The sequence below is a fragment of the Sturnira hondurensis genome, unplaced genomic scaffold (genome assembly GCF_014824575.4).
Source record: "Sturnira hondurensis isolate 20B ecotype Veracruz unplaced genomic scaffold, ASM1482457v3 Scaffold0020884, whole genome shotgun sequence".
Taxonomy (NCBI): domain Eukaryota; kingdom Metazoa; phylum Chordata; class Mammalia; order Chiroptera; family Phyllostomidae; genus Sturnira; species Sturnira hondurensis.
The window spans coordinates 1361824-1483087 of record NW_028093515.1 but is presented as its reverse complement, the minus strand read 5'-3'; the positions used below and the strand labels follow the sequence as shown (position 1 = coordinate 1483087).

At 42.4% G+C, this 121264-nt stretch overlaps 2 protein-coding genes and 1 long non-coding RNA gene across 6 annotated transcripts; 1 reads left to right on the top strand and 2 right to left on the bottom strand.

Moving 5' to 3' along the window:
* Positions 1-48848: 48848 nt before the first annotated feature.
* LOC118976333 (zinc finger protein 30 homolog) lies at positions 48849-70098 on the bottom strand. Of its 4 annotated transcripts, none has more exons than XM_037030779.1 (5): positions 69717-70098; positions 64265-64351; positions 62298-62424; positions 59139-59234; positions 48849-50257 (listed from the first exon to the last, which is right to left on the bottom strand). In XM_037030779.1, exons 2-5 carry the CDS (start codon positions 64271-64273, stop codon positions 48906-48908), a joined length of 1584 nt encoding a protein of 527 aa, XP_036886674.1. In that variant the 5' UTR covers positions 64274-64351; positions 69717-70098; the 3' UTR covers positions 48849-48905. The 4 variants fall into 4 exon arrangements, with proteins under 4 accessions (XP_036886674.1, XP_036886676.1, XP_036886675.1 ...); XM_037030781.1 differs by having other exon boundaries at positions 70036-70077; XM_037030780.1 differs by lacking the exon at positions 69717-70098 and adding an exon at positions 69611-69674.
* An 11902-nt stretch (positions 70099-82000) lies between these two features.
* LOC118976317 (uncharacterized) lies at positions 82001-83169 on the bottom strand. The gene is made up of 2 exons (XR_005064250.1): positions 82883-83169; positions 82001-82306 (listed from the first exon to the last, which is right to left on the bottom strand). It is a non-coding gene; the product is annotated as an uncharacterized LOC118976317 (long non-coding RNA).
* Positions 83170-83232: 63 nt separating this feature from the next.
* LOC118976316 (zinc finger protein 383) lies at positions 83233-114656 on the top strand. The gene is made up of 6 exons (XM_037030750.1): positions 83233-83557; positions 84354-84415; positions 96453-96579; positions 96892-96987; positions 100677-101846; positions 113264-114656. Exons 2-6 carry the CDS (start codon positions 84389-84391, stop codon positions 114049-114051), a joined length of 2208 nt encoding a protein of 735 aa, XP_036886645.1. The 5' UTR covers positions 83233-83557; positions 84354-84388; the 3' UTR covers positions 114052-114656.
* The last annotated feature ends 6608 nt before the right edge of the window (positions 114657-121264 follow it).

The window sequence follows — 121264 nt, the reverse complement described above, 5'->3', positions numbered from 1 at the left end:
ACCGACCCGCACCTGCACAAACCTGCAGGCATCCAGCAACCACGTGACGTGCCAACGGCAAGCACAACGGCCGGCGCCCAGCGCCCCGTGCGGCGGGGCGGGGCGGGGCGGGGGGAGGAGCTGGGGCGCGCGCTGAGCACGTTGGGCTCAGACGTCTGTGGTTTAAGGAGTCTTGGGGATCAAGTAGGTCACAGTCCTCCGAGAGCTCAGGGGCTCCCACGTCCCCCTTCTTCCCGGTGTGGAGGGGCAGAGTGGCCGCCTGTGAACCGGATTAGTTCATAGTGGTCTTCCAGGAGGCCTTGTCCTCCGGCTCCTGACCTCCAGTGAGGAGGAAAGCAGAGCTAAGTAAATGAAGTTCACCTGTTGCTGAATTCCGCTAATCAGGCCTCACTCCTAACAGCTCCCTGGCAGTGCCAAGTCACCTGAAAGCCCCAGGTTAGCTGTCTGACCCCGGGCGAGACCTTGGGAATCTCTAGCAGCTGCCAAATGAATTCAGTTGGGGACTATACCTCACTCTCTCTTGGCGCTAGTCATTGGCTATGCTCAGCTGGGGGAAGGAAACAGGTCTCTGGTGGATTGGTAAGACCGTTATTAGGTAAGTCCCTGGTTCAAAGGACCAAAAGCCCTCTGCCCCGCCATCTTGGTTCTTTTGAACCACCCATTTGGCACCGCTTGGTGTGTGGCAACGCTTTGTGACAAAATCCTTCAGCACCACTACCTCGAGCACCTTTGGTGTGTGGCAAAATCCCAGACGCCGGCAGAAGGACCTGTTAAGATGACTTGCTCTGTTCTCATATATGGACTTTTGGTTCCAGTGGTACATATATCTTACGGTTTTTCTGTGTTAATTGTCTGTGTTTTTAGTGCCAATATAATTCTGCTTTGTAAGAAAAAAGTGGCATCTTGTGTGGTTCCATCCTTGGCTAGTAACCATAGGAGCAGCAGCATCTATCCTGAAAAGCAGTGGCTTCGCCCACATTTTAGCCAAGAAGAAAATGTTTTTGATTGCAGTATTTCCTGGCCTATGTATATACTTGATTTGGGTGAGAAAAATAGCCCCTGAGTGATTTTTCGAATACTCTATTAGAGCTTGAACTCTTTTGTCAGGTTCTGGAAAATGTACAAGTCTGTATATCTCTACACAATCAGGATGCAGCAAAAAAGGAGACAAGTTAATGGTACAGAGGGTAGGGGGACCTAGAAAGCCTCCCCTACCAGTCAGTAAAACTTGGGAAGAAGAAAAGTAGAAAACTCTAAATAGATTTAAAGTATCTTAAATACCCTAAATCCTCCACCTGGATGCCTAGGAGCTGTTGCAGTCCTGGGAATGGTGGGGGTGGGGCAGGGAGACTAATACTACCCTGTGCAGAAGCAGCTGGGCCAACTGCCCCACCTCAGTGTGAAAGGAAAAACTGTTGCTTTTAAACTTGAGCCACTTTCCACCCCCCCAACCCTTGCCTCTTCCCCAGCCTCCTTAAAAGTTGTCAAGGGTGCTAGGTAATTAAACAGCTCACTTTTGAGCCCACTAGAGGAATGCAGTAATCACCAACAATCCAAACAGGTAATCGATGTCTTTTAAAATCATTAGCATGGAATATATATTTATTTTTGCCTGGTCTAGAAAAAAAAAGTTCATGTTATCGCTGTTCTGCCCCTTAAAAATGTATGTATTTGCCAATAAGGGAAAAAACTGTCTCTGAAAGTTATGAAACATTCACACAGTTGTCCAGTCAAGGTTAGGGATGCACAAGAGGTTGGAGAGGGAGAGGGGACATGGACTCGCATGGGCCCTTGTGCTGTCACAGCCTCCTGGAGGGCTGGAACAGGCTGAGGCCCGCTGGACCTGATTCTTCGAGGCGGGGTGGGGGGTGTCTGCAGTACAGTCAGGAGAGGCAGGGGATTTGTAATCTGAGGTCTGGGCCCTGGCCTGGCCCTGGGAGAGGGAGGAGGGGATGCATAAAGAGGGGGAATAGTCCCCGGACAGATCAAAAGATGTTTCTGCCTGGGCACTGGAAATAGGCGGATGTTGTTTGGGAAGGGGAGAGCTGAGGAGAAGGATTTTGTAGGTGGAACAGGTCTGGCTTAGGGAGGGGCACCTGCGCAGCTCAGAGAAGGCCTGGACATATGGAACTTCACTTGTGGAGACAAAAAATTGTCACTCCAATTGCCTGACAAATTGTCAAGATCTGTGAGAAGTTGAGGGTCGAGTGTCCTGTTTTCTAGCCAGATGGACACATTATCCAACTTATATTTCAGCCAGGCAATGTTACAGTAGGAAATAGGTGTCTTGGGTTTTAAGTTCATTTCTAGGCCTAGGTCTTTCAGTTTCTGAGTGGGCACCTCAAGGGAGTGTTGCAGGGAGGCAGTGATTGGCTCCTGCCCATTACAAGGAATAAGGTTGAGGGGAGAAAGGAGCACGCCCAGTCTCCCTACCCTAGGACAAACAGGGAGGCGTCCCAACCTCGAGTGTCTTAGGGTGGTGACAGGGAAAAGGAGGAGAGGAGGGAGGCGTCCCACTGTCCTCATTCCTGAGGGTCCAGGACCTCTCAGGCAGTGACTCGCCCAGTGTGGGGGTTTTCTGGATGTTTTCCAGGACAACAGCGGGACAGAGAAGGAGTGCCGAGATGAGGGAAGGGGATATACTCCTTACCCTAATTGATTTTGTCTGTGTGGATGCAAAGGCCAGGCAAGTGGGCTTCCCCAATCGTGGTCCTCCTGAGTTTCAGCACCACAATGTTTGAAATACATGAAAGATTGAGACAGGTGGAGCCAGATAATTTGAAGGACCATGCCCAGATAATTTGAAGGTTCCCTGCCCAGATCATTTGAACCAAGCGCCTTTATTTGAAGCTGCACTTACAGGCGGCTGAGTCTGGACAGACTGCAGCAGCAGAGGGAGGCAAGAATGGGGGTTTTAAAAGAAAAAGCACAGGGCTGGGGGCAGGGGTCAGTAGGATAAGGAAGGGTTTGTCTTTTGTTCTGGACTGTTGCCTCAGGATGTGTGAGTCAGGACTATGGGTTAGGTAAAGGTCCAGGCTGTTCCCAGGTGCAGGAAGGTCGGTCTGACCACCAACCATTGTGGCTGGCATCAGATGTCTATTGTGCGAGGTAGGAGAGAGTGTCAATTAAGCTGCAAGCTGTGGGCGTTCAAGTGGGTTGGGATAGCTGAGTCATCAGCAGTCTGGCAGTTCAGAAAACTGGCCTGACCCTTTTGCTGAAGAATGCTATTACTTACATTTAGTCGTTACTAAAAGTTAAGTCTTCTAAGAATTTAAAAAATTCTAATTAAGTTGGAAAAAATATAAATGGTTTTGGTAACATAAAATTGAAAGTAAGTTGTTCTTATTTCTGAATGTGTTAAAAGGAAACTGAAATGGCTGTGGAAGTTGCACAGGGTTTCCGCAAGTTAAAGGACTGTGACAACGGAGGAAGTGAAAACAGAAAGAATTGACAGGAATTGATGAAAATGGTGAGAAAAAATAAAAGAAGCACACATATTAAAGGAAGAGAGGGTATTGAAGGAAGAAACTCAATAACAGAAATGAAAATGGGAAAATAGAAATAAAGAAATGGAAAGGCACTTAGATAGATGGCAAAACAGAGTGGAGATTTTATTAAAAGCCTGGGGAGCTCCCTTTAGTTTTTCAAAACCAGCTGTGATTTCCCCACAAAAACCCCAGCTACGATCGGCAGGGGAAACAAATTAATCAATTTCTTAGTATGAAATAGCTTTCATTTGTAATTCTGAGTGTTATCTTAAAATGTCGTTATAAAAAAGCAAATTCCTTTGTCAACTTCATTGTCATCAGATCTATAGCCATGTCATTTTAAATATTTTTTGTCCCTTAGAGACAGTCATTGTTTTATTTGGATGCATTTGCTAAAATGTTAGACCTTCAGAGAGATCCATGGAAAGGGCTCTGACTTCTAAAATATGAATTTCTGAGAATAAATTACGGTTCACACATTTAAACTAGATAGCCTTATAGGACTCTAAGAGATAACTGAATTCATAGAAATACTGGCAAATAACCGGGATAAACAGGAATTAATTATGGGCTAGTGTGGCTCAGTTGGTCAGGTGTTGTTCCACAAAATGAAAGGTCACAGGTTCAGTCCCCAGCTGGGGCATGTATGAGAGCAGTTGATTGATGTTTCTCTCTTTTTCTTTATTTCTCCATTCCCTTCTCTCTAACATAAATAAGTAAATAAAATCCTTTAATGTTTGGAACTGCCCTGCCTGGTTTCAGAAGCTGTAACTCCCCATGGCTAAGGCTGAGTAAGAGAATTTGGGACTATAAGCCACTAAGGAGACAAAGCTTATCACCCTGGCAGGGGCATCACCTCTGCCCCCTTTTACTTCACCCTGGCTGATGACTAGTTAGCCGATGATGGGTAAGATTCCTCAAGGGAGGAATGACCTAAGACAGGCATGGTCGCAAAGGGGCCCTCAGGGAAGGACTTGGGGAGCTATAGCAGAAGCGGGTGACAGACCCTCAGCCCTTAGCTTTGACATAGCCTGAGTCCTTATTCTGTCTGCAAGAAGTCTCCTAATCTCTTGGCTTCTTGCATCCCCCACACGATTCAGGCCTGAAACAATGCTAGAGGTGGGTGCAGCTCTGCTGGAAAGGGAAGGTTCCCTGGAGCAATCAGGCCTAAGAAAGAATGCATAAAATCCTGTGAAACCTGCTTTGCTAATACCCTCAATTTAAATGATAAGGATCCAAGCATAGAATGAGTGTGTTTCTCCAGAGTTTTATGGCCCTTTAGCTATCTGAACCTGACTGACTCAGAATAAGCCCTTATAGTTCTTCAAATGTTATCTGTTGTTCGATTATTACTGCCTGACATTGATTGATGAGCTTTACCTGTATTCTTGTACAAAATGAACCCAATAAAAACCCACTGAGGAACAGGCCTCTTGCCCTTCTACTTTGAGATATTGGCCACCTTTCCTCCCCAAGCAGGTCATGTCTTGGTAGACTTATTCTCATCTGTGGCAGATGGGGGTGGGGGGGTGCTCTGTGGAGGGAGCTCCCCCATGTAGTGTTAGCCCTAGCCCAAGCCATAACCCTAACACTAATGCTAACCTTAAATCTATCCTTAACCCTAATCCTAATCTTAATTCTAACCCATCAACCTGACTCTAATCCTAACACTAAACCTAACCCAAAACCTAACCCTGGTTCTATCCCTAAACCTAAATCTAACCCTAGCCCTACACTACACTTAACATTAGCACAAGACCAGGCCCTAACCCAAACCCCAGTCCTAGCTCCAACCCTAACCATAGCCCTAACTGTACCCCTAGTACTAGTCTTAGACCTAACACTAACCCTAACCCTAACACTAAACATTTCCCTAACCCTAACCCTGGGCCTTGCCTGTTGCAGACCACTCTGCCTGGTTCTAGGAATTGTATCTCGACCCCTTGTGGCTAAGGGCAAGGGACGACCTCTGGAATGCGAACCAAAGGAGACAAAGCCTGTCTCTGGTAGCAAATGCTGCCTCAGTTTCCTCTCCCTGCCCCCAAAGCTTGGTCGGAAGTCAATGATGGGTAAGAGCCCTCACAGCGGGGGGGGGGGGAGGGCAACCTAAACCAGAGTCGATCACTTGGGAGGCCTTCGTGGAAGGACTGGTGGGGGGGCTGCAACAAAGAGCAATGGACTCTTGCCCCCCCGGCTTTGACATAGCCCGAATCCCAATGTTCTCTGGGAGAAGTGCTTCCTGGCTCTAATCCCCTTAAGCCTGAATACCTGTTGGAGAGAGGTGCAGCTTCTTGCCTTGCTAGAGCATGTCCTGGGGAAAATCTGGCATCACAAAGACTTCCTGATAAACCTGTGAAATCTGTTCTGCTAAGAATGCTTTCATTCATATGTTAAGGGTTCGAGCAAGAAACCCTAAAACTCTGTTCCTGACAGACTGATTCATAGTAAGCCCTCAGATTTCTTTGAAATGTCATCTACTGTTTGATCCTTGCTGCCCTGTATTCCTGTGTATTACAACCCAATAAAAGGCCCTGGAGGAGGGGGCTCAAGGCCTTTTTCTCCTTGGAGAAACTGGTCGCTGCTGGCCTTTTTCCCTGAGAAACTGGCCACTTCTGATGGCCTTTTTTCTCTGGGAAAATGGCCACTTCTCCTCCCTAAGCAGATCACATCATTTCTTGGTCATATTTACTCTCATCTGTGGCACTCGGGGGGACTTATGAGGAAAGTTGCCCCCACACTTGCCGTAATCCTAACCCTAATTCTAACTCTAGCCTTAGCCCTAACACTAACCCTAAGAATAACCTTAATACTAGCCCTACCTTTATCCCTAAGTTAGCCCTAGACCTAGCCCAGACCCAGGCCAGGGCCTAGCAGTAACGATAATCCTACCCTCACCCCAATCCTAGCTTTAGCCATAACCATAACCCTAACCCTATTCTACCACTAGCCATAGCCTTAAGCCTAACCCTATCCCTAGCCCTAGTCCAAAACATAATCAAAATCCTAACCCTAACCCTAGCTCTAGTCCTAGCCCTAAGGCTAACCCTAGTCCAAGCACTATCCCCAATACTATTACTAACCCTAAACCTAACCCTAACTCTACCTCTATCCTAACCCTAATGCTAAATCCAACCTCACACAAAACCTAACCCTGGATCTAACCCTAATCCAAACCCAAACCCCAAATCTAGCCCTAGCCATAACACTATCATAACCCAAGTTCTAGTCCTAATGATAATCCTAACTCTAGCCCAATAGCTATCACTATCTGAACCCTCACTCTAACCCTACCCTAGGCTCAGCCATAACACTAACCCTGACTTTAACCCTAACACTAAAACTAACCCTAGTTCCAGCATTACCCTTAGCCATGGCCCTGTCCCTGTCCCTGTCCCTAGACCTAGACCTAATACCCTAAACCTAAGCCTAGCCCTGACCCTAGCCCTAACTGTAACCTTAACCTAACCATAACCCTACCCCTAAGCCTAATGCTAACCCTAATACTAACCTAAACACAAAGCCTAACCATGGATCTAAACCTAAACATAGTCCTAACATAAATCTATGGGTTAGCCATGGCCCTAGCCCTAGCCCTAACCCTAACCCTAGGCCTTGCCCTAGACCTAGCCCTAGCATTAAAACTAATTCTAACCCTAACCCTACCCCTAGCCCTGACCCTACCTTAAACAAAGCCCTGGCACTAGACCTACTCCTAACACTAATCCTAGCGCTATTCCTAATGCTAACCCCAACCTTAACCCTAACACTAACCACCGCCCTGTACCTAAACCTAACCCTAACCCTGGACCTTGCCCTAAACATAACACTAATCCTAACCCTAGGTATAGCCATAGCCCAACACCTAAGCCTAACCCTAGCCCTAACCCAATACCTAACCCTTGCCCTTGCCCTAACCCCAACTGTGGCCATGCTCTAACCCTAACACTAACTGTAACCCTACCCTAAACCTAAACCAAACACTGACCCTAGCCATAACCCTACACCAAGCATTAGCTCTAGTCCTAGCCCTAGCCATATCACTAGACCTAGCCATAACACAAGTCCTATCCCTAACTCTAACCCTAACTCTAGACATAACCCTGACCCTAACCATAACCCTAATCCCAACCCTAACCCTATTCCTAGCCTTAAACCCAGTTATAGACCTAGCCTTAGCCCTAGCCCTGGGCCCAGCAGTAATAGTAACCATAACACTCACCAAAACCCTAGCCCTACACCTAACACTAATCCTAATTTCAACCTAAACCTAGCCCTACCCATATTCCTAATTCTAACCCTACTCATAATCCTAAACTGATACTTAGTCCTAGAGCCAACACTAACCCTAACCCTAAACCTAGCCCTAGACATAGCGCTAGTCCTAACTCTAATCCTAACACTTGCCCTAGCCCTAGTCCTAGCCACAACCCTAAACCTAAACCTAGACTTTGCCCTAGACCTAGATTGAGCCTTAAACATGATTCTTACCCTAACGCTAAACCAAATCCTGGATTTAAACCTAGCCATAATCCAAGACCTAACCCTAAAACTAACCCTAACCTAAAGCTAATACTAAACCTAAACTTAATCCTAATCCTAACTCTAACCTTAATCCTAACACTAAACCTAACCCTAAAGCTAAGCCTGGCAAAACCACAAACTTAATCTAAATGCTAGCCGTAGCCCTAAACAAACCTAATGCCAACCCTAACCCCAGCTCTAACTCTACCCTAACCCTTGCCTTAGTCCTAACTATAGTCCTAACCCTAACCCAAACCCTAACCCTAAAATTAACCCCAAATTGAAACATAACTCTGGGCCTAACACTAAACTTAAACCTAACCCTAGCAGTAGCAATAAGCCAAACCCTAACCGTAGATCTAGCTTTAGCCCTAGCCCAATCCTTACCCAAACCCTAACACTAACCCTAAACCTAACCTGAAACCTACCCTGGTTAGGTTTAGAGTTAAGATTAACCCTAAACCTAGCCCTAACCCTAGCCCTGGACCCAGCTCTAGCCCTAACTCTAAAACTAACCCTAACCCTACCCCTACCCTAAACCTGGCCCTAGCATGAGACCTAGCCCTAACCCAAGCCCTAGATCTAGTGCTAACCCTAACCCTAGTCATAGACCTAACACTAAACCTAACTCTAACCCTATCCTTAGCCCTAAACCTAAGCCCAACCCTACCATAACCCTAGACCTAGCACTAATGCTAACCCTAGTCATAACTAACCCCAATCCTAACCCTAACACTATCCCTAGTCCAAGCACTATCCCTAGCCCTATCACTGTCCCTAAAACTAACAGTAACTAAAGCTAATCCTGGCCATAGCCCTAACACTAATCCTAACCTTAAACCTAACCCCAATTCTACCCCTAATCCTAATAATAACTCTAACACTAAACCTAAACCTAAACCTAACCATGGATTTAACCTAGCCCTAACTCTAGCCCTAGCCCTTGCCTGACTCTTAGCCTTAGTCTTAAACCTAATCCTAAACCTAACCCTAATGCTAGCCCTAACCCTTAGCTAAATATAGCCCTAGCATTAGACCTATCCCTAACCCTAACCCTAATCTTGGCCCTATCCCTAACACTAACCATACCTCTAACCCTAACATTAACCACTGCCCTATACGTAACCCTAACCTTGGGCTGTGCAGTAAATCTAATCCTAGACCTAGCCCTATCCCTAACCCTAGCCATAACAATAAACCTAACCCTCAACCTAAACATAGCCCTAGCCCTAACACCATTATTCTAACTGTAGCCCTAGTCCTTAACCTCATCTTAATCTTAAACCTAATCCTAAACATCAACCTAACCCTAGCCCTACCCCTACCCCTAACTAGGGCCCTTGCCCTAGTCCTAGACCTAGCTTTAAACCTAATCTTAACATTAAACCTAAGCCTAACTCTAACCCTAATGCTAGCTCTGGCACTAACCCTAGCCTCAGCCTAACAATAGACATAGCACTAATCCTAACCCTAAACCTAACATTAGCCCAAGATCTAGCCATATACTAGACCTAGTCCTAGACCTAACCTTGACCCTAACCCTGACCTAAAACATAGTCCTAGCACCCATCCATGGGCCTTGGACTCATCCTAAACCTAACTCTACACTAGCCATAACCATAACCATAACCATAACCATAACCATAACCTTAACCTTAATGCTAACCCTAAATTTAACACTAGCCCGTGCTCACTTTGGCAGCACATATACTGAATTTAACACTAGCCCTAGCCCTAGCCCTAAACCTAATCTAATCCTAACCTTAGCCCTAACAGTTACTCTAACCCTTACCCTAAACCTGACCCTAGCCCTAGCCCCCAAACTAACTCTAACATTAACCCTAACTCAAGCCCTAAACCCAGCCCTAGACCTATCCCTAACCCTAGCCCTAAAACTAGCTCTAGCCTAACCCTAGCTGTAATACTGACAATAACCCAAATCCTAACCTAACCTTAACCATAGCCCAAGCCCTAACCCTAACCCTTGCCATGGCCCTAAACCTATCACTAACCCTAACCCTAGCCCTAATCCTAACCCTAACCCTGCCTCTACCCTAAACCTTAACAGTAACCCTAGCTGTAGCCCTAAACATAAACTTAATAAAAACACTAACCCTAGCCATAATCTCAACCCTAACCCAAACCCAAGCCCTAGTTCTAGTCCAAGCCCCAGCCCTAGCCCTAGACGTGGCACTAGGCTTTGACGTAACACGAACCCTAACCCTAACCCTAGACCTACCCCTAATGCTAACCCTAACAGGAGCCCCATCCCTAACTCTAACACTTGGTCTTGCCTTAACACTAAGTCTAACTCTCAACCTAGCAATAGCCCTAATCATAACCCTAACACTGATCCCAACACGGATCCTAACACTGGACCTAGTTAGATCCCAAAACACAGCTCTAGACCCTGCCTTAGCTGTAGCCCTATGCCTAGCACTAACACTAACCCTAACTCTAACACTAACCCTAACTCTACTGCTAGCCCTAATCCTAGCCCTAAAACTACCCCTAGCCCTAGTACAAATTCTAATGCTATTCCTAACCATAACCCTAACTCCAGCCCTAAAGCTAACCTTAATCCTAACCCTAAACATAACTGTAAACCCTTACCCTAACCCTTACCCTAACTGTAAACCTCACAGTAACCCTAGCCCGAGGCCTAACCCCATCCCTAAACCTAACCCAAGCCATATCCCTGACACTAATCTTAACCCTAACCCCACCCACAGCCCCAACCTTAGCCCTAGCCAAAGTCCTATCCCTAGGACTAGCCATAACACTAACCCTAACCCCAATCCTAGTCATAATCCTAACCCTAAACCCAAAACTAAACCTAACCCTAAAACTATCACTAATACTAAACCTTAACCAAAACCTAACCCCGGCCCTCACCCTAACTCTAACGCTAACCCTAACCTAAGCCATAATTTTATCCTTAAACCCAGGCTCAGACATAGCCCTAGCCCAGGCCATAGGCCTAGCCATAATGCTAACCCTATACCTCAACCTAAACCTAGCCCTATCTCTAACCCTAATCCTAACCCCAAACCTAACACTAAATGTAAACCAAACCCTAACCCTAATTTTAAACCTAAACTTAACACTAACCCTGACCATAACCCTACATCTGGCCATAATGCTAAACCGAATCCTAACCCTAGCCCTAGCCCTGCACTAACCATAAAAATAACACTAACTCTAGCCCTATCCCTAGCCTTAATGCTAAACCTAATGCTAAGCCTAACTCTACCCTAACCCTACTCCTAACCTGAACCCTAACTGTAATCCTATTATTAACCCTAAATTAAAACCTAACCTTAACCCTTACCCTATCCTAACCCTAACCTGAAACCTAACCCTGGATCTATTCCTAACATTAACCCTAACCCTAGTACTAGCCCTAGCGCTAAAACTAACTCTAAACCTAACCCTAACCCAAGCCCAAAACCTAACCTAAATGTACCTAGCACTAGCCCTAGCCCTACCCAAACCCTAGTCCTAGCTCTAACCATAACCCTAACCCTAATCCTAGCCCTAGAACTAACACTGACTCTAACCCTAACAGTAAACAGCCTTATCCCTAACCCTCACCCTGGGCCTTGCTGTAATCCTAACCCTAGCCCTAACCGTAACCCTAACCTTAGCCCTAAGCCTAACACTAACCCTAACCTTAACACTAGACCTAGATGGACCTAAACCCAGTCCAAGACCTAGCCCTAGCCCTAGGCCTAGCCATAACAGAAGCCCTACCCTCACCCTAACCCTAGCTGCAAGCTACTCCTAATCCTAACCGTAGCACTAGCCATAGCATTAAAGCTAACCCCAGCCTTAGCCCTAGTCCTAAATATAATCCTAATCCTAACCCTAACTCTACAACAGCCATACACCTAACCCTAACCCTGAGCCATGCACTAAACCAAATCCTAAATCTAACCCTAGCCATAGAGCTAACCCTAACTCTAATGTTCAAACTAATGCTACCCCTAGCACTAGTCCTAAACCTAACCCTAACCCTACCCCTTGCTCTAGTCCTAGACCTAGCCTTAAACCTATTCCTAAAGCTAAACCTAAGCTGAACCCGAACACTAACGCTAGCCCTACCCTTAACCTCATCCTAACCCTAGCCATAGCACTAATCCTAACTCTAAATCTTACATTAGCCCTAGTCCTAACCCTAAACCTAGTCCTAAACCTAACCCTAACCCTACCCCTTGCTCTAGTCCTAGACCTAGCCTTAAACCTATTCCTAAAGCTAAACCTAAGCTGAACCCTAACACTAACGCTAGCCCTACCCTTAACCTCATCCTAACCCTAGCCATAGCACTAATCCTAACTCTAAATCTTACATTAGCCCTAGCCCTAACCCTACAACACACTGAGCACTAGAGGTAATCCTAACCCTAACCCTAGCCCTAACACTAAACCTAAACCTAAACCTAACACTAACTGTAACCCTAGCCCTAGCACTAACATAACCCTAACACTAGCCCCAGCCCTAACCCTAAATCCAGCCCCTACCCTAGCCTTAGGCCTAGCTATAACACTAACCATAACCATAACCATAACCATAACCATAACCATATCCCAAGCTGTAAACATAAACTTTACCTAAGTCTAACCCTAGACCTAGTGCTGATACTAACCCTAATCCTAACCCTAACTTAGACCTAAGCCTAGCCATAGCCCTAACTCTATCCCTAACTTGAAACCTAGCCCTAACTCTAACCCTCACCCTAACCCTAGACATATCACTAGGCCTAGCCATAACAAGAACTCTAACCTTAACCCTAACCCTAGCCCTAGCTGTAACCTAACTCTAACCCTTGCCCTTGCCCTAACCATAACCTTAGCCCTAGTTCTAGCCCTAATCTCAGAACTAGCCCTAGCCCTAGCCCTAGGCTGAGCAGTAACACTAACCCTAATCATCACCCTAATGCTAGCCCTACTCCTAGCCCTAACCCCAGCCCTAGTACAAATTCTAATGCTATTCATCAATTGGTTGCCTCTCACCTGCCCACTCCTAGGTTACAACTCAGGAATGTGTCCTGATGGAGAATCGAACTAAAAATGTTTTGGTCTGCAGGAAAACACCCAACCCACTGAGCCACACCAGTCAGGGTCTAACACTATTCATAACCTTAAACCTAACCCCAACCTTAAAGCTAACCCTAAGCATAACCCTAAACATAACCCTAGCCCTAGTCTTTACTGTAACCTTAACCCTAACCCTTGTCGTTGCCCTAACCCTAACCATAATTCTAGCCCTAGTGCTAACCATAACCCTAACCCTAATCCTAGCCCTAGATATAGCCCTAAACCTAGCCCTAGGACTAACAGTAACACTAACCCTAACCCTCACTAAATACCTAGCCCAGGACCTAACCCTAAACCTAGTCCTACTCCTAAACCTAACCCCATCCCTAGCTCTAGTCCCGACCCTAACTCTAATCCTACCCCTAAACCTATCCTTAATCCTAAAGCTAACCCTAACCCTAACCCTAAACCTTGGCCTACCCCCAGCCCTATCCTAACCCTAATCCAAACCCTAACCCTAACCATATTCCTATTCCTAACCCTAATCCTAATGCTTGCCCTAGCCCTAGCCCTAGACCTGGCCTAGCCTTGAACAAAATTCTTACCCTATCCTTAAACCAAATCCTAGACTTGAATGTACCGTAGCCCTAGACCTAGTCTTAAGCCTCACCTTAACCCTAAACCTAAAGATAGCCCTAGCCCTAACCCTAATCCTAAAACTAAACCTAGCCCTAGCTCAAGACCTAAACTTGACCCTAAACCTATAGCCAAAGCCCTAACTCTAACCCTAGTCATACCCTAGCCCTAGCCCTAGGTCTAACCCTAATCCTAAACCTAATCTGAAAGCTAACCTAACCCTTAGCCCAAGACGTAAACTTAACCATAAACCTAACCCTAACCCAAGCCCTAACTCTAACTCAAGCCATACCCTAGCCCTATCCTTAAACCTAGACCTAACCCTAACACTAATCCTAAAACTAACCCTAATGCTGGCCCTAACCTCACTTAACCCTAGCCATAACCCCAATTGTAATCCTGGGCCTTTCCCTTAACCTAACCCTAAACCTTTCTCTAAACCTAGTACTAGCCCTAACCCTAAACCACACCCTAAACCTAATCCTAACACTAACCCTAACCATGATTCTAACCCATCCTTATCCACAAACTAACGCAAGCATAAAAGCTAAACTTAATGAAAACCCTAATGCTAACCATAACTCTAAACCTAGCCCTAAACCAAGCTCTAGTCCTAGGCCTAACAGTAACCCTAACCCTAATAATAACATTAACCCCAGCCTAACCCTAAACCTTACACTACCCCTTGCACTAACCGTAACCATAACTCTAAAACTAGCCCTAGCCCTAGATGTAATGCTAATCCTACACCTAACTCTAACCCTAGAGCTAGCCCTAGCCTCACCTAACCCAACCATACCCCTAAACCTAGCCCTCACCATAACACTAGCTCTAGCCATAGTCCTAGCCCTGGACCTAGCCCTAAATTTAACCCTAACCCTAACTCAACCCTAATTCTAAGCCTAACCCTGACTCTAACCCAGCCCTATCCATAATCCTAACTGAGCCCTAAATTGAACCATAAACAAAGCCCAAATCCTAACCATAATCCTAACTGTATCACTAGCCCATCCCATGCTAGAATTAATCATAGTCTTAACCCTAATCCTAACGTAACCCTAACCCTAGCCCTAGCCCTAACCCTAGCCTTAAAGGTAACCCTAACCCTAAGCCTAAACATAGCCCTAGCCCTAAGCCAAGTGCTTACCCTACCCCTAAACCTACCCCTAACCCTAGCCCTAGCACTAACCCTAAACATAAACCTAAATGTAATACTAACCCTAGCCCAAGCCTAACATTAACCTTAAATATAGCCCTGGCCCTAAACCTAACACTAATCCTAACCCTAACCCTAACCCTAGCCCTGACCCCAAACCTAGCCCTAACCCTGAATGTAAACAGGAGCCTTGCCCTAACCCTAACTCTAAATCTACCCATATCCCTAACCCTAAACCTAAACCTAACCATAAATCTAATCTTTACCCTAACCCTAAAACTAAACCTAACCCTATTCCTAATGCCAACCATAACCTTAGACCTAGCCTAACCCTAAACATAGCCCTAGCCCTACTTCTAATCCAAACCCCAATCCTAATATAAATTCTAGCCCTAGCCATAACTCTAACCTTAACCCTAACTGTAACCTTAGTCCTTGCCCTTTAGCCTTAGCCTTAGGACAAAGCCTTAGCCTTAGGCTTAAATTTAATTCCATCCCTAAAACTAACCCTAACCATAAACCTAGCCATAGCTCTAGACCTAGACCTAAGCCTAACCCTAAACCTAACCCTAAACCTAACCCAGACATTGCCCTAGACCTAAACTTAACCCTAAACCTAGCCCTAGCCCTTGCACTAACCTTAACCCTAAACGTAGCCTTACCCTAGCCCTAAGCATAAGGTTAATCCTACACCTGACTCTAACTAGGCCTAGCCTTGTCTAATACAGCCATAGCGCTACTCCTGACCCTCACCCTAACGCTAGCCCTAGCCATAGTCCAAGCCCTACACCTAGCCCTAACTTAACCCTAATACTAATCTTGACCCTAAACCTAGCCCTGACCCTAACTCTAAACCTAGTCCTAGTCCTACCCTTAAACCTAATCCCAAACCTAACCTTAACTGCAACCCAGCCCTATCCATAATCCTAAACACAGCCCTAAAACTAACCATTAAAAAGCTGTAACCCTAATCATAACCTTAATTCTAGCCCTAGCCCAAGCCCTAGGATTAACTGTAATCCTAAACCTAACCTTACCCCTAGCTGTACCACTTGTCCTAATGCTAACCCTAACCCTAGGCTTAGCCCTAATCCTAACCCTAACCCTAACCCTAACCCTAAACTTAGCCATAGCCCTAACCCAAAATTAACCCTAACCCTAACACTAGACCTAGCCCTAAACCTAACCCTAACCTAAGCCATACTCTAGCCCTAGCTCTAGTGGTAGCCCTTATCTTAATCCTAACCCTAGTCCTAACCCTAATAACACTAACCATAACTCTCACCCTAGCCCTAAACCAAACCCTAGAACTTGCCCTACCCTAACCCTATCACTGACCTTAAACCTAACACTAAACTTAGCCCTACCGTAACTCTAAACTTAACCCAAATCTTTGCCCTTGCCCTAGCCCTAATTCTAACACTAAACCTAACTCTAGACCTAGCCCTGACACTAACCTTAGCCCTAATCCTAAACCTACCCCTAGTCTTAGCACTAACCCTAAAACTAATTGTAAACCTAACCCTAACCATAGCCCTATACCTAGCTGAAACTCAAACCCTAGCCCAAACCCTAAACCTAATCCTAAACCTAAATCTAACCTTAACCCTAACTCTGAACCTAAACCTAACCCTAACCCTAATCCTAACACTAACACTAAATGTAACATTAAACCTAACTCAAAACATAAATTGGCCTTAACCTTAAGACTAACCCTAACCCTATACCATAACACTAATCCTCACCCTCACCTTAAACCTAATTCTAAACCTAACCCTACCTTAAACCTAACCCTGAACCTAACCCTAATACTAACTGCAACTCTAAACCTAACCCCAAACCTAAATCTGGCCCCAACTCTAACCATAACCCTAATCCTAAACCTGAACTTAACACAGCACTAGCCCTGTAACAATAATACTAACAGTAGCCCAAAACATAACCCTAGACCTAGCCCTGACACTAATCTTAACACTAACCCTAAACCTAACTACAGCCCTTGCCCCAACCCTAACTCTAACCTAACCCTAGTCCTAGCCCTAATCCTAATGCTAATCCTAACCCTAACTCCAACCCTGCCCCTAAAACTAGCCCTAATCCTAACCATAAGCTGGAGCCTTGCCTGAACCCTAACCCTAGCTCTCAAACTAGCCCTAGCCTAATAACACTAAACCTAACCATAAACCTAATCCTAACCCTAATCCTAAACCTAACCAACTCTAGCCCTGATGCTAACCCTAACAGAACCCTAACCCTAATATAACCCTAAACATAGCCCTAGCACCAGCCCTAACCCTAACACTAGTCCTAATCCTAACCCCAATTTAAACAGAATGAAGACTCAGGGCTAGGGTTAATCCTAGCTGTAACACTAACCATAACCCAAAACATAGCCATTTCCCTAGCCCTAGCTTTGAACCTAATCCTAGCCCTAACCCTAACCCTAAATCTAACCCTTACCCTAAATCAAGCCTTACCCTACCACTAGCCCTAGGCCTAATGCTAACCCTAAACCTAACTATAACCCTAATGCTAGCCCTAGCCCTAGCCTGTTGGGAACAGTACTGCCTGGTTTCTGAAGCTGTAGCCTCCCATGGCTAAGGCTGAGTAAAAGACCCTGGGACCATAAGCTACTAGGGAGACAAATCTTATCCTCCTGGCAGGGGCACCACCTCTATCCCCTTTACTTCACACTGCTTGGCCCCAGGCTGATGACTGGTTAGCCAATGACAGGTAAGATTCCTCAAGTGAGGGATGACCGAAGACAGGCATGGTTACAAGGAGCTATCAAGGAAGGACTTGGGGGACTATAGAAGAAGGGGTGACAGATCCTCAACCCTCAGCTTTGACATAGCCTGAGTCCTCATTCTGTCTGCAAGAAGTCTCCTAATCTAGTGGCTTCCTGCATCCCCCACGCAATTCAGGCCTGAAACAATGTTAGAGGTGGGTGTGGCTCTGTGCTGGAAAGGGCAGGTTCCCTGGGGCAATCAGGCCTAAGAAAGAATGCATAAAATCCTGTGAAACCTGCTTTGCTAATACCCTCAATTTAAAAGATAAGGGTCCAAGCATATAATGAGTTTGTTTCCCAAAGTTTTATGGCCCTCTAGCTATCTGACCCTGACTCAGAATAAGCCCTCATAGTTCTTTGAATGCTATCTATTGTTTGATCATTACTGCCTGACAATGATTGAGCTTTGCAAATTAAGCCCAATAAAAGCCCACTGAGGAACAGGCTCAAGGCCCTTCTCCTTGAGATAATGGCCACCTTTCCTTCCCAAGCAGATCATGTCTTAGTAGACTTATTCTCATCTGTGGCAGATGGGGGGTCTCTGCAGATGGAGCCCCGCCCCCCACTAGCCCTAGCCTCACCTAAACCCAGCCATAGCCCTAATCCTAACTTTAACCCTAATGCTAGCCCTAGCCCAGGATCCAGCCCTAGGACTAACCATAATCCTAAACTTATTCCTGACACTAATGCAAAGCCTAACCCTCAACCTAGCACTAACACTAACCCTCTCCCTCGCCATAGCCCTAACTCTAACCTTAACCCTAAACCTAAAGCTAGCCCTAGCCCTAACCATAAGCCTAAACCTAACCCTAGCTCAACCCTAGTCCTAGCCATAGCCCTAGGCCTAGGCCTAGCCATAACACTAACTCTAACCCCAAACGCAACACTAACCCTAACCCTAGACCTAAGCCTAACCCTAAGCCTAGCCACAGCTCTAGCCCTAAACCCAGCACTAGCTCTAGGCCTAGGCATAATACTAACTCTAACCCTCACCCTCACCCTAGCCCTAGACTTAAGCCTAATCCTAACCCTAACCATAAATATAACCTGAATTAAATTGATTCTGAATATGAAAGTAAATAACCTTTCTGGTATATACTACTTTAGACCAAAACTTTTAAATATACCCAAATTCTTCTGATGAATAAGGTTGTTTTCTGTAATAGTAATATTAAAATTAATGCCAACCACCTACCTAAGTATAAATGTGTTATCAATCATATATTAAAATGTTAGTGATTCAAAAAAAATATATATAACCTGAACCCTAAACCCAGACATAGCCCAAGACCTAGCCCTAATCCTAACCCTAACCAAACGCTAGCCATAGCCCTAGCCCTACCCTAACATTAATCCTAACCCTAGCCATACCATAAATCTAACCCTAACCCTAACCATATTCCTAAACCTAACCCTAAACCTAGCCCTTGACCTAGACCTAGACCTAACCGTAACCCTAAACCTAACTCTAACACTAACAGCAGCCCTAACACTACCATAAACCTAGCCTTAGCACTGCATCTAGCCCTAACCTAAACCATAGCCCTAGCTCTAAATCTAACACTAGCCCTAATACCAACCCTACATCTATCATTAGCCCTAAACCTAACCTTAAACCTAACACTAACTGTAGTGTTCTTCCTAATCCTAACCCTAGGCCTTGCCTTAAACTTAACCCTAACTCTAACCCTAGCCCTAACACTAACCCTAACCCTACCACTACCACTAGGCCTAAATCAAAACCTAACTGTAGGGGACTGGTTTGTTTTGGTGTGGCAAATGTGACTCAACTCTGTATGGAAAACCTACAGAAGCAAAGTGGTGGGCAGGAGCCAGTCCTTCAAACTGAGTTTTCCCGTGGGAATCAGGCCTAGAAAATGCATACAGACTGTTATGGCTTGCTCTTGCTAAAACTCTATCACACTGGTCTAAAACAGCAAATGTATATTGTCTATCTTCAAGGTAATATCCAAAGCTTGTGTAAATTTGCCCAAGGACAGAGCTAATTGGCTCATTGCCATTCCCCTCTGCATGTTATTTTCATTTTCTTGATTGTACCTAAAATGTAGACAATAATTTTCTATGTAATAGATAATAAATCTTTCTCTGATGTAAGACCTCAGGAAAACAATAAAAGACTGTCTAGGCAAGGGTTGAGGCGCTCCCCTCTTGAGGGAGTGGCTGAGGCACCATAGGCACTCTCCCCTTGAGAGAGTAGTTGTGCCTGTTCCCTTTTTCTCCACAGGATTGTTGTTGCCTGTGCATTCATTTGTCATCAGCCACAACAGGTAGACTCTGCTGGCCAGGGTCTGCCACATCTGGCTCCCAGGAACAGGGATGCAAAGGCTGTCGGCTGTTGTGGTCAACACACCAACGTGGGTGGAATGTGCACAACGGCCCAGGTGAGGGTCGATGACCCTAAATGCTTTTCGGAGGGCATAGGGTGTGTTGTATTTTAGGGGAGAAGGGTATCTTTCCAAGGTTGCCCTCTGTGGCGACTGCACTCTCTTTAGTAAGCAGAAGCCCTGCTCGCTCTCTGTGGCAATTGCCATGCCTTGTGGGCACTGGTCAAGCATTTAACAGCCACTAGGGTGCTCACCACAACAAAGCCACCTGTGACAGACCACGCAACGAGAGGTAAGCTTGGGAGAGAGAGCAATGAACTTTACTTTCAATTAGCTTTTTTTTTTTGCAAGCACCTCTGCACATTCTTTCTTTAAAAGCTGCTTTTTGCAGCCCTTTTGATTCTGCCTTTTCTCTCTGCCTACCTGTAAACAGAAAAGTAGATAATAAATGAGTGTTTTGGTTTCAACTGGACTCCAAAGATTGCTTTGAGAACTCAGAGTTAGTTAACAGGGTTGTTTATGAGTGTCTCAGACTCTCGCTGGGGCGCCAAAGATAAGAGGTATTCCTCCCTCCGGCTTGAGATCTCAGGCGTTCCTATGTGAGTAGGGGCCTTGAGGAGGTGTCTGGGGTCCACCCCTGAGATGTGCAGGGGCCTTACAGAGAATTCCAATCACAGTAATTTAGCTCTGGGCTCAGTCAGGGAGCGCAATATAAAGGTTGGTCACCTGGCGCTTCAAGCCTCCCGGCAGAAATCAAAAGTAAAAATGGAACTTTTTAACAACCAGAACGAGCCCTTTGAAGAACAAGAGCAATGTTTTGTGCTAATTTAGCAGTTTTTAAAGCAGCTAAATATCTCCCTGATAAGGGATCTTTAGACTTAGTTATTTAGGAAAAAGTTGAGCAGAATTTAAAACAGCACCAAGTGGTGTGAGATAAGACTAGTGTCTCACTCCCTCCTTTAGAGGATTTAATTTGAAAATACTGTTTTCCTGAATTTTATTTTTGTTTCTGTTTTAAAAGTAATATCTCAGTCTCAAAAGGTTTTAATAAATAGAATGAGATCTCTAATACTGTTACATCATAAAGATTCTACTTAGAAAGAATTTAAATTGATTATTAAAAAAATAAAAAGATCTCACTTCCCTCAGATAGTAAAAAATGCAGGAATGAAAACAATGAGAAAATGTGTCTTTTAACCATTCTGAATCCTCTTTCTGAAGACCCAGGGACTGCTTCAGTCCTGGGAACAAGCTATGCTGAGCTTAGCATCCTCCCTCCCTCTTTTTCATCCTCTCTAAACATTTTCAAGGGCACTAGATAATGAGACAGCTCACTTTTGAGCACATTGCAAGAATGCAGTAATCAACAAGAATAATAAAAAAAGTAAATATATTTGCCAGTAGAGAAAAAATGGCACTTTTAAAACTGAGGCTATTTTTCAGCCAACTGCCCGCTACCTCTTGCAAACTGGAAAGCCAAAGGTTAGGGGCTTAAAGGAGCCCTTCCAGAAGGGCAAAAATAACCCCCCCCCCCCCCCGGAAGCTAATCAAAAAAAGTAATAGAAAAAGTTAAAAGACTGTTTATCATTCCCAAGCTAAGCAAATTATTAAAGAATGCCCTGGCTGCCAAACCCTTACTAAGACATCTCCACCCACGGGAGTTAACCCTTGAGGACTAAGTTCTCAGATAGATTAGCAAACAGATGTCAGTCATTATACTCCCTTTAGAAAATTTAAATACATTCACATTTCTATTGATACTTACTCTGGTGCCCTACACGCATCTGCTTTAACAGGGGAATCTGCTAAAAATGTACAAGCCCATTAGCTTGAAGCCTTCAGTCATTTGGGTTGGCCTCAGCAAATTAAAACTGATAATGGCCCAGGATATCTTGCCCATTCCACTCAAGCCTTCCTTCAGCGTTGGAATATCCAACATAAAACAGGAATACCTTATAATCCAACTGGTCAGGCAATTGTTGAATGGGCAAATCATACCTTTAAAAATCTTAAAGAACAAAAAGGGGAGTCAGGAGTCTACCCCCCAAAATTTGACTATGTTAGCTATGTTTACCTATAATTTTCTGAATTGCGATGGATCACTCTGTACTCCAATTGAGAAACATTTTCAGAAGAAAGAATCAAAGTAATCTTATTCTCAGGTTCTATGTAGAGATGCGCTGGGAGATGGTTCTTGACAGGGCCCTGTAGATCTCTTAACATGGGGAAAAGGGTATGCATGTGTTTCCATCCCTGCAGGTCCTGTCTGGCTTCCAGCTAAAAGGGTAAAGCCTTATCGTGAACAAAACAGACATCAATCTTTGCTACCTAGAGGTGAAAACTGATAAGTTAGCAGACCAGGTGGCCCAGCTAACACTGGCCAACTAGAAGAAAACAAGCCCTGAATTCTGGTGCAAAAAAATGCAGTTTATGTTGCTAAGTATTTACTAGTTTGTTTTTCTGTTCTTATTGACACTTTGTGTTTTCCTTTAAAGGAGCAACTTCATGCTGCAAGCAAAGAGCAACACAATAATTACTATCATCTTTCCATAATAACTACAGTTGGTCTACGTACCCAGAAGGGGATTCATCATACTCGCAATTCCCCTCCGGTTCCACCTTGTACTTTAGACAAAAGCCACAAAGACTCAATCTTTTGGTCTTTGTGCAGAGGACCTAATGCCATGGTTGCTTTTCTCCCCAAAAGTCCTATTATAGTGGATAACTGGGGAGCTAATTGGAAAGTACTGGCTAAGTTTGGCACAACAATAGTTTCAGCTTTGCCTGAAATCCCATATACTAATATGTGGTGGGAGGGGCCTGGTACTGGGGCACCTATAATCAGAATTGTTTCTTCCAACCACACTAGCCCTTGGCATTACAACTCATGGAAAATGGGCTTGCCTTTTATTGCTAGAAAACATCTGTATAAAAAAATTTTTTTAAAGCCTCTATCAGAATGGCTCTCTAAAACAAGATTGGATCACAGTTTGTACCTCTCACCCTTACTTGTTTTTGGCAACTTGGGGACAGCTCAAGTCTTTTATAGAGAATCAGCAAAAATTTATTCTTTGCCTGTCCCTGCAGGCTCCATATATGCCAGCTGCCTTACCCATCTCAATATTACTCAGTTAAGCCTCATTACAGTTTATATAGTTAGAAGACAACCTCAGATATGGGTGCCAGTTAATGTAACCAAAGAATGGGAAGATCCCCATAGCATAATAGCACTTAACAATGCACTGGCCTTGTTAAGAGTCCAACAGTTTGTTGGCACTTTGATTGCATTTATTGTTTCTGCTATAGTCGTCGCGGCTACTGCGGCCAGAGCAACTGCTGCCCTCATTGGGTCAGTTCAAACTGCTCATACTGTTGATGTTCCCTTAACCAATTCCACTTCAGAAATGCTTCAACAGGCCCAGATTGATAAAGAAATCATGACTCGACTTTCTGCAGAAAAATCAGCGCTCAACTGGATAGGTGAACGCCGGGATGTACTAGTGACCCGTCAGCAGCTGACCTGTGATCCTGGTTTCTACAAACTGTGTGTCACCCCACTACAATGGAACTCCAGCTGATACTCCTGCAGTGATATTCAGCATCACCTAAGAGGAGCTTTTTCTACTAATTTAAAGGGACAAATCAATAAATTGCCATTGGAGTTACACCAGCAGTTGCAGGACATTCAGCACTTGACTAAGCAGGAGATTCTGCAAACCCTTAATGATAATCTTGGCTCGTTAGACCCAAAACACTCGCTTGATGGACTCAACCTAAGATTGTGGGTCACTGGAGCTGCTGGTTCTTTACTGATTTTAATAATGTTTTGCATATTACGATGCATTTACAAATTATTTGCCCAGGGTCTCAAAAGAGATCAGCAAGTAGCAAGTCTTCTGGGATGTATCACCACAACAGCCTTAACAAAAAGAGGAAAAAAAGGGAATTGTAGGGGATCTGGTTTGTTTGGGCCTGGCAAATGTGACTCAGCTCTGCATGGAAAACCTACAGAAGCGAAGTGGTGAGCAGGAGCCAGACCTTCAAACCGAGTTTTCCCATAGGAATCAGGCCTAGAAAATGCATACAGACTGTTATGGCTTGCTCTTGCTAAAACGCCATCACCCTGGTCTAAAACAACAAGTGTATTGTCTACAAGGTAATTTCCAAAGCCTGTATGAGTTCTCCCAAGGACAGAGCTAATCAGCTCATTGCCATTCCCCCCTGCATGTTATTTTCATTTTCTTGATTGTACCTAAAATGTAGACAACAATCTTCTATGTAATAGATAATAAATCTTTCTCTGATGTAAGACCCCAGGAAAACAATAAAAGCCTGTCTAGGCAAGGGTGGAGGCGCTCCCCTCTTGAGGGAGTGGCTGAGGCATCCACAGGCATAGGTATCCATCTCTCTCCCCTTGAGAGAGTAGTCACGCTGTTTCCTTTTTCTCCAGAGGATCGTTGTTGCCTGTGCATTCATTTGTCATCAGCCATAGCAGGTGGACTCTGCTGGCCAGGGTCCACCACACCTAACCCTAAACCTAAACCTAAACCTAAACCTAAACCTAAACCTAACCCTAACCCTAAACCTATATCAAACACTAGCTCTATTACTACCCTAAACTTTTCCCTAACCCTAACCATTACCATAACCATAACCCTAGCCCTAGGGATAGCCTTAGCCCTAAACCTAAACCTTATCCCACCCCTAGCTCTAAACCTAGCCCTAGCCCTAACACTAACCCTAACCCTACCCTATTCCTAACCTTACCCAACCCTAGATGTAGCTTGAGCCCTATCCCTAGCCTTAAACCTAGTCCCGGCACTAACCCTAATTCTAGCCTTAGCTTGGCCCTAAATGTAACCTTAACCCTAACCCTACCCTTAACCCTAATGTTAACACTAACCTTGGACCTTGCCCTAACCCTAACTCTAAGCCAAGACCTAGCCCTAAACTTAAGCCTAACCTTAAACCTAATCCTAACACTAACCTTAATGATAACCATAAACCTAACTCTAACCCTAACACTAACCCAAACCCTAGCTCTAACCATAACCTAACCCTAGCCTTATCATGCAACCTCACCCTAACCATAATCTAACCGTATCCCTAAATGTAACTCTAACTGTAACCATAAAACTAATGTTAGATATAAGTCTAACCAAACCCTGTGCCTTGCGCCAACCCTAATTCTACCCCTAGCCCTTGTCCTAACCCTAGTTCTGGTCTTAAACCTAATAAAAAACCTAACCCTAACACTAAATTAACTCTTGGCTTTCCAAAACCCTAACAATAACCCTCACCCTAACCCTAAATACTTACCCTAGCCATATCCCTAGCTGTAACCCTAACCTTAATCCTAAACCTAGCCCTACACCAAGCCTTAAACCTAATCATAACCCTAAGTCTGAGCCTTTCCCTAACCCTAACCAAAACCTAAGGCTAACCCTGGCCTTAACTCTAACCATAACCCTATCCAACCCTAGACCTAGTCTTAGCCCTAGCCCTAATGCCAATGCTAACCCTAAGCCTACCTCTATCCCTAAATCTAATGCTAACCAAACACTAACCCTAAACCTAATCCTAACCCTAACTCTAACACTGGGCCTCGCCTTAACCCTCATCCTAACTCTAACCCTAAACCTCTCACCCTAACCCTATCCCTAGCCCTTCTTCTAGCCCTAAATTCAGCCCTAGACCTAGCAACATCCCTAGCCTTAGGCCTAGCATAACATTAACTCTAACTCTAATCCAAGCCCTAGCTCTAGCACTAGCCCTGACCCTACCCTAGCCCTAGTCCTAATCCTAAACCTAATTCTAACCTTAACCCTAACCCTAGGCCTAAAGCTACCCTAACCCTAACCCAAAACCTAGCACAAGCCCTGATCATAACCATAACCCTAAACCAAACCCTAGCCGTAGTCCTAATCCTAACCCTAATGCTACCCTATCTTTAGCTCTAATTGTAATCCTAACCCTTACCTAGCCCTCAGCTAAGCCCTAGTCTAGCCTTAAATCTAATGCTAACCGAAACCTTAAGCCTAAACCTAGATATAGCCCTAGACCTAGCCCTAAGCCTAAACCTAACCCTAAATCTAAAGTAGCCCTAGCCCTTACCTTAAACCTAACCCTAGCCCTAGACCTAATGTTAACCCTAACCCCAACCCAAGTCCTAGCCCTAACCCTGACCCTACCCTAGCCCTAGTCCTAATCCTCAACCTAATCCTAACCTTAACCCTAACCCAAGCCCTAAAGCTGCCCTAACCCAAACCCTAACCTAGCCCTGGTCCTAACCCTAACCCTAGCCCTAGCCCTAACCATAACCCTAACACTAAACCTAGCCCTACCCCTGGCCCTTAACCTAATCCTAACCATAATCCAAACCCAGCTGTATCTATAAAGCTAACCACATCCCTAAACTTAACCCTAACCGAAACTCTATTGCTAATCATATCCCTAACACTAGACCTAGCCAAAGCACTAGCCCTAGTACTAATCATAACCCTCACCCTAATCCTCTAACCCAAATCATAACCCTAGCCCTAGTGATAACCCTAACTAATCCTGACCCTAGACCTTCCCCTATCCCTAAACTTAACCCTAGCCCTAGCCTTGACACTAACTTTAACCCTAACACTAAACTGATCCCAAGACCTAACCCTAAACTGAACCTAACTCTAACCTAGACCTAGACCTAACCATAGGTCTACACCTAGCCCTAGGCCTAGCCATAACACTAACCCTATATCTAACCCTAAATGTACCCCTAATTCTAATCCTAACCCTAAATGTAACCCTCACCATAACACTAGCCGTGGCTCTAGCCCTAAGCCCAGCCTTAGATGTAGCCCTAGTTCTAGTGATAACACTAATCCTAACCCTAACCTTAACACTAAACCTAGCCCTAGCACTAGACCTAGCCCTAACCCTAGACCTAACCCTAACCCTAGACCTTGCCGTGGCCCTAGCCCTAGCCTTAAACCTAATCCTAACCCCAAACCTAAACCTAGCCATAGCCCTAGCCCTAGACCTAAGCCTAAACAGAACCCTACCCCTGAATCTAGCCCTAGTCCTAACTCTAAATCTAAACCTAACTGTCACCACTTTCCCCCTGCCATACCCACCCCCACCTCCCACCCTCAATCCTACCCACCTTGGCTTCATCTGTGGGTCCTTTATACATGTTCATTTATGACCCTTTCCCTTCTTTCACATGTTATTTCCCTCCCCTCTCCCCTCTGGTTACTGTCAGTTTGTTGTTAATTTCAATGTCTCTGGTTATATTTTGCTTTCTTGTTTGGATCTTTAATTAGGTTCCACTTATAAGTGAGATCATATGGTATTTGTCTTTCATCGCATGGCTTAATTCACTTAGCATAATATTCTCCAGTTCCATCCATGTTGTCATGAAGGACAGAAGCTCCTTCTCTCTTTCTGCTGTGTAGTATTCCATTGTGTAAATGTACCACAGTTTATTGATCCACTCATTTACTAATGGGCACCTAGGCTGCTTCCAATACTTGGCTATTGTAAATTGTGCTGCTATGAATATTGAGGTGCATGGATTCTTTTTAGTGTTTCAGGGTTCTTAGGGCTTAAACCCTGCAGCGGAATTGCTGGGTCAAAAGGCATTTCCATTTTTAGTTTCTTGAGGAAATTTCATACTGTTTTCCACAGAGGCTGCACCAGTCTGCATTCCCACCAACAGTGCACTAGGGTTCCCTTTTCTACACAACCCTGCCAGCACTTATTGCTTTGTTTATGATGGCCATTCTGACAGGTGGAGGTGATATCTCATTGTGGTTGTAATTTGCATCTCTCTTATGGCTACTGATGCTGAGCACCCTGTTACATGTCTGTGGGCCCTCTGTGTGTCCTCCTTGGAGAAGCGTCTATTCAGGTCCATTGCCCATTTTTAAAATTGGATTGTTTGTCTTCCTGGTGTGGAGTTGTTTGAGATCTTTATATATCTTGGAGATCAAACCCTTGTCTGAGGTATCATTGGCACATATATTTTCCCGTACAGTTCGTTACCTTTTCATTTTGCTAACATTTTCTTTAGCCATGCAGAATATCTTTATTTCGATCAAGTCCCATTTGTTTATTCTTTCCTTTATGTCCCTTACACTAGGGGACATATTGGTGAAAATATTGCTGCATGGAATATCTCAGGTCTTCCTGCCTATTTTCTCCTCTAGGACTTTTATGGTATTGAGACTTATATTTAAGTCTTTTATATATTTAGACCCATCTTTAGTTTATTTTGGTGTATAGTGTAAGTTGGTGATGAAGTTTCATTTTTTTTTTTTTTTGCATGTAGCTCTCCAGGTCTCCCAACACCATTTGTTGAAGAGGCCATTTTTATTCCATGTTATGCTTCTGCCCACTTTGTTGAATATTATTTGACCATAGAGACTTGGGGTTATTTCTGGGCTCTCTATTCTGTACCATTGATCTATGTGTCTGTTCCTGTGCCAGTACCAGACTGTTTTGATTACTGTGGCCTTGTAATATAGTTTGATGTCTGCCATGGTGATCCCACCTACTTTGTTCTTCTTTCTCAAAATTGCTGCAGTTATTTGGCTTCCATACAAATTTATTTATGGTTCTGTACAAATTTTTGAAGTGTTTGTTCTATAACTGTGAAATATGCCATTGGTATTTTAATTGGGATTGTGTTGAACCTATAAATTGCCTTGGATACTATAAACATTTTGACGATGTTAAATTTTCCAACCCATGAACATGTTATGTGTTTTCATTTATTTGTATCTTCCTTAATTCCTTTCTTCAGCATTGTGTAGTTTTCTGAGCACAGGTCTTTCACCTCCTTGGTTAAGTTTATTGCTAGGTACTTTATTTTGTTGTTGTTGTTATATCAAATGGGACTTCCCCCCTTATTTCTGTTTTCTGATATTTCACTGTTGGTGTACAAAACTGCTTTCAATTTCTGAAGACTGACTTTGTATCCTGGTGTTTTGCTAAATTTATTTATTAGGTCGAGTAGTATTTTCTTCTCATTTTTTAAAGTATATGGGTTTTTTATGTATGCTATCATGTCATTTGCAAACAATGACAGTTTTGCTTCCACCTTCATAATTTGTATGCTATTTATTTCTTCTTCTTGTCTTATTGCTGTGGCTAGGACTTCCAGTACTATGTTGAATAGAAGTGGTGAAAGTGGACATCCTTGTATTGTTCCTGATCTTAGTAGGAAAGCTTTTGGTTTTTGCCCATTGAGTATGATGTTGGCTGTAGGTCTCTCATATATGACCTTTATTATGTTGAGGGGTGCTCCGTCTATCCACACTTTGCTGAGTGTTTATCATAAATGTGTGCTGTACTTTATCAAGTGCTTTTTCCACATCTATTGATATGATCGTGTGATTTTTGTCTTTCCTTTTGTTTATGTGATGTATTATGGTTTTTGACTTGCCAATATTGTGCCATCCTTGCATACCTGGGATGAATTCCACTTGATCATGGTGTATGATCTTTTTAATGTATTGCTGGATGCAGTTTGCCAATATTTTGTTGAGGATTTTAATGTCTATGTTCATCAGCAATACTGGCCTGTAGTTTTCTTTCTTTGTTGTGTCTTTATCTGGTTTTTGGATTAGGATTATGTTGACTTAATAAAAAGAGTTTGGGGGACTTCCATCTTCATGGATGTATTGGAATAGTCTGTGAAGGATGGGGGTTAGCTCTTCCTTAAATGTTCCGTAAATCTGTGAAAACATCCAGTCCAGGGTTTTCGTGTGCTGGGAGATTTTTTTATTAGTGCTTCAATTCCATCAGCTGTTATCAGTCTGTTTCATCAACTGTTTCAGACTTTCTGCTTCTTCTTCATTGAATTTTGGAAGATTATATTTTGTAGTAATTCCTTACAGTCCTTTGTATTCTTGTGGTATTAATAGTAATCTCTTCTCTTTCATTTCTGATTGTTTATTTCAGTCCTCTCTCTTTTTTCTTGACGAGTCTGCTTAAAGACTTGTTAATTATTTTTATCTTTTCAGAGAACCACCTCTTGAATTTACTCATCCTTAGAACTCTTCCTTTAGTCTCTATGTTGTTTCCAGCCGTAGTTCTAATCCTAACCTTAACTTAACACAAACCCTAGCCATTGCCCTAGCCCTAGACCTAACCCTAACCCTGACCCTAAACTCAGCACTAACCCTAACCCCAGCCCTGCGCCTTGCCCTAACCCTTAACCTAACTCTAAACCTAATCCTAATCCTAACCCAATCCCTAAAACAGCCCTATCCTCAATCCTAACCCCAGACCTAAAGGAAACTCTAACTAAAACCCTACCCTAACCCCAACCTAATCCTAAACTTATCCCTAATCCAAGCCCTAAACATAGGCTTGTCCCTAAACCTAACCCCAACCTTATGACTAGCCTTAGCTGTAGCCCTATCCTTATCCCTATACCTAACAATCCCTTACCCAAAACCTATTCCCTAAACCTAGCCCAAGCCCTAACCATAACCCTAACCTTAACTGTAACCCTAACCCTAACTCAAACCCTAAACCTAACCACACCCAGACACTAAACCTAACACTAATCCTAACCCTGACCATAGCCCCAGGCCTGAAAATAATCCTAACCCTAACCTTAACCCTAACCCTAGCCCTAACCCTAAGCCTAATACTAACCATATCCATAGATCTACCCTTAGCCCTAGGCCTAGCAGCAACACTAACCCTAATCCTAACTCTAACTCTTATCCTAACCCTAACCCTAACCCTAACCCTAAAACTAAACCTAACCATAATCCTAAATCTAACCGTAAGTCTAGCCATAGCTTAGCACCAAACCCAGCCCTAGACATAGCTATAGCCCTAGCCCTAGGCCTACCCATATTCTAACCCTAATCCTAACCCTAACTCTAAACCTAACCCTCCACCTAACTCTGGCCATAACCCTAACCCTAACCCTAGCCCTACCTCTAACCCTAAACCTACCCCTACCGCTAGCCCTACTTCTAGCCATAAACTCACCCCTGAACCTATCCCTAGCACTAGCCCCACCTAACCACAGCCATAGCCCTAATCCTACCACAACCATATATATGGCTAGCCCTAGCCATACCATAGCCCTAGACCTAGCCCTAAAGCTAACCCTAACACTGACCCCAAAACTATCCCTAAACCTAACCCTAACACTGGGCTTTGTCCTAACCTAACCCTAACTCTAAACTTGGCCCTAGCTTTAACCCTAAACCTAATCCTAACCATAACCCTAATCCTAACCATAACCCAGCCCTATCCATATTCCTAATCTCAACTCTAAACCTAATCCTAAACAAAACCCTAACTGTAAACCTAAACCTAGTCCTAGCCCTAACCCTAACCTTAACCCTAACACTAACCCTAGCTCTAGCCCTAACCCTAATCTTAACCCTAACCATAATCCTAGACCTAGCCCAAGCACTATCAATAGACCTAACTGTGTCCGTAATCTAACTCTAGCCCTAGCCCTAACCCTAACATTAACCCTAACCCTAACCTTAGACCTAGGCCTAACCCTACACCTACAGCTAAACCTAACCCTGGCCCTAGCCCTAGCTCTAGCACTAGCCCTAACCCTAATCCCAACCCTAAAACCAACCCTAGCCCTAGCCCTGATTCTAACACTAACCTTAACCCTAAACCTAGTCATAGCAATAACCCTAACCTTAAACAACACTAACCCTAGCACTAGTCCTAACCATAACCTTATTTCTAAGCCTAATTCTCCCCTAGCCCTAACCCTAGACTTGAATCTAACTCTAACCCTAGCCCTAGCCCTAGCCCTAACACTAACCATAAACTGTTGGGAACTGCCCTGCCTGGTTTCCGAAGCTGTAATCCCCCATGGCTAAGGCTGAGTAAAGAGACCTTGGGACCATAAGTCACTAGGGAGACAAAACTTATCTCCCTGGTGGGGGCACCACCTTTACCCCCTTTTACTTCACCCTGCTCGACCCCGGGCAGATGACTGGTTAGCCAATGACAGGTAAGATTCCTCAAGGGAGGGATAACCTAAGACAGGCATGGTCACAAAGGGGCCCCTAGGGAAAGACTTGGGGGGCTATAGAAAAAGGGGGTAATGGACCCTTGCCCCTTGGCTTTGACATAGTCTGAGTCCTCATTCTGTCTGCAAGAAGTCTCCTAATCTCTTGGCTGCCTTACTTCCCTGGCCTGACTTAAGCCTGAAACAATGCTGGAGGGTGGTGAAGCCCTAGGCAGGAACAGGTGGTTCCCTGGGGCAACCAGGCCTAAGAAGGAATGCATAAAATCCTGTGAAACCTGCTTGGCTAATACCCTCAATTTAAATGATAAGGGTCCAAGCATGAAATCAGTTTGTTTCCCAAAGTTTTATGGCCCCTTAGCCAACTGACCCTGACTCGGAATAAGCCCTCATAGTTCTTTGAATGTGAATCTGTAAGAAGTAATCAGCAGCACCCTTTCCTTTGTTATCTGTAAAAGGTAGTCAGTCACCTAAAGCCAACCTGAGCATAATGAATGAGAACCTTCTTTGATGTGTACTATTAGAAAGCAATAAAAGCCTGTCCAGGCAAAGGTCGGGGTGCTCTCTCACTCAGAGAATGGCTGTGCTGTCCTTTTTTCTCCACAGGGCTTCTGTAGTTCATGTGAATTTGTTCATTGCATCCACAACACCACGGACACTGCTGGCCAGAGTCCGCATCAATAAACCTATTCCTATCCCTAATCTTAAACCTGGGCCTTGCCCTAATCCTAACCCTAACTCTAACCCTAGACCAAGCCCTGACACTAGACCTAACTCTAGCCCTAGTAGCCCTAGTTCAAGCCCTAAACACAGCCCTGGACCTAGACCTAGCCCTAACCCTAAATCCTAAACCTAACCTTGTTACCCTTGCCTTAAACCTAATAGTGCTACAACTAGGGTTTTCTTCAGGGTTTCAGTTAGGGCCAGGGTAATGTTTCTGATTAGGGTTAGTGATAGGGTTAGAGCTAAAGCAAGGATTAGTTTTAGGGTTTGGGTTAGGGCTAAAGTTATGGCTAGGGTTAGGTTTAGGGCTAGAGCTAGGATTAGTGTTATGGTTAGGGTTAGGGCTATGGCTAGGGTAGGGTTTAAGGTTAGGGTTAGGATTAGTGTTAGGTTTTAGGCTAAGGTTAAGGGTTAGGTTTAGGGTTGGAGTTGGTGTTATGGCTAGGCCTAACGCTAGGGATAGTGTTAGATACAGGGTTAGGTTTAAGACCGAAGTTTGGTTTGGGGTTATGTTTACTGTTAGGGTTAGGGTTAGGGTTAGGTTTCTGTTAATGGCTAGGTTTAGGATTAGGATTATATTCAGGGTTAGGGTTAGTGTTACGTCTGGGTCTAGGGGTTAGACCTGGGACTACAGCTAGGGCCTTCACAATTGCATTCAAGGTCAGAGAGTGTATCCTATATGCATGTCTCTGTGAGGCAAGGGGTTTCTCCCAGAAAAATACTTTTGGGAAAACTGTGGTATAGTTGCTAACTGTATTTCATGGATGACATACTACTGTGTGTGACTTACCAGCTGACAGAAAAGTCATTCAGTAGATTTTTTGCTATCAAACATATCACAAAAGTGCCATTTTAGAAAAATACTTCCACCGAAGGGGTAAAAACAGTATTTATTACCAGAGACACCATCCATTTCCACTTTTCCTGAGAGAACTACATGACTGAGTGTTATAAACACTGCAGACAGACTTGGCTTAAAACGCGCTTCTTACAGAGCAGCCCTCCTGAGAATTCATATTTAAGAGAGATACTCCACAGAGTGCTGAAAACAGCACCTACACTCTGAGACCCCACTGGTTTCCTCTTCCACTAAAGGGAGCCCCTTTGTAAAGCAATAAACAGTTTATTTTTTTAAATATATTTTATTGATTATACCATTACAGTTGTTCTATTCCCCCCTTCATTCCCCTCCACTCGCACCCTCCCTCTCCCACCATTCTTCCCCCCTTAGTTTATAACCACGTGTCTCAAGTTCTTTAGATTCTATATTTCCCCCACTATTCTTGCCCTCCCCCCATCTATTTTCTACCTACCATCTATGCTATTTTCTGTGCCTTCTCCCCCCTTCTCCCCCTCCCACCCCCCTGTTTCTAACCCCCCATGTGTTCTTCATTTCTATGGTTCCATTCCTGATCTAGCTGTCCTCTTGGTTTGCTTTTGTTTTAGGTGTGGTTGTTAATAACTGTGAGTTTGCTGTCCTTTCACTGTTCATATTTTTCATCTTCTTTTTCTTATATAAGTCCCTTTAGCATTTCATATAATAAGGGCTTGGTGATGATGAACTCCTTGAACTTGACTTATCTGAGAAGCACTTTATCTGTCCTTCCATTCTAAATGAAAGTTTTGCTGGATAAAGCAATCTTGGCTGTAGGTCTTTGGATTTCATGACTTGGAATACTTCTTTCCAGCCCCTTCTTGCCTGTAAGGTCTCTTTTGAGAAATCCGCTGACAGTCTGATGGGTACTCCTTTGTAGGTGACTGTCCCCTTATCCCTTGCTGCTTCTAGGATTCTCTCCTTCATTTTAGTCTTGGCTAATGTAATTATGATGTGCCTTGGTGTGTTCCTTCTTGGGTCCAACTTCTTTGGCACTCTCTGAGCTTCCTGGATTTCCTGGAAGTCTATTTCCTTTGCCAGACTGGGGAAGTTCTCCTTTATTATTTGTTCAAATACGTTTTCCACTCGTGGCTGTTTCTTTCCCCCTTCTGGTACCCCTATAATCCGGATGTTGGAACGTTTAAAGATGTCCTGGAGGTTCCTAAGCCTCTCCTCATTTTTTTGAATTCTCATTTCTTCATTCCTTTCTGGTGGGATGTTTTGTTCTTCCTTCTGGTCCATTCCATTGATTTGAGTCCCAGTTTCCTTTCCATCACTATTGGTTTCCTGTGCATCTCCCTTCATTTCAATTAGTTTAGCCTTCATATGTTCCTCTAATTTGTGACTATGTTCCTCTAATTTGTGACTATAATCTACCAGTTCTGTGAGCATCCTGATAAATAGTGTCTTGGACTGTGCTTCTGAGAGGCTGGCAATAAACAGTTTAGATAGCTTTCTTTTGGAAACTGCTTCATATGAAATGTTTCCATTCCCAGGTAACTTAGAAAAGTTGGAACCCTTCACTATTGTCTGATCACAGTGCAATATTCTCGGAGTCCCACAGTTTTACTTTGGGGTTCATATTCACTTATGGTGATGGGTATAGCTAAGTCTAGGGTTATGATTAGGGCCAGGCCCATGTTGATAGTTAGAGTTAGAGCTAGAATTAGTGTTAGTGATAGAGATAGTGTTACAATTGGGGCTAGGGACAGGGTTAGGTTTAGGTGTAGGGATACGGCTAAGGTTAGATCATCCTATGAATAGGGCTATGGCTAGGACTAGGGCTAGGGTTAAGTTTATTGTAGGGTTAGGACGGGGCTAGGGATGAGGTTAGGGGTAGGGTTACAGTTAGGGTGATGGCTAGGTTTTGAGTTAGGGCGAGTGTTATAGCAAGGCCCAGGTTTAGGGTTAGTTTTAGGTCTAGGGTTAGGGCTAGGATTAGGGTTAGGGGTAGGGTTAGGGCTAGGATTAAGGCAAGGCCTAGGGTTATGGGTAGGGATAAGTGTATGGTTAAAGTTAGGGTTAGGGCTAGGGTTTGTGCTAGTTTAGGTTTAGGTTTTAGGTTAGAGTTAGTGTTAGTTAGGGTTAGGCTTAGGTTTATGGTTAGGGCTAGGGTTAAGATTAGGTTTGGGGTTAATGTAAGTGTCAGGGCTAGGGCTAGGGTTAGGTTTAGGGTTAGAATGAGGGCTAGGGCTAGGGTTAGTGATAGGTTCGGGGTTAGGTCTGTGGCTAGGGTTAGGTGTATGGTTAGTCTTAGGTTTAAGGTTAGTTTCGGGTTAGGGCTAGGGCTCTGGTTAGAGTTAGAGTTAGGGCTAGGGCAAGGTTTAGGATTGTGGTTAGGGTTAAGGTTATGTCTAGGACTAGGGCTTGGGCTTGGGCTAGGGCTAGGGCTAGGGCTAGGATTGGGTCATGTTTAGGGTTAGTACTTTGGTTAGGTTTAGCTTGGGGCTGGGGTTAAGGTTATGGATAGGGCTGGATTACAGTGAGTGTTAGGGTTAGGGTTAAGATTTGGTATAGACTTAGGTTTAGGATAAGGGCTAGGGCTAAGGCTAGGTTTAGTATATAGTCCACATTAGAGTTACTGTTAGGTTTAGGGTTAGGTTTTGGGTTGGGTTAGGGTTAGGGTTAGGTTTAGGGCTATGGCTGGAATTAGATAAGGCTAGGGCTAGGACTAGACTTAAGGCTAGAGTTAGGGCTCCAGTTAGTTTTAGGGTTAGGGTTAGTGTTAGTATTAGTGTAAGTCTATGGCTAGGGTTAGGATTAGGGTTAGGGTTAGGTTTAGGACTAGGGTACGAGTTACAGTTAGAGTTAGGGCAAGGCCTAGGGTTAGGTTTAGGATTAGGTTTAGGTTTAGGTTTATGGTTAGTATTAAAGCTAGGGCTTGGGCTAAGTCTAGGGCTAGGAGTAGTGTTAGGTCTGGGTAAGTGTTAGCATTTGGGTTAGTGTTAGGGCAAGGACCAGGGTAAGGGTTTTGGATTAGGTTCAGGTTCAGGATCAGGGTTAGGGTTAGGTTTAGGGCTAAGTGTAGCTTTAGGGCTAGGACTAGAATTAGTGCTAGCATTAGGGTGAGGATTAGGAATATGTCTATGATTAGAGTCAGGATATTGCTAGGTGTAGGGGTAGCATTAGGGTTAGGGTTCAGTTTTCGTTTTGAGTTAGGCCTAGGCCTAGGTCTAGGTCTAAGGTAGTGCTAGAATTAGGGTTAGGGCTAGGGTTTAGGGTTAATGTTAGCGTTAAGGTTAGTGCTAAGGATAGGACTAGGCTTAGGTTTCGGGTTAGGGTTAGGTTTAGGGTTAGGGTTGGGGTAGGATTAGTGTTAACATTAGGGTTATAGCCAGGGTTAGGCCTAGGTTACATTTACTTTCAGGGTTATTGGCAGAAACCAGCCCCACCAAGGGAGCTTGGGGAGGACTCAAAAGAATCAGGACCAAAAGGATCAGACCTGTTATAAGTGCAAGCCCCCTGGACACTGGGCAAAGAACTGCACTCAGCCACCTCTGGGACTCTGTCCTCTATGCAAGAACGTCTGTTCTGACCCTTGGCATTGGAAGGTAGACTGCCCCTATTCCCAGAGTGGAAAGGGGTCATCACTCAAGGCCATGGCTACTCTCAAGGACTGAGGGTGCCTGGGGAACAGGTTGGCTCCAGGGAATTCTCATATTCCCATCTCTACCGAGGAACCCCAGGGTGCCGAAGGGCACTCCTCTCACTGGGTGACTGCCTGCTAGGGCTAGGGCTCTTTCTTTCACTACTGGCAGCTGGAAGATTCCCCAGCCCAGGAGGTTGACCTTCCCCCAACCAGTGCCTGTGGCCACCCAGGTAAACCAGCCAAAAGAGGACACCATGTAACTGGGGGCTGGGGCATCTCCCACGGGCGTGCATGCAGTTGGAAGTCCCCAGTCACAATTTAGGAGCTAGGAACCCTAAGAGCACAGAGACAGAACACCACTTACAAACCATGAACCTCACCCTGGTTAGTGGGGGAATTCTACAACATCTGCTTTGAAGATCCAGGGCAACAGCCCCAGACACGGGTCCCAGGGTGGGGTCACCAACGGGAGGCTTCTGCCTTCCCCACCAAATCCCCCATGTTTCTGTCTGGGCAGAGCATGGCCACCCCACCCCCTGAAGCTCCCTGAAGAGACAAATGTAAGCTGGCAGCAGGGCCCTTCACTGTGTCACTAGGATGTGGAGGAAGTGGCCGAGGGTGCCTGATGGAGGCCTGGGGGCAGCTGCCCAGACACTGTGGCCCATGTGGGAGCACTACCACGAGAGCGATCTGGAGAGCCGTGATGACCCAAGTGAGAGCGAAGTGGACGTTGCCTGGGTTGCCAAAGGCCTTGGTTGGCCTCTCCTTTTACCAGCTGCCCAGAGTACAGCTAGCAGGCTTTCTTTCCCCTATCAGCAACCGGAGTGACCCTGAGCCAAGGAGGTTGACCCTCCCCCAACCAGTGCCTCTGGCCACCTGGGTGAGCCAACCCAAAGAGGACAGCATGTAACATAGGGCTGGGGCATGTCCATTGGGCATGCATGAGAGTGAAAGCCCCAGCCACACTTTCGATACTTAGAACCCCGAGTACATGGAGATGGAACTCCACTTCCAAACGGCCCTTGCCCTGGTTATTGGGAATAATTTTCCAACCTCCTGCTCGAAGATCCACGGGAACTGCCCCACATCTGGGCAGTGGGAGTGGGGTTGGCACAAGGAGGCTGCTACCCCTCCCCCACCCTACCCACCACGATTATGTTTGGTCTAGGTACCACCCAATCCCCACTGAAGCTTCCTGAAGAAACAAACCCAAGCTGGCGGGAGGGGTCTTCACTCTCCTCCAGGGAAAGTAAGGAGATGGCAGAGGGTGCCTGGGGGGGAGGCCCCAAAACAGCTCCCCAGTTGCCACAGCATGGTATGAAGTGGGAGCGTGATAGAGAGCCAGAGCGCTGGCATCTCTCAAGTGAAGTCCAAGTGGAAGGTGCCTGGCAATGCCTGCTGCTGAAGGCTTTTGCCAGCTTCTCCTTTCACTGGGCAACCAAGTGCTAGGGCTGGGGGCTTCCTTTCACCTGCCAGCAGCTGAATGATCCCCAGACCCCTCTGACCACCTGGGTATGCCAGCCCAAAGAGGACACCACGCAACTGGGGGCAAGGGCATCCCGCAGGTGCACACGCAAGAGTGGAAGGCCCCAGCCACACTTTCGGATCTCGGAACCCCAAGAACAAGGAGATGGAACATCCCTTCTAACCTGCTCACCTTGCCCTGGTCAGCGTGGTCAATTCCTCAACCTCTTCTTCCAAAATCCAGGGCAATGGCCCCAGACCTGTGCCACAGGGTCAGGGTCACCACAAGGAGGCTGCAGCTCCTTCCCCACCCTACCCAGCCCACTTCTGTTTGGTCCAGGCACTCCCACCCGACCCCTGCTGATGCTACATGCAGAGACAAACCCAAGCTGTCAGGGGGGCCTTCACCCTGCCCCAGGGAGAGTGAAGAGGTAGCAGAGCTTGCCTGGGCAAGGCCCAGGGGCAGCTCCCCAGTCCTCAGGGCGAGGGACCCAGTGAGAGCACAAGAGCGAGCTGGAGGGCAGAGATGACCTGAGTTAAGTCCAAGTGGAGGACACCTGGGGATATGGATACCAAAGGCCTTTGCCAGCCTCTCCTTTCCCCAGCTGCCTGTGGTCTAGGCCAGGGGACTTTCACCTGCCAGCAGCTGGAGAAAACCCTGGGCCAGAGGGTTGCCCATCCCACACCAAATGCTTCTGGCCCCCCTGGTGAGCCTGCCCAAATTGGACACTATGTAACTGAAAGCTGGGGCATCTCCCGGGAGCACCAGCTACAGTGGGAGCCCCCAGCCACACGTTCAGAAGCCAGAACCCCAAGAACAAGGAAATGGAACACCATTTCCAAAGTGCCCCACCCTGCTCTGGTCAGTTAGGGGAATTCCCCAACCTCCTCTTGGAGAATCCAGGGCAACTGCCCCAGACGTGGGTCTTGTGGTTGCAGTTGTCACAAGGAGGGTGCTGCCTGTTCTCTGCCCTACCCACTAGGTTTCTATTGGAGTGGGCACCGCCACCTGACCCTGCTTCAGCTCCCTGGAAAGACTAAGCAGAACCGGCAGGAGGGACCTCCAGTCTTGACCCTCGAGACATCTTTTCCTTGGGAAATTGAGGAAGTGGCAGAAGATGCCTGGGGGGAAGCCTGGCTGCAGCACCCCAGACGCTGTGGGGCGGGTCTGAGCCCACGCTCAGGAACAAGTGGGAGCTCCAGGATGACCCCAGGGAAGTCCCAGTGGAGGATGCCTGGGAATACTGGGAGCCGAAGGCCTTTGCCGGCCTCTCCCTGAACCTGCATCCCACAGGCCAGGGTTAGGGGGTTTTCTTTCACCTGCTATCACCTGGAGGAACACCTGGCCCAGGAGGTTGACCCTACCCCACCAATGCCTCTGGCCACTTAGGTGAGTCAACGCAAAGAGGACACCACGGAGCTGGGGGCTGGGGTATCTCCCAGGATCAGGCACAAGAGTGAAAGCCCCCAGCCACATTTTCAGAACTTGGAACCACAAGAAGAAGGAGGTGGAACATAACTTCCAAAACGCCCCCCTGGCCTTCCTCTGTGGGGGGGATTCTTTGACGATCTAGGGCAGCAGATCCACACCCGGGCCTTGGGGGCAGGCCTACCTCAAGGAGGCTGCTCTCCCTTCCCCGAACTCCCCACCATGCTTCCATCTGCTGGAGGCACCATCCCCCCCGAGCCCGCTTAAGCTCCCTGAAGAGACGACCCCAAGCTAGCAGGGGGAGCCTTCACCCCACCAGTGGAAAAGTGAGGAGGAGGTGGAGGTTGGGTGGGGCGGTGGGTCCCGGGCAGCTCCCTAGATGCCCGGACTGACATCTGAGAGGGAGCTGGAGCCCGGAGGTGCCTGGAGACTTTCTTCCAACTGTCTGCTGCTGGAGGAACTCCAGGCTCAGGACGTTCACCTTCCCGCACCTGATGCCTGTTGCCACCAGGGGGAGCCAGCCCAAAGAGGGTACCACTTAATGTGTGGTCCTGGCGTCTCCCAGGAGCACGCAGGAGAAAGGAAGTCCCTAGCCACCCTTTCGGAATTCGGAATCCCAAGAACAAGGAGACGAATCACCAATTCCAAAACACCCACCTCGCCTTTCCTAGTGGGAAGAATTCTTTGATGATCCAGGGCAACTGCCCCAACCTGGGCCTTGGGGACTGGTCACCTCAAGGAGGCTGCCACCCAGTACCTGACCTCTCCACCAGGTTTCCATTAGGAGGGGACACTGCCACCCCACCCCCTTTAAGTTCCCCGAAGAGACAACCCCAAGTGGGCAGGGGGCATCTTAGCCGCCCCCCCCACCCCCCAACCATGAGACGATGAGGAGGAGGAGGGTGGCTGGGCCAGGTTGCTGGGCAGTTCCATGCCAGGGCCTGGGTCTGAGAGTGCGCAGGGAACTAGTAGGAGCTCCGAGATGCTCTGTGTGATGTCCAGGTGGGGGGTACCTGGGAATACGGAGTGCAGGAGGTCTTTGCCTGCCTCTCCTTTTACTGGCCACCCGTGGGCTACGGCCAGGGGTTTCTTTTATCTGTCTAATGCTGGAGGAACCACCAGCCCAGGAGTTTGACCTTCTCCTCCTTGAGGCCGCTGGCACCTGTGTGAGCCAGTCCAAAGAGACCACCATGTAACAGGGGGCTGGGTCGTCTCCCATGAGCATGCATGAGAGTGAAAGCCCCCGGCCACCCTTTCGGAACTCGAAACCTCAAGAACAAGGAGATGGAACATCTCCTCCAAAACGCCCGCCTTGCCCTCCAAAGTGGGAGGAATTCTCCAACCTCCTATTCCATGATTCAGAGCAACCACCCCAGACCTAGACCTTGGGGACAGGACTGCCTCAAGGAAGCTGCCGCCCCTTCCCCGACCTCCCCATTAACACCATTTTGCTCGTCATTTGTCATTTCCAGTTCTTTTTCCAAGTCTTAAAATACCCTTGTTCTCTTTCCACCTTAATCAATTTTTTGCTTATTGGCTATGATAGGTTGGTTGTTGCATTTCTTCATTTTTATCTCTAGATCTTCACCATATTGGAATTTCAAATCTATTATTTTACCATTCCCCTCTCCTACTCCATTGTGCCTTCTTCCTGCGTTTTTTATCTCAAATTTTATTTTTTTCCCTGTCTTAGCCTGGTGTTTGTTCCTCACTCTACATATTTCATCTTCCTCTATCATTTAAAAATTACTTCCCTTTCCTCTAGAAATATCTTAAACTTTTCTTTCTTTTATTCTCATCCCAACTATATCAATCTTAGCTCATGTGTTGTTGATAGTGTTGTGGTAGGTGTTTTTCTCCAATTAGGTTCCTATTTGTAAAATTATTATTTGTTTTCTAACTATATTTTTTAATTTTTTTATTTTTATTTTTTAAAAGATTCATTTATTTATTTATCTTTTAGAGGGGAAGGAGAGAGGGAGAGAAACATCCATGTATGGTTGCCTTTTGTACGTCCCCTGTGGGGAGTTAGCCCGCAAGGAACCGGCCTGCAACCCAGGCATGTGCCCCGACTGGGAATCGAACCGCGATCGTCTGGTTCGCAGGCCCGCGCTCTAACTATATATTTTTAAAAGTTTCTGTTAAACTTAATACTATTTGCTTCCCTTCTCTTGCTCCAGTCCACATTCTTCATTACCTCTTTTATTTATTATGTAAATGTTACTTTCTATCCTCTTGCTCCAATTCCCTATCCTTTTTTTAAGATTTTATTTATTTATCTTTTAGAGGGGAAGGAGAGAGGGAGAGAAACATCAATGTATGGTTGCCTTTCATGGGTCCCCTGCTGGGAGTTGGCCTGCAGGGAATCCACCTACAACCCAGGCATGTGCCCTGACTGGGAATCGAACCATGATCCTCTGGGTTGCAGGCCTGTGCTCAATCCACTGAGCTACACCAGCCAGGGCCAATTCCCTATTCTTATTATTGCTCCTACATCTATCCTCTCAAAATTATATTTCTTTGTTAGTCATCTAATATTTGTTTCTACTTTCTTACTATAGTCTTAATGAGCTTACACCATTATTAATACTGGCTAATCTGCTGTTGATAGTGTGGTTGTGGTTGGGGGATTCTGTGTGTGTGTGTTTGTTTCCTAGACTGTGTAGTTCTGTTCTGGTAGCATCTTCAAAACAAGATATGAGATGTAGTGGGCGGAGACTCTCGGTCAGCCAGCTGGAGGGAAGGATCCACCAAAGAAGGGCCCAAGAACAATCAAAACCCATTACAACCAGAGAGCCATATGTTACAAGCAGAGAACATATGGCATAAAGGGCATCCGAAGAGCATTAAGCTCAGGAGATCAAGGAGACTGAACCACTGAATCCCACAGGTCTCCTACCATGGAAGGTCATACCATGAAGACAGGGAGTCCTAAAGACAGGAAGACCTGAAGGGTGGTCAATCTAAGAAGCAGAAACAAAAGAGAAGCGTACTTAAAAAGGGGGACAATGAAAAAAACTCAATTGAAAAGAAAGGAGGAATCCCCTCAAAGAGTGCTAGATGAACTTGAGGCAAGTAAACTATCAAACACTGAGTTCAAGATAATAGTTATAGGGATGCTCAAGGAGCTCAATGAGAACTACAAGGACATCCACAGAAGCCACGATGAACTTGCTGAGAACTACATCAACATGTAAAAGGACACAGAAACTATCAATGGAGACAGAAGGAAATGCATGATACAATTTCTGAAATGAAGAACACAGCAGAAGGAATTAAAAGCAGACTAGATGAAGCAAAGGACTGAATCAGTGAGCTGGAGGACAAGATAAAAACACACACAGAGCAACAAAAGGAAAAAAATCAAAAAATAATGAAGAGTTTAAAGAGCTTCAAGACATTACAAAACTTAATAATATCCATGTCACAGGAAAATGAGAAGGAGAAGTGAAGCAAGGCACAGAAAACATATTTGGAAAAGTAATGGGAGAAAACTTCTTTAACTTGATGAGAGAAAAAGTCATGCAAGTCCAGGAAGCACAGAAGGTCCCAATCAAGCTGAATTTCCAGGAAATGGCAAAATTTAAAGACAAAGAGAGAATATTAAAGGCAGTAAGTTTGAAATAGCTGGTAATATACACGGGAACCCCAATTAGGCTATCAGCTGAATACTCAACAGAAACACTACAAGCCAGAAGGAAATGGTAACAAATATTCCAAGCAATGAAAACAAAAGGATGACTCTATCCAGCAAAATTCTTATTCACCTTTAAAATGAAAGGTGAAATAATAAGCTTGCAAGAAAAACAAAAACAAAAGCAGCTAAAAACACACATCTCCACTAAACGGCATTATAAGAAATGCTAATGGGACTGTTTTAAGAAGATGGAGATGAAGAAAGGGTGGGGAACACAGGACAAAGCTGAAAAAGGGCAATGAATAAATACCTATCAATAATAACCTTAAATGTAAATCAATTAAATGCCCCAAAGAAAAGACATAGGGTTGCTGAACGTATCAGAAAACATAACTGGCGTATCTGCAGTCTACAAGAGACTCACCTCAAAACAAAAGATATACACAGCAGGCCTGCGAACCAGACAATCGGGGTTCGATTCCCAGTCAGGGCACATGCTTGGGTTGCAGGCCAGTTTCCAGCAGGGGCCAGTTCCCTGCAGGGGATGCACGAGAAGCAACCATACATTGATGTTTCCTTCCTCTCTCCTTCCTTTCCCCTCTGAAGATAAATAAATAATAAAATATTTTTAAAAAAAGATATACACAGACTGAAAGTGAAGGGGTGGACAAAATATTAGAAAAAAAAGGTCATGAAAAAAAGCTGGTGCAGCAATCCTTATATTGGACAAAATAGATTTCAAAACAAAGGCCATAAAAAGAGACAAAGAACAACACTACATAATACTTAAGGGAATAATCCAGCAGAAGATATAACCCTTGTAAACATATGTGCACCCAACACAGAAGCATTTAAATATATAAGGAAAGTCTTGGAGGACCTAAAGCAAGATATCGGCAGTAACACACTGATAATAGGGAATTTTAACATCTCGTTATCAACAATTACAAAGGAATGACAAAAAAAAAAAGCCCAGAACAAAGAGAAGGAAGGAGACAATCAAGGTCAGAGAAGAATTAAATGACATAGAGAGTAAAAGAACAACTCAAAGACCAGTAAATCTAGGAGCTGATTCTTTGAAAAGATAAGCAAAATTAACAAGCCTTAACCAGACTCATCAAGAAAAAAGAGAGATGATCCAAATAAATAAAATCAGAAATGAAACAGGAGAAATTACAACTGATACCACAGAAACACAAGGATTATAAGAAATGACTATGAACAAATATATGCCAAAAGGCTTGAAAACCTGGGAAAATGGACAATTCCCAGAAACACATAATATTCCAAAAAAACCTGTATCAAGAAGAAGCAGAAAGTCTGAATAGACCAATAATAACTAATGAAATTGAAAAGGTAATCAAAACACTACCAGTACCCTAAAGCCCTGGACAGGATGGCTTCACAGCTGAATTTTACCAAACATTTAAGGAAGAGCTAACCCCTATCCTAAAACTATTCCAAAAAATTCAAGAAGAGTGAAGATTCTCCAACTCTTTTTATGAGGTCATTATTACCATATTTCCAAAACCAGGTAAAGACACACAAAGAAGGAAAACTACAGGCCACTATCACTGATGAACATAGATGCTACAATCCTCAACAAAATATTGTCAAGCCAGATCCAGCAATCCATCAAAAAAGAGCATACACCATGATCAAAGTGGGATTCACTTCAGCATGCAAGGAAGGAATAATATTCACAAGTTAAGAAACATAATACACCACTTAAACAAAAGGAAAGGCAAAGTCACGTGATATCAATAGATGCTGAAAAGGCATTTGATACGGTACAGCACTCATCGGTGATACAAACTGTCAGTAAAGTGGAACTAGAAGGAGCGTACCTCAACATAATAAAGGACATATACAAGAAACCTAGAGTCAACGTGATCACACTCAGTGGGCAAAAATTAAAAAACTTCCCCTTAAGATCAGGAACAAGACCAGGGTGTCCAATTTCACCACTTTTATTCAACGTAGTGTTGGAAGTTCTAGCCACAGACAGGCCGCGCTCAATCCACTGAGCTACACCAGCCAGGGCTTCTTTTTATTTTTAATATGTAGTGATATGTGTAATATCGATATTGTTTGTATCCTACAAGACAATACTTAGGTATGTACTGACAGTTCATCTTGCAGATTATGTAAATTTATGGTATCACTAAATATAGTACAGTACTGTAAATGTATTTTCTCTTCCTTATGATATTAACATTTTTTTCTCTGGCTGAGATTTGAATATAGTATATAACACATATAACATCCATAATATACATTAATAAACTATTTATATTTTCAGTATGACTACTGACTTTCAGTAGGATAATAATAGTTAAGTTTTGACAGAGTCAAAAGTTATACACAAATTTTCAACTGATAGGAGATCAGCTTCCTGTACTTTCATGTTCAAGGGTCAACTGTATACATTATAAGCAAATGGCCTTTATTCCAGACTTGATCAATATTTGAAAATCTATGAAGATAATCCATCGTATTAAGAGAGTAAAAAAACCCCACACATTATATTTGTTATACAAATTGGTACATATTTGAAAGGCAATTTCAGGGGAATATAGTGGGTTCTATGACTGTTTCCAAGTAACAAAATGTCCTCAAAGGTATGAAAACCTCCTCAATGGTATAAAACCCCCGAGAGAGGGAAAACAATCAACTATATGGTTCTGTCATGAAAATGCAGCCTCAGAGTAAACATGAAGCCAACTTTTACCCTTTCTGTGAGACAGCAGGCCTTCTAATAATTTTAAAGTTATTTTTTCACAGCAGCCTCATAGTGAACCCAACACAGAGAAGATCTTATTGACCCTTTGTCTAATTAAGTGAACCCCAATAACACACAAAGAAAATAGTTTTTAAGAGAACTGTACTACTTGAAGCAACACAAAGTTGAACAAGACAGAAAGAGTACAGAGTGAGAGAGGTGTCTTTGGACCCCCAAATGTCTACAGGCTAAAAATAACCTAAGAAACCTATTCAGCTGTACACACAAGCCACCGTTTATGAATAAATAAAAACCTCAGCTGACTCAGGGTAGAACCAAGAAGACCTCAGTATAAAAACGTGCTCCGTGGAAGCAGAAACACACTTGAACTGGATTCTGTTTTATATAACAACGTTATCCACTGAATATATCGCTGCTTCCATACCACAGCAGATAAATTCTGAGAAATTGATATATTACATTCTTTTTTAAGTAAGTCTTCAAGACCCCATGTGTACTTTACATTTAACAACATTTTAATTGGAACTAGCCACACTTTGAGTTTTTAATAGCTCAATTTTGAGTGGTCTACACATTGCTAGCAATTGTGTATTCCATCAGTATCCACATTTAGTGGTAATTGCTTTTACTCATTCTATAAAAATACAACATATATGAAGTACGATGGGACAGGAACTATAACACATGTAGGAATAAGTTAATTATTCCTATAGGTAAAATCTGGACCCTCATTCTTTAATTTCCCAAATACATTATAACATATTTAATATCCCACTGCTTAGAGCTTTGGCAATAGCCACAATTTCTAATATATAGGCCTTTTAAAAAGTCATTCACTAAAAAATCAATTCACTTCAAACTGGTAATAACAATGCATAATTTTACCTTTTAAAGAACATTATAGAACATTTTAAATACATAAAAATAGAGGAAATAGCAAAAACCAAATATACAATAACTGTGTACCCGAGACACTCATCTTACCACCATTTTGACAAACTTGTTATCCACCCTCTTTTCTGTGAGCATTTAAAAGAAAAGTCCAGACATTGTATCATCTTGCCTATATAAACTTGAGCCATTTTTTACATAAACACAGTGCTATTAATCATTCAACAAAAATGTAATTTCTTAATGTTAAATACATTTGGTTCATACACCTGTTAAGGCTCCTAATAGCTAAGAAATTCCGCTTTCATTTTTTTCAATGCCATTTTATTGATTGAGAAGCCAGGTAACCCCTCTTACAGGATTACCCATATTTTAGAGCTAAATGCTTCTTTTTGCATCACATAATTTGTTCTTCTACTCCCTGACTTTTCTCTAAACTGGAAGTTAGATTTTGCTGCTTATTTAGATTCAGTTTCAATATTTTTTGGCAAGATGTCTTATTTTACCTCATTAAGATATTTTGTTGCCCTGGCTAGTGTAGCTCAGTGGATTGAGCACGGGCCTGTGAAGCAAAGGGTTGCTGGTTCAATTCCCAGTCAGGGCACATGCCTGGGTTGCAGGCCAGGTTCCCCAGTAGGGGACACAGGAGGGGCAACCACACATTGTTTCTCTCCCACTTTCTCCTTCCTGTCCCCTCTCTCTAAAAATAAATTAATAAAATATTTTTTAAAAAGATATTTTGTCATAATTTTGATGAGGTTAAAATTAGTCAGTGGGTTCAGATGTCAGTCTGGCCTACCTACTCACAATGAAGTTCCTATAAACATTTCACCTAATGTTCTTAACCTCTACTGAGAATCTTGCCTAGTTCCATTAATTTCACGTGTTGCAAAATTCTCCACTAGAGAATATTACCACGTCAACGTCTTTCCCACAGTCACTCCTTTAAGAGATTTTCTTTCTAGAATAAATTCCCTAAAGTTTAACTAATTTAAATGGTGATAAACAGATTCCTCATATTCATGAACATATTCTTCCTTTAAAATAAAACCTCTTAAGTCAGCTGTGAGCCTGAAGTAAAAGGAATCCTTACATTCAAATACTTTCCTCTAGAATTTATTTCCCAATGTTCCCTAATATAAAATCCACAATGGAAGGCTTTCTTATAATTATTTAGTTACATTATGAACTCGCTGATGGTAAGTAAGATGTGAGTGTTGTCTGAACGCCTTCATACATTCTTTACANTAACCTCTACTGAGAATCTTGCCTAGTTCCATTAATTTCACGTGTTGCAAAATTCTCCACTAGAGAATATTACCACGTCAACGTCTTTCCCACAGTCACTCCTTTAAGAGATTTTCTTTCTAGAATAAATTCCCTAAAGTTTAACTAATTTAAATGGTGATAAACAGATTCCTCATATTCATGAACATATTCTTCCTTTAAAATAAAACCTCTTAAGTTAGCTGTGAGCCTGAAGTAAAAGGAATCCTTACATTCAAATACTTTCCTCTAAATTTATTTCCCAATGTTCCCTAATATAAAATCCACAATGGAAGGCTTTCTTATAATTATTTAGTTACATTATGAACTCGCTGATGGTAAGTAAGGTGTGAGTGTTGTCTGAACGCCTTCATACATTCTTTACAATTGTATGGTTTCTCACCAGAATGAATCCTCTGATGCTGAATAAGTGATGAATGAAGTCTAAAGGCCTTTCCACATTCCTTACAGTCGTAAGGTTTCTCACCAGTATGAATACTCTGATGTTGAGTAAGTTGTGAGAACAGTCGAAAAGTCTTCTCACATTCTTTACATTTATAAGGTTTCTCACCAAAATGAATACTCTGATGTTGAGTAAGTTGTGAGAACAGTCTAAATGCTTTCCCACATTCCTTACAATCATAGGGTTTCTCTCCAATATGAATACCCTGATGTGAAATAAGTTCCGAGTAACGACGAAAAAACTTCTGACATTCTTTACATTCATAAGGTTTCTCTCCAGTATGAATTCTCTGATGGAGAGTTAGATGATAGCCACGGCTAAAGGTCTTTCCGCAGTCCTTACAATCATAGGGTTTCTCACCAGTATGAATTCTCTGATGGAGAGTAAGCTGTTGCCTTACTCTAAATGCCTTCCCGCAATCCTTACATTCATAAGGTTTTTCACCAGTATGACGTTTGTGATGTATTCTAAGGCCTGTACTACACAGAAAAGCCTGCCCACATTCCTTACATTCATAGTACTTCTCAGCAACATTAAGTCTTTGATGTCGAGTAAGGTGTGCATACTGCCTAAAGGTCTTTCCACATTCTTTACATTCATAGGGTTTCTCACCAGTATGAATCCTCTGATGGAGATTAAGTTGTCCTCGTACTCTAAAGGACTTCCCACATTCTTTACATTCGTAGGGCTTCTCACCAATATGAATTCTCTGATGTACTCGAAGATCTGCACTACATGTAAAGATCTTTCCACATTTCTTACATTCAAGGAGTTTGTCAGAAGTATGAATTCTCTGATGTCGACTAAGGTGGGCACACTGTCTAAAGGCTTTACCACATTCTTTACACTCATAGGGTTTTTCACCAGTATGAATCCTCTGATGGAAAGTAAGTTGTTGGCGTACTCTAAAAGCCTTTCCACATTCCCCACATTCATAAGGTTTCTCTCTATTATGAATTCTTTCATATAAAGTCAGAGATTTAAGTTTTCTGCAAGTGGGCCTTTTTTCAGAGGTGGTTTTTTTCACTTGCCTGAAATATCCCTTCTGAGGGCCTTTTTGCCCCTCAAACTTTTTATATTCAAATTTTTTTCTGAAAAAGAAGGCTTCCAGGCTATAACTTCTAATGTTTTCCATTATATCCCACTGTGACAAATTCATTTCATAAATATCCTTTTGAAATAATTTGGATTCCAAATCTGAAAAAAAGGATAAATGCATGTTATTTTCTTATTCTAGAAAAAGTAAACAAGTAAGCAAATAAAAACTTTACAATAAAATAAAGCCCAGTTGAAGTTAATAGATTAAAAAACTCTAAAATAATCATTTAAGTTGAAGAAAGTTAAGGGGAATAAAGAAAATGGTAACACCAGGTTATCAGGATTCAAAGTTTGAAATTCTGTATCTGAAATTTTTAATGGTTTCTTTCAATTATAATAATGTACAAACACCTTACCATGAATTGTATGGCTGCTGTTTACCGTATTTCAAAACACTGACTGTCCCCTTTACTCCTATGTCATGATCCTTCCATTTCCTAGAGATTTTTTCTGGTTATTAAAATTCCTAGGAACACTGCCTTGGGTTCTCCAGCTGGCTGGGTTCCTTTCATCCTTTAGCTATCACATTAAAAAATATTATATCTGATGATTTCAACTAATTTATATCCTTTCTTTTCTATCCCAGTAACTTGTTTCTTGCTTAACACTTTTTTTCAATTTTATTGTAACATATTCATGAACTGTCTCAGTTTTAATTTTCTTATCTTAAATGTCCCTGAGGGCAGAAACAATCTTTCAATTATCACTGAATAACAAATCCATAGAACATAGTGACTATTTATTAATTTCTCATAATTATGTAAAAGTTATTGCATATGTTGCCTTGCCTTCATTTTTGCACATTACTAGACTGATTAAATATTCTTTTCCACCAATTCCAATAGAGATGGAAAACAAAAGCCCATCTAATCTATCACAGTCAAATATAAACATGGAAAATGGTGATTTCTTAGCCCTGGCTGGTGTAGCTCAGTGGATTGAGCACAGGCCTGCAAACCACAGGATCCTGGTTCAATTCCCACTCAGGGCACATGCCTGGGTTGCAGGCCAGTTCCCTGCAGGCCAACTCCCAGCAGGGGACGCACAAAAGGCAACCATACATTGATGTTTCTCTCCCTCTCTTCTTCCCCTCTAAAGGTAAATAAATAAAATCTTAAAAAAAAATCCCAATTTAAAAAAATGGTGATTTCTTTACAGGTGATTATCCTTCCAACTGCCTCTCTACTTTCACTTGCAGATATTGTTCACGCAGCTCATTTTCTACTTTGCATGGTCATGAGTAAGCCTTCTTCTGCTTTCACAACCAAGGTAGTGAAAGGTTCTACTTATTTTCATCAAGTTTATAGAACTATGCATAATTGTGTTACAAATTTTCTCAACATTTTGCAATAAGTGGTCAGTACTTTTCAAAAAGAAAATAGTAGTTTAAAAAATTCATAATACAGAAACATTATTTTTAATTTGCTCAAATTGGAAAGAAGTGTTCATCACCAGAAGAATTGGTAAATAAATTATGACATACTGATATAACACAATACTGCCCAGCAACAAAAATAATCTACAAGTGCACATAACTTGAATCAATCTCACAAACCTAATAATGAGTTAACAAAGCCAGACATAAAAGAATATGTACTGTATGACTGCATTTTTATAAAGCCTGAAAAAGGTAAAATTAATCTACAGAGTTCTCAAAAGTCAGGATAGTGGTCAACTTTAGTGAGAAGGAATGACTAGGAGTTAGGAGGAAGCTTGTGATAGCAAAGCTCTTTTTCTGAATCTGAATATGATTCTATGTGTGATCACTTGGTGATAAATTCAGTGAGCTGCATGCTTATAATTTCTGTATATTTGTATGCATTTATATTTCAATAAGTTTACTTTAAAAGGATATACTAAGAAGATATTAAAAGGTAGCAATGATTTAAATTGTGTGTAGGAAAAGCGCCCCTATGCCCTCCCCTATCATCTGTCTGTCTCTATCTCCCCAGCTAAGCCAGCAATACATTATTATAGGAATGTTGTCAGAATTTCTGGGAAAAAGTCAATTCAGGGCATCATTAAGATAAATATGATACAAATGATATATAAAATGATGAATAGCTAGTTATAACAGTAGTAAGGGGCAGTTATAAATGTATGAACAATGTTCTTAAAATAAGGTGGTAATTTCAAAGAATTTACCTGCAAATTATAAATCGAAAATCAGTAATCAAAAAATTAGTGTCAAAGTCAAGTTAAACAGTCATAAGACTTATAAGAAAAATTAGCCCTGGCTGGTGAGGCTCAGTGGATTAAGTATGGGCCTGTGAATCAAAGGGTTACTCATTCAAATCCCAATGAGGCCACATGCTTGGGTTGTGGGCCAGGTCTCCAATAAGGGGTGCACAAAAGGCAAACACACACTGATGTTTCTCTCCATCTCTTTCTCTTTCCCTTCCCCTCTCTCTAAAAATAAATAAATAAAACCCTAAAAAAAAAAAAAACAAAAATGAGAAAGTGTTCACAGCATAAAAGCCCATATACATGGACATAAGAAACATTAAAGAATAGAAAAAGTAATGGAATATAGCAAACAATGTACAAATACATAGAACAAAATGTTCATAATTACTCATAAAAAGTAGCATAAGTTATAAAACTTACCCGACTAAATATGGAGGTTTTTTTTTAAAAAATATTTCCTCTAACTAACTTCTTTTTTTAAAAATTTTATTTATTTATTTATCTTTAGAGTGGAAGGAGAGAAGGAGAGAAACATCAATGTATGGTTGCCTTTTGTGCATCCCCTGCTGGGAGTTAGCCTGCAAGGAACCGGCCTGCAACCCAGGCATGTGCCCTGACTGGGAATCAAACCGCGACCGTCTGGTTCGCAGGCCCGCGCTCAATCCACTGAGCTACGCCAGCCAGGGCTAAATATGGAGGTTTTGATTAAAAACAAACTGAACCTTTCCAGGAGGCATACAGCGAACCCAACTTAAGGGACATACCAGATCAAGAGCCTGGCATGTTGACACTTCTTACCTAGGAGACCACTCTACAAAGAGCTGAGCTGTAATCCTAACAAAAAGTCAGCTAACGTTTGCTCCCAAGTTTGTTTATGTGAGTAATTGTTCCTGCAAGCAGCAAAAGACAACCATTTTTCTATGAAAACAGAGTTGATTGTTTTGAAAGTATTGGCCGCAGATGAACATTACATTGTTATTGAAGTAGACATGACTCAGACAACAGTAAAGATTACTGAGAAACAAAAATCAAAGACTCTGTACTCAGACTGCTTCACAAGCATCTTGAGGTTCATATTCTAGTTTAAATAAACTAAAAATACAAGTGATAGCCCATGCAGTCTTTGTGTGATGTGATCAATGAGGAGTAGACTGGACCTATGTTGAAACAAAAGGCTGGCATTAAAAGACTGGCCTATGGGAGGAAACTTTAATATTCCAAACTTCAAGATATATGTAAAATAAGCCCTGGCTGGTGTAGCTCAGTGGATTGAGCACAGGCCTGCAAACCAGAGGATCGCGGTTCGATTCCCAGTCAGGGCACACACCTGGGTTGCAGGCCAGTTCCCAGCAGGGGACACACGATACATTGTGTGTCCTCGGCAGAGGCAACCATACATTGATATTTCTCTCCCTCTCTCCTTCCCTTCCCCTCTAAAGATAAATAAATAAAATATTTTTTAAAAAAGAAAAAAAAGATATACGTAAAATATTTAACTATTTAAGACTGATAAACCAATACTAGTGTGAATTCTACCAAATCAAGGGCTATGTGAAACCAAAACATTAACCCACCTCAGATCAATATAAAAGGAGAAATGTTATCTCCATTTGCAGCATATCGGCTTTAATGAAAAAGAAACTGAGACGCAAATTCCCCGGTCATAAAATTAATACTTTTTGTAATCACTTTTTTTTGGTGATACACTATGGTATGGGATGCAAAATATTTATGACAGATGTGTTTTTGGTCACATTAACACTAGGTTAATGTATCAAGAGATCTATAAAAGCTAAAACCCTATGACCACAGAATTTACTTCTGAGACTCTATACTGATCAAATACTAAATAGTCCATACTGAATTCCAAAAAATACTAAATAATCCTCACATTTTGATAGTAATCTTACTGCTTATTTCACCAGGAAATTAGAAGCAATTGAACGAAAAAGACAATTCTTCTCTTCACCATGTTATCTAACTAACCCTATAACTATATCCTTATTAAATGCATAGTTTTCCTCCATAAATTGGTTCCTAATCTCTCTCATCTACTAAGGTCATTGATTAAAAAACTATCCTTTCTCTACTCCATCAATTTTCCTCTCTTTGGAATTACTCCCTTCAGCCTATAAGTATGTTCTAATACCTCACATCTTAATATACATTTCCTATATTCTATATCAGCTTCATGGCAAAGCTCTCCGAGTTGTGTATACTTATTTTTACTACTGCCACACCTGTCATTTCTTTCTCCTTTTATCTTCTAATAACTTTAAAACAAAACTTTTTTACAAGAGCATTACTAACATTGCAAAAATGGACAGAACAGTATAATAAACATCTTTGTATCTATGAACAAACCTTAATAATCACCAACCCAAGCCAAATCCTGGCCTACGCTGCTCACAATATTTAAAGCAAATTCCACAAATTAAACTATTTTTTTTAAGGAACGGATTTTTAAAAAATATTTTATTTATTATCTTTAGAGGGTAAGGGAAGGAGAGAGGGAGAGAAATATCAATGTATGGCCTCTCATGCATCCCCTGCTAGAAACTGGCCCGCAACCCAGGCATATGCCCTGACTGGGAATTGAACTGCAGTTGTTTGGTTTGGAGGCCTGTGCTCAATCCACTGAGCTACACCAGCCAAGGAAAATTAAACTATTTTAGTACCTCTTTCAGAATTTATCTCTAAAAAAATTTTTTAAACATAATCATAATACCACTATCCAAACCTAAAAAATAAACAATTCTTATATCATCAAAAATCACACTTCCAATTATCTCTAAACTCGTAATTGAGCAAAAGGCCATACAGCATCTTTTTTTTTTAATCTATAGGTTCTTCTGCTATCTTTTGATTTCTTTTGTAATTTATTTGTTAATGAAACTTTTTGGGGGCCTGTAGCTTTTCCCATATTCTCAATTTTGCTGACAATATTATCAAGTATAATATTAATTGGTAATTGGCTTTAGAACCTTGATCAGACATAAGGTCAGTTTGGTTGGCAAAGTTACTTCCTATGTGATATTGTGTCCTTACATTAGAGGAAATATAATGCTGATTGTCTCTTTTGTGATGCTATCAGCATTGATGTTCAATGCCTTGGTCCAATAGCTCATAATAGGTTCCAAAATGGCAATATTCTATCACTCTTAACTTATTCACTGAACACTTTTATTAAGAAAAACATTCCTTACTATAAGAATAGTTTTTATAGTAAGGAAGGCAGTTATAAATGCTTTATGTCTTTTAAATTTATGTTTTCCAATAAGTTATTTCTCTAGTAGTTCCTAGTGGTGAACAATTTGCTGTTACTATCAATAAGAATTTATGAAATTAAGCATATTTTATGTTACAACTCATTGCAGTTATGTGTATAGATTATCAATTGATTCCACCTTTAACAAGTTGTTGCCTCTCCCAATTGGTTCCTCTTCCATGACCATCCTACACATAATTACCCCATCCTCCCATCATAATTATCCACATTCTTCCTCTACTCACTTTTGTTAATAATACTTAATCACTTCATGGTATTTGGTAATCCATTTGTTTGTGTTTTTTCTTGACTTTCCTACTACAATGCAAAGTCCATGAAAAGAAGGTAATGAAGAAAATGTATTATTGGGTTGGCCAAAAAGTTTGTTTGTTTGTTTGCAATAAGGTGACTATAGTAGTGCTTAGTTGTCTTTGACGGCGTTCAAAATAACTTTGCTAGACTGTACTGTGATGCGTTTTTTAAAAACATCAAAATTGGTGAATTTTTGTGTAGTCATTTTAATAGTGAAGATGGAAGAAAACAAGCGACATTTTGTACATACTGTTTTATATTTCAAGAAAGGTAAAAATGCACTGGCAAACCATATCCACCAACACATTAAAAAGATCATATACCATGATCAAGTGGGGTTCATTCCAGGGATGCAAGGATGGCACAATATTGGCCATGATTAAATGTAGTACATCACATAAACAAAGGAAAAACAAAAACATCACATGATCATGTCAATAGATGCAGAGAAAGCATTTGATAAGGTACAGCACCCATTTATGATAAACCACTCAGCAAAGTGGGAGTAGAGGGAGCGTACTTCGATATACTTCAACATTTAAGAAACCTACAGCCAACATCATACTCAATGGGCAAAAACTAAAAGTTTTCTCACTAAGATCAGGAATAAGACAAGGTTGTCCACTTTCACCACTTCTATTCAACATAGTATTGGAAGTCCTACCACAGCAATCAGACAAGAAAAAGAAATAGAAGGCATCCATATTGGAAAAGAGGAAGCAAAACTGTCATTGTTTGCAGATGACATGATAGTGTACATAGAAAATCCTACAGACTCCACCAAAGAGCTACTCAACCTAATAAATGAATTTGGCAAAACAGAGGGATACAAAGTCAATATTTAGAAATCAAAGGCTTTCTTGTACACCAACACTGAAATATCAAAATCACAAATCAGGAAAAAAATCCTATTTGATATAGCAATAAGAAAAATAAAGAACATAGAAATAAATCCAACCAAGGAAGTAAAAGACCTGTACTCAGAAAACTATACATCACTGAAGAAAGAAATTACGACAGGAAGACACAAACAAATAGAACCACATACAATGCTCATGTTTTGGAAGAATGAACATCATCAAAATGTCCACAGTACCCAAAACAACTTAGAGATTCAATGCAATCTCTATTAAAATACCCATGACATATGTCACAGATATAGAAAAAACATTTCAAAAATTTATATGGAACCATAAATGACCCTGACTAGCTCAGCAATTTTGAGAAAGAACAAAGTAGGAGATCACAACACCTGACATTAAACTATATTACAAGTCCACAGTAATTAAAACAGTCTGCTTACTGGCATAAGAACAGACACATAGGTCAGTGGAACAAAATAGAGACCAGAAATAAACCCAAGTTTCTATGGTCAATTAATATTCAACAAAGGGGGCAGAAGCACTAAATGGAATAAAAATAGCCTCTTCAACAAACAGTGTTGGGAGATCTGGACAGCTACATGCAAAAAAATGAAACTTGATCACCAACTTACACCATACATAAAAATAAATTCAAGTGGATAAAAGACTTGAATATAAGTCATGACACCATGAAAGTCCTAGAGGAGAACATAGGCAGGAAAATCTCAGATATTCCATGCAACAAAATTTATACCAATATGTCCCCTAGAGCAAGGGACATAAAGGGAAGAATAAACAAATGAGACCTCATCAAAATAAAAAGCTTCTGCATGGCTAAAGAAAACAGCTGTCAAATGAAAAGAAAACCAACCACATGGGAAAATATATTTGCCAATAATACCTGGGGCAAGGGTTTCATCTCCAAAATATATAAAGTACTCACACGACTCTACACCAGGAAGTCAAACAATGCAATTAAAAAATGGGCAAAAGACTTGAACAGACGCTTCTCCAAGGAGGACATCCAGAGGGCCTATAGACACATGAAAGAATGCTTGGCATCACAAGCTATCAGAGATGCAAATTAAAACCACTCTGAAACCACTTGATACCAGTCAGCATGGCCATCATAATCAAGTCAACAAACAACAAGTGCTGGGATTGTGGAGAAAAGGGAACCCTTGTGCACTGTTGGTAAGAATGCAGACTGGTGCAACCACTGTGGAAAACAGTATGGAGTTTCCCAAGGAAACTAAAAATGGTTTTGCCTTTTGACCTGGCAATTCCACTGCTGGTATTATACCCTAAGAACCATAAAACTTCAATCCAAAAGAACCTATGTACCCCAATATTCACAGCAGCACAATTTACAATAGCCAAGTGCTGGAAACAACCTAAATGCCCACTAGTAAATGAGTGGATGAAAAAACTACAGTACATTTACACAGTGGAATATTATACAATAGAAAGGAGCTCCTACCCTTTGCAACGGCATGAATGGAACTGGAAAGCATTATGCTAAGTGAAGCAAGCCAAGTGGTGAAAGAGAAATACCATGTGATCTCACCTATAAGTGGAACCTAATCAACAAAACAAACAAGAAAGCAAAATACAACGAAAGACATTGAAATTAAGAACAATCTGACAGTAACCGGAGAGGAGGAGGGAGAGGGATAATAGAGTGGGGGGCCCCAAGGAACATGTATGAAGGACACAAGGACAAATCCAAAGGTGGTGGGTTCGAGGGTGGGAGATGGGGACGGATGGGGCGGCGGGGAGCATAGTGGGGTAAAAATAGAGACAACTGTACTTTAAAAAAGGTAAAAACGCAACCAAAACGCAAAAATACATTTTTGCAGTGTGTCGTGAAGGTGCTGTGACTGATTGAATGTATCAGAAGTGGTTTGCAAAGTTTTCTTGCTGGATGTTTGCTCCTTGGTCGGGCAGACCAGCTGAGGTTGATAGCGATCAAACGAGACACTGAGAATAATCCATGTTATGCCATGCAGGAGACAGCCCACAGCCTCAAAATACCGATTATAGTTAACAGTGAAAAAGAAACACCTGTTTTTTATTTTATGAAAACATTAAATGGAATTTTTAGCCCATCCAAAAGGTAAAATGGTTGTCATTAGGGGGGCAAATTTTCCCCCATGGGAATGAGAGGGAAATATCAGTAAAGAAATAAATGGTAAGTGGAAGTAAAGGTAAAATTTCTTTGGTGGCTCATGTTGATATCTAAGTTTTCTTTCCAGATTTCAGGCCTTTTCTTCATAATCAAATTCTAAGGGTATGTTTCCCTCCCAGCCATGCCATAATGGCTTACCTCGCCTGTTCGGCACTCACTCACCTGGCCTCCATCTCTTTTTCTCATCCCTTACAATCATCCAAGGTTCTTTCCCTTGTTCTAATAGGGTAATCACATCTGGCTTAGAAATGGAACACCCTGCATGGAAAAAGAAAACATGATAAAGAAAGTATTTACTTCACCAAGCTGAAGAACTAATAAGAATAATGGGATTAAGAACCATTTGTATTAAAGTTATTTCGGGATCACAAATACTAACAATAAAGAGGTAGAAACATCACATTATTTTATTTTTAATATATTTTATTGACTACGTTATTACAGCTGTCTCATTTCCCCCTTCATTCCCCTCCACCCTGCACACCCTCTCCCTCCCACATTCCCTCTTTAGTTCATGTTCATGTGTCTTAAGTTCTTTAGCTTTTATATTTCCCATACTATTCTTGCCCTCCCCCTATTTTCTGCCTGCCAACTATGCTAGTTATTCTCTGTTCCTTTCCCCCCTTTCTTCCTCCCACTCCCCTGTTGCTAACCCTCCATGCAATCTCCATTTCTGTGGTTCTCTGTTCCTGTTCTACTTGTTTCCTTAGTTTGTTTTTATTTTAGGTGTGGTTGTTAATAACTGTGAGTTTGCTGTCATTTTACGTACATGTTTTTGTCTTCTTTTTCTTAGATAAGTCCCTTTAACATTTCATATAATAAGGGCTTGGTGATGATGAACTCCTTGAACTTGACCTTATCTGAGAAGCACTTTATCTGTCCTTCCATTCTAAATGAAAGCTTTGCTGGATAGAGCAATCTTGGCTGTAGGTCTTTGGATTTCATGACTTGGAATACTTCTTTCCAGCCCCTTCTTTCCAGTAAGGTCTTTTGAGAAATCAGCTGACAGTCTGATGGGAGCTCCTTTGAAGGAAACTGTCTCCTTATTTCTTGCTGCTCCTAGGATACTCTTTCATTTTGATTTTGGCTAATGTAATTATGATATGCCTTGGTGTGTTCCTTCTTGGGTCCAACTTCTTTGGGACTCTCTGAGCTTCCTGGACTTCCTGGAGGTGTATTTCCTTTGCCAGACTGGGGAAGTTCTCCTTTATTATTTGCTCAAATAAGTTTTCCACGTGTTGCTCTTCCTCTTCTCCTTTTGGTATCCCTATAATTTGGATGTTGGAACGTTTAAAGATGTCCTGGAGGTTCCTAAGCCTCTCCTCCTTTTTTTGAATTCTGGTTTCTTCATTCTGTTCTGGTTGAATGTCTCTTTCTCCCTTCTGGTCCACTCCATTGATTTGAGTCCCAGTTTTCTTCTCATCACTATTGGTTCCCTGTGCATTTCCCTTCATTTCACTTAAGTTTAGCCTTTATTTGTTCATCTAATTTGTGACTAAACTCAACCAGTTCTGTGAGCATCCTGATCACCAGTGTTTTGAACTGTGCATCTGATAGGTTGGCTATCTCTTTGTTGCTTACAAGTATTGGCTCTGGGGCTTTGAGCTGTTTTTCTGCTTGAGCCATAATGTTTTGGTCTGTTTGCACCTATTACATATGAGGGATGGAGACTTAGGTGTTCACCAGGGCGGGGCAACCGAAGTTGCTGGGTTGTGACACTGTATGTGGAGCAGGGTCCAAGAGGGGAAAAATGGCACTTTGCTCCACTCTCTGTTGCACCTCAGTCCTTCACCTCTTCCCCCAAGCAAACTGGGCCTTTCTGGCGCTGATTCATGTGAATGGGCTTGTGTGCATTCTAGGACCGTGTGGGTTTCTCCAATGAACTTTCCTGTGAGGGCGGGAGTCTCTCCCTGAGCTTCAACCCCACAAGTGTTTTCAATTGGTGTTTTAAGGCTTTATTTCCTGGTGCTAGGACCCTGGGTTGCGCTATCTGTCTCACTCCCCAGTTATCTGCAAATGTGGGACCCAATCAGCCAGCCACCTTGCGCACAGTGCCCCGCTTCTCAATCGCTGCCTTGCTGGGTCTGCCCATTGCCACCCCATGCCCAGGGTCTGCCAGCCGTGCCTGGGTGCCCAGGGTCTGCCCAGTGCCACCTTGAGTGCCCAGGGTGCCTTGCGCACCTGGTGTCACCGCTTCCTGTGGGGAGACCCCTCTCTGCTTGGTTGCCTGACTCCGCCCTGCCTACCTGTCTGGATGAATGTGTCTATTTTAACTACTCGGTTGTAGGACTTCCATACAGTTCATTTTTTTTTCAGTTTTGGTTGTTACTTTGTTTCTGAATTGTTGTTGTCCTTATTTTGGTTCTTCGAGGAGGCACAGTATGTCTACCTAAGCCTCCATCTTGGCCGGAAGTCTCACATTATTTTAATTTAAAGCCATACAGGCTATCTGTTACAGGGGCGTCAATGGCTGGGAGCGCTAGTTTCAAATCATGCCTGTCACCTGAGTCTCTAGGGCCTGTTTTCTCAGTTGAAAGAGAATAATGTCTACCGATAATATTCCTGTGACATTTGATTTCATAAATGTAAAGTGCTTGGAAAAGTCCCTAATACTTAGTATGCACTAAGTACTATATATAGTGGAAATGGTCATATATATGACCAATTTTTCTATTTTTTTTGTATTTTGCTTAAAGTAATTAGTTTTCTGCCAGGATATCCATTCAACAGTAAATGCAAAGTCCGTGTATTTTAAACTATTAATCATAAAGCAATTAAAATATACGTCCTTTGTAATGAATTGAAAATGTCATAAAAAGGTGTCCTCTTGAGTTTTAACAGTTGATTCAACCCACCGTCATATACGTTATACAGGCTTTTTCTCAATAGGGATGCAGAGCCAGACAGCTCTGTCTTCCTGCTTACACTGTGAGTTAGCGGGTAATACATGAACCGCAGCAGCATGAAACCAGAGTTCTTTGACAGTGGTTTTGCTGTATCTAAGAATCTACAGTTAGCTGTCATTAAAGAGAAGCGATTAAAGAAAAGGCCAAGAAAGATGTAAAGGTCAGTGAATTATGCAAGAAGTTGAAAGTGCTATTTCACAGCTTAATAGCTGAAGGTATCTATTCCCAAACTACGAAGCAGATAATCAGGCAATTTTTATTTTATTTTTTTTTCTATTAGCATTTTTTTAAATTTTGTAATTTTTAAAATTATTGTTCAAGTACTGTTGTCACCATTTTCCAGGCAATTTTTAGAAAGACAGCCCTGAAATCAGTCCTTGTGAATTTCCAAATGATCTGACACAGGTAAGCTTACCCACTGACACCAAGTTGCTATAGTTCTCTAATATCACATCTCTGTACAAATTCCTCTGGTATGAGTCCAGGCATTCCCATTCCTCCTGAGAAAAGTCTACAGCCACATCTCTGAATATCACCAAATCCTGAAATAACAAACCCACATATTATTTGTAAAATTATTTCTGCAAAGGGCCAATAGTTTAGGCTTTGAATACCACATATGGTCTCTGTTGCATTTCCTTCTATTTTCCCTTCATTAAACAAAATTCTTTCAGAATACAATTAACTTATAGACTATACAAAACCAGGCCATGGATCAAATATGCATTCATAAGATATAGTTTGCCTACCACTGCTATCAGCAAAACTCCCTCTGTACTGTGGGATACTTAATTTTATATATATATATATATAAATATATAAATATAAATATATATAATATATATATATATATATATATATATCAGAATTTCCCAATTAATTGAAAGTGTTCATGAGGATATTGCTTACCATGAGCCTAAAAAATCCTCAATAAATGTGATTTAGCCTAAGCTGTGTCCCTTTAAAAATTAGAGCAAAAAACTAATGGAATTCTTTTCCCCAGATGAACCATATAATCTGTTTTTAAAAAGAGTCTACATAAAAGAATCTTTCAGACCGAACTTCATCATTATAGTCTATCATTAGCATTTTTCCTTATTACAACAAATCCTTTATTGAATATTTCTGATTTGATACACAATAGTCGATTTTATGGACCTTAAACTTAATTAATGATTACACTTTAAAACAAATTATGTTTAAAATTTATATTACACAAAATCTCTAAAAAGCTACAATGTCCAACATGCTAGCTTAGACACATGTTGTACTGCAAGTATAAAACACACCCCAGGCCCTGGATGGCATAGCTCAGTGGATTGACTGCGGGCCTGTGAACCAGATTATCATGGTTCGATTCCCAGTCAGAGCACATGCCTGGTTTGCAGGCCAGTTCCCAGCAGGGGACCCACGAGAGGCAACCATACATTGATGTTTCTCTCCCTCTCTCCTTTCCTTCCCCTCTAAAGATAAATAAATTTTAAAAATCTTAAAAAAAAACCAAAACAACAACAACAAAAAAACACACATCAGATACTGATGACTTCAAAAAAAAAAGAATGTAAAATACTTCAAAAATTTGTATATTGACTATACTTTGAAATGATAATATTTTGTTATATTGGGTTAAATAAAATATTAAAATAGCCCTGGCTCGTGTAGCTCTGGATTGAGCACAGGCCTGTGACCCAAAGGGTCACCGATTCAAGTCCCAGTCAGGGCACGTGCCTGGGTTGCAGGCCAGGTCCCCAGCAGGAGACATGCAAAAGGCAACCACACATTGATGTTTCTCTCCCTCTCTTTCTCCCTCCCTTCCCCTCTCTCTAAAAATAAATAAGTAAAATCTTGAAAAAGTATTAAAATAAATTGTACATTTCTTTTCACTTTTTAAAACGTGACTACTAAAATGTTTAAGATTATATAAGTGCCTTGCACATTACTCTATACTTTTTATAAAACATGTTTCTTATTGCACGCAGAAGGCACTAATTCCATGGGACATTTAATATGTAACTACCACAAAATTTTAGAATTACATGTGGCTCATGTTATAATTCTTTAAGACAGTACTAAAGTATTCTTTAGTTCTAAGAGCCTTGGATCAAGTATCTCCCTCTAGGGACCTCATTTCCGCTTCATCTCTGCTCTAGACAAAGACCAAACACACAGGAGATGCCAAGAAATTGCTCACTTTACACAGGGACATTGATAGAGAAGAGAGGCCGGCCACACAGCAGGGGCCTGGGCTGGTGGGCTCCACCCCTCACGAGAATGAGAAAGACTGGGAAGAAGCTGTTGGATGGGGCTCTGTTAGGAAGCTTCAGAGAATGTTTATAAAACTTGAGAAAAATTACAACATTTCATAGAGAGACACCAACTTACATGAGCCATGATTTCAGAGTTGCAAGAACTGGTCAGTGTTCCTTCCAGGTCATTCAATGGAGAAGCAGAGGCCACTTGAAGCTAGAGCTGGGGAAAGAATGAAGCCTTAACATAATTGCCCCAGAGCTCCAAAGTTTTAAAACCCACTTCTCCATACACAACTTTCACCTCTCCCGCAAAAGACGTACAAGTTATGAGAGGAAGAGGTAGTTCAGACAAATATATGAGCTCCCCCGAACCACAGGGAAATCAATCGCTTGAAGACAGACGAAGGGCAGAGACTCTCCTGCATGAACGCACACGTCCAGACACTTCAGCAAGAAGGCGTCCACGTAGTCCTTCACGAGAGGGAAGCTGATCTGAGCCTGACCCTGGGCTGTCCACACCTGCCCTGAGCATATCCATCTGAATCAAAACTTCCTCTTAAAACTCAGGAATCTGGCTGGCTTCCCTAAATCGGAATATAAAAGATAGTATACGGAAAATTTCCCAAACTTTGCAGCATTATTGGAACCCCCCTGCAGATCTTTAAAATACACTGAGGCCTGCCTCAATCCCCCCAAATTCTGCTTTAATTATTAGGGTGTGACCTGGGAGTCAGGATTTTTAAATCATCCTAGAGCCCTGGCCAGGTGGCTCAGTTGGCTACAGCAGGGTCCTGTGCACCAAAAGGTTGTGGGTTCGATTCCCAGTCAGGGCACAGATGGGAGGCAATTGGTCAATGCCTCGCTCCCTCTCTAATCAATAAAAGTATATCCTCTAGTAAGGATTTAAAAAACTCCTATGATTTTATAAAACCTCTCCCATGTGACCCTAATTTGAAAATTTCTATTACTTTATACCCGAACATAAATTAATAGCTCTGCAAGTACCATTACAATAAGGCCAAACAGTTCCATCCCTGCTACCTTTCTCCCTATCTTCCAAATCTAGAGGCGATAACTTTTACCTATTTTAGCCATTCCTTTTAGCCCTTGACCTCCACTCATTTAAACAACATGCCAATATTGTTACTTCTTAATTTTCAGCTTTAAACATTATCTACTGACTTTCTACTATGGAAAGCATAGTTTTAGTAATTTTTCATCCACTGACAGACCTCGGTAGGCCCAGGAGGAACGGAAAATCACCAGGTGGGAACTGTACTGTGGGAAGCTGCCTGCCGACCCTACCCAGGACAAACAGATGCTGGGCTAAGATTAGGGTCTGGGGTCAGCCTGTTAGCGGAAGAGGATGCAGCTTTAACTTGGGCCTGACAAAACAATGGTCAGCAGAAACGGCACCCAGCAACCAGCTCTAGCCATAAGACTCTGACACCCCAACCAGTTACCCTTCTTGGGTTTTTGTGCTTAAAAAACCTGCCCTAAGAACAACCCAGCGAGTCCTAACCTCCCTTGGTTGGCTCCCAACCGCCCTTCATTGGCTCCACTTTCCCCTTTCTCTTTGCTAATAAACCCTGCTCCTTGGCTCACTGCGTCTGTCTGGTTTCTTGAGCAACTCTGACCTGACACTAATGTACAGCATGTTTACTACTGATAATAAATATGCATTATATACTTGAAATTTGCTGAGAGCAGATCTTAAGTATTCTTATCACACCAAAAAAAGGTCAATGGGTGATGAAAACTTTACGCTGATTGTTTAGTCAATTCATTCCACAATATATACACACATCAAAACATGTTTCATACCCTATTTATAAATTTAAATTTTCGATGATTTTTAAATTGTCGAAAATAAACTAAAAAGGGGTTCTATGGAAAGTAATTTCACAGGGTGTTCTGATCATAAATTCCTAACTGGGCAGGTCAATCCCCAGGCCTCTAACTTCTTTGGTAAATAGTTTATTTATCTTTGCCTTAAGCAAGCCCTGTCCATTGTTTCTGTGCTTCTGGGTTAACAGACCTTTGAAATAAACGTAACTGTTACCAAATGGACCCGTGGGGTGGGGGGCAGCCCAGATACTGTTCCGGAAACAAGCCCCCTCCACCAGGATCTCCAGCACTGTGGATTCTTTGCCCACCGCTCCTAAAAACTGTGGCTCTCAATGCCAGAGTTTGGTACAAAGGAAAGGAACGATTGAATTCGTGTGGACTGGGAGACCTCCTGAGGTGCCCAGCATCACCGGCAGTGTTGTCATCACCTCCAGTTCCTAATCCCAAATCACGTGCCCCCNCATCACTTCCCCCCCCCCCCCCCGCCCCCCGCCCCTGCAAGAGTCCTCTCACCCCTTTCCTTCCCGAAAGATCTCTTAAATATTTTATTTATTTATCTTTAGAGGGGAAGGGAAGGAGAGAGGAAGAGAAACATCAATGTATGGTTGCTTCTCGTGCATCGCCTGCTGGGAACTGGCCCCTGCCGGGAACTGGCCTGCAACCCAGGCATGTGCCCTGACTGGGAATGGAACCGCGATCATCTGGTTCGCAGGCCCGCGCTCAATCCACTGAGCTACACCAGCCAGGGCCCGAAAGATCTCTTGTTGTCCCGCGTCCTGCATGGTCTCTCCTGCATTCTTCCAAACCGCTGAGAGCTCTGCATGGCTGCTACATCTTTCTTTCCTGCTTCCTAAGCCTGTTGGGCAAGGGAGTCCCCTCTCTGCTCTCAAAACCACGTGGTTAGAACCCGTGAGGCTGGGCCCCAGCCAGGGTTTAAATCCCAGAGGGATCTTCCTCCGCAACCCCATTTCTGGCTCCTCCCACACCTGCAAGAGCTGCCCTGTGTCCATCCTTTCTGGGCTGCCAGTTAGTCCAAGACAGGGTGGCCCTGTGGCTGGAGAAAACCATCTCTAAGCTCTTATGGAGGCGCTTTAACCAGGGGCGCTGCCTTCCACTTACATTAGGGGTTAAAGTCATGCCCACCTCCCTAGGTAGCCTGCTATTGATATGCAAAATAACCACTTTTTGCACATCAGGTATGAAGTTGGCTAGTTGTTCCTGTGCAGACTGTCAATGGCTCTGCTCCATGTGTCCCATCCCCCATGGTGATCCGCCTTGGGAGGGGAGAATATCCGATTCTCCCTGGACACCCCGAGTTCTGGACCCCACACTTCTTTACAAATCCCTTCCTTGTGGGGGGTGGGGGAGGCCCTGGCTGCACCCCAATACATAACCACCTTCGAGTGAGCCTTGCTTCCTCCCACCTCCATATAATCTTCCTTAAATTCCCTCCTTAATTTCAAATGTCTGAAAGAAGCTGCAAAACTGATATTCTCTGGAGCACTTAAGATCTTGCTCTGCAGCAAATGTCAGCAGCTTGGGCTCAAAAAAAANCCCCCGCCCCTGCAAGAGTCCTCTCACCCCTTTACCCCTTTCCTTCCCGAAAGATCTCTTAAATATTTTATTTATTTATCTTTAGAGGGGAAGGGAAGGAGAGAGGAAGAGAAACATCAATGTATGGTTGCTTCTCGTGCATCGCCTGCTGGGAACTGGCCCCTGCCGGGAACTGCAGGCATGTGCCCTGACTGGGAATCGAACCGCGATCCTCTGGTTCGCAGGCCCCCGCTCAATCCACTGAGCTACACCAGCCAGGGCCCGAAAGATCTCTTACTGTCCCGCATCCTGCATGGTCTCTCCCACATTCTTCCAAACCGCTGAGAGCTCTGCATGGCTGCTACATCTTTCTTTCCTGCTTCCTGAGCCTGTTGGGCAAGGGAGTCCCCTCTCTGCTCTCAAAACCAAGTGGTTAGAACCCGTGAGGCTGGGCCCCAGCCAGGGTTTAAATCCCAGAGGGATCTTCCTCCGCAACCCCATTTCTGGCTCCTCCCACACTCGGCTACACCTGCGAGAGCTGCCCTGTGTCCATCCTTTCTGGGCTGCCAGTTAGTCCGGGACAGGGTGGCCCTGTGGCTGGAGAAAACCATCTCTAAGCTCTTATGGAGGCACTTTAACCAGGGGAGCTGCCTTCCACTTACATTAGGGGTTAAAGTCATGCCCACCTCCCTAGGTAGCCTGCTATTGATATGCAAAATAACCACTTTTTGCACATCAGGTATGAAGTTGGCTAGTTGTTCCTGTGCAGACTGTCAATGGCTCTGCTCCATGTGTCCCATCCCCCATGGTGATCCGCCTCGGGAGGGGAGAATATCCGATTCTCCCTGGACACCCCGAGTTCTGGACCCCACACTTCTTTACAAATCCCTTCCTTGTGGGGGGTGGGGGAGGCCCTGGCTGCACCCCAATACATAACCACCTTCGAGTGAGCCTTGCTTCCTCCCACCTCCATATAATCTTCCTTAAATTCCCTCCTTAATTTCAAATGTCTAAAAGAAGCTGCAAAACTGATATTCTCTGGAGCACTTAAGATCTTGCTCTGCAGCAAATGTCAGCAGCTTGGGCTCAAAAAAAAAAAAACAAAACCAAAAAACCAAACCTCATAAAATCCTCTACAGGTCTAGATTTTTTTACATCAACAAAACAAAACAAACTCATGCTATCAAACTTCTAATCATATCCAGCTGTTAACAAACATTTCCACTTTATGAGTTCCCTTGGGAAAAAAAAATCCCACTTCTATTCTAGAATGATTAAAGATACTAAACCCTAAACTACTCATTAACAAATCACTGTAGAAAGCAAAGGTTGAGCATTAATTTACTGAATAGGTATTTCTGTCTTGAGAATCCTTAGGACAAACAGTGCTCAGAGCAACCGAATACACCGCACATGGTTAACTGACTGTACAAAGGAAGTAGGTGGACAATAGAAAAAGGAATCCATTACTTAGGTCCCTGCCATTGACTACTAGGGAAATTCTAGGACCCAAATCCAAGAGATAATTTTTAAGCAGGACATTTCAGGGGAAAGAAACCAGAAAGTGCTGCTTCCTGAAAATCAAATGTTGTTCACAGAAACAAAGAAGCAGCACACAGTCACACAGAACCCGGATTTCTGAGGTGCAGCGCCGATGCGCTTCGCTTCAAAAGGCCTTCTCTGGAGACCGGCAAACCAGGTTCATTACATCCTAGGATTTTCTGGACTTCGTCAAAGAAAACGTACCTTCCATGCCCCCTCGATGTTCGCTACGTGTACGCACAAAGGAAAACCAGAGCGGGGCGGAGAAGGTCCGCGGTCTCCGGTACCCGAGTTCTCAGCGGAGTGTGCCGTACGGCCCTCGGGACCCCCACCCCTCTGTGGGGTGGCCCACCGCGGTTTCTCGGGTCCCGCGGATCCTCCCAGAGGCCCGCCCAAAACCCAACTCCAAAATTCTGCCGAGGATCTTCATTAAGGAGTCCCACCTCCCCTCTCCGGCCTTGTTTAAGGAGGCGAACAGGGCCTCAGGGTCTCACGCTGCAGAACGCGACGCGGGCACAAACCCGGCCGTGCGCCGCTGCCTCCGCAGGAAATTCACCCGGCGCGCTCCCGGGCGCTGAACAGCAGCGGATCCACCCTCCGCAGGGACCGCAGGCTCCGGGACCCTCCCCCCGGGCCGCCGAGCACAGCGGAGCCTGGCTTACCGAACTCAGGCCACACCTGGCTCCGAGGAAAGCCCAGCACGCAGTCCGGCCGCCGAATTCTGGAGAGCGCCTACCTCTACCGGAGTGCGCAGGGACACGGGAGAAAGGGGCATGCCTCCCACCCGCCCTCCTGGTTCCGACCAGGCCGGGCAGACACGGCAGAGAAGCGGGCGCCGGAAAAGCCAGGGCGTCCAGTTCTTTTTTATACTGGCCTGCAAAAGTGACCCGGTGAGTGACCGGTGCTATTGACGATAACCCCGGCGGGCTCCCCGATCAGAACTAAGTGCGGGAGGGAGGGATCAGAAAAGCTACACATTACGGCTTTTTTCACTGAATTCCCGACTCCGTGTCCCCAAGAACCAAGAATTGAGGTTCCTGGGAGTTGCTTTTTTTTTTTTTTTCCTGTCCAGAATGCGCAGGCGCATGGAGAGGGGGGAGGGCTGGCTAAAGTGAGGAAGAGGTTCTCGGGCCGCATCCCCTGAGGGTTGGGACGCTGGGAGGATGGGGCTTGGGGTAGCAGTGGAAGGGAAAGAGGAGCCTGTATAATGAGGTTGGAACCAGGATCTCTGATTGGGACCTGGTGTCCAGATCTTCAGGGCTTGTGATGGCTGGCTGTGACCCCTCAGCACGGGTAGCTTGTACCCTCTGGACTTTGCTGAGGGACTGGTGTAGTACCCTTTTGCCTGAGCGTGTGATTTAAGACAGGGTTGTATTTTCGTGCTCGAAGCTCTTACCTGCGTGTGTGCCATTCATTTGGGGCCTGACTGGGATGGCGCCACTGAGATGGTTGTTGGGGATAATGGCAGACTCGGACATTTTTGGTTCATTGGAGACTGTGAAGTCTGTGGTGTCGACTAAGAAACATTCGAACCTGTAGAGAATTTTTGGTGAGTTTATTGGAGCCAAACTGACCATTGCCACGGAGCAAAATCTCAATGAACTGAGGAATGCTCCAGAGAATGGCAGTTTAGCCTTTTATTTCGTACATTACAATCAAAAGAGGAGGCAGAAGGGGGTTACATGAAATCCATTAATGACAGATTAGGGAGGTGGGAGAAAGCAAACTGAGAAACGTCTGGGATTGGATAAAAGGCAAAATGATAGACATGTACTTTTACAGGTGGGCGCAAGATCGTTAACCCTTAAGAATGAACTGATAACAGTAACAATGAGTGGATTTGTGGTCTCCTTCTGATGCTATGTCTGTATTCTGGGGGGCCTGGAAAAAGGAAAATTGGCATTTCAAAGGTATGTTATCATAGATACAACAAAACAACAGAAAGGCTCAGTTAAGGTAAAGATTCGTCTTTGTTATGGAAAAATGCCAGGCTAGGACATGAACTGATTTTAGTTAGTAAGTTTTCATCCCAGACCATCCTGTGTGTTTACTGGAGGTCTCAGAGTCTGTAGGGCTGCCCCACAGGCCTCCCCTCAGCTTGTCAGGGTTAGGATGTGGCCTGTTTTCTTCCAGACAACCTGCTTTTGGTCATAAATCCATCCGCAGGATGCATCAGTGTCCAACCTTTTGGTTGGATAGTGGGGTCCCAAGGTGTTAGGGAGGCCCATGCCTAGGGAGTCTCAGTGTCGGTTTGTCTTGCTGAATGGTGAACCACTGGCCACAGGGTAAGACAGGAACCTGAGATGGCATTTAAGGTCGAACTGTCACTATTCAAAAAAAAAAAAAAAAAAAAGGCAGGTGAATGGGAGGCAGGCAGTTCTTATGGGCCTTTATTAAGAAAAACAGTCTGGATCATTTTCCAATCTATAAACTCTCACGATTCAGGTTTTGTTGTGTCTTAATTTTCTATATTTTGTATCTGGTATAATATTCACTTACAGTTTGTGGGCATGCCATGGACCTTTTTACTTTTCCTCATCTGACCGTGAGATGGGTTTTTATTTACTATGGCCCATTCAATTCCCACTGGAAGCACTCCAATGCTTTATTAGTTTGATTTCCGATGGTTGTGCAGTTGGAAACTGTAACCTTAAGTTTTTAATTAGGGTCAAGGCTGTAAAACACAATACTTTAAATTACAATTCATATAAAAAATTCCACAGGCCAGGAGAACAGGAAGAGTATTATAAATAAGATTTACTGTGCCTCAGCAGCAGTTACAGTTCGCTGTGTTATGATAGCCATTTCTGCTTCTATCTGAATTAATATGGTTAGTAGTGTTTGTTGGGTTAGGGGTAAGCACATTTAGTACAATTACCTCCTTTGAACTTCTAAAAATATGCACATCTTTTCCTTCCTTTCGGAATAGCATTTCTTCCTAAATTTCAAAATAGAAACCATAAAGAGAGTATTTTTTAAAATATTTTATTTATTTATTTTAGACAGAGGGGAAGGGAGATAGAAAGGGAGGGAAATATCAATGTGTGGTTGCCTCTTGCGCGCCCCCTAGTGGGGACCTGGTCTGCAACTCAGGCATGTGCCCTGACTGGGAATTGAATTGGCAATGCTTTGGTTCCCAGGCCGGCATTCAATCCACTGAGCTACACAAGCCAGGGCAAAAAAAGAATATTATTTTAAAAAAATTTTATACACCTTCAACAATTAACAGTTGGGCTATATACACAAGGTTGAGAAAAGTCTAAAGAACAAGTTTAGTTATTATTGATTAATATTAGCAGATAGATAACGACAATCAAATAAAAAAGTTTAACCTTAATTTGTAGGTATACAGGCCTTGTTGATGTTTTGAGATAGCTGTCTATCTCTGGGGCCAGCAGCTTCTCATCCTTGGAGAGTCTTTGATCTCCACTGTAGGTGGAGACAAGTGTGAGAGACAGGGGCAGATGTCCATCTGAGTTTCAGGCCCCTGAAAAGGCTTCTTCCAACATGTGTTGGAGAAAGTGTCTTTAATTCATGTCTTTTCCAGTGGACAGCGCTCTCCTGGTTGTAATTCGTGGTCTTTGAAGTCTTTGCTTTCAGGGAGTGCATTGTGAAATGTTACCAATTTATTAGTCCCTATAAACTGGTTAATGAGCCCTTACCTTAATATAATGCTGAATGTCTCCCTTTAGGAAACTTGATTCATATATTCCTTCATCTAGATTCATAAGGTGGCTGCTATTTTCATAAGGAGAAAGGCTATGTTTACTATAGATTTGGGGTTCAGTAGTACTATAAGGAAAACTTTGGGTCAAAAGAGATCAAAACCTTCTAAAAATTCACCTAGTTGAGTTTTAATTGTATCATTTGTATGTTTTAGCAATCCAGAGAATTGGGGGTGCTGGGCACACAATGCAAATTCTGTAGAACACATCAAATATAACAAACGGATGGCATTATTTATCTAGTAAAAGGAGTCCCTCAGTCACCAACTCAGAGGGAATTTCCCAACTGGGAATTAATTAATTATTTTTTAAAATCTACTTTCCATTAAAGCTGTTGCTTTCCTGCGAGGGAATGCCTCGACAAGAACAAAATCATGACTGAATATATTTTTTGTTATTTTTGAGATGGTGGTGTTACAGAACAGAGGTTTGGGGGGCAATATTTGGCCCACCCAGGGACACCAAAAACTGTTACAGGACAGACACACCGGGGCCTGGACTCCAGAGGATGGTGTACTAATACCGTCTGGACCACGTGCTGGGCCCGATGGTCAGTCACCAATTGGAAAGTCATCTCTCAATGCCAGAGATTTTTGAAAAGGAAAGGAAATGTTTATTTAATGCTATACAGACTTTAAAGTAGTGACCTAGCATCTTCATTAAAATATCAAATTCCTTTAGGATATCCACCTATGCACACAGCACTCCCTTCTCTCTTTCTTGCCCTAACTCCGGGTACCGTAACTCAAGAAAAGAGCACAGGTCTATTTTTCCAGGCTGCTGGTACCGTCAGCTGTGTCGCCGTCCAGGCAGGATCTCCAATTAATCCAGAGTCATGTGGCACTTTCTCATGGTCCACTGGCAAGAGTTCTTTATACCCATTTTTCCAGGCCACGCAGCCAAAGGGAGCACCCCAAAGCCACATGGGCCTCTTCTACCAAAGCTGCAGGGGTCCCCACTCTGGCAAAGCCATGTGGTTCTCTCCTTCACCTGGCCAAGAGGGGGTCCTCACTCTGCTAAAACCACGTGGCTCTCTCTGCTAAAGCTACGTGGTGATTCTCTCTCACATGGCCGCGGGAGTCTCCATTCTGGCTGAAAACGCGTGGTTCTACCCTCAATGGCTGCCATGTCTGGGTTTAAATCCCTGCACCAGTCTTCCTTTGTACCCCCATTTCCAACTCCTCCCACAGTCAGTTACACTTGCCAGTATTTCTATATTACTGCAAGTTTACTGGGCTGCCTTCGTGACTCTGGGCAGGTGTGGCCCCATGTCCTGGAGTCAATCATCTCCAAGCTCCCACGCAGGCGCTGTAACTCAGGGGACCTGCCCCTCAGTTACATCTTGGGAGGGAGAGTGACTTCATCTCCCTGGCTCCAAGTCTGGCCACAGCCACTTAACATATCCAAGTGACCCGCCAAAGGCTATAGATATGTTAAATGACCCTGCCAGGGATTAGCTGCAAGGCTGTGGCTGTACAAAACAGCCCTGCATGTTCCTGCTCCATGTGCCCCTCCCCCCAACCACCCCTGGGGGGGGGCGGGAAGGGGTGAGGACATCTTATATGTCTCTCCAATAATTCCTAGACACTTTGAGTTCTGGACCCCATTCCAAATCCCTATTTGGGGCCCCCCTCTTGGCTGCACCCTGTATCATTGGCATTTGTAGAAAATCCAATTATCAGCCCTGGCTGGTGTAGCTCAGAGGATTGACATGGGCTGTGGACCAAAGGGTTGCTGGTTCAGTTCCCACTCAGGGCACAAGTGTGGGTTGCTGGCCTGGTCCCCGGGAGGGGGTATGGGAGAGGGAACCACACACTGATGTTTCTCTCCCTCTCTGTCTCTAAAGATAAATAAATAAAATCTTTAAAAATAAAAAATCCAATCACTGTACCTCAAATGGATCTAAAGGAACTGGGAAGTGTCCTCAGGACCCATGGGATAGTTTTTCTGGGCTCTATTTTAGACAGATAGAACATTTGCTATACACATTATGAGCTACAAAAGAAGTTTTCCAGTGATACTGTTTACTCCATGAAATTATCTTTTAGGACTCCAGTTTTAGTTCATGTGCCTGTTAAAGTACAGTATAGGTAATTAAGCTCCCATAGGTAAGATTGATTTCTGATTGGGTCCAAGCCATACCTGTTTGCCTGGAACAAAGCTTCCCACTTTTGTGGCTGTGGTCTTTTTTCCTGTGCAGTAGTTCATCAGAACTATAAAAGATCATCTTTTATTGATTTACTAGAAAGGAAAGAACATTTCTGGGCCTGGATAACTTGTCTGTTCAGTGCCACCTGCCTCGTTGTGGGATTGGCGAGATGATTTCCTCTAGAATGCCCTGGAATTTTGATAATTGCCACTTGTTTTGGTTCCTGCGTGGAATCGAATGATTCTGCAACTAGTTTTTCGTGTTTCCAGGGGCTGCCCTAAGGAAATTCAGAAGCCTTGCTGCTTCTGTAACCAGACAGCCTGGGGTCCGGTGCTTTCTGCCGTGTACAAGCACAACACAAGGATTTATGGGGAAGGAAAGAGGTGTTGATTAAAGGGGTACCCGATGTGAGAGGAGGGGGCTGAGAGCATTCCTTCTCCAAGCTAACCCCTTCTGCAAAACAGAAATTCTCAGGTGCCCAGAAAGACTAAAGTCCAAACCCATGCCCAGAGGTTCCCCATCATTCCTTCTCTGTCCTCGGTGCAGGTTTGGGGGTTTTAGCATCGCCATCACCTTGTGCAGTCCTCTCTGCTTCCCGGGGTCTGGAGTGCACTGCCAGATCACTCCGGATGGTCGTGCAGGGGAAGCTCCATCCATGGGGTCTTGGCTGCTGCGGCTGCCTACACCCCTGGGGCCAAGTAACTTTCCCAGCTCACGCCTCCATGTGCTGCTTTCAGGGCAAGAGAACAGGAGAAGACCAGGGCCCGTGTGGTGTGTTTCAGTGTCCCGAGGGCTGGTGCTCAGCGGTGTACGTCCTGGAGTAGGACTCCCCGGCCTGCCAGCTGCCTTTCAACCAGGGGGGGCCTAAGCCCCAAGAAGGCTTGGCATCTGCTTGTCCCACTGTAACAGGGTGCAGCCAAGAGGGGGGCCCCAAATAGGGATTTGAAATGGGGTCCAGAGCTCAGGGTGTCTAGGAAATATTAGAAAAAGATATATATAAGATGTCCTCACCTCTTCCCCCCACAGGTGTGAGTTGGGGGAAGGGACAAATGGAGCAGGGCCACCGAGAGCTGTTTGGCTTCACAGCTAACCTCTGGTGTGGTCATTTAACATATCTATAACATTTAACTGGTTGCATAGATAATTTAAATAGCTGTGGCCATGCTTTGAGCCAGGGGGATGGGAGTGACTTCCACCCAAGATGTAAATGGGAGGCAACTCCCCCTGTTTACATGGCCTGCATGAGAGCTTGGAGATGATTGGCTCCTTGCCATGGGGCCACGCCTGCCCAGACTCACAATGGCAGCCCAGTAAAGCTGGAAGGATGGCAAGTGTAGCCGATTGTAGGAGTTGGAAGTGGGGCTGCAGAGGAAGATTGGCCCAGGGATTAAAAACCCAGACTCGGCAGCCACTGATGAGGGAGCCGTGCTTCTGCCAGAGTGCAGATCCCTGCAGCTTAGGTGAGAGAGAGTCACACGCAGCTGTGGTAGGGGGAGTACCATATGGCTTTGGTAGAGTGAAGACCCGCTCGTAGCCACGTGAGGGGGAGAGCCACGTGCTCTGGGAGGGTGGGGACTCCTGCAGCTTGAGTGGAGAGAATCACCTTGCCACTTTGGTTCTCTTTGGTAGAGAACTGCCACTCGGCTTTGCCAGAGTGGCAACCCTCCCCTCCCCGCAGCTTTGCCAAGGGAGATCCACGCAGTTTGCCAGAGTGCAGACCCCCGCAGTTCTGGTGGAGAGAAGAAGCATGTGGTTTTGGCCAGAGTGGGTGTTAGGGTGGGCGGGGATAGGAGGAAGCTCCGGCTGTCCTTTGCCAAGACGGACATCCTCCCAGTGACCTGAGTCTGAGGAAGAGACCACCGATGCTGTATTGCTGCTTTGTTCAGAGGGCACCAATCCCCAGCTCCTACGGAGAGCCAACAAAAATAAAACCCTACGACATTCCCTGCTTGGGTGTGACTTCTCCCGGCCTCATCCTGCAGACCGGGAGAACCTCACCTGGGTGCACAAACCCCAATAAAGCTCTTTATTGCCTATTTTATGGCTGATTGGCATTTCTTTCTCAGCAGAGCCTAAGAAAACCTCTCAGTGGGGACCTCTGCAGCTTTGGGAGAAGAGGACCACATGGCTTTGAGGTGCTCCCTTTGGCCACGTGGCCTGGGAAGCAGGAGAGACTTTGCCTGGAAGAAGGTTGAAAGAGCTCTTTGCCAGTGGACCATGAGAAGGTGCCACATAGCTTTGGATTGATTGGAGATCCTGCCTGGACGGTGACACAGCTGATGGTGCCAGAGGCCTGAAACACAGACGTGTACTTCTTTTCTGGAGTACGGTACCCCGAATCAGGGCAGGGGGAGAAGGAAGCACTGTGCGTGTCTGTGGGTATCCAAAAGGACTTTGATATTTTGGTGAGGATGTTGGGTCATTACTTTAAGTCTGTATAGCATTAAATAAACATTTCCTTTCTTTTTCCCAAATCTCTGGCATGGAGAGACGTCTTTCCTATTTGGTGGGGGACCAAATAATGAACCTGGGGGTCCTTTCGGTAATAGTATATCGTGACTGTTGGGAACAAGAAAAACGGCCTCAGCCCCAAGGAGCCTGAAACCCTAGCAGACACCCTGTAAGTTGATTGCCATCTGTTTAGTTTCAAAATTTCCCTTTCAATTGAGTCAGACCCCACCCTTTTTCTCACGTGTGGGCTCTGTTAGCCAATAATCTGCTTCTGTGCAAACGCTTGCTTGATGGCCTATATATAAGGACTTAGCTGTAAGCACTAGGCGGGAATCCCAGACAAGCCCCCTGTGGGCACCGTGTCTCCGGACACTTTGGGGGATCGCCCCTGCGCAGGTTAAACTTGGCCAATAAATTAACATCTTTGAATCCCTGAAAGTCTCCGACATTTGTTCTCGCGGTTGGTGGATCAAACAGTGACCCTCTTGGCCCTGTGTGTGTGGGTTCGGTAACAGTTTTTGGCATCCCTGGGTGGGCCAGATATTGCCCGGCCTCCGTCCCTGTCCTGAACACCACAAGCACCGCAAGCACTCAAACCAGGGTTGTGAGGCAAGAAAGAGAGAGGTTTCTGTGCATGTTCTGCTTTAAAGGCCCCTCTCAAATTCCCACACACTATGGGAGTGTACAGTTTTTCAACCAATGTGGGCTAATGTTGGGCCATGTTTGTCACCGCTGTTTTTGCTCTTCTTCCGCCTACCGCTTTGTGGAAGGGGGCAGAAGTTCCCCACCCATGCACAGGGGCAAATGCATCTTGACCCGGGGCTGGGCATCCTCCTCCTGCTGTGGCTCGCTGACCTTCACCATACACTGGCAACCTCAGTACAAGCTCCCTCCAGTTGGGTCTCAAGCTGCTGGGCTGCTGGGGCCACACAGGCTGTTTAGTGTTACCTTGGGTCCCAGCCTCTTCCTACAACTCCTCCCCTGCTGAGTTGCACTGAGCTACTCTGTTGCCAGGGCGACAAATGCTGGTTTGTTTACAGTTGCCTCTGGCAGCTTCCTGCCTTCTGTGGCTGTTTCCATCTGCTGCCTTAGCATTTCTCCCCACCCTGTGCCTTCTGGGGCGGGGGCGGTGGGGGGGGGGCAGGCCCNCGTGGGGGGGGGGGGGGGGGGGGGGGGGGCAGCCCCTCATGCTAGGTAGGGGTTCCTCCCTACTCTCCCACAATTTGGCCAGACCCCCCTGTTACAATTTCATAATCCCAAAGTCATGAGCTACACCAAATGCATAGCGACTATCAGTATAAAATTACCTACTATCCAGAGGAAGGGACAAATGGAGTAGGGCCATTGAGAATTGTTTTGCATAGCAAAAGTTTCGCATCTAACTTCTGGAATGGTCATTTAACGTACCTATAACCTTTAACTGGTTTCATAGGTATGTTAAATAGCTGTGGCCATGCTTTGAGCCAGGGAGAAGGGAGTGGCTTCTACCCAGGATGTAACTGAGACTGGTTTCCAGACAGGTGAGAGCTTGGAGTAGATTGGCTCCACGCCATGAGGGTCACACCTGCCCAGACTCGCAATGGCAGCCCAGTAAACTTGTAATAATACGGGAGTCCTGGCAGGTGTAACCAATTGTGGGAGGAGTTGGAAATGGGGCTGCAAAGGAGGACTGGCGCGGGGATTTAAGCGGAGACGTGGCAGTCATTAAGGAGAGTCATGTGGCTTTAGCAGAGTGGGACCCCCTCTTGCCCAGGTGAAAGAGAACCACGCGCTTTGCCAGAATGGGGACCTCTGCAGCCAGGTGAAGAAGAAAGCTTTTGGTCAGAGTGCTGACCCCTGCAGCTTTGGTAAAAGAGCCCCATGCAGCTTTGGGGTGCTCCCTTTGGCCACGTGGCCTGGGAAGCAGGAGAGACTTTGACTGGAAAAATGGGTACAAAGAACTCTTGCCAGTGGACCATGAGAAGGTGCCATGTGACTTTGGATTAACGAGATCCTGCCTGGACGGCGACACAGCTGACAGTTCCAGCGACCTGAAACAGTCGTGTGATTCTTTTCCTGAGATATGGTACCCCGAATTAGAGCAGGGGGGAAGGAAACGCTGTGGGCGTCTGTGGTTATCCTAAAGGACTTTGATACATTAATGGGCACATTGGATCACTACTTTAAGTCTGTATAGCTTTAAATAAATCTTTTCACAAATCTCTGGCATTGAGAGATGTCTTTCCTCTGGCAGCGGACAGACGAGCCCAGTAGGTATTAGTACACCGTCCTTGGGAGGGGCCCTTGTTTTCTGTAGCAGTTTTTGGCATCCCTGGCTGGGCCAAATATTGCCCACCGCCCTGCCCTCCCCCAGGACCTCTGTTCTCTAACACTTTTTCCCCACAGACTGTTTCCTCCTTCATCTCCGTAATGGTTCCACCATACTTTTCCTAAAGAATTCTCATGCAAATTCTGGTCCCAGTCCTATATACTTAATCTACTTACTTTCTACATCCTCTTCCAGTTATGCCAGGTTTACTGAACATTTTAGAGTGGGTATTTTTTTTAATTTTCAGGTATTTTTATATTTTAATGACCATCCTCTTTATTAACATACCTATAACAGCCTATCCTTTATACATACCACTGCCCCTGGTTCTCTCTCAATTAAAGATGACTCTAAATTCTATCTATACCTGAACTGCAACCTGATTTTGGAGAAAAACCTTTGGCTTTCACTCTTTTCCTGATTTTCCTTTGGTTTTGCTCCACAGATTCCTGGTGCCAAATATTATTGAGTAGAAACTTAACACTTGTCCACATCTTTTCTCCTTTCAGCAACTTGAAGTTTTCCCCGGATCCTCAAGAGCCTTCCTTAATTTTACAGACCAGTAACTGTGATATATTTTCGTTTTCTGGGTCAGTTTTCCCGTAAACAAACTGTCCTGATTTTGGCACTTGGGCTTTTCTTCTTGTATCTGCTTGACCTCTACTCTCTTCATGACAGTTCTGTAAGAGGGCGCAGCCAGGGGGCCCCCCAAAGAAGGATTTGTAATGGGGTCCAGAACTCAGGGTGTCCAGCAAATATTAAAAACATGGGATGTCCTCATCCCCACAAGTCTGAGCTGGGGGGATGGGACACATGGAGCAGGGCCATTGAGGTGTTTTGCCTAGCAACAGTTTCCAGGATAACCTCTAGAATGGTCATGGTGGTGTTTTAAGGGACTTTGGGATTTTGATGAAGACATTAAGTCATTACTCTTAAGTCTAACTTTGAATAATTCCCTTCCTTTTCACCAATCTCTAACATGGAGAGCTATAATTCTCTGATGAAGGGAAAGGCAAACCTAGTACAGGCAGACCCCAGAAGGGGAGTCAACTAGGTAACATTGTGGGACCCCCTTCCCTGGTGGCCAATCTGGGAAAACCATGGGAGACCCCATGTGCAGTAGCTTTACAACTACTTGTCACAGTAAAAGCCTGCCAAAACTAGCCAGGAAGGATCCATCCTATAAGAATAGAGTCCCTCCAGCCCATGAGGTCAGTCTCTGCTTGGAGGTGGCCTGCTCCCATGTTCTCTGCTATAAACTCTGGGTGTTCAGTTCAATTCTTTGTCCCAAGTACCAAGAACCTGGTTACCTGTGCCCACCTGTGACAGTTCTGTCTTAAAAGTTTATCATTCAAGATAAACGTCTAGTCTTTCTGACATTATCTTTTCTCCTATTTCTGTAATCTTCTTTAATAAGTTTCACCAGTTCCTAAGGACCCCTTCTCATCTCTGATTAGCAAGGTTCTCATCCTCTAACAAGCTTCTGTCTAGCCTCAACCGTATTAGAAAGTCCTTGGGTTTTTTGGAGTTTGTGGACTTTTCCTTTCTCTAAATTTCACTGAAATTGGAGTTTGCTGTTTTGGTCCCCATTTGTGACTTTGAGTTGTTTCCAAGAGATGAAAGAGTTAAAGATTCACATCTAAGCTGTTACACTGGTTGCACTAGGAACTCTTCTCCCCCCCGCCCCCAAGGTGGGGCAGTCAGAGAACAAACATGGAAGCAGTCATGGAGAGGAATAAAGCAAAACTCTAAATGCTGTAGAGAGGATTTAAATTGTACATATGAAAACAAAATCCCTAAAACAACAGAAGGTGAAGGATCCATAGCCACATGCAAGAAACAGACATTGTTTTATTTTTTAAAAAACATCTGAATCTTTCGTCAGGCCAGGTGGTTTTCTTTTTGCTTCTCCAATAGTCCATTTTAGTCAAATAAAATTGATGGTACAAGCCCTGGTTGGTGTGGCTCAGTGGGTTGAGTGTGGCCTGTGAACCAAAAGGTCACTGGTTCAATTCCCAGTCAGGGCATATGGCCTAGGTTGTGGGCAAGGTCCCCAATAGAGGGTAGAGGCAAGCACACATTGATGTTTCTCTCCCTCTTTCTACCTCCCTTTCCTGCTCTCTAAAAATAAATAAATGACATCTTTAAAAAATTGATGGTACAAAAATATATGCCGCTCAGACAGCCTAGGAACCTGAGTCCCAGATTCCACCAAGAAAAAACCAAAGAGCTGATGGCACCCTGCTGACCCTTGCTAGGATTCCAAGGATGATGTGAGATCAGAGCCCCGGAGGAACGAAGAAGACAACGAGCTAATAGCAAAGGGCAAGTTTATTGAAAGCGGGGTCCCTCTGGAGCAAGGGAGGGGAAGCAGCAGAGCGGAGTTCGCATCCCGGTCATTCTGTGCAGGGTTTTTAAATAAAACCTGCGCACTTTGGGGAAGCAGTCTTGTCTATCTCCAATTGGGTGTCTCCAAACCACGCCATCCAGGCCCCGGAACCTGTCTCCCAATCGTCCACTTGGGTGTTGCCCCACCCGGGTCTGCCTGATCTGATTCCGTTTTGCCGACTCAGGCGTCTCATATGCTGAGTCAGACCACACTGTGAGTAGCCACATGGTCTGGGGAAAAAGAAAACACACCTGATAAGTCCACCACAAAAATATAATCACCCCTCCTCTCTTTATTAAAAAAAGAATGCCTTATTTTTTTTTCTACCAGCTTCCTAAAAATAGAAAAAAGACAAACGAACAACAACAAAAACAAAAACGAGCCGGCACACGCACACTTGAACAACGATGCAGAAGTAGACACCAAGCAACCTAAAAGAAAAAAGTTCACAGGATCCCTCCCCACCTCCCAGCCAATAAAAGGCCTTTCCCTCAACTCCTGGGAGCACACCTGTTCCTCTTCTCAGTCTGGGGGTAGGTTCCCTGACGCACAAGCTCAATAAATCTTTTTCCTGGACTTTTTTTCTTCTTCTTCTGGAGGGACAGAAATGACCATTTCTATCCCTGGGTAGAAATAAAGAGAACCCAGGCCGCAGGTAACACCCCCAGTATCATCTTTTTTTCCAGGTGAAGAAAATGAGGTAACCCTTCCAATTTTGCCTATGGCCTTACACACACTAGGACAATACTCAGAGTACTCCTCTTCCCCACTTCCCCAAGTCAGCTCCCCGCCCGCCCAATACACACACTGCTTGACGCGGGTAACTCGTCCCCTTCAGCACCAGTGTGAGCTCTCCCTGGTGCCATGGGGATCTGAGACTTCCAGGTTTCCGCTCTCAGAGCGGTGCAGGTTCCCCGCCAATGCTCATCCACCGATTAAGACCAAAATGCCAATTTAGTCAGTCTCGAATATTCGCCGAGTGGGATTGTAATTCCTTGAAGAAGCGCAGTTCCACTCATCCCTGTTGGAAAACTCAACGCAGAAAGTCATCTCTGACAATCTTCTACTCGGGTGGACGCCTCACCCTTTCCGGCTCTAGACTACATTTCCCAGAATTCCTTGCGGCTCTAATCAACTTCCGGCGAGAACGGGGTTACCTTTCTTCTCAAGGGACACGTACGATCCTTGGGCTTGGCGGGCTCTAGGAAGGAAGCTTGTCTTCAGGGTGTGGGGTCTGCCTCGTGTGGAAGCCGCACTCCGAGACTGCGGGTGGCCCTCGAACATTGCTGGCAGCAATTTGGAGAGGGAAGCCGGGCTGTGGGCTTGGCCTAGCATTTGCGCTAGCGGAAATCTTAGAGGCGGAGCCAATTTGACCAAACGGATCCCGCTCCGGACTACATTTCCCAGAGGACCCCGTAGGAACCAGGCCGCTTTTTCCCTCGCTGGTGTTGTTTTGGGCCTCCTGGTAGGTGCTGTGCAAGGTGAGCGTTCTCGATCTTTGGGACGCGACTACACTCCTCTGGTGCATCCCTGAGGGTTTGAAGGGACGGTCCGTGCAGGTCCGGAGTCTCAGGCCTGCGTGAGCTGGCCAGACTGGAGTGAAGTGCGGGGATTCCATCTCTACTATTGTGACCTTATGTGACTGGGTGGTACTCTGTCCGGGGATGTGATTGTGTATCTCGTGGTAGGCGTGTCATTGTGACTGGGACCGTGCGAGGAGCTCTGTGTACAGGTGTCAGTCTGGATATATACATTGTAGGTGTGCGATTGCGACAGTATTACGGTACTGTGTGTGTAGGTGTGACTGTGGCCCTGGGGTGGGGCTGTGGTTGTGTGTATTCCTGTAACTTTGTGTGACATTTTGTGGGGAGGTAGTAGAGGGAATGTAGATAATCTGTGATGATGTGGCTGTGATTGTTATCTGAGGGCTGCGTGTTTGTAATTGAGGTTGTATAAATGTAGGCGGCCCTAAGTGTACTGGATGTCTGTGGCTGAAGCTGTGTGAGCAGGATCATGTAACTGTTTGTGGCACTCTCTGAGCAGTGGGAGGGTGCTTGTAGTTGTACCAGGGAGACAGTGTGTTGGTGTGTGAGGCCAGGACAAATTTTGGTCCTGGACAGCAGACTTTTCCAGTTCTAACATTCAGAATGCTCAGCACAGCCTCCACTCCTCTGACCTCTCTCCATGGGTGGTAGGCTTAGGAGACCTGCCTCTGATCTGGGGAGCTGGCATCTCAAGAAAAACCTGGTATCTACTGACTTCTTTCTTCTTCCTCAGCTCTGCTTCTCAGGAGGTCCTCAGAAGAAGGAGAAATGGCTGCCGGCCGAGCCAAATACAAGGTGCATTGGGGTTTCCTATTTGCTCTTTTTCTCCAGGATGGTCTTGTTTAACATATAGGCTCATTAAATGTCCTCTTTGTACAAATTAACACTTAAGAAAATAATGAGAAGCCCTGAGGGCAGACACACACATCTCAGTATACATCCTCATTTTCTACTACATAATGTTTGCATATTAATTTAGGAAATAGCGTGGTTATTTCTGTGTGCTAAGTTTTTGCTTCTTAAACACACACATGTATGCACCATAAAACATGATTATTTTAAAGAATGTGGGAAGTAGGAAGTTAAAAAGAGTATAGCCACTCAATATTTTGATCTATTTCCTTCTAATAAGTTTCCTATGCATATATCGTGTACATTATTTCAACATTGGAATTTTACAGTGTTTACCATTTCATAGCTTATGTTTTCACTAAAAGTTATTTGTTGCTATTATATAGTTTCTTTTTAATTCTTTTAAAAAATTCTGAATATTACTTGCACATACATGCACAAAAATGCTTAAAATATAAGCATATAGTTTAAGAAGTAAGTATAAAGAGAAACTGTATAATAAAAAGTTTTTTAAAAAATATTTTATTGATTATGCCATTTCAGTTGTCCCATTCCCCCCCCTTTCATTCCCCTCCACCCTGCACACCCCCTCCCCCATCATTCCCCCCTTTAGTTTATGTCCAGGTTCTTCAGATTCTATATTTCCCATGCTATTCTTGCCCTCCCCCTGTCTATTTTCTACCTACCATCTATGCTACTTATTCTCTGTACCTTCTCCCCCCTTCTCCTCCTCCCACTCCCCTGTTGCTAACCCTCCATGTGATCTCCATTTCTATGGTTCCGCTCCTGATCTAGCTGTCCTTTTAGTTTGCTTTTGTTTTAGGTGTGGTTGTTAATAACTGTGAGTTTGCTGTCCTTCCACTATTCCTATTTTTATCTTTTTCTTAGATAAGTCCCTTTAACATTTCATATAATAAGGGCTGGGTGATGACGAACTCATTGAACTTGACCTTATCTGAGAAGTACTTTATCTGTCCTTCCATTCTAAATGAAAGCTTTGCTGGATAGAGCAATCTTGGGTGTAGGTCCTTGACTTTCATGACTTAGAATACTTCTTTCCGGCCCCTTCTTGCCTGTAAGGTCTCTTTTGAGAAATCAGCTGATAGCCTTATGGGAACTTTTTTTTGTAGGTAACAGTCTCCTTATCTCTTGAAGCTTTTAGGGTTTTCTCTTCGTCTTTAATCTTGGGTAACTTAATGATGATGTGCCTTGGTGTGTTTCTCTTTGGGTCCAACTTCTTTGGGACTCTTTGAGCTTTCCTGGACTTCTTGGAAGTCTGTTTCCTTTCCCAGATTTGGGAAGTTTTCCTTCATTATTTGTTCAAATAAGTTTTCATTTTCTTGCTCTTCTGCTTTTTCTGGCATCCCTATCATTCAGATGTTTGGAGCATTTGAAGTTGTCCAGGAGGTTCCTAAACCTGTCCTCATTTTTTGAAATTCTTGTTTCTTCATTTTGTTCCAGTTGGATGTTTATTTTTTCTGTTCCAAATCGTTGATTTGAGTTGAGGTTTTCTTCTCTTCATTGTTGGTTCCCTGTATATTTTCCTGTATTTCACTTTGTGTAGCCTTCATTTCTTCCTTCGTTTTGTGACAGAAGTCAATCACACCTGTAAGTATCCTGATTAATAGTGTTTTGAACTCTGCATCAGATAGAATGTCTCTCTTCTCATCATTTAGGTCTTTTTCTGGAGTTTTGATCTGTTCTTTCATTTGGGCCATATTTCTTTGTCTACACACACCTGTTCCGTGGTAAGCAGAGGAGCCTTAGGTATTGGCCAGCATAGGGCAGCCCTCTTTGCCGCACTGGGGCACTGTCTGTGGGGGAGGGGTCAGAAAGGCAACAATGCCACTTCCTCGGCTCTCATCCCACTTTCTGTCATATTAAAAATATGAGTATAATTTTTAATCGATCTATGTTAATATGGAAACTTTAAAAATGATGAATAATGAGGGGTTATTTTTTTTTAAATCTAGACAGTCAGTCTTCAGGGACAGAACTTTCTTCTTTTTTTCCTAAAAACTTTATTTTTTTTAAGAGCAGTTTTCGATATACGGCAAACTTGAGAAGAAGGTACAGAGTTTCCTCCACCCATTTGATACATTTGGTGCAACCAGTGAACCTACATTGGCACATTATTATCATCCAAGTTCCATAGTTTACATTCGGGTTTAGTCTTGATATTGTACAGTCTCAGGGTTTGAACACGGGGGTAATGACAGGTACCCACCATTATAGTATCATACAGAGTAGTTTTATCACCATAAAAGTACATCTACTCTTTTCTTTTTTTTCTCCCTCCCTTCTGACTCCTAGCAGTCACTGTTCTTTTACTCTCTCCATGTTTTTGCCTTTTCCAGAAAGTCATAGGTGGAATCCTATAGTATATACAGCTTTTTATATTGGCTTCTTTTATTTCATAGTATGTCTTTTCATGACTCCATAGCACATTTCTTCTTTAACAGTGGATAATATTTTATTGCCTAAATTTACCACAGTTTATTTAACCATTCACTGAGGAATATCTTGGTTGTGCCCAACTTTTGGCAATTGTGAATAAAGCTGTTATAAATATCAGTGCACTAGTGTTGTATGACATTTTCTCAGCTCTTTTGGGAAAATACCAAGGAGCATGATGGCTGGACCACATGGTAAGAGTACGTTTAGTTTTGTAAGAAGCTGCCAACTGTCTTCCAAAGTGCCTGTACCATTTTGCATTCTTACCAGCAATGAATCAGAGTGCCCTTTGCTCCTTGCCAGTATTTGATGTCAGTGTTCTGGATATTGGCTACTCTGATAAGTCTTTGGTGGAGAAATCTGTTACTAAGACACTAAAACATATTTTTCAATGACAGTAGAGAATGTGATACTGGCAAATGAATAAATAGATCACTGACTCAAAATGTTACAGAACAGAGGTCCAAGTGGGGGGGCAATATTTGGACCACCCAGGGACGCCAAAAACTGTTACAGAACAACAGGGGCCAAGGTTTGTTATGTCCGTTGCCCTGTAGGAAAGATGTCTCTCAATGCCAGAAATTTGTGAAAAGGAAAAGAAAGGTTTATTTAAAGCTGTACAGACGTAAAGTAGTGACCCAATGTCCCCATTAAAATATCAAAGTCCTTTAGGATAACCTCCCCCTGCCCTAATTCAGAGTACCATAACTCTGGAAAAGAAGCAGCTGTGTTGCCGTCTTTATCACCAGGTGGGATCTCTAATTAATCCTGAGATCCTGGCAGGATCTCTAATTACTCCTAAGACAGGTGGCACCTTCTGATGGTCTACCGGCAAGAGTTCTTTGTATCCATTTTCCAGGCAAAGTCTCTCCTGCTCCCCAGGCCACGTGGCCAAAGGGAGCAACCCAAAGCCACTGGTCCTCTCCTACCAAAGCTGCAGAGGTCTACACTGTGGTCAAAACTGCATGGCTCTTCTCTCCCCAAAGCTGCGGAAAGGGTAGAATCACCACTCTGCCAAAGCTGAGTGGTGGTTCTCTGCTAAAGCCACATGGCAGTTCCCCCTACTAAAGCTGCGGGGTCCCCACACTGCCAGAAGTGCATGGCTCTCCTCATGGCCACAGCCCCGTGGTCCTCTCTGCAAAGCTGCGCATGGCTCTCTCAATGGCTGCTGAGTCTAGGTTTTAAATCCCTGTGCCAGTCTTCCTCTGCAGCCGCATTTCTGGCTCCTCCTACAATCAGTCACACTTGCCAGCACTCCCATATCCTTCCAGCCTTACTGGGCTGCCATAGTGAGTCTGGGCAGGCGTGGCCCCATGGCGTGGAGCCAATCTTCTTTAAGCTCTCACGCAGGTGCTGTAACTCAGGGGACCTGCCCCCAGTTACGTCTTGGATGGAAGTCACTTCCGTCCCCTGGTTCAGCTTCTTAACATATATATGCAACCAGTGAAAACTTGTAGATATTTTAAATGACCATGTCAGAAGTTAGCTGCAAAGCATTGCTGTACAAAACAGCTCTCAATGGCCCTGCTCCATTTGTCCCTTCCCCCAACTCACATCTGTTGGGGGGAAGGGGTGAGGACATCTTCTGTGTCTTTCTAATGTTTCCTAGACACCTCGAGTTCTGGACCCCATTCCAACTCCCTTTTTGGCCACCCCTCCTCCGGTTGCACCCTGTTACAAAAGTAGAACTACAAAGAAATCCAAACATGTATCATCGGTGATTCGTCATCAGTTTTAAGGCTCACTTTTTTTTCTCGTTTCAACATAATCTGAAGTGAGGTAATATCTTATGTAATTCTTTCTTAATTAGCATGTAAAATAATGGTGTGTTTTAGTCCCATGAAATATTATATTATTCATATGTCACTTTATACACCTGTGTCACCTCCTCTGGGGGAAAAATTAAGTAGGATTTATAACTCATAAAAGCATTAAAGTTGTAGAAAACAGTGAAATTTATATAAATATGTATAGGTCACAAAGATCTTACTCAAAGGTAGAAACGTTGACATTTGGACTGTTTTGTGCGGCAAAAGCACATAAGCAAAGTTAAAACATTTTCTTCTACCAAACATAGCTAAGGTGTAAGAAAGAAGAATGCTTCTGTGTAGGTGTGGCTGCGGGTCTGTGGTAGGGAAAGTTGCCTGACTTCCTTGGGTTTGGAAAGTGAGAAGACTTGATTAGGGAAGACTTTACTTCTGATCAAGGGGCACTGTGTTCCTGGCCGCAGGGTACCATCTGCCCTCAGAGGAGGGATCTGCTCATGGCAGGTCATAGCTCGCTCGCTCTCTCTCTCTCTCTCTCTCTCTCTCTCTCTCTCTTCTCGGGTTCGGAACAACAGCATCACTAGATGGGGAAGGCCTGGCCTGAATTACATGGTTGGATTACAGGAACCTGGGTTGTTTGTGTGAAGGAGAGAGAATCTGTGTACTCTGTGTTCTGTGAACCCTCTATCCAGGGTCTGTCTTGCTGTAGCTAAGCCTGGGGTCTCGAGTTGAGGAAGGAGTAGCATTTATCTCCTAACTAGAGTTATATATCATAGGACTAAGGAACATGGAGATAGTTTTTACCTGTTCAGTCTGAGAGCTGCAAGGCCCGTATGGTTTCCAGAGCATTCCATTGCTTCCTCAGGCCTCCCTTCTCAGAACACTATCCTTTTTTAGGAAAATGGCCCCAAGGAGAACTGATAATCTGCAATACTAAAGCCATGGCCCAGGTGAGTTTACGTTTTTCTTACTTTCTTGACATCATTTTCTTTTAATTTTTAAAACAGTGTTTTTAAGGACATGTAAGCATTTGATTTTCTTTCTGGCTTTTTTGTCTAACAGGGTTCCCCTTCAGGATCCTGGTCCCCATTTTCTCTCAATGTAGCCAGAAAATTCTTTACCATTCTTAAATGCCCCTCTTCTTTTGACCCAGGATTGATTTTTTAATTGAGTAAATAATTGATCATCTCTCCTCAGCCCTCAGGACTATGATGGAGAGGAAACGCATTGTCTTAAAAGAAACGAGGGTAGATTTGTTTCAGGTGGAGGTATGAGTTGCTAACCTGGGAACAAGCATTGAAAAGCCAAGATTATCTCTGCAGATCAGTATTCTCCAGGAAGACAGGATGGAAGATGGTAGATTGTTGAAAGGTCTCCTGGTTTATGAGGCTTGGAGGGTTGGGGAGTTAGTATTTTGGCTGATACAGACAGATCTCTGCAAATTGGTTAGAGCATTTATGAGGAAACCCCAGTGTGAGGTGGAACAGGAAGTTTATAATGAATTTCAATATGAACCACCAGTTTTCTGTATCTTAGAAATACAAATAGGGGCGATAGATGGTTACAGTGAGTTCAGCCAATTAATACATTGTTGAGATCACACTGTCAGAGATGAGAAGAACCTTCTAAATCTGCCCAGTAATACCTGTATTGTAGAAAATTCTGGCATCAGAAAATAATTATTAAAGAATTTGTACTAATAGGAAGTTATTTGTAAAGTAAGTCCCAAACATGGACTAGAGTTTATGAGAAACTTCAGAGATGCTCTTTTGGAGATATTGCTGTTTTAAAATGTATTTGTGAAAATGTTACATTACAAATTCAAGGACTATGAAGAGTAGGGCTCCGATCTACCACTTCATCTTATTCTCTAAAGGCAGATACCCTCCTCTCTTTCAACTGATCCACATTGTACATTAATATCCCTCTGTTGGTATTTCTTGATTAATAGATATTTAAATATTATCTAGTTATTTTTTGTCAGGTTATGTGTGAATTTAGATTTGTTGTGTCGCACTCTCCACTTCCTTTCCCTACAACAGTGATATCGCCATTTTCTCTAAATCAGTGCTTTACTTGATTAGGATTAAAATATTCAATTGCCACTATACTCTGCCATCCCACCTTTAAAAACTTTATTGTAATAAAGTTCAAGACACAGAAAAGTAGTCTTATAAACTATCATATATTTACCATTCCCCTTCAATAATTATCAATTCAAATTCAATCATGTTTCCTCTGTTCAGCCACCTCTTTCTTCCATGCCGACTCCCCTACCCTCACTCCCACACACAACACTATTTTGAAACAAATAGAAATTACTATGTCTCTCTAAGAGATAAGGATTATATTTTAAAAAACTATTATGCCATATTACATCTAAAAGGTTAAAATAATTATTAATATCATGAATATCTAGTCAGTGTTCATATTTCCATAATACTCTAATTTTTAAATCATTTATTTGAATTAGAATCTAAATAAGGACTGTGTACAACAATTGATTGATATGTTTCTGAGGTATATTATTTGTAGATACCCCTTCCATCTTTTATATTTCTGTGCAGTTTTTGATGTTGAGAAAAACTTATTCATTTGTTCACTGATTGTATTTCTGTGGTATTATTTAAATGTTTTCTGAAAATTGGTAGTTAGGTCTTGAAGCTTCATCAGGTTCAGCTGAAACTTTTTTTGTGAAGAATATCTCATAGGTAGTGATGTGTGATTCCATTAGGAGGCACATTATAACTGGCTTTCTTTTTATATTAAATCAGTTTTTACAATGAGATGGTTTCTTGAAATCCTGCAAAAGTGACCAGTAGTTTTTTATTCAGTATTGATGATCATGGGTATCAGAAGTCAGTATCAGGGATATAAACATTTTTGATCTGATCAGTACATTACATTTGATCTCCAAATTATACTATTTTTGGCCAGTGGGAGGCCAGTGGTTGACTCCTGAGTCCTTTTAACCTGATTCTAATAGTTTTTGATATCTCTCTTGCTTTCTGATATAATAATATTCAAACTCATCTTTTAATTTCTGAATCAATCCTGAAATCATCTCTTTTCCCAAAGAATCTTTGTTCCTTTTATTTAAATATGGTACTTAGAGACTACAATCTAGACACTATCAATGCTCATTGAGCATTGCTCAATGCTCATTGCTGTTGGTATACAATCTTCTATCGGTTATATTAGTTTCATCTGTTAAATACAGTGATTCAGCATTATTATACCTTTCCATTTTAAAAATATATTTTACTGATTATGCTATTACAGTTGTCTCATTTTCCCCCTTTATTCCCCTCCCCCGTTCATACCCCTACAACCTGCATTCCCTGCCTCCTTAGTTCATGTCCATGGGTCATACGTGCACGTTCTTTGGCTTCTCCATTTTCTGTACTATACTTAATTTTCCTCTATTTCCTGCCTTCCATTTAGCTACTTATTCACTGTACCTTTCCCCCCATTCTCCCTCTTCCCCTTTCCCCTCCCCACTGATAACCCTCCCTATGATCTCCATTTCTGTGATCCTGTTCTAGTTGTTTGCTTAGTTCATTTTTTTTTAGGTTTGGTTGTTGATAGTTGTGAGTTTGTTGTCATTTTACTATTCATATTTTTTATCTTCTTTTTCTTAGATAAATCCCTTTAACATTTCATATAATAAGGGCTTGGTGATGAAGAACTGCTTTAACTTGATCTTATCTGAGAAGCACTTTATCAGTCCTTCCATTCTAAATGAAAGCTTTGCTGGATAGAGCAATCTTGGATGTAGGTCCTTGCCTTTCATGACTCGGAATACTTCTTTCCAGCCCCTTCTTGCCTGCAAGGTTTCTTTTGAGAAATCAGCTTATAGCCTTATGGGAACTCCTTTGTAGGTGACTGTCTCCTTGTCTCTTGCTGCTTCTAGGAGTCTCTCCTCTTTCATCTTGGCTAATGTAATTATGATATGCCTTGTCGTACACTTCCTTGGGTCCAACTCTTTTGGGACTCTCTCAGCTTCATGGACTTCCTGGGAATTTATTTCCTTTACCAGATTGGGGAAGTTCTCCTTCATTATTTGTTCAAATAAGTTTTCAATTTCTTGCTCTTCCTCTTCTTCTGGCACCCTTATGATTGGGATGTTGGAACGTTTTAAGTTGTCCTGGAGGTTCCTAAGCCTCTCCTCATTTTTTTGAATTCATGTTTCTTCATTCTGTTCTGGTTGAGTGTTTATTTCTTCATTCTGGTCCAAACTGTTGATTTGAGTCCCAGTTTCCTTCCCTTCATTGTTGGTTCCCTATACATTTTTCTTTATTTCACTTTTCACAGCCCTCACTTTTTCATCTATTTTACAGCCATACTCAGTTCTGTGAGCATCCTGATTACCAGTGTTTTCAACTTTGCATCTGATAGGTTGGTTATCTCTTTTTAGCTTAGTTGTATTTTTTCTGGATCTTCAACCTGTTCTTTCATTTGGGCCATGTTTTTTTGTCGCAGGTACCTGTGAGTAGTAAGATGTGGAGCCTTAGGTTTCACCCAGGCCAGGTAACCGTCTTTGCTGCATTGTGGCACTGTATGTGGGGCAAGGATCCAAGAGGGAACAGTGCCTCTTATTCAGCTCTCTGCAGGCTTTCAGTCACTTCTTCTGCTACCCAGAAGCAAATTGTTTCTGATTCCCTAGTGAGTGAGTTCGGGTATGTTCTAGGACCCTGTGGGTCTCTACAACAAACTCTCCTGTGAGGCTGGGAGTTTCTCCTGCTGTCTCAACCCCCTCAGGTTTTTTTTATCAGAGGTTTTGAGGCTTTGTTTCTCTACTCTAGAACCCTGGGTTGCACGGTCTGTTTCATTTCCCACATTTTCCTCCTAGTTTCTCTGAACACAAGTGTGGGACTGCCCTGTCTGCCAGCTGCTGTTTTGCCCACCCAGGTGCTCCAGACACTGCCTTGCCACAAGTCCTCTCCACCAAGTTACCCATTTGCACCACTCCTACTGGCCTAGATGAATATTTCTTGAATTCCTTGGTTGTCAGACGTCCATACAATTCAGTTTTCTGTCAGTTCTGGTTGTTTTTTGTTTTTAAATTTGTTGTTGTCCTTTTGGTTGTGCAAGGAGGCACAGTGTATCTATTTATACCTCCATCTTGGCTAGAAGTTCCCCCTTTCCATTTGATCGCCTTACTAATTCTAATAATTATCTGTCACCATGTAAACTTATCACAATATCATTGACTATGTTCCTATCCTACTTTTTACCCTCTCCCTGCCTCCTCTCTTCCGGCAGCCATCCCTTTGGTCTCTGTTTCTGTGATTCTGTTTTTGCTTTGTTTGTGTGTTTGTTCTTAGATTCCACGTATAAGTGAAACCTGTATTTGTCTTTCTTTGCCTGACTTATTTCACTTACTCTCTAGATCCATCTATATTGTTGCAAATGACAAGATATCTGTTTTGTGTGTATGTATACATATCTTCTTTACCCATTTATCTGTTGGTGGAGGTTTACATACTTGGCTATTGTAAGTAATGCTGCAGTGTATACAGGGGCACATACATCTTTTCAAATTAGTGTTTATGTTTTCTTTGGGTAAATACCTAAAGTGGAATTGCTGGGTCATGCTATATATGTTTTTAGTTTTTTTGAAGTATTGCCGTACTGTTTATGATGGACCTAGTCTGAAAATTGGTGTTTTTTTTTCTTTTAAGATTTTATTTATTTTTAGAGCGGAGGGGAAGGAGAGAGGGAGAGAAATATCAACGTATGGTTGCCTCTCATGTGTCCCCTGCTGGGAACTGGCCTGCAACCCAGGCATGTGCCCTGACTGGGAATTGAACCGCAGTCCTTTTGTTTGCAGGCCCACACTCAATCCACTGAGCTCTACCAGCCAGGGCTGAAAATTGTTTATTTTTTAAAATTTGTTATTCTATTTTTTTTATTTAAATGATTTTATTTTTCAAATAAAGTAGACATATAATATTAGTTTCAGGTGTACACCCCAGTGATTAGACATTATATATGAAGGGGGACCCAAAAACATGTAATTTATTTATTTAAAAATGTGTGTTTATTCTTTCATATTTAAACTTCAGTCACCTTCAAAGTACTCTCCATTTGATGCAGTGAACCCGTCAAGACTTTTTTTCCACTGCTTAAAATAGTTTTTGAGCTTGTCAGTTTTGATAGCTTTTAGTGCTTCTGCCATTTTTTGTTTCACCTCTTCAAAATTAGAAAACATTCTCCTTTGAGGATTTTATCACCTGGAGAAGCAAACAAACAAAAAAGTGACATGAGTGAATAGGGAGGGTCAGGCATGGGTATCATGTCGTGTTGGTCAAGAACATCTGAATGCAGGTGCACTCATAAATCACTCATCATGAAATGGACAAATGCATTGAAAGAGTCTTCAAAAAAATTTTACTGAAGCCAAATGCAGCTTCTCACAATGCTGCCAGCTGGTGCACTGATACAGATGTGTTCCTGCAACATTTATCTAGCTGAGGAAACCTGAACTGCAAGGGGCCTGCCCTCCAGAAGATAGAGTGATCATCTCAGTAAATCTTGTAACCATCTGACACCGTACATAGTTGTTTGTGGGGGAGCTTTGTCTAGCAGAGCTCCCCTGGTGGTCGTGGATGAGAATAAGTCAACCAAGACATGATCTGCTTGGGGAGGAAAGGCTAACCAGTCTCTCAGAAGAAAAAGGCCTTGAGCCTCTTTCTCAATGGGCTTTTATCAGGTTTAGTTTGCATAGGAATACAGGGCATATATGTGAAGCTCAGCAGTCATTGTCAGGCAATAATGATCAAACAATAGATAACATTCAAAGAACTCTGAGGGCTTATTCTGAGTCAGGGTCAGATAGGGAGAGTGACACCAAAGGGCCATAAAACTTTTGGAAACAAACTCACTTTGTGCTGGGACCCTTAACATTGAAATTGAGGGTATTTTTAGCAAAGCAGGTTTCACAGGATTTTATGCATTCTTTCTCAGGCCCAATTGCCCCTGGGAACCATGTTCCTGCACAGGGCTGCTCCACCCTCCGGCATTGATTCAGGCATGAATCAGGTGGGGGATGTGGGCAGTCAAGAGATTAGGAGACTTTTTACAGATAGAATGAGGATTCAGGCTATAACAAAGCCAAGGGGTGAAGGTCCATCACCCCTTTTCTATAGTCTCCTAAGTCCTTCCCTGATGGCCCCTTTGCAGCTGTGCCTGTCTTAGGATGTTCCTCCCTTGAAGAATCTTACCCATGATTGACTATCCTCCAGGGGCCAAACAGGTGCAGTAAGAGGGGCAGAGGCTGTGCCCTAGCCGGGAGTACAATTTTTGTCTCTTTAGTGTCTTATGGTCCTAAGGTCTTTTTATTCAGTCTTAGTCATGGGAGTTACAGCTTCTAAAACCAGGCAGGGTGGTTCCCAACAGTTATTAGAATATTATCATTTTTTAAAGATTCTATTTGTTTATTTTTAGAGAGAGGGGAAGGTCCCCCATACTGAGGATCCAGCATACAACCCAGACATGTACCTGAAGATTGGGAATCAAACTGGCAACCCCTTGGTTCACAGGCCAGTCCTCAGCTGACAGAGTCACACCTGCCAGGGCTGATGTGGTTTGTTTTTTTAATGTAAAATGAACTGCTTAGTTGCTTCTGTGTCAGAGATCCAAGGTTTCTGATTCTCAGTGATATCAGTATACTTGCTTATTTCTTTACCCCACAATACAATAGAATAGTCTGAAGTATTTCTTTTATTACACAAGTATACTTATGTTTATTGTTTTAGGAATCAGTGATGTTCAGGGATGTGGCAGTAGACTTCTCTCAGGAGGAGTGGGAATGTTTGGACCCAGCTCAGAGGGACTTGTACAGAGATGTGATGCTGGAGAACTATAGCAATCTGCTGTCAATGGGTAAGGTCATCCATATCAGTAATTTAGAGTTCTCCTCTGGAATGTCTCTTTCTTCCACAGTGAATTTTCCAGCTGCTTTTTGAATTACCAGCTGAATTTCTGCTCCCTATTCCCAAGTAAATGTTTGGAGATAAAATGAAAGGGAAGAGTGGAAAATGAGAAGCTCCATTTGGCTATAGCTGAAGCTTCATCTTCTTTCTTTGACTGTTCCTGTAATGGCATCTAGTTTTTGATTATCAAGGGACTGGATCTTATTCATGGGTTCAGTTTACTCGCAGCATAATCACGTTTCATATCTTTTCTTGTGAGCAGGACTTTATGTACCTAAGCCTCAAGTTATCTCCTTATTGGAACAAGGGAAGGAGCCCTGGATGGTTGGCAAAGAGCTGACAAGAGGTCTGTGTTCAGGTGAGTGAGAAAGGATTGAATAAAGCAGGCATGACAGGTGTAACTCAGCTGATCAGTGAAGAAACAGAATCTTTGAGCTGTTCTCTTGGAAGCTTCCATCAAAACACTAGGCCCGTGGAAAAAAACTGAAGTTCTTCTAGCATGAGTTTACAAATGACCTGTTTCCATTCCTTCCCTCACTTGCTAGTCTTTCTATTACTCTTCTCCAGCACACCACTTAATTTCAAGTAGAAGGTGTCGTTCACTCCCCCTCCAAAGAAAACTTTTACCTGTATCTAAGATTGAGTTCCTTGCTAGCTTTGCTTCCTCTTAAACTCATCTAAATGTTTTCTGTTACCACACCCAAAATAAGATTCGTGTGTGGGGGCGCACATGCATGTGTGTATCTGCACTGCTCCTCCCCTGCAAATAACAGTCCTTGTTAGAGCTGCTGGCGTTGGGTCCTGCTATTGTAGCTGGAGCAGAATACGCAAAGAGGGAATTGTGTGAAAGGGGATCAGCAAAGTAGCAGGATGTGCTCGATGCAGGTAGGAGGGAGGGTGTACCTGCCAGTATTGGGGTTTTGTGGACCTAGGTATGGGCTTCGAATTCTGGTGTGAATGAGGCAGGTGTAAAGCTATTTTATTCAGAATGAGATGGTGTGAGCAAAGGAGTGACATGTTTTCAAAGGATCACTCTAACTCAGAGGTCGCTATTTCAGGATTCCTTAGGATAGAATTCAGGGAGTCCATGAATTAGAATGAGAAGGAAAAAAATGCATCATTATATTTAGTAACCTCTAAGTGAAATATAGCATTTCTTCCAACTATGATGTATGCAGCAAATCATAATATTAGTTCTGTGACTTTGACGTGAATGGAAATCAACATATTGCATTTATTTATGCTCATCACTATTTCATAATTGCTGTAGTACTTGGCTCACTGCTAGGTCTTACTATTTAATATCTTAATAGTAAGAAAACCTCCAGGAAGAGGGGAGAACCCCTGTGAAGGCCCATCTAGGAGGGGAGAGCTTGGTGTATTTCAAGAACTGAAAGAAAGCCAGTGTTCTGGGCCCCATGAGCAAGTGAGAGTAGAATGTGAGTTGAAGTTGGAGTGACAGAGAGGATCCACATTACTCAACCTTAGCCCCTGATTGTGAGGAGTATGGACTTTGTGTAGTAAAACGCCAAGTGAAGTTTTGGTCCCTTAATAGAATAAAGACTGTGAAGCTTGTCTATTCACAGACAAGTGACTGGGGAGACTGAGTTAGGAGGCTATTATAATGGTCTGCGTAAGATGATTCAGGTTTGAATGAGGGCATTGGCAGTAGAGATAGAAGAAGGTAGTTTTAAAAGTTATCTAGGAGCTTAAGTAGATTAGAGTTGCTTAAAAATCATACAGAGTTAGAAGAATAAAAGATTATGCTGAAATGAATTCTCTGTTTTTTGCTAGAGATAGTCTAATAGGCTCCATTTTGATGTCTTCAAACCATTTAATTAGCTTAAAATTTTTATTTTTGGTTAAGAAATTCTTTCATGCCCTGGCTGGTGTAGCTCAGTGGATTGAGTGTGGGCTGCGAACCGAAGAGTCGCTGGTTCAATTCCCAGTCAGGGCACATGCTTGGGTTGCAGGCCAAGTCCCCCAGTGGGGGCCACGTGAGAAGCAACCACACACTGATGTTTCTCTTTCTCTCCCTTTCTCCCCCCTTCCTCTCTCCTTCTAAAAATAAATAAATAAAATTAAAAAATTCTTTCAGAATAATATCTGTCAAATACTGAACATTTTGTTCAAAGATAATTACAAATATTTTTCCTCACCTTTCCAGTAATCATGAGTTAATGATTACCTCCCTTTTACACATAAAGAAATAGGAGTTTAGAAAGGCTAAATAATTGCCAAAGAACACATAATGAGTAAACATCAGGGTTGTACCTCAGCTTATCAGGCTGCTTCTGATTGCTGTCATCTTTCCGTCACAGTATTTTGTACTCTCTTTCTTTCTGTCTGCCTTAAACTTTAGTTCCCACTCTTTTCAGTCACTGCAGTGGTACATGAGCAAGAGACTCCTAAGATCAGCACCACCAAATTCCAAAGCAAACACTATTTTCCCTTAATCGCCAACACATGTCTTGTCTGCCTCTCCCATCAGAGTAGCCCAGTACCTTAGATCCCAGGTGGCTTACACTCACGTTTCATTCAATATATCCATTATTATGGAGCCTATTCTGTTCCTTCCCCAACTGAGTCTGCTGCAGTTTAATCCTGACACTAACTACCCAGAGTTAGCATAGACCCCACGGGTTAACAGCAAAGTCCTATATAGTATTGCTCTTACAGATGCCAGCTGCAAGTATGGTGGGGTCTTCAGATCTCCCACACTGCTGATCAACTGGCAGTAAAGCTGGGGGTTTCCATGACCCCTCCCTGCATGTTCATTGAGTTGCTAGAATGACTCCAAACTCAGGAAAGCTTTATGCTTTTAATTGCAGTCTTACTATGAAGGATTCCTGGTGAGCCAAGGTCTGGTAGGCTTCCAGATGCAGAGATTCAACACCCTCTCCCTGTTGAGTCAAAGTGTATCATCCTTTTAGCTTTTCAGTATTTTTGCCAGCTAGAAAGATCCACGGAGCTTTAGTGTCCAGAGTTTTTATTGTGATTTAATTATTTTGACATCATTGGCCACTCAATTTCTGATCCCCCTTGTGTCTCCAGAGGTCAAGTAGCTGAAAGTCCCAAACCTCTAATTACATGCTTGGTCCTTCTGGTGACCAATGTCTATCTAAGGACCCACTATGTGTGACCTCATTATCATAATAAAAACATTCCTATTATTCAGGCAATTCTAAGAGTTTTTGAAGCTCTGTGTTATGAACCAGATTCAAAGAACAAATTTATTTTTCATCATATCAAGAGCCTAAGAATCTTCCCCTATATAGATTTATTCCTTCCAGGAGGCCTTCAGTGGAGGTCAGGAAATTATCCATTTTGTGTAATACATAAATGTAAAGTATGATCTTACACTCTGTTTCTTATATACACAAACATGCATGCTTATATAGAGACATGTAGAACTAGTCATTTTTTTCATATGCTCAAGCATTTACCAACCTTTCCTGATGATTCTGATCTATATCAGTATTTGAGAATAATTGTGGTCTTCTACTTCTATAGTCTCTTCCTTCTGCTTTCAGTATTATACAGTCATGCACCACTTACCAGGGATATGTTCTGAAAAAGGCAGTGCTAGGTGATTTCATTGCTGTGTGAACATCATAGGGTATACTTACACAAACCTACATGGCACAGCTTACTACTATAATTGTGTGTGCTATACTTGTATACAGCTGGCAGTGTAGTAAGTTTGTTTACACCAGCTTCACCACAAACACATAAGTAATATGTTACACTACAACCTTAGAACAGCTAGGACATTGTTAGATGATAGGGACTTTTCAGTTCCACTGTATACTATGAGATTGCCATTGCATTTGCGGTCCATAGCTGACTGAAATGGCATTACGGTGTACGTGACTATCTCATTTCTATACATTTTTTGTCCATTTTTCAGATTAAACAGATATACTTGGGAATTGTATGTCATTTACTACCACATATTTTCACTGTAGTTTTTTTCATTTCTATTATGAAAGTTGAACTTTTCACAAATGGGTGGAAAGAGTATTTACTCTTTTATTTTTTTTTCAGATCTAGAGTCAATGTGTGAAACCAAGTTATTATCTCTAAAGAAGGAAGTTTATGAAATAGAATCATGCCAGAGGGAAACAATGGGACTTACAAAGTATGGCCTTGAGTACTCCAATTATAGAGATGTTCTGGAATATGGAAGTCATCTTGACAGACAACTGGGATATCAAAATGGACATTTCAGTCAAGAAATATTTACTCACGAATACATGCCCACATTCATTCATCAGACATTCTTTACTCTACATCAAATAATTAATAATGAAGAGAAACCCTATGAATGTAAGAAATGTGGAAAAGTCTTTAGTCTGAATTCACAATTTATTCAACATCAGAGAATTCATAATGGTGAAAAATCTTATGAATGTAAGGAGTGTGGGAAATTCTTTAGTTGTGGCTCACATGTTACTCGACATCTGAAAATTCATACTGGTGAAAAACCCTTTGAATGTAACGAATGTGGAAAGGCCTTCAGTTGTAGCTCGTACCTTTCTCAACATCAGAGAATTCATACTGGTAAGAAACCCTATGAATGTAAGGAATGTGGGAAGGCCTTTAGTTATTGCTCAAATCTTATTGACCATCAGAGAATTCACACTGGTGAAAAACCCTACGAATGCAAAGTGTGTGGGAAAGCCTTTACTAAGAGCTCACAACTTTTTCAACATGCAAGAATTCATACAGGTGAGAAACCCTATGAATGTAAGGAATGTGGCAAAGCTTTCACTCAGAGCTCAAAGCTTGTTCAGCATCAGAGAATTCATACTGGTGAGAAACCCTATGAGTGCAAGGAATGTGGCAAAGCCTTCAGTAGTGGATCAGCACTTACTAATCATCAGAGAATTCACACTGGGGAGAAACCCTATGATTGTAAGGAGTGTGGCAAAGCTTTTACTCAGAGTTCACAACTTCGGCAACATCAGAGAATTCATGCTGGTGAGAAACCCTTTGAATGTTTTGAATGTGGGAAAGCCTTTACTCAAAACTCACAACTTTTTCAGCATCAGAGAATTCATACAGATGAAAAACCGTATGAGTGTAATGAATGTGGAAAAGCCTTTAATAAATGCTCAAACCTCACTCGACATCTGAGAATTCATACTGGGGAAAAGCCCTATAACTGTAGGGAATGTGGGAAAGCATTTAGTAGTGGATCAGATCTCATTCGTCATCAGGGAATTCATACTGATGAGTAATAAAAGTTAATTGTCACCTCCTTAAATATTTTAAACAAAAAATGTTTGAGAATTTCCTTTTCTCACTATTTTTGTTTCTTATATATGTATATATTTTAATCTAAGCATATTTCACTCTGTGTTATGAATTCAAACTCTAAATTGGCATTTACCCCCTCAATATTATACTAATTGCAGATGTTCAATAATTTCAGTAATTTTTTCTTTCCCATTAATTTGTTCCACCTTCTTGGTGTTAACATTATATTCTTCTTTATATTTGCTTGTATTTCAGGGCTACTTTTTTCTGATCTACTTATTTGTGCTTACACCAATATCACACTGTTTACATTGTGTGACCTTGTATGTTTTAATTCCTTGTGGAAATTTAACTTTGTTTTTGAAGTCAGTGTTAATCTTTTTGTTTCACAAATTTATGTATAAAACAGAAAACAAGAAACTAAAGAGCCAATATTAATTGTAATGATACTAACTATAGATGACTACTCTCCAGTGGTAGAATACCACTTGAGAGTGGTGTCCTACCAGACTGTCTTTAAAGAAAGAGTAGTTGTGATAAGCATGTCATACCTTCACTTGCTTTTACCATGCCAAAAAATATGGTTGTCATTTCAGTAAATGTGGATTATTATTATTATTAATGACATATATAATGGCTTTTTAAATTTACTTTAGCATTCATGTTGCATTTAAAATCTGCCCTGACTCGTATGACCCAAAATTTATCTTTGTATGCTCATTTTTACATTTTAAAACATGTATTTTAATTGCCTAAATTATCCATGTCTTCTCCTTGTAAACCATTATGTTTTTTCCATCAACCCTAATCCCAATGTTAAACTATAAAAGTAATTAACCACTATTATCAAAGTATCATTTATCCTTCCAGATATGTTTTACTTTTATTGATAGATGTGAGTGGCATTTTGTTTCATATGTTTTATTTCATATATAGTAAATATAATTATGCTCTGTATTGGTTGTTGTAAGGATTCAATGAATGCATAAATTTAAAGTATTAGAACTATTTCTCTGACATAGTAAATGCTTAGTAAAAATTGTCCATTGTTATCATTGATACACCAATTTTCAAAATTATATTTCTTATTTTGGGAAAGTATTTTGACCATATTGTTTACCTTTGTATAAATCAAAGAATTTGTAATAAAAAGGAATGTATTGCATATACAGAAGCTCTTCTCATCCCTCATGACTGAGCATGGAATTTTGAAAGGACAGGACAAAGTATGCATCAGTAGTCTGCATTCAGACTTTATCTTTCATGCAGCACAAAGATGAATACCCATCTGAAACCTTGTGTTATAATGAGTGACAGTAGGATAGCCATCAAATATTCCAATATTAATTCAGTGTCCCCTTTGATCAACATGGATTAAGGAACTAAAATTTTAATACATTAGTTAAATGTGAATGAAAATGAGAACACAACTGAAAAACCCAGGAGTGGGAAAGTTATATTGGAAGTTTTATAACTCAATATGCATACATATATTAATATACCAGAAAGATCATTAATAAATAAAGTCAATGTAAAACCCAAGGAGCCAAAACAAGCAAAAAAATTTTTAAATGCGTAGCAAAAGGCATTATTATAAAATGCAGAAATAACTGAAAGAAGAAAACTAATCTAAAATAGAAAATTTTATTATTTGACAAAAAAAGGTCAAACTTCTGTGGTTCATGTGAGGAAGAATGACAGACAACACTGAATGAGAAATAGAAATAGCTTATTTAAATTTAAAAAGACTTTGATGAAAATGTTCTGGGATTAGTGCTATAGGTTGCACAACTTGGTGAATATACTAAAAACCACTTAACAGTATACTTTAAAGGTGTGAATATAATATATGAATTTTATCTCAATTAAAATCTTAAAAAATGTTACAGACATTTTTATAATATATCTTAAAATTTGGACAAAGCCTATGGTTTTTATAAAGAAATTAAATTGACAATTGTATATTTCTGACCAAGATGGAGATGTAGGTTAGATAGTGTTTTCTTGCACAACCAAAAGAAGGACAACAAATTTAAAAACAAAAAACAAGAGTTGCATGAAAATTGAACCATATGGAAGTCTGACAACCAAGGAGTTAAAGAAGCATTTATTCACACTGGTAGGAGGGGTCGAGATGGGCATCGGGGCAGAAAGGATTCACAGCAAGGTGGCAGCTGGCAGATAAGGTGGTCCCACATTTACATGCAGATAAACTGGGAGGAAAAATGGGAGCAAGACAGATGGTGCACCCAGGGTTCCAGCGCAGGGAAATAAAGCCTCAAAACCTCTGACAAAACCATAAAAGTTGAGGCAGTGGGAGAAACTCCCAGCCTCATGGGAGAGTTTGTTGGAGAGACCCACAGGGTCCTAGAATGTACCCAGACCCACCCATCTTGGAATCAGCACCAGAAGGGCCCAATTTGCTTGTGGGTAGCAGAGGTAGTAACTGAAAGCCAGCTGAGAGCTGAGCAAGTGGCACTGTTCCCTCTCAGACTCTTCCCCTATATACATCACCACAATGCAGCACAGGTGGTTGCCCTGCCCCAGCTAATACCTAGAGCTCCATATCTTACTACATAACAGGTGTGCCAAGATGGAAAAAATGGCTGAAATGAAAGAACAGATCAAAACTCCAGAAGAAATACAACTAAGCGATGAAGAGATAGCCAACCTATCACATGCACAGTTCAAAATACTGGTAATAAGGATGCTCACAGAAATGGTTGTTGTCCCAAAATAGATGAAAAAGTGAAGTCTATGAAAAGTGAAATAAAGGAAAATGTACAGGGAACTCACAGTGACAGGAAAGAAACCAAAACTCAAATCAATGATTTGGAACAGAAAGAAGAAATAAACATTTAACCAGAGCAGAATGAAGAAACAATTCCAAAAAATGGGAGAGGCTTAGGAACCTCCAGGACAACCTTAAATGTTCCAACATCCAAATCATTGGGGTGCCAGAAGGAGAAGAGGAAGAGCAAGAAATTGAAAATTTATTTGAAAAAAAAAAAAGGATAAATTCCCCAATCTGGCAAAGGAAATAAATTTCCAGGAAGTCCAGGAAGCTCTGGGAGTCTCAGAGAAGAACACACCAAGGCACATCATAATTACATTTCCCAAGATTAAAGATAGAGAATTTTTAAGGCAGCAAGAGAAAAGGAGACAAAGACCTACAAAGTAGTTCCCATATGACTATCAGCTGATTTCTCAAAGCTTATAGGCAACGAGCTGGAAAAAAAGCAATTTTTTTTGAAGTCATGAAGACAAGGACCTCCATCCAAGATTACTCTATCCAGCAAAAGTAGCATCTAGAATCGAAAGGCAGATAAAGTGCTTCCCAGATAAGGTCAATTAAAGCACTTCATCATCACCGAGCCCTTATTATATGATATGTTAAAGGGATTTATCTAAGAAAAAGATCAAAACTATGAACAGTAAAATCACAACAAACACAACTGTCAACAACCAAACCTACAGAAACAAAAACAAACTAAGCAACAACTAGAACAAACAGAATCAGAGAAATGGAGATCACATGGAGGGTTATCAGTGGGGAGGGTTCTCAGTGAGGAGGAACGGGGGAGAATGATCGGAAAAGTACAGGAAATAAGAAGCATAAATGGTAGGCACAAAATAGACAGGGGAAGGTTAGGAATAGTATGGGGAAATGGAGAAGCCAAAGAACTTATATGTATGTCCCATGGACATGAACTAAGTGGGGTGGGGGGACTGCAGGTTTCAGGGGTGCGTAGGGTAAAGGGAAACAAAGGGAAAATGGGAAAACTGTAACAGCATAATCAATGAAATACATATAAGAAGTTATCCAATGTGTAGTTTCAGTTTGGTGCCAGCAAGGTATTGAGCTAACAGATCTCAGCCTGCATTAAAGAAATAACCAATATGAGGGGAACAGAAAATAAAATATACAAAACAATTGACAATTATAAAATCTTAATACTTCGTTCTAAAAGGAGCATTTTAAAATTAGACCACAAGATACTTTAAATGTCATATAGCTACTTAAGAAGGCATCAAACTAGATATATTTATAGGTAAAATCTATGAAATGTTTTAGAAACTCTTCTAGGACAGAATAAAATATGAGCTAGCAAGTTATCTACTTTTATGAATTCATCTTATGTTAAAACTTTCTAGGAGAACACAAAAAAGATAATACAGTTGACCTTTGAACAACATGGTTTTGAACTGTGTGAGTTTACTTATATGAAGATTTGTTTTCCAATAAATACAGTCAGTGCTATGTATCCAGTTTTCAAATCTGGAGATTCAGCCAAGTATGGGTTGAAAAGAGTATTTTTGCATTCCAAACCATGGATTCCTAACAGTTTGTTAGGAATTCCTAGAAGATATTTTTTGTATGTCTGTGTGTATCTGTTGTTCTATTACATATGTCCCCCAACAGATTTTTTTAATTCTTAATATTAAAGTGTATTTATTCATTTTTAACACAAGTATTGACAGTGTTACTGAACAAGGGTCCGAGGGGGCGCAATACTTGGCCCACTGAGGGATGCCAAAAACTGCTTCAGAAAACAGAGGCCCCTCCCAAGGACGATACACTAATATCTATTAGGCTCTTCTGTCCGCCGCCAACTGGAAAGACATCTCTCAATGCCAGAGATTTGTGAAAAGGAAACAAAATGTTTATTTAATGCTATTCAGGCCTAATGCCTTCCTTAAAATATCAAAGTCTTTAAGGGTATACACCTACACACACACACACAGCTGCCTCCCTTCTCCCACTGTCCCAACTCCGGGTACCGTAAATCAGGAAAAGAGCACACGTCCGTTTTTCAGGTCGCTGGCACGTGAGCTGTGTTGCCTGCCTGTCCAGGCAGGATCTCCAATTAATCCAAAGTCATGCGGCACCTCTCACTGGCAAGAGTTCTTTGTACCAAGTTCCAGTCAAAGTCTCTCCTGGTTTCCAGGCCACTCGGCCAAAGGGAGCACGCCAAAGCTGCATGGGCCTCTTCTACCAAAGCGGCACTCCACCCAAAGCGCGTCTTTCTTCTTCACCTGGCTGCAGGGATCTCCATTCTGGCAAAGCTGCGTGGTCTTCCCTTTCACCTGGCCAAGAGGGGGTCTGCACTCTGCTGAAACCGTGTGGCTCTCTCTCCTCCCCTAACAGATTTTTGATCCACAGTTGTTTGAATCTGCAGATGTGAAGAGCCAACCAACTTCAGTTAAATTTGGGGAAAGTCAAAAGTTCTACGCAGATTTCTGACTGCAGGAGGGTCAGGGCTCCTAATCCAAACCTTGTTTAAGAGTCAACAGTATGTCTAGAATCAGGAAAATGTGATGTTATAAGTAAATCTATTAATCAATTGAAAAATATTTGTCGCAATCTGAATTTAGGACCAAAATGTTTCTGATAAACACTCAAACTCTCTCCTATGAAATTTGGAAATCAAGGTGATTTAGGTAACACGGTATTCTTTAATATGCAACACAAGGTAATTACCAAAGAATTGCCCTTTCATATGTGGAGTTGACCTTTCAGACTTGACCGTAAGAGCACACCTCAATCACCGTGTATGAAATGCTGTTCAGGGACTTCCCTTCAGGGCAGAGTTGTTCTTGCAGGGTAGAATTTCCTTTGGGTGTGCTGCTTGTGTAGCTGGTTGGGTCCATCTCTGGTGTGGTCTGAAGCACACCACTGGTTGTGTTAGTTCTGGGTCTCTTTGGTTGGGGTTCTGGTGCAGGTTTCTATCAGACATTTTGAGCAATGGTCTTGGGCTCTCTGTTTGCAGCTACCATGCTGTGCACTGTTTGTTTCTGCATCTACTGCATCTTACCGTGTGGGGGAGGGGCCAATCTGTGTAAAAGGGTTGGCTTCCTCCTGCTTAGAGCTGGAGGTAGATCTGTAAAAGGACAAAGGATCTTTGATATCCACCTCCAGCTGTCAGCTACTCTGCCTCCCACTAAAGTTGCCTGGTCTTCCTTTTGAGCCTTTTGTAAAAAGACTATACAATGGCCCAGACTGACCATGATCCACAGCCCCTTAAACAGGTAGCAAACTCGGTAAGAAAGTGCAATGAGGGTGGAGAGAATAGGGTTATAGGTTCCCTACTTGAGGATTACGCAGTTAGGCAGTAAATGAGTGGAAAGTGGCCCCTGCTTTAAAGCTACACTCCTCATTCTCTGCTGTAGTCACCAACTTTAGTTGTTCCAGGATGCTCACTGCAGGTTCAGGTCAAATGCAGCCAGCCATCCTCTAGGTGGGAGCAAGGTCAGCTTCCTTGGGCTCAGGGGTGGATCAAAAGTCTTTCTCATTGATGAGGATGGCATCCCAACCCGTAGGAGGAAGCCGAGTCCCTCATCCTGGCTTCAGACAATAGCTTTTGAAGGTCTCATACTTTGAACGTCTCTGCTCTGAGCCATTCTCCCTCTCCTCTTTGGAACTGGATACAGTGGTATTCCTGGGACTTGGTAGGGTTGATCCAAACAGTCTCCCATTGGGGGTCACAATCCTATAGGGAAGGAAGGGCACCTTTTCCCTTTCCCAGGGTAGCACAAGCTGAATTTGCAGGGAAGTTTGGATTTGCTTTTTCATAATATAGCCTCACAGCCCAACACGCACCCATCAGGCTTTCGATCAGAAGTCTCTCTGGGAGAATCCAAAAATCCCATCCCTGTGTGGCTCCCCAGTCCTCCCATGCCACCGAATCATGCAGGACTGGGCCAAAAGTCCCAGCTCTAAACATCTCTCCCCTGACACAGAATCCAACAGGATCTGGCAGGTGGAGTTCCTCATGAGGTGAGGTGAGGGGTGCTGGCTATGTGCTAGAAGTAGGGGAGACCACCCCTCTTTCCCAGACCGCATAGTTTTTGTCACTGTCTGCATCTTAGTGCAAAGCCTCCCCAGAATAAAGAGAGTCCTTTAACATCACTGCTGGCTGCAGCCAAAAGACCCTCTGCCCCGCCCAGGTATGACACCTGGCCCTATCAGCAATCAGAGCCCGGACTGTGAACTCCCCAGGCTGGAACTGTAATAATAGGCGTGTTCTTCCCTGGAAGGGTACAGTCTGACTCTTTTAGGTGGACTGAATTCCCACTGATTTTCACTGCCAGATATGATGCAGACTCATCTCTCCTTCTCTGTTGATCTGGTTTGTGGACTCCTGCTTGCGGTGGAGACTACACACTTCTAGGGTGAAGGAGTTTTGTAGCCACTGTATCCCTCTGACTGCTCACCCACCAGCTCTCACCTGTGTGTAGGGGCTATTCCTTTCCTCATCTCCTCCCTTCTTGCCAGTCTCTGTTTGGCGTCTGCAATCCCTGGTTATAATATTTCAGATCCGCTGGCCTTCAGATGGTTGTTCAGGTCGATTGCCCCCTATTTAGTTGTAAATCTGGTTTGGTCCTGGAAGCCCGTGGATGCAGCCTCCACTTAACTCTGCAACCGTCTTGGAATTCCTGACCGGAAGACTTTATACCCTCTTTGTATACAGATGAGAATGATCTTGTAGACAAGGAAAACGAATAGTGCTAAGAACCCAGCTCCTTGAAACATATTAATATTGTTTTCAGAGAATTCCATACAGCCATGAATCACATGTTTGAAGCTTAAATATACAGCAAACAATGCAAAAATGGGCTTTTCATTACTTTGGGTACTTCACTCCAATCCTTTCTGTCCTGAAATGTTTTTGTTGAGAAATCAGCTCACAGTTTAATGGGAGCTCTTTTAAAAGTTAACAAACTGTGTTTCTCTTACAGCTTATAAGATTCTCTGTTGATAACCTTTGACATTTTAATTGTGTATATTGGTATAGGGATTTGGGAGTTCATCATGTTTGGGTCTCCATACTTCCTGGACTTGTGTCTTTTTTTCTTCAGAGGGTAGGGAAATTTTTGGTCATTATTATTTTTTAATTTTTATTATTCTTTTACAGTTGTCCCAGTTTTTCTCTCTTTGACCTCTGCCCAGCCCATGTCCTGCCCCTACAGTTATTCCCTACCCTGTTGTTCATGTCCATGGGTTGTTCATACCTGTTCCTTAACTAGACCCTTCCCCTTCCCTTCCATTACTGTCAGTCTGTTCCGTGTTTCCATGACCCTGGTTCTATTTTGCTCGGCAGTTTCTTTTCTTCATTAGAATCTTGTTATAGGTGAGATCATATGGTGTTTGTCTTTTACCAACTGGCTGATTTTACTTAGAATGATGTCTTCAGTTCTATCCATGCTGTAGGGAAAGGTAGTAGTTCCTTCTCCCTTTCTGCTGTGTAGTATTCCATCCTGTAAATGTACCACAGCTTTTTGGTCCACTCATGTACTGATGGACACTTAGGCTGCTTCCAACACTTGGCTATTGTAAATAGCACTATTATGAACATAGGGCACATAAGTTCTTTTAAATTGGTGTATTGGGATTCTTAGGGTATATTCCCAGCAGTGGAATTGCCAGGTCAACAGGCAGTTCAATTTTAAGGTCTTTTTAGGAAATTCCACACTGCTTTCCACAGTAATTACACCAGTCTCCATTCCCATAAACAGTGCACTAGGGTTCCCTTTTCTCCACATCCTTGCCAGCATTTGTTATTTGTTGATTTGCCACCAATAATGGTGACAATTCTGAACAATGTGAGGTGATATGTCATTGCGGTTTTAGTTTGCATCTCTCTGATAGGTAGGAATATTTACCATCCTGTCATATGTTTATTGGTGATCTGTATGTCCTCCTTGGAGAAATATCTATTCAGGTACTTTGCCCACTTTTTAATTGGATGGTTTGACTTCCTGGTGTTGAGTCAGATGTGTTCTTTATATATTTTGGAGATCAAACCCTAAACAGAGGTGTCATTGGCAAATATGTTCTCCCATACAGTCAGTTCTTTTTTTGATTTGATGATAGTTTCTTTAGCCGTGCATAAGTTTTTAAATTTAATGTAGTCCCATTTGTGTATTTTCCCCTTCATTTTCCTTGCCTGGGAGATGTATCAGCAAATATAGGTGCATGAGATATCTGAATTCCTGCCTATGTTTTCCACTAGGGCTTTTATAGTGTTACAACTTTAAATCTTTTATCCATCTTGAATTTATTCTGGTGTATGGTGTAAGTTGGTGGTTAGTTCCATTTCTTTCACATGTACCAGTCCAGTTTCCCAACACCATTTATTGGGGAGGCTATTCTTACTCCATTTTATGCTCCTATCCCCTTGTCAAATATCAACTAACCATAAAAATGGATTTATTTCTGGGATCCATTTTCTGCTCAGATAATCTATGTGTCTGTGCTTATATCAGTACCAGACTGTTTTGATTACACTGGCCTTATAGTATAGTTTGATACTGGGTATTGCAGTCTCTCCTACTTTGTTCTTCTTTTGCAAGATTGCTGAGGCCATTTAGGGTCTTCTTGGTTTCCATATAAATTTTGAATTATTCTAAAATCTGGGAAATATGCCATTTGTATTTTAATAAGAATTGTGTTGAATCTATAGATTGCTTTGGGAAGTATGGACATTTTAATGATGTTAATTCTTCCAATCTATGAACATAATATATGCTTCCATTCGTATGTATTTTCCTTGATATCTTTCTTCAGGGTTCTGTAGTTTTTCAAGTACAGATCTTTTACCTCCTTGATTAACTTTGTTCCTAGGTACTTTATTTATTTTTTGCTATAGTAAATAGGTGTTTCCCCCCTACATTCTGCTTCTGATATTTTATTGTTGGTGTACAGTCATGCCCCCAATTTCTGAATAATGACTTTGTATTGCATTATTTTGCTGAACTTATTTATTAGGTCATGTAATTTTTTGGTGGATTCTGTGGGGTTTTCTGAGTACACTGCCATGTCATCTGCAAATAATGACAGTTTTACTTCCTCCAGTTTAATTTGTATGACTTTTTTTAATTTTAATTTTTATTTAACTCTTGTTCAAGTACAGTTTTCTGTCTTATATTCCCAACCCTGCCCCCCCCAGTGCTCCTCACCTCCCTCCCATCTGCCCCCCACCTTAGTTATTGTTCATGTGTCCTTTATACTTGTTCATGTGAGTCCATCCCCTTTTCCCCTATGATTCTCTCCCCTCTCCCCTCTGGACCCTATCAGCCTGTTCCATATTTGAGTGTCATTGGTCATATTTTGCTTGCTTGTTTGTTTTGTTGTTTAGATTTCTGTTAATGGTGATTTTCCCCTCGGGTCCCATAAAATTTTAAAGTTGTTGAGCATTCTGTCATCATTCATAGATTCTACAAAATGCTGCTGTTGTCCTAGGCACTGGATGCAGCAGTAGGAAAAAAAAAAGAAGTAAACAATCCCTGTCCTCATGGAGCTTTTCACCCTATGAATAACACTGGATAGTGCAGGTTGGACTGGAAACTTTAAGGACTAGACACGGGAAAACTGTCCTTGCGATCAAATCAATTATCTCCAATTCTTTATCTTTGGGGCATTTAGCCTTGTCTACATCTTGATGCCCTACATTTAACCTGTTACCCCAGTCACCTCTTCCTCATTACCAACACATACCTTCCTCTAGCAGCTCTTTTTGTTCTTTGTATTTTGTTCAAGTTGTATAATATAATTTGAGAGATGTCAGAATGATGTACTTTCTTTCCTCATTCCTTCAGTTAAATTCTTCAATTTCTTTTATGGTAGTTTTCTTTCTCCTTGCAAAGGAAGAAAATGATACATTTGATTTTTGATATTTTTCAGACTGGGAGTCTTGGTATGAAATCAAGGAATTATCTCCAATGTGGTATATTGATGAAGAGGAAATATCCCAGAGCATAGTAATGGGAAGACTTACAAATCATGACTTTGAATGCTCCAGTTTCAGAGAAACTTGGAAATATGAGGATGAATTTGAGCAGTATCATGGAAATCAGGAGAGGCATTTCAGGCAAGTGGCAAGTCTTAAGGAAATATATGCTGTGAAAACACACAATGAATAATAATTCTTATAGAAATGTTCTCTTGAAGTCAGTACTTTTAACACAACAGACAGTTTCTATGTTACAGCAGGTACATAAATTTGATATTTATGATAAAATGTTCCCCCCCAATTCAGTCTTAATTGAACATAAAGGACAACATGCTCAGAAGGAATCTTTGATAGGTAATGAATGTAAAGAATTCAAACAGAGTACATACTTTAGTAAAGATATAGGAATTCCTCCTGGGGAGAAACCTTATAAAAGTAATGATTTTTCAAATCTGTTAAGTTTCCACTCATTACTTGCTCAACATCAAACAGCTCATTTTGGAAAACTACCTGATCAATGTGGTGATGCCAGTAGTTGTTACTCATTTACTCAGCTTCAAAGAATTCACAGTGGAGAGAAACCATATGAATGTAAGGACTGCAACAAAGCCTTTAGACAGAGTGCACAACTTGCTCAACATCAGAGAATCCACACTGGAGAAAAACCCTTTGCATGCAATGAATGTGGGAAGGCCTTTAGCCATTATGCCTTCCTTGTTGAACATCAGAGAATTCACACAGGAGAGAAACCATATGAATGTAAGGAATGTAATAAAGCCTTCAGACAGAGTGCACACCTTAATCAGCATCAGAGAATTCACACTGGAGAAAAACCCTATCAATGTAATCAACGTGGAAAAGCCTTCAGCAGATGCATAGCCCTTACTCTGCAACAAAGAATCCATTCAGGAGAGAAGCCCTTTAAATGTAATGAATGTGGGAAGACCTTTGGCTATCGCTCACATCTTAATCAACATCAGAGAATTCATACTGGAGAAAAGCCCTATGAGTGCATCAAATGTGGGAAGTTTTTCCGGACCGATTCACAACTTAATCGACATCATAGAGTCCATACTGGAGAGAGACTTTTTGAATGGAGTAAATGTGGAAAAGCCTTCAGTGATGCTTTAGTTCTAATTCATCATAAGAGAAGCCATGCAGGAGAGAAACACTATGTATGTAACAGATGTGGGAAAGCTTTCAGTTGTGGCTCATACCTCAGTCAACATCAGAGAATTCATACTGGGGAGAAACCCTATGAGTGCGATGAATGTGGGAAGGCTTTCCATCAGATATTATCCCTTAGGCTACATCAGAGAATTCATATTGGAGAAAAATCCTATAATTGCAATGAATGTGGTAATAATTTTAGCTGTGCCTCCACCCTTAAACAACATAAGGAAATTGATAATAGAAAAACACTCTGATTATTACAAGAATAAGAAGAAAACATTTAGTCACCACTCAGTCCTTATTAAACAAATATCAGTGAATTCTTTGGTTAGCAATTCTATGAATATAGTACATAGGGGAAAGCCTTCAGTTCATGAGCATTCCTTATTTGAAATAGCCCGAGTAGTAGACATCTGTTACTTTGTGATCTGTTCTATGCCCTGTTTGAGACTTACCTCACCCTTATTGCATGTGATTCTGGTGAAACTGATAATCAGGGAGAACAGTGAATTGGTCATAGGCTGGCCAGTTGTTTCCCTGCACCTAGTGATTAATAAGGGATTGGCAAATGGCCCTGTCTGGACCATTTCTAGAGCTCTGGTGGGTATTGTTATGGATAGTAAGAGAAGTTTTTTTTTTTTTCATTGCAAGTTTCAAGGATTTAGTGAGATTAAAAACTTACCAGCAGGGCTGGTTTTTTTTTTTGCCATTTACATGAGGAAAACTTTTCCAAGATAAATCCAACACAGATGAAAATAGAGGTGAGAGACAGAAATCTGATGAAATTCTTTGGTTTCTAGGATCCAAGCATGCCTGAACTCTATACCATCCCTCACTTTTTCATTTTTGTGATCCAGTTTAAAAAATGTGGTGTTTTGTTTTTTTTTTGCTGTAGTTAATTTGAATTGGATTTTTTTCTCTTGGAATTAGAGTCCTGATGTGTATACTGTATGTTTGCTACACGTGTAAGAAAGCCTTAATTTTTTTTAGATATTTATTTTTAGAGGGGAAGGGAGGGAGAAAAAGGAGAGAAACATCAGTGTGTGGTTGCTTCTTACACATCCCCTACTGGGGACCTGGCCTGTAACCCAGGCATGTGCCCTGACTGGGAATCAGACTGGCAAACCTTTGGTTCACAAGCCGGTGCTCAGTCAACTGAGCCACACCAGCCAGGGCAGAAAGCATTGATCTTTTATGTGGCATAATTATTTATCCTAAGGAGAAAATTTGTGATATAACAAATAAGTGAAAGTTGAATATAAAATTTCATAAAGCTTATAGAATTGCTTCATTTTACTTGTTGATAATTAATTTAGTATTTATTACTGTTTCACAGTATGGATGATTTTTAAAAATATTTTATTTATTTATCTTTAGAGGGGAAGGGAAGGAGAGAGGAAGAGAAACATCAATGTATGGTTGCTTCTCATGCATCCCCTGCTAAGAACTGGCCCCTGCCGGGAACTGGCCTGCAACCCAGGCATGTGCCCTGACTGAGAATCGAACCGCAATTGTCTGGTTCGCAGGCCCGCGCTCAACCCACTGAGCTACACCAGCCGGGGCCGGATGATTTTTTAAATTCTAGTAAAACTCCATAACAGGCTTTCTCATAGGAAATTAAAATCATTTATGGCAGTGACCTTAGGCCTTCAAAGAAAGAATCACAAGCTAAGAGAATAATGGATTCATCAGTTTAGTGAATGGCTCTTGGTTTTATTTTATTATTATTTTTTGCTCTTCATTTTAAAGGGATTATTTAATTTTCTGCTTTTGGCATGGGTTTAAACATAGTTCATGATAGAGTATAATAAGATAGAATTGTAAGAGAGGTCTTAGGGGTGAGTTGTAAACTTCATTTAAGAAGTTTATGGATAACTACTTTGGAACTCAAGATATCAGATAAAAGACATTGCTGGCAGACAAAATAAGCTATTTTCAAATAACAGTAAAAATAAAGAAGTTTGAGTCTAAAATATTTAGAGAATAAATATTATCATTCTACAGAGTAATGAGGAACATGAGGGTGTAAGGTGATGTATTTCTACTTTATGGGTGGATGTAGGGAGGTAAACCTTGATGATATGGAAACGGTTTGAACCAATTAGAATTAAGGGCATTGTCTGGAGATTATGTATAAAAACAGATCAGAACAAGTGAGTTAGAGTGAAGACTTACATGGAATGCAACAATGGCTAGTACTTTCACAATTTCTTTAATAGTCAGTTTATACTTATACTAACAAATACCTGAAAATTATTTTTCTGAAGTATTAAGACAAATTCCCTTTAAACAACTTTAAACTACAGATTTAGTATATTTGAATACTTCAAACTTTGAACAGAAACAAATATAAAATATTGACAAACATATTATATCAAATCAAGAATATGTTAATATCAAGCTAAATTAATATTTACATTTTTTATTCCTTCTTATATTTCTTGGAGGTATAGGAATACTAATTATAATGCTTTCTATGGATTTAGTAATAACTTACTTTGAAAGCTCCCCAGAGTTACAGTACACTTACCATGTCTAAAGGAAAAAGAATAATGACTCAGACAACTGAAGAGTCTGTGTTATTCACTAATTGGTTCTTTTTTTCATATTTTAGGGTTTTTTTTTACATTTTTTATTATTGTTCAAGTACAATTGTTTCCATTTTCCCCCTTCCACTCTCCCCACCCCAGCCATCCCCAATTCCCACCCTTGATCTTACACCCATTTGGTTTTGCCCATGTGTCCTTTATAGATGTTCCTGAAAACCCTTTCTCCTTTTCCCCCCTTTATCTCTTCCCACCTTCCCTCTGGTTATTGTCACTTTGTTTTTAATTTTAGTGTCTCTGGTTATATTTTGCTTGCTTGTTTGTTTTGTTGATTAGGTTCCACTTATAGGTGAGATCATATTTGTCTTTTCCTGCCCAGTTTATGTCACTTACCATAATGCTTGCCAGTTCCATCCATGCTGTCATGAAGTGTAGGAGCTCCTTCTTTCTTTCCGCTATGTAGAATTCCATTGTGTAAATGTATCATAGTTTTTTTGATCCATTCATTTACTGATGGGCACTTAGGCTGTTTCCAGCACTTGGCTATTATTGTAAATTGTGCTGCTGTGAACACTGAGATGCATAGGTTCTCTCAAACTGGTGTGTCAGGAGCTTAGGGTCAGCAAAATGAAAAGGGAACCAACCATATGGAAAATATATTTCCCAATGATGCCTTGGACAAGGATTTGATCTGCAAAATATATAAAGAACTCACATGACTCCACACCAGGAAGACAAACTACCCAATTAAAAATGGGCAAAGGACCTGAGCAGATATTTCTTCAAGTAGGACATCCAGAGACCCCAGAGACATAGGAAAAGATAGCATCAGTAGCCATCAGAGAGATGCAGACTAAAACCACAATGAGATACCATTTCACACCGGTGAGAATGGCCATCATAAGCAAATCAAAAAACAAGTGTTGAAGAGGATTGGGGAAAAGGGAACCCTAGTACACTGTTACATGTGCATATATTTTTAAATTTAATTGTTGTTCAAGTACAGTTTTCTGTCTTTTACTCCCATCCCAGCCCACTCCCCCAGTGCTGCCCACCTCCCTCCCATTTCCACCCCCCTTAGTTGTCCATGTGTCCTTTATACTTGTTCCTATTTTTAAAGTATATGTATTCTGGGTTTGGGGGGTGTAGATTTCTTATCTATTAGGTCAAACCACTAAATTATTGGATATTTATCAGTCTGATAAGTAGAAAATTATTTCTCAGTATAGTTTTCAGTTTGTTCTTTTTTAAATTATGAATGAGTTTGAGCTTCTTTGAACTGTCTCTATGTCACAGTCAATATTCAATTGGAAAGTGACCTTTTACTTAGCTCCCATCAGCACTTTATGATGCGATTTGAAAGTATTTTTTCCAGTTTACTCGTTGTTTTTCAAATTTGTTTATGGTCCTCTTTTTCATGCAAAATTGATTGTTATGTTATCCTCTAATTTACCAGTATTTTCCTTTAAGGCGTATGAGTTTTGATTCATGTTTAAAAGACCCTCTGTGTCTTAAAATTATTTTTAAAATTTTTCCAAGATTTCTTCTTTTATTTTGTGCTTTCATTTTTTACTTTTTTTGTATCTGAGAACCCAATTTTACCCTTACAGTATGTCTACCCCATTTCTCAACACCATTTACAAATAATTCATCTTTTCTCACTTATTTGAAATGTCACCTTTAGTATATACTAAATTACCAGATGTATTTGAGTACATTGGTGCACTTCATTTTCTGTTGTATTAATTTATTTAGGTCTACTATCTGTAATTGTTTTTAAGAGAGGGGTTTTGACATTGCTAGCTGTAATTGAGAATTTCCCTATTCCTCTTTTTCAGTTCTGTTGGTTTTGCTATATGTGTCTTGAAGCTGCTGTATTAAATACATAAATATTTGGTATAGTTATGTACTTTTAATTAATTTATCCCCTATTGTTACAAAATGACCTTCTTTTTCTGTGGTAGAATTCTTTGCAGAGATTTGCTCTCAAATCTACTTTGTCTGGTATTAATATGCCCACTCTTTTCTTTTAATTAGTTTTAGCATATTGTGTCTTTTCCCATCATTTTACTTTTAACCTATTTGTGGTTTTCTATTTACAATGGGTTACTCATAAGCAGCATACGGTTGGGTATTTCTTTAAATTCATTCTAAAATCCGTGCTTTCTAACTGAGGTGCTTAGACTATTCACATTTTAAAATAATGTATTGAGGTGAAGTTCACATACTGTGAAATTAGTCATTATTTTAGTACATTCCCAATGTGATGCAGCCATCACCTGTGTCTGGTTCCAAAACCTTTTCCTCATTCCAAAGTAAAACCCCTTACTCACTAAACAGTTTCTCCATCTTGTTCCATCTTTGGAACTCATTTTGTCTCATCTTTCAGGCAACTTCATAATTCCATCTTTCCAAAACTTTTTATCTTGTTGAGCAAAGAACTGTTCCAGGTGCCTTTTTCAGACTTACAGGGAATTAAAATTTTTTCCACTAAGAGAATTTTGTGAACACCAAAATAAATAGAAACCTGAAGGTGCAATGTCTGGTAAATACATCAGGTGAATCAGAACTTCCCAGCCAAGCTGTAACAGTTTTTGCCTGCTCAGCAAAGAAACATGTAGTTGGTCTTGTATTATCCTGATGGAAAATTATGCGTTTTCTGTTGACTAATTCCAGATGCTTTTCAGTGAGTGCTGCTTTCATTTGGTCCAATTGGGAGCAGTACTTGTTGGAATTTACTCTTTGATTTTCCAGAAGGAGCTCTTAATAGAGGACTTCCTTCCAATCCCTGTATCTACACGACATCACCTTCTCTGGATGAAGACCAGCCTTTGCTATAATTGTTGGTGGTTCATATCACTTGCCCCACGATCTAGTCCACTCCACATTATTGTGAAGTGTCCACTTGTCATCACCTTTAAAAAAAAACAGAACATTTTTGTTACATTTAAGTAGAGAATTGCATGTGGAAATATGGTCAAGAAGGTCTTTTCACATAACTTAATGTGGAACCCAAACATCACAGTGATTAACATAACCAAGCAGTTGCAAATGATTTTCAGTGCTTGATTTGGATATTTTGAGTATATTGGCACTCTCCTACATGGTATAACATTGACGTTTCTCAATTAATGTCTCAATGTGATTCCTGTCAACTTCAACTGGTCTACCCAACTGTGAAGCATCATTCAGCAAGAAATCTCCAGCACAAAACCATTTGGGGGATGTTACATCAGTCATAGCACCTTCTTCATACACTGCACAAATCTTTTTTTGTTTGTTTCTGTTGCATTTTTACCTTTCTTGAAATAATAAAGCATAATATGCAAAATGTTGTTTATCTTCTTTCATCTTCAATATTAAAATGGCTACACAATAATGCACCAATTTTGATAAGTTTTTTTTAATGCACACCGATATGACAGCTGTCACAATACAATCTACCAACGTTGTTTTGAATGAAGTTAAAGACAGCTAAGCGCTATGAGAGCCCTCTTACAGAAAAACCAAACGAACTTCTTGGCCAACCCAATATATAGGGTACTAGACCTTTATCCTATACATAATTTGCAAATATTTCCTCCCATTCTGTAGGCTATCTTTTAACTTTTTTAATAATGTGCTTTGATGCACAAAAGCTTTAAATTTTTATCAAGTCAGTTTTACCTAACCATTGAGATGTGAGCAAAAGGAATGATTATCATTTCTCTGCTTGCTTTCTCTGCCTTCCTGGCTGAGAGATTTCAGAATGTTAACATTCCTCCAAAGATGGAAACTATTTGTTCAGGAAGGCAGAGCTATCCCACTAGCCCTAGACTGCTGCTCACTCCTAGATTCTTACATGAGGAGGAAATAATTATGTAGTATTTAGGAGACCATATTGTGAGGGTTTTATTGTATCCGCTTAATCTACACCCTAATTTACACAATTCCAATGTGCCATACAAACATTACCATTTTCTGATTTTGCCACGATAAAGGTTGGGAAACAATGATTTGGGCCATTTCTTCTTGATCCCTTTTGCTAGCCCCTCCCGCTCAGTGTCATTAATGGGGAAATTCCTTTCCCTCCTGCCCATCCAGGTGTTTAATTTATTCTTGTCCCAGCGGATAGAATACCCTCAATTCTTACAGAAAACTTGGGCTTACAGGAAGCCATTGCCTTGCCTTACACACCACTTGGGGTAAATTTGGGGGGCCTTGGTGCTGGGAGCCCTCGTGATGTCCCTCCCTGCCAGTCCGCCAGTAGTCCGGCATTCCTGAAACACTGTACCTGCATCGTGAATTCCTGCTTGGGTGATAGGAGCACTGCCTCTCACAAGAAGGCAGACGTCATCGTTTCCACAGCCCTCACGGGTATTTTTCTCCTGTTATGCAGTCTCCCAAACTTTTCGCCCCAGCCTCTGAGACTAATTATAACACAATAAACTGCAAAAATTATCGTGAACGGCAGGCTTCTTGGCTTGTTGGTTCCCTTAGATAACATGAGGGCTCGCCTCACAGGAGGATTCTCCCACTTCTGGAACTTCCTGACAATAGCTGGTGGGGCACGTGTCTATAGAATCCTCCCTCCCCCATGCTAAAGAGTTTATTCCTTCGGGGCTCCCTCTCCTCCTCCTAGTGCTTCTTCTCTGTGCAAGAGAACTGCTTGGGGCAGTCCTAGTTTGTCCCTCTGGACCATGGGACAGGGTGGGGTTTTGGCTCTGGGGTGCATCCAGCCTGCTACTTGCGTGCGTTACTGCCCTGAGAGAACTGCTTCTCCTTCCAGAATTGTGAGCTCCGATCCTTTGAGCTGGAGCATTAACAGCAGTTTCCCGTTCCCAGCAGCACCCTATTAAGACTCGTGACATAACAGCATGCATGCCTAGCCTTTCTTAGGGTAATGCAAGAGGGGGGGTGTTTCTGTCAATTCTGGAGCTCT

Excerpts from the sequence above, each read along its gene's own strand:
- LOC118976316 (XM_037030750.1), top strand. The coding sequence starts at position 84,389 with ATGGCTGCCGGCCGAGCCAAATACAAG. Across the intron at positions 96,988-100,676 it reads GACAAGAGGTCTGTGTTCAG|ATCTAGAGTCAATGTGTGAA; the intron begins GTGAGTGAGAAA and ends TTTTTTTTTCAG. Across the intron at positions 101,847-113,263 it reads TGGATCAGATCTCATTCGTC|ATCAGAGAATCCACACTGGA; the intron begins ATCAGGGAATTC and ends AACTTGCTCAAC.
- LOC118976333 (XM_037030779.1), bottom strand. Across the intron at positions 59,235-62,297 it reads TAGCAACTTGGTGTCAGTGG|GGTGTTCCATTTCTAAGCCA; the intron begins GTAAGCTTACCT and ends TTTTCCATGCAG. Across the intron at positions 50,258-59,138 it reads GAAAAAGAGATGGAGGCCAG|ATTTGGAATCCAAATTATTT; the intron begins GTGAGTGAGTGC and ends CCTTTTTTTCAG.